Source organism: Thunnus maccoyii, chromosome 9 (assembly GCF_910596095.1).
Source record: "Thunnus maccoyii chromosome 9, fThuMac1.1, whole genome shotgun sequence".
Lineage (NCBI taxonomy): Eukaryota > Metazoa > Chordata > Actinopteri > Scombriformes > Scombridae > Thunnus > Thunnus maccoyii.
The window spans coordinates 20,844,051-20,957,264 of NC_056541.1; the positions used below are offsets into that span (position 1 = coordinate 20,844,051).

The 113,214-nt window shown below is 40.3% G+C and overlaps 4 protein-coding genes and 1 long non-coding RNA gene across 7 annotated transcripts; 2 read left to right on the forward strand and 3 right to left on the reverse strand.

Moving 5' to 3' along the window:
* Positions 1–10,604: 10,604 nt before the first annotated feature.
* On the reverse strand, positions 10,605–17,503 carry tmem167a (transmembrane protein 167A). Its single transcript, XM_042420475.1, has 4 exons — positions 17,407–17,503; positions 15,127–15,236; positions 11,493–11,527; positions 10,605–11,367 (listed from the first exon to the last, which is right to left on the reverse strand). Exons 1-4 carry the CDS (start codon positions 17,407–17,409, stop codon positions 11,297–11,299), a joined length of 219 nt encoding a protein of 72 aa, XP_042276409.1. The 5' UTR covers positions 17,410–17,503; the 3' UTR covers positions 10,605–11,296.
* Positions 17,504–17,528: 25 nt separating this feature from the next.
* Positions 17,529–39,779, forward strand: LOC121903453 (DNA repair protein XRCC4-like). Its single transcript, XM_042420474.1, has 7 exons — positions 17,529–17,646; positions 22,854–23,014; positions 23,815–24,017; positions 33,115–33,281; positions 33,904–34,068; positions 34,809–34,909; positions 38,379–39,779. The coding sequence occupies exons 2-7, from the start codon at positions 22,867–22,869 to the stop codon at positions 38,501–38,503; spliced, it is 909 nt and encodes a 302-aa protein (XP_042276408.1). The 5' UTR covers positions 17,529–17,646; positions 22,854–22,866; the 3' UTR covers positions 38,504–39,779.
* LOC121903455 lies at positions 35,249–37,996 on the reverse strand. The gene is made up of 3 exons (XR_006098049.1): positions 37,749–37,996; positions 36,236–36,292; positions 35,249–35,849 (listed from the first exon to the last, which is right to left on the reverse strand). It is a non-coding gene; the product is annotated as an uncharacterized LOC121903455 (long non-coding RNA).
* Positions 38,495–96,314, forward strand: LOC121903452 (versican core protein-like). Of its 2 annotated transcripts, XM_042420473.1 has the most exons (15): positions 38,495–38,511; positions 48,110–48,172; positions 48,981–49,031; positions 51,848–51,911; positions 53,296–53,679; positions 55,016–55,190; positions 55,359–55,486; positions 57,346–57,639; positions 89,039–89,152; positions 89,293–89,406; positions 91,018–91,176; positions 91,459–91,541; positions 93,633–93,777; positions 93,968–94,150; positions 94,261–96,314. In XM_042420473.1, exons 3-15 carry the CDS (start codon positions 48,981–48,983, stop codon positions 94,416–94,418), a joined length of 2,052 nt encoding a protein of 683 aa, XP_042276407.1. In that variant the 5' UTR covers positions 38,495–38,511; positions 48,110–48,172; the 3' UTR covers positions 94,419–96,314. The 2 variants fall into 2 exon arrangements, with proteins under 2 accessions (XP_042276407.1, XP_042276406.1); XM_042420472.1 differs by lacking the exons at positions 38,495–38,511; positions 48,110–48,172; positions 48,981–49,031; ... (3 more) ...; positions 55,359–55,486; positions 57,346–57,639 and adding an exon at positions 76,976–88,939.
* Positions 96,315–99,182: 2,868 nt separating this feature from the next.
* Positions 99,183–107,295, reverse strand: LOC121904301 (hyaluronan and proteoglycan link protein 1-like). 2 transcript variants are annotated; one of them, XM_042421973.1, is made up of 5 exons: positions 107,205–107,295; positions 102,656–102,669; positions 101,959–102,289; positions 100,403–100,702; positions 99,183–100,199 (listed from the first exon to the last, which is right to left on the reverse strand). In XM_042421973.1, exons 1-5 carry the CDS (start codon positions 107,293–107,295, stop codon positions 99,910–99,912), a joined length of 1,026 nt encoding a protein of 341 aa, XP_042277907.1. In that variant the 3' UTR covers positions 99,183–99,909. The 2 variants fall into 2 exon arrangements, with proteins under 2 accessions (XP_042277907.1, XP_042277906.1); XM_042421972.1 differs by lacking the exon at positions 102,656–102,669 and having other exon boundaries at positions 101,959–102,321.
* Between the last annotated feature and the right edge of the window lie 5,919 nt (positions 107,296–113,214).

The window sequence follows — 113,214 nt, forward strand, 5'->3', positions numbered from 1 at the left end:
CCAATGATACTCCTAAATAATAAGTGCTGGCTTTATCAAATATGAAAGACACAGATGATGAGAGATTCTGTGTCAGCTGACATCTTATCTACTGGAAATTACAAAACTGTAAATATGCGTGTTGTCCATCAATGTATGAAATCTAATTTTATTTGTCATTTTGCTAATCATTTTCCTCCTCAGTCAGCAATTTTTCTACTGAACCTCATTTAATGATTACATAACAAAAGAAAATGAATGGTGGTAAAATGAATGGCGGTCAGGAGTTTCAACTGAGTGATTAGAATGAAAAACAAAAATAAGTGAACTGTGAGGAACTGACTCATCCTTTGGACCAAGTATACGATTAGAGGGACTGAAGATGTATTGGAACTGCTTTATCTTGCTGCTTATGATCCCACGGTAACATAAGACGCCCTGTTTTGTCTGATTCCAGCTTATCTTATGCTGTCTAGATAAAGTGTATAACAGCCTGAACCTAAAAGTTAAGTCTGTGCTTGTGTTTCCTTATAAGTACAACACAAGACGCCTCAGTGAAGAATCCTTTTTTAAATGTTTGCTGTTGTCTCAGTTTCTTGTTTTGTTTGGATGTAGGACTGCAGGCATCCTAAAATTCTTTAATGTATTTTCCACACAAGTCACTTATCACACATCTTAAACATTAGCTCTATGTCTATGATATTTTTGCAGTTCACTTGCCTCTACTAATTGAAGTTAAAACATCAGTCCCCAGAGAGGTAAGGTATAAATTTCGTTCTGTGAACCTGATAGGCTTCAGAAATCAAAATTTTATCATTGCCTCTCGGTTACATGCAAAAATACTGTAGTGCTTTAACACTAGAACATGATGAATATGGCGTCATATTATTCTCTATGTGCAGTACTTGTTATTCAGCAGCTGCGTATCGCTGCTCCTTAGTATGACCATGTTTCAACTTTCACAACTGGAAGGGGAAGAGGACGTAGTGGTCTCACTACGTGGCTTCAGCTCAAGGCAAATACTTAACAACCAGTGTTATGGCATCCTTATCTGTGATTGATTTTTATCCTTGTCTTAAAAGCCATCCACTCACTGAGGTTTATTTTTGCACTGAAGAGAAGTCATTATGCATTATATGTGCTAGATGATCATGTTAAGAAAATGCATAAATAAATACAGTTGGCTAATAACTCATCCTTTCAACACTTAGCAGGTGATGAAAGGTCATAAGGACAAGCTTAATTTTGTGGATAATTTTTCCTGCATAGATAAACAATTTGTAGAAACAAAGCTGCTAAAGTGTAAGTGGTATGTGATATTTTGTTTCCTAGGATGGCAAAGTCATGACCAGCTCTACCCTGCCTCTGATTGGTTTACTCTGATATTCTTACCCTAACCAATCTCACTCCTCATGCCTAAACCTAACCAACCCAACCAACGAATGCAGTGAGTACTAGCCAATCAGAGGCAGAGTAGGACAGGTCATGACTTCGCCATCCTAGGAAAAGAAATTTGGTGAGTGGTATTCAGGAAACACAGGATGTATAGTATATTGTGAGTATTATGTGACCAATTATTAATAATACAGTAATGTTCTCATTAAGAATAAGAAGAACTAACTAATGTTAAGGGTTAAACTGGTCAGTTGAAAGTGTTCAGTCACACTGAAGAGGCTACGAAAATCTTAGATGCATTACTGAGTACTTTACGATTCCCTTAGCCTGGCTGAATGGCACTTTTGTCATTGAAATAAATAACACTTTTTTTTCCCTTTTTTAAAATCTTTGAAACAATAATAGTACAAAGTAACGGTTTTTAATCCTTAGACATTGAGAGCATGAAAAAAGATGAGGAGGAACTGTGTGAACCAAATACAGATTACAGGGTTCAAGTGGCACATTGCCTCTCTTCTCTGGAATATTTCATTCTATAAAAATCACAGCCAATAAATTACAGAAAATCTGTGCTTTCTGTATTCAAGCCACTTTCCATACTCAAACCTGGAGATCTCGTTTTGTTTCTTTATCTCCCAGCAGTTCATGAAATTGAAGCTGAGCAGAGAATTACAACGTTGAAGGCTCGTGATATTTCATTTTCATCTCTTTACAACCACTGACTCTCAAGTGGTAAAAGTCAATGAGTCGACTCATCGTCTGTCTCCCCCTACGCTCTATACCCTCTCAGGTGGTCTTCACCCCACTCCAGCTTCTTCAACCCTGCTGAATTTCAACCTATGGATCCAGACATTGTGTACTACATCAGACATTTCCAGAGAGGAAGCCCCCCAGTCACAAGTTGCTCCAGTGATCTTCATCAGTGAAGCCCAGGTGAAGAGAGAGATGGTGCCCTATTATCCTGGCTACAATGCTCATTCTTCCACCTTGCATAAGTTCTCATGTCATTTTTGGTGATGCAGGTTAGATGGACCATGACTTCATTATCTCTCCATCATTATTTTCAGGCAAATGGAACTATAAAAACCTTGGGGTACATCTGAAAAACAGACAGGATAGACATGATAAGACAAAAGCTATGTGTGGAAAAACTTAATTTCTTAAGGCTCAAGTCCCTCAGTGTTTGCACAAAACTAATATTGGCCCTTTTCATCCAATTACTCTCAGGAACTGAGCTCATGAGTCCCTTTTGTACATTCCTGTTTGCATTTCCACCACACATCTTTCATATTCTAGCGCAACTGATACACAGAGGCTGCACAAGCTTGTCAAGAAGCCAATCTAATGTTGGTTTTACAATGAAGTCAGTAGCGGAGTTGGGTTCATTGGCCAACATATGCACACGCTTTTTGCACTTACTTTGGTATAAGTGATTATACTATTTCAAAATACCATGGGCCCAATTATTTGGTTTTCCAAAGAAAGTATTAAGTATTACGATAGTGCCCGTATTTCTCCCACTGCTCACCATTCCTTTTGTTGATCTTTTGTTATGGTCCATAAACAGCAAATCTAAAGCAGGACTGTTGTTAATTAGAAGATGCGTTATTTTCATTGCACAGTACCAAATCCTGTTGTCAGCTGAGTGTGATAAGGGCCTGTTTGTGGCTGCTTATAACAACACTGTTTGGTTGCATCACTGCCGTTTCCATTGAACCAGAGAACATTTACTGAAAATTCAACAAGTGCATCACATATGTGGAGGGCTAATGAATAAAAACAAATGATACGCTTGTAGATTCACGAGAAACATTTTCTGAGAAACATGTTCTGTTAAAGTTTTCATCTGTCTTATGAAGATGTTTGTGCTCTAAATCCCTGCAGATCCACTGCATTGTGTGCAGTTGCTGATACAACTGGGGATTATTCATGTGATTACTTCTCAGTTTGAGGTTACACCCATGAGTGTTACTCTAAGATGGGCATCTGACAGACTTTTTAAACTAATGATTTCAAGCTAGTTGGCATGTTTATATTGGCCAGATGTGCCTCGCCACTGCTCTGTGAGTAGCAGTGCTGTCATACAAGTTACTGTGCCAGGACGCGCCTGTTTTACTCCATCAGTCCAACATCAGTGTAGCACAACAGTCCAGCACCAACTGCAGTTTCACAAACAAAGACCACACCAACAAAGATATAGGTTTGAAATGATTTTTGGATAGAATTGGAGGGGAGCTGGGATGATGTGGGAGAGATGGATTGACAGCCCAGGGGAAGGGATGAAGGGTTGAGGCGAAGGTCAAGGGATGGAGGGATGAGGGATGAAGGAATGAGGGTGAGAATCGAGTTGAGGATAGATAAATGAAGGTGTATTATTAATTTTATTGGTTATTCTCGTATTGTTTTCTTACTTCTATATTTTCTTTTTCTTTTTTATTTTTTAAACATGTTAGAAGTAAATCTAAATCTAATCAGATCAAAATCAAAGATGTTTACAGAGAGGCTTCTTGTAGAGCAAGGAACTGGCTAATTATACTGTACATGTGATATAGAACTGTCGTCAAGAAATGCACAGTACAATCTCTAATCTTTAATACGAAGTGACTGTAATGGAATCCATTAAGTGATGGTTGAGGATTTCTGTTGTGTATTAAGTGTTGTGAAAAGTAGTGAATGTTAAATTATCTTAATCTATAGACTCAACTGGTGTCTAATTTTTGACAGACTCACGTCTCCTTAACGAGATTTTACTTTTCAAACCAGACCAACATATATTAACATCTGAAAGAACAGAGGAGCTTTTATGATATAATTCCATAAAATAGTACTGCATAACCAAGCAGATGGATTCAAGAGTAATTCACAAGAAATGTGTGTGTATGTGTGGGAGGGAATCTGGATGCCTGTGTTGACCTTGGACCTGTATATGCATACGTGCGGTATGTGGGCATCTGTGGTTGTGCAAGAGCAACATGATCTTAACATGCTGACTACTGACATCTGATATTACTGTTCATTACTATCAACAGGCTTCACTCAGCTGCCCAAGTACGAGCTATTAGAGTACGTGTGTTGTTCCATCAACTGCATGGTTCCTATGGCAGCTCTGAGAGATGAAGTAGAGGAGCTCATGTCCCACCTCATGTCTGGAAACCTGCCTGCTGGACTCCAGAGGCCATCTCAGCTGCCAAAGTTTGAAACAGTCCTTGCTCTTCCTGGAAGCGAAAGAGGAACGCAAAACTCTGGTAGTCAGAGACACCTCGCACAACTGATTTCCACAGTGTCCCACAGTATCTTTACAGTATCTTCATACATGACAAGCTCATGTAATTTAGGAGTATTCACATTGAACGCACAGCAATTTTCACCTTGATTTGTTCAAACAAATATTACTGCTTGCAGTCTGTGTTTATTTGCTACAATACAAACACTGATTGTACATGTATGGACCAACTCTGTGTGTGTGTGTGTGTGTGTGTGTGTGTGTGTGTGTGTGGAGTGTTTGTGTGCCAGCTGAGACTTTGGATGACCTCAAGAACTTCCACAAACGTTTTAATCTCAAGAATACAGCAAATCTGTGTCTCTGTGTCACGTGTTCTCCACTTTCAGTAACTATGATGATGCATACTCACAGACTCACTCACAGACTCACTCACTCTCTCACACACACACACACACACACACACACACACACACACACACACACACACACACGAAAAGGGCTGGTGAGACCATATCAAACAGAAAAGAAGGATAGTGCTACAGTTATTCCAGGTAAAAAACAACAACCACAATAATCCAGAAGTATATACATTTAGATAAGAGAACATACATTTCCATAATAACCTAAAATGTAAGTGCAGCCTCACGCCCTGTGTGAAACTAGGTTGGGCCAAAACCACTTCTGAAATGTAGGATACAGCGTCATTGTGAAATCACACACATTATCAGTTGATCTTAGACCAGATAAGGCAATGACTAAAATGTAATTCTTAAGATTGCCACACTTTCACATGGATTTATGTGCCAAATGCGTCCATCCGTCAGTTAACAGGAACTGTGACTGTGTTCACTGTGTTCACATAAAGACACAATGTGGCTTTAATTAGTTTATAGATACAGATCATTATTGATGAAATCTGATAGCCATACTTGTCAGAACTCCTAAGACCAAATCAGCTTTTCCTGTTAAATGGGGATTCTCCTGTGGTAATACAACTAAATGCACAATCATTTTAGAAGAGCATAAGACAGAAAAGACGGAGGGGGAAGGTGAGAGGATAAGTGCTATGATTAATGGCCAGCTTGTCATAGCAGGAAAAGCACAGGTGCCATTAAACGATGCATTAGGGATGACTCTGTTCTATTTAGGTGTGCCAGTAAGATATGCAAATAAGCCAGCATGCACGGTAGCAGAGCCCTGCCACTGACACGGCTTAATGGAATACAGCTATTATTCATTAATGTCATTTATTACACTTGTGTTTGACAAGTCTGTCATCTTAATAACTGCAGTCTGAGTGTGTCCAGCAACAGACTGCGGATGCAAATTGCCACATCAAGATCTAAAGCTTTGACCCCCCCCCCATTGTCTCATCTTCCTTCATGTGCAGTCAGCTTTAAGTGTCTCATTTTTACTCAGCATCATCATTAATTCACATCACAATATGTATTTCTACCACTGAAAAATCTCTGCTGGCACAGACCTTGGGCTCTTCAGTGGAACCGCCTTGGGTTAATGAGCATGGAGTGAAATGTCCTCTGAACAAACTGCGAATGCCACCTTCAAAGGAGACATGCAGTGCCTCAGTTTCTTTGGCCACAGGGAGCTGTCTGACAGGACTGAGTTTAAAAATTTCTCTTGTTACCATAAAATTTCTGGTAAAAGATTACATGTGGAAGGAGTTAGGGTGACCTAGAAGGCCTGGGTTTCAGGGTGAGACCACATAAGCTAATGTACAGTGTTTAAACTATCCAGTGTCCACTGATAACTCATTCAAGCACATTATCATAAGGATTACCTCCGCCCCAGACTTTCCCTACATGGAGGATATTGGTGTCTTTCAGCTTCTTGTCGTTTGTTCCCTCAGAGGCAAAAAGCAAACGTTGCATGTTCCTAATGAGGAAGTGAGGACAGAACAAAGGCTTTGTAGTATGAATGTGATGTCAAGCATTTTTTTATGCCCTTGCGCTGGCAACAGCTGTGGCCAGAGGCATTATGTTTTCAGGTTGTCCATCTGTCCCATTCTCATGAACGCGATATCTCAGGAACGCCTGGAGGAAATTTCTTCAAATTTGGCACAAACGTCCGCTTGGACTCAAGGATGAACTGATTAGAATTTGGTGGTCAAAGGTCAAGGTCACTGTGACCTCACATCTGTCCCATTCTCGTGAATGTGATGTCTCAGGAACGCCTGGAGGGAATTTCATTACATTTGGCACAAACGTCCGCTTGGACTCAAGGATGAACTGATTAGAATTTGGTGGTCAAAGGTCAAAGGTCAGTGTGACTTCACAAAACACGTTTTTGGCCATAACTCAAGAATTTATACGCTAATTATGACAAAGTTTCACATAAATGTCTCATAGGATAAAATGATGAAGTGATGACATTTTATATCCAAAAGGTCAAAGGTCAACTTCACCTTGAGATCATAATGTTCTGCAAAAATACTTTTCTGGCCATTATTCAACACCATAACTTATGAACAGAAGGGGAGACTGTGACCATGTTTCAATTTTGGTTGAATACTGAATAGTTGACAGTAATCTTGGTTCCCACCTTGAAACTGTGGTGATTGTTTAGATCTTCTGTGCTGTCGGGTTGAAGATGTGTGTGAAGCATCAACGTTTTAGAATTTGTAGCTTCTTTGCAGCAACATCTGTATCTGAAGCTTTGTCTACTGTCATGGCTACAACTTTGTGTTCTATCAGAACCAGCTTTATTGGCCAAGTATGTGAACACATAGAGGGAAAATATACTTAATACCTTTTATCAAATTCCTTGAAAATCTTCACTACAAATATCATATGAGTCTGGACAGACATGGATGCAAACTGCAACTTGACTGGCTGGCGGAGGTGTACAACTGCAAGGCTGTATTTCTAGTGAATCAATGATACTGTGGCCTCTAATCCTCTGACTACAGAGGAGTTTGGATTTGTGGCTGAAACCAAAAACAGCCACAAGAGAGATCTTGCCCTCCAAGGTATCAGTAAAACAATAAGTCACTGTTTTTTCTTTTTAAATAAGCAAGGAGGAAAATATGTGTTCATAGGGATGTTGATCATTGACAGATACCAGTTGTATAATAAAGGCTAATCCACTCTAGTCATGTATCCTTCCCTCCTCTTTTACCGTGCCGCTGTCATTATCTCTCACACTTTCTCATCATCCAGGCATCTATTTTGCAGTTTTCTCTCCTTCTATTCATCTTTCATTCCCTTCGACAGCAGAGTCAGTGCTGCGATTCAAACAGGCTCCACTGAAAATTTAAAGGGTCATAGTCTGTTTGGACACTTCTGGTCTGCTCAGCAGGAGATGGTAGAGACTTTATTACCCTGATTGCCTTTGAAGTCCTCAAAACGACTGCAGGAAACTGCCTGTCTGATCAAAGGAGGGAAGAGACATGGAAATTAAAGTGATATGCTTTGGGTACTCCTCTGCTGGAGCTTTATGGATGATGATGTTGAAGGCATAAATACTTTGGATATGAGTTATGGTGTAGAGCTGCACTAATAATAGTACAAATCTCCAATTATCTTTGAAGGGAAAAATGCAGTGAAAGGTTTTATTTAGCCTTAATGTAAATGTCCTCATCGCTTATCTGAGAATATTTTTCCACAATCACCAGGGGAAAAATAGTCTGAAAGAAATAACAATCTAGAATTAAAACCGACCGAGCTCAGTATTGAACCATTTAGCGAGGTCGACATGAGTCCTGACTACCTGCATCATATGCACCTCTTTACTGACAGGGATTGACTGGTTTATAATGACACAGCTGACGTTTACCATAATTATTCACATAAATTAATAATGCATGAAGCACAACATTGTATTAAATGGGGAATGTTGGAATAGATGTCTAAACTTCATGTTGCCTCATGCTGTCACATCCTTGGCTGCTCCTGTGATCCCTATAAAACAAAAGATAAGAGGGTTCGTAGAGAAAGGCTCAGTGTCAAGTGGGCCTCAGTAATGGAAAATGATAAAAAATGGTCATTGAAACGTTTGGGAAATATGTGCATTAAAAATAATCAGTAGCAACAAACATATTTGACAATTTCAGTATAAATCAGTTAAAAAACTATGTGGCCTCTTAGCTAAGCTTTAAATGTCCATGAAGTAAAACCAACTTCTTTTTTTTGTGTGTGTAGGCAATTTAGGACGTTTTGTTGCCAGCCTCGCCCCGTGTTTGAAGTGTAGAGAAAGAAATAAAAACTTCCAGCATGAAGGTAATGATATTCAACAGATGACATGTAAAACATAATTTTAAAACAATGAAAAGCTATTGTGTCCTTAGCCATTTGGCATCAACACGAGTAAATTTTGATCAGCCAACTCAAACACAGAAATCAGGACATGCATTAGGTCACTTTACAAACAACAGGAACAGTCCAAATGTTGTTTTAGGCATCTATTCATCGAGTCACTGCCAGATATTATTCTTTGTCATTGTTTAGCAACTGTGCCCACAGTTTAAGTGAGATTAAGAATAATCATTTTTATCCAAAAAGTAAAGAACAAATATTGTCTTGGTTAGACGTTGTCCTGAAATGTCCCTTAAGGCAGGCCCTGGACTTTATAACCCATGTGTTTACTTTCAGTGTTCAGCAGGTTTATTCTTTGTTACTGCACTACAAATAACACACTATTCTTCTTATACATGTGTTAATTTTGTATGAATAACCAGAACAATCTCTTAAACTTGTAATGGGACTGATGATAACAGCTGCTATCATCTGCAGTAAGTGACTTCAGGTCTTCCATATCATTTTCCTTTCATCATCACCCAAGACATTCACTTGGTTCATTGACCCAGTGAAAATCCGTCCAGCCCTCCCGTATCTCTGCTCCCAAAGATAGAAACAGATGACTGAGAGCTTCCTGCTCCTCTGTGTCTCCTGTATCTGCGTCACTGCCTGATAATCACAACTTTACCAGCAGGCATTGATGCCTTATCTGAACCTGGGAGTGCCAAAACGGATGCACATCAGTATGGGAGTGATGTTGCCTAACAAGGGACTGTCCGTGGGAGTGTTGGGATCTGAACACTCATCAGTGATGAGCGTATCAAAGGCGAGTATGTCAACAAGTCTCCTCCTTTATTTAGTCCTCTGTACCACACAGGAGAGAAGAAATGTGTATGGGATTGTTTTTATCCACAACTTACTTATAATTTATCTATATGTCTTTATTTATCCCTTTCTTGCACCTTTTCGTTGCAAACCCTTGATGCAATTTAAACAATACACACCAGCATTTATTCAGATTTAATAAATTAGGCCAATTTCATGGCTTACAATAGTTAATTGGACTATTCTGAACTCGTCCGAATCATATATCATATAATTAAAGCATGCAACATGCAGACTTGGAATACTGTTGTCACATCATGAATTTGGCTTTTATGCTACAAGTCAGAAGATGAAATTGAAAGGATTTGTCATTTAAAATTGGCAATCATAGTCATAACTTTTCCAAAACATTCTGGATGTCCCCCACAGTCTCCTGAATATTTTCCAAAACTTCAAGGCACAACTGTTCATCACTCTTAAGGTTTTCTTTCAGAATGCAAACCCTGCTTCCAAATCTAATGCAGCTTATACTTCTAAATATCTGAGATGAAATATTAAGACAGCTGCACTTTTGTGCAAATATCTGGCCATGTCGTGTCGTGCAGTACAGTCAGCTGACAGTTCCTTTGCAGTAAACCCCGTGAAGATGAGTGTTGACTTCAAGGTTACAGAAGAGGTTATCGCAAACTCTTCACTGTCCATCTCACTCCGAGAAGAATCCTGAGTGCTATACACTTCAGAAGGGACTTAGAGCAGCAATTCTTAACTTTCTCTTAGCCTAAAATTACTACAGCAATTTTTATACACAAGACACTTCTTGTGTCACTTTCCCTATCTTACAGTGTGGCATTACAACAGGATGGTGTTGACAGCAAAAAGTCATCAAAATGGTTGAGTTTAAATGACAAAATCAGCCTTCTCAAACCAGATTTCCAAAAAAGGTTCTTTAATAAATAGCGGCAAACTGACTGGCTTTAAAAACATTAGCTCTTTATATGAAGGACACCTTAAGAGCTAGAACACCATTTTGTTTGCTGTGGGTTACGTTTGTCATTTCTAGATACAACAAAAAGGGCACCGGTTACAAAGGGGGTGGTGAGATGACTCAAAGTCACACCTCTATGTCCAAGTGTATCACAAAACATTTATGAGATATTCAAACAGGTAGATGCAAACGTGACAAACTCAAAAAGGAAAAAAAACAAATTAAATCTTTTTAAGCGACTGTTTGAAATATTTGGACAAACAATATCTCATTTGATCCCACAAATGATGTCAGAATGTGAGTTATTTCCTTTAAACTAAATGGCAGATAACAGAAAGCATTGGCCCCCCCCACACACATACATCCGGAGTAAACATTCCACCTAAGCAAACACAAGGACAGACCTCGAGGTCCAGGGAGGGATCTAGACACATTCTGGGGCTATCTGCTCACCCCTCCTCCCACACAGACACATTTTCTCTCTCTGTGGCTACAGTGAGTGGTGATGGGTCTCCGTTTTTACATTATCTAAGTGACAGCCACTGGAGTTCCTGTTGTGCTTCTATGATTGTATTGTCCATGCCTTGCGGTCTGTTCATTTCCCCAATGTTTCCATTTGTGGTTTTCTTTGGACTTCTACTGTAGAAACAGTATGCTGAAAGCCATGATGATACAGCAACAAGCCACCCAGGGACTCTTCCGCTCACCTAAAATGGAGGAAAAAAAGAAAAAAAATAGTAAAAAGTTCAAGACTACACTTTGTAACATTTAATTGAAACTACAGAAGTAAAAATATGGGTTCATGTAAAAATAATCACTGCCAATCACTTACCTATTCTGGCACATTTCCAGAAAATTCCTAGAAGCCTAAAAGATAAAAAGGAATTTACTTTACCCATGTTGTAAAATGTAATTAACCTTTTACTGCATTTAATCAAAACAAAGGCAGACATCACTCGGTTGGTTTGATATTAAAAGTAAAAAAATGGCTAGGTGCTGTATTGATTTGTCATGGTAATAGATTAAAAAAAATTCTAACCTTGCTACAAAACCTATAGGCCAAGGCCCAAACGCATTAAACACGTTCATCAATTGATGCTCCTATGGCGCACTGCAGGCATCAGATTTGAAATTCAAACACAATTTGTCACTTTGTATTTATCACTGCATTAGTTGGATGTAATAAATGAATGAAAAGGAGAAATGCAGAGAAGGAAAATGAAACTGAAACTAAGAGTGTCTGTGTCCACAGTAAATCATCTGTTGACTGTTTAATGTTTAACTGTTTAATTTATTTGTGCTTTAAAACGTGATTGCCCTGAAATAATCAGAATATAACGTTTTATTTCTCTCATTCAGAGGTTTTGTTCTCACTACTGCTCGCTCTCCTTACTCGTCCACCGCTGTGCTATCTCTCTCTCTCTCTCGCCGGTGCTGAGCTGGTTTGCGCTATTTCTCTCTTTTTCGGCTGCAGAGAAAACAGCTTTGGTCGCTGGGTGCTCATTTGAAGCTCCAAAAATTGAAACAAGGTCAGAGTGGGCGCGTCAAGGCAGTTTGACGCGCGTCATAAAGCTTCTAGTGCGTGTTCGGCCATTAAAAACAATAGATGTACTTCAAAACGTGTGCGTCAGACGCTTCCAGTGCGTTTAGGCCTTTAGATGTGCATTTCCATGTAAGGAATATGCACAGAAGAAGAAAAGGAGACAGCAAGCAAGTCTCACCATCTCTAGTGACAGCTGAGGCACATGTGGCATTCCAGGCCTTCACTCTTCTGATGCATCTGTCTGCCTGTGTGTCTGTGTATGTTTGAAAGTCACCGTTCTTAACTTTCATACTGACCAGAGGGTGTCAGCATCCCATTGTGCAATTTTCTTACACTGATTTAAGATGGTCCTAGTTTAGGTTACATTTGCTATAACAATCTGTATACTATACGCTGTTCTTCAGTACAAACGACAAATTCTCAGAAATTGCCTGGAGATGGTATTTCCCTCAGATTCTAGGCCTATCCCTACACCACTACAATTATTTGCATAATGTGTGGCACCACATCAACACAAATAATGCCTCATGGCTAAGTCAACAAATCAGTCAAGAGGGAAAACTATTAAATCATCCAATCTGCCACTCGCAGTCTCATGTGTTAAGACTGAAGAGGAGGTCCCTCCCTGCTAAAGTGGTGTGTCTTTATGAGTGGGGTGTGTGTGATTGTGTGTGGCTGTTTTTCGCCCATGCCAGACCTATTAAAAGTGAATCATGGATTTTGTACATCCAAGAATAATAATGATTCAGTAATGATGAATATTTAGGCCTCTGCTACTTTACTCGCCTCAATGATGAGCTCCTTGTTAGCTGAAAAAAGCAAGTGTCTTTGGTAGCTACACTGAGTGTGTTAGAGTGGGACAGATAATTTAAAAATGTGGGGCATAATTCATATATATATATGTATATATATATACACATACACATACTGTATTCTCTAATAGTGGCCGGGGCGTTTATTTACCTCAACTGCAGAGGGTACCAGGCCTTTATTGGAAGCAGGCTTATATTAGAGAGAGGCCTTTATTCCTAATTCCCTGTTTGATAAGTATATTTGCTCATATTTTAGTACGAAACCTCCCTGTTTTCTGATCTGCTTCCGTTTGCTCTGTTAAATCTTTGTTACTGCATTATGCTATTAATAAAATTAAAAGCCCATGGACATAATGCCTTCATTTCCTGACATTTATTGTGAAACATTACACAAAGATTTCAATTTAACTTGTGTGAAGTCTGACCAGTCAAATACCGGAGGGGACATATGGCCAGTGTCAGTTAAAAACTAAACAAATCTGAGGTAACGTTACGCTGGATATAGACATTAATAGCACAGCACAATCAAATATTTATTATCAATCAGCTGCCTCTCTAGCTCCAAGCTAACTTTCTTCCTCCCACCTCCAGCTAGCCGTGCTCTCCTCTTGTCAGTTAACAGCAGCTCACGCTTCTGTTTTTTCCAGTATCTGATTCTTTTCGGGTCAGTGTCAAAATGTCTTGCAGCTTTCGCTCCTTAATTTTCCTCCACATATTGCAAAACTCTCTCTTTGAATTTGACATCAAATTTCTGTCTGATGGGTGCCATGTTTGCTCTCTACAGTGTTGTGGCATTGGTGTTATGAAAAATTTAGTCACTGACACTTGCACAGGTCCTACATGGTACTTCAAATATAGCTACCGCCATCTTGTGGCACTTACATTACTACAAACCACAGTTACATTATAACAGGCACTAAGAGGAGGGGGGCGGACATTTCTTTTCATTTGATAACGTTAAAAGTAGAGTCAGGCTTTGCTGTCAGTTTCCCAACTCAATTTAAAAAAAGATGAGAGAAAAAGAGAGAGAGGGAGCTAGAGAGTGAATAAAGAGATGGAGCTGGTAATAAAGCAGTGAGTCAGATCAATAACAAAATATCTAATTGTTTCACAGCAGTTACTTTCTAGAGCACAAATAAACATAAACACACACACACACACACACACACACACACACACACCTACACACCACAGTACAACCCTGCAGCGGAGCGCAGCAACACCTGATTTGGTCTGAATACGGCCTCAATCCATCCTTGTTTTTTCCCTCCCCGGCCTGTATTTGTTTGTGTCAACCACACCCCCGGCCATTATTGGAGACCCGGCTTTTAATTGAATACTGGCCACTATTAGATAAAATACGGTACACACACTCCATTGTTACATAGTACACAGCAGAATCAGCTCTATGATAGGCCATTGCTTGTTGGGGGTTTTCTCCCACAGAGACAAAACAAACCAGCCTAATATGAGGTAAAACACAGAATAAACCCCTTAGATTAAACTGGCAAAATTGGAGAAGTTCACTGACAGCACCTTGACAGATGGAACAGAATGTAAAGCACTTTGAAATAAAAATCATTTGTGTGTCTAATCATTGCCTTATCCTTACCAGTGGAGGCTGTAATAAAATAGGAAACACTGAAACTATGGTGGCTGCAATATTAAGATATGATCTCTTGCAATTACCTTAGTCTTTGCACTTCATTCTAAGGTCATCTCTTCATTTTAACTGCCTTGCTGTCCGTCAAGATAAGTGCTTTTATCTCCTTCTACAGTTGAAATTGTCACATCAAACTACATGCCAAAAAATGCTTTTAAATTTTGACCTCTCATTTGGCAAAAGAACTGTACATGAATTTGACATACAGTACATTATTTGAAGAAATACTAAAAATAATAATAATTGATTGTTCCCTTCATTGTTGAAATGCTAATAGAAGTAACTTTGCATGACTGCTGATTTTGAGTTAGTTGCACTCCTCTGATTATGAAGTTTGATACTGACATTGTGTCTCATTCAAAGAGATATAGACAGGTCTTTGAGGAGTCAACTTATTATTGGGGAAACTTCATTGTAAAGTACCTGGAATAATTTAATATAATCATACCCGGTCTTGTTCTTGTCTAGCAGGCTGGGAGCCAGAGCTCTGATGTAGGCACAGGTACAGATCAGGAGGAGAATCACTGTAAGCAGTGACTGGAAGTTGAAAATGGCCGACTGCAAAAAAGACAAGACACAAGTCAATGATACGTTTAGTACAGACACAGTGTAGTGCAGGCTACCAGCAATATGTCATAGAAACGATGAACACTGAATTCACCTTAGTTTATCTTCTGTACCACTGACTGATGTTATGCTATTGGTGGCTAGGAATGCTGATGTACCAGCTGTTCATTCTGGTGCTCTGACAAAAAAATGAGTGGGCTGTCCAGACCCAGTAAGTCTCACAAAGACACACTGCCAGACATGTTTTCCCATAGAGTGCCAGTCAAAATGTTTTCTTTCAGTGCATTAGAACTAGACTAATATATATTGATATACACTGTATAGATCTATTAGTATTTGTTTATATGTCACCCAGTAAAATGCAGTACATATATGCCAAACTTCTAAGGTATCTGTATCAAGATTGCTTATTTATGTATTTATGTTAAAACATTATGATCTGAAGATATATTGTTGTTGGATTTTTTAATTCCCAAATATCTATATTGGTAATGGCCTAAAAAATACAGTAAATACAGTATCAGCTGGACTATATTATGTATAATAATTTACAAGACTAACCAGAAGCCTAACAGGTCTCATACTGCCATGTGCCAAAATGTAGCTCCAAGACTGCTCTGCCTGGCTTTAAGCCATGTAGCTCATATATAAGCTATTATAAACTGTAGGATCCTGCTTCATCACACTCACACTACTTCATAACACATCAAGATCAACTGCAGATTTTTCATTAAGTATTTATTTTCTGTGTGCAAAAAGCAGAATAAACTTTCCGCTATTACTCCTCATGGTGTCAGTCAGCTCTACCTGCAATTTAATGATTATGACCTTGTTAGCTTGTCACCTCTCTGTATCTGCTGATGCTCCTGACATGGTAAGCAATTCTAAACAAGGATTACAATGAAATCATAGTACACTGAGTTAGCGCTTCCCTGTTAGGGCATAAAATCGTGGGCCTGTCAAACAGACCTGTCAGGTAGGGTTAGGAAATGCAGTTGCAGATAGATTTAATCAAGTACTCATGTAGTTAATTTCTGTCTTACTCTTAATTATTAAAAGCTGCCAGGGAGATGTTGTATTATTTATGGACTTTGCTCTTTCTCCTCACAGATATTATATGTGCATTAATCCGAGGAGACAGAGTCTCTGTTCATGTAGAATCACTCTTGGATGATCTCATATCTGATCTTAACTAGAAAAATCAAGAATTTACCTTTTAAATATATACTTGCTAACATGGTCATAAGAGTGCCTTTTAAGATCATTTAAGTTTATTATGCATCGAAGAAAAATATATTTTGGGGAGAAAAAACCCCAATAAGGACAATTAAGCTTTATTTTTTATTTTATCACAACATTTTCTATACTGATTGGGAAATTTTACTCTATAATAGAAAATCTATTTTGCTATAATATTACCATAATCTTACTGTTGGCAAGATGAATGTATTATAACCATATAGAATTTTAAACTTGTGTACTTTGTATAATAATGTAGTACATTGTGATGTATTAAGATTTTTTTTCTGTATTTGGTGTTGCTACATGATTTATTGTTGATGAAAACAAAACTGCTGATAACTTCTCTGCTTGAAGATCTCAGTTAAATAAATCAGTGCAGTGAATAACTCAGTTATTAAGTTGGTCACTGCACGTATTAGCCTGCAACTAGTAAACTTCTGTTTCAAATATTATTGCAAGTTTACACATAACAACCTCGTCCACAAATTGTAGCTCACACACATGAGCGCGCACGCGCTTCCTGGTGAACTGTGGTGCAGCTACGTGGCACAACTCAAAACACAGCGATGCACGCATTCATCGTACTCGTTAATTAGTGATTTCTTTCACCTTTGTAATCAAACAGCTCGTGTTAACACAAGACCGCCACTTATGTTATGATGTAAATCTATGATATAGTCATGCTTAACAAAAGAAACATAATGTGATCGCTAGATTGTCGAAACATTTCGCATATCTAAGCTAGTCAATGCTAGCTGGGTAGTTTAGCATTAATACGTCCTACTTTCCACCGAATATTCACATTAGTTGCTGTCACAGCGTATTGCCGATACAGATGAGGCGTAGGGTACGTTTAGATGATGCTTAAAAGTCGCTTTAAAAGAGCAGAGGCCCTTGTTTAATAAAAGAAAACGCTTACCATTTTTGTTGGGAGTCAAAGCCACATCACACTTCCTGCTCCCTGGATTTTACGTAACGTATGCACAGCAGTTTACGTAACGTGATTACGCACAGCGCTGCAAAACCGTTTGCTGATTGGCTGAGGAAACAAGAGTTGAAGGTTGAAACTGCTGTCAAAAGAACTGTCAACTGAGAGAAAAAGCGGTTTCATACAAAAATGCGTCGTTTGGACACTGCAGTAGTTAGCCTATACAATACCGTAAGTGTTTTGAAAAACAATATTTACTAAGTATTTTACCCACACTAAATATACAGTGCATTTAACCACATTCAAGCAACGCTGAATCACTCGGCGCCCTTCCTTACCACCATGGTGTAGTTTTATATTAGTGTAAACATGGTGGGGATAATACTAAAAGCTGTATTATACAGGAAGGAGAAGAAAGTAAATATCTGTATCCTAAAGCATAGTGCTCAAACACTGCTTAACCAGTCGATCAGCAGACAATTAACTGGTTAAAGTTGATAGATTGCATGGATACTGCTTCTAAAATGAAAACATCTGCTTGATTTCGCAGAACTGTAAATTTAATACTTCAGGATGTTTGGTTGGATTTTTGAAGTTTGGTCAGGTGGAAAAAGCAATTTAAACATCACTTACTGTATTTAGCAATTAAGCAATTATACAGTTAATTGAACCCTATAGAGAGATTTGATTGATATTTATAGGTCTATAATAGATAAAGTCCTCACTTGATGACGTCAGACTGAAATTTTTGTGGTCCACGTTTCCCTCAAAGTTTTCACAATGGGGTACAGTCAGCTAGCCACAACAGCATCTTGATTGCATTTAATGCGTGTTTCAAATCGCCCTCAATTTTTCCTTCCCAGACACCCCAGAGAGTTCTGTGTGGAAGAAGAAATGTGTCAGATTGCAAACCACACATAAAAAATGTTTTACATATTTTGCTACAAGCGTGGCCGAAAACTGGCTGTCAGTTAAAAGTGATTTTACGTGTTTGGGTGGTGAGTCTGGTCTCTAAGAGCAAGAGATGACGCGTAAACTTTAAACAGACTCACATCCCTCTTAATGTCATTAAGTTTTATTGTTTACAGTAAAGTGATCCGTTTACATCCATGCCTAACTACTGAGCTGATTTTTTAAATCAGTTCAGCTTCAGTATGATGGGAGAATAATGAGAGAGAACATCATTACTTAAGGTGTTTATCTGTGCATAACATGTTAAGTTTGATGCCAAGAGAAAAATTTAATTCAAGCAATGTTAGGGGACAATGGTCGCATGTTTTCTTTAGTGTTTTAACCCTTAAATGAAATATGACTTTTACAAATTGCAGAGCATGTTGGCAATTCAATTACACTGGTTTTCTTGTGCCAGGGGCTCAATACTTTTACAGAACCGTTAATCACCAAGGAAAAACCCCTGTACATTTGAGTTTTGCTTTTCATTTAAGCAGGTTTTCACTGTAACTCATCCCTATATTGGAGATGTGAAAATGTTATTGTGCAGCTGTATCCAGGGTTAGGCTAGAGGTTGCATACAACTTAATGTGTATGCAGAATTACTGATCTTAATTGTACAAGCCTGGCAGGGTAGACATGTTGTTTTTGTTTAAAATGATTGCCGTCTTTTTCAAATGAGTCTTCTCTTCAATGATTTGAATGCAGTACTGAAGTTGATGTGATTGCTGTTTCACTCCTGTTTGTTCCAGTAGTTTGCAGATAACTTTTTCTATGCTAACGAATGCTTTAGTGGTACAGTTTCTATTATGGAATATGAATTATTGACTGAAGTAATATTTAGTCTTTGTGTGATTTCAGCTTCTGTTCTTATTTTTTCACTCAGTGCCATTAAAGTTGGCAGTAGAGTTGAAATTATTATTGAGGATTAAGTCAAGCGAGCATGTTCACTTGAGGAGCATAGAGATAAATGCATTTGTAAGGCTATGTTGGCAACACAGTCCACTAAGAAAACACATTGCCAATGATATTTGGTGGAGGTGGAGGTCACTTGTTCCACTTTGCAGTTGTCACCAGTCTCCAAATACTTTTGCTACCTTAAGGTGACAGGAAATCTTTCAATCTATAAGGAGGAGTTTAGGAAAATGTAGTGTCTGTATGACCCTGACCCATTTGCACTACATCACTGTCTCCTCTGCAAGCAGCAAGAATATATGCACTAAAAGTGTCTATGCTGTAGTTTTTCAAACCTTGTTTTGTGTTGAGACATGCATCAGTCAGGTCACGGTCACATTTCACTATTTCTGCCACTGACATGATCATGGTGTCAGCAAGATTTTACCTACAGACACATTTTTAGCCTATAAGACTTGTTTTACAACATATTATATTAGCTATTTGCTGAATACTGTTCATATATCAAGTGTCCTAAGAAAGATGATACGTGGGAAGAATAATGAAGAAAAGGCCTGCTGCTATTTGGGACAGCATTGCAAAAATAATCCTTGACTGATCACAGTAACAGCGGACTAGCCAAAGAGTTTTCTTGTTCATCTCAACCCTCATCAAAGCATGAGGAGAAAGTCCAGTGAAAGCACAGTGAGAGGACTTGCCTAATTGTCAGGGCCCATTAAAGAGACAGTTAACTGCTTTGGCTTCTTCTGCTCTGTATGAACTCCTCATTTAAAACACTAGATTCATAATTAGAGGCTCTCTTTCTGACTGGACTCTCTAGAAAATCCCTCATTTGCCTAGTACTTCCTACACACAGAGTTATGTCTTTCTGTTTTCATATGAGGCAAAGCTGAAGAAATGACAATGAAAAGGTTGAGCAAAAAATTACAGAGGGAGTAAGAGAAGAGGATAAAGGCTGTGTGTCATGACTGTAGGGGAGCTATGGCTGATGATTTAAACATTCCAGTGATTGTGTGTGCTAATCGAGTAACTAAACAGATGCCAACAGGAAGACTTCAGGATTGACTTTGAAGGTTTTGCGCGGTTTGCCATTCCTGACAGACAGCGCTGTTTATTTAATTGGAGTGTCCTTCTGTCATTACCACAGGGTCATCGTCCCTGCACAACAGATGTTACAGTAACTAATGAGTAGCTGGGCTCACTTTATGAGGTTAAAGTTGAACCCTTCAGCTCCCTCATCTTGTTCAGCCCCTTCATCCAGCCACACCCCTTCTTGAAGCACAAAGGGTCAACTTTAATCTGTTGGAAGGTTCTTTGTGCATGTGCACATGTGCATACATTGGTATGTCCGTGTGTGTGTGTCTGTCAGATCTCTGCTTTATCTCTCATTTTGAATAACCTTGACCTCCTGCTCTGTCAGCATATATGATGGTGGATATAAAGAAAAAATACAAAAACCCACCCAAAAAACGTGCTGTCACGTCATAACTTATAGCACAGTGACCGAAGGGGCTCATTTTCATTTTTTAAACATGTCCAACTTGGCTAACTGCCAATTTAGCTGTCCTTTTCCCTCCATCTCCACACTCTTTGCCCTGTATTTAGGTAGGGGAGATGTCCAACTCACCTCTCACTTCACGTGGAAGCAGTAATCACATGTTCTGGCCTGGACATCCGCAATCAAGTAAAAGTTTCTCAAGCTATTTCAGAGAAAAAAAGACAATGTGTAGCCAATAGACCAAAGGGACCTTTTAGGAACAATTTCATAGATCATATTGTAATCCTTAGATCAACATCTTTTGTAACTCTTCTGTTGAACATAGGCTGTTTCTGGCAATGGACTGAACCTAAACTGCAGTACTCAGTCAGTTAGCCAAGACATTAGCCTGAGGGTAAGGTGACATTATCAAACAATCATGCTCAGTAATCACACTGAACAGTGTAGTATTTGCGAATAATGATTTAGTATCAGTATAAAGTAATTTTTGCTTGGCTCACTGTGGTCAGAAATGGCCATGGATGAATTTCCTTGAGACATGATTGGCTGTAGTAGTAAATAATCGGCTATTCTCTCCTTCGTTTACATTAATCCAAACCCCTTCACCTGATTGCACGCATGACTTGCAAGGCTGGCATTGGTCTTTGCTCCCTATTTTCAAACTGGGTAAATTTCCATTTCTGGGAATGTCAACTATCCACCAGTATCTGAATAAGTCCATGCAGTTGCAGAATCATGCATGTAGTTTTAAGGTTTGTTGCGAAGGTTTGTCAGTTTAGAGAGCTTAATCAGGCTTAATCCATCTCAAGTGGCTATTTGGTTGTAAAAACAGGTCATGAGATGTAGTTTTACTATGCAAGGCGAGGATGTTTAGACCCACACTCTGAAATACATGTATTTTATATCTTTGGATAAATGCACACACAGAATAAAATCAGACCACAGACTGGGCCTTTTAGGTAATATTCTTCAATGTATCTTTCATAGTATGTAATTACCTTGTTTTGTGGTTAGGGAGCCCACACTCCCACACAAAATCCTGCCAAAACCTGTTAATCTCCATGTGGTTCCACTGACTCAATGAGACCCCCATTGAAGACACACACCGAGGCTTTTATTACGAAATCCATGAAGTAAAACAATGAGGCACATTGATGCAACAGAAAGATTAACACAACCGTACAACATCAAAATTGATTGGAGGGCTGTCTTTTCTAAAGACAATGTAACAGCAGGCACACTAAATATCCTGAGCACAATGCAGTGGCCTCATTGCTGGAAACAATGAATCATATTGGCTCCTTGTTAAAGGTCTGGTGTTGTGGAAAACAAGAAAAATGAGCTTTGGGAATGATTAGGGTGATGGTGGGGGCCCTCCTGCGCTGTTAAATTACTCAATTCAATGTCCTCGATCTTTTTAAGTTGTTTGAAATTTTGAAATTCACAGCTCAAGAGCTAGTGGCATTGAGGCGGAACCTGTTAGTATGTCACTCCAGAGAGTCAAATCAAATATGCTAAGAAGCTTTAGCATCAGCCCACCTCTGCACAGCGCTACGCAACTTCTGTAGTTTGTATCGTAGCCGGATGACGAGCAAAGCAGGACACTGGAAGTCTGCTGTTGTACTTTGTGAGGATACTTCGACACAATCTTACTGCTCTGAAACATCCTTTTGAAATATCAACTGTGCAACAGCAGGTTCTTCCCCTTCCCATTCAGGATCAAACTCTGGTTCATAGGCTGTTATATACTGTCTGACGTCTCCAGCTGCAGCCATTACTCCAGGTAAAGATAGGGCATAAGGGAATTTGCATTATTCATTAGGTTGTATTCTGATTGGGATCAGAGTAGGTGGTCATTAATAATGCTAATTTTATGTAAATAGCTTCCGCAACAGCCTGCTGGAGGATAGAGAGGAATCTGGCCTACAAGGAAAGATGGATTTAGAGAAATCTAAACAAAATGTCTCAGATATATTTAAAATAGACTCAGTATTCATAAAAATTAGTCAAAAAAGGCCATAGCTAATACCAGATATTTAAGGGTTTCTGAATTCCTGTCTTTGATTGTCTACAGGTCTGAAGGCCGTATGGGAGACATGAGTGGTAAAATCCGACAGATTGCTGTAACCACTGACCCAGGCACCCCTTATTTCCTGCGAGTAGACTGGGCCATAGACCTTGGCGCTGGGTTCACACTAGCTCTCACTGATGGCAGCTCTGCATGGATTGGAGAAGGTACAGTATGTGTTACATGTAAGGATACAGGTATAGGTTGAGTCTGCTACAGATCAGTCATTAGCGACTTTATCACAATATTCACAACATTCTCAGGCCACATTTGTAGCGATTTTACCCACAATTTTAAGCTTATATGCACTACAAAGACTTGCATCTTTTCTGTGCTGACTAGATTGGGTTGTCAGCAGGTCTACCATTCATCAGGCTGTCCAAACTGTGTAGGCACCTGGCTGAATCCTGTCTCATAATATTATAACTGTTGGTCCTTTAACCAGAGGCACAGCAATGACCTTGTTTTCATTCATCCCTCTTCACTCTTGTGCTGCAGCTTACAGGTGTATAAAGTAGATTAAACTCTACAAGGCTTGCCTTTGTATATGCAAGTCAGTGTTCAGTGTGTGTGTGTATGGTTACATATGCACATGTGTATGTTTTCTCTGGAGGGACACCTGGAACATAACTGCTCCCTAGTTTTCTATTGCTGTCCATCTGCAGAGCTGACAGGCAGAGATGGGGTTGTGACAGCTATGTGCAGGCTTCTGGGTCGTCAGTGTTTCTGTGTTTGATGTGTTAATTGGGACCCTCAACCCCTTGTGAGCAGCTGTGCAACAGCTGATGACATTCCCCTTGGTTTCTCTGCATGCTTCCCTTTAAATCGGCTTTCACATGCACTCATGCATTACTACATAATTCATGTTTATAGTTTTCTTCTGCAGTCTGCTACCACCTCTTTGCCCTCTGTCCAGTTTCTCTCAACTGTATGACAAAAATGAGAAAAATGCTTTCTTTGTGTCCAGTTTCAGAAGATGAGGTGACGAGGGAAGCCAATGACATGGGGGTCACAAGGGAGAGATATGTCAAGGATCTTCTTCAAGCACTAACGGGAGGTGAAGAGGGAAGAGGAGGGGGAAGGAGAGTAGGTGACACAGAGGTGTATTCTTTCCAGCTCACTCCAGATCACTGTCATCTCTCATATCAGAAGATCTGTAACGGCATCTCGGTGAGCAAAAGCTTTGGGAAGCTATTTATTATACAAATATGTATTCACATACAAGAAAGATGGGAAACTGTCACTCTTATCCTCATGCAGAAGGGAATACAATAGGGTTTAGTTAACACACCCTTTACATTTTTAGGTTTTAAAGGTCATATAATAAACTTTAAAACACACACACAAGCAGCAGCTTTAAGACTTTATTCAGAAAATACAATAAATGCAGGGGTTGTCTGGGAAAAAAGTTGAACCTGGCTCAACTTTTGCTGCAACACCATCCAGCAAATTGCTTTGTTGGCCAGTCAAAATGCATGCTCACATTCCTGTAGATTACTTTGAAATGTTAATGCCATATATCTACTGTTTACTTCACCATTATTATGATAAAAAATGCAATTTCACTGTGATAACTTTCCAGAGTTCTTAACATCCTGCCTCATAGTTTTAGCTGCTCTGGAGTGTTCTGGTGTCTGACTAACCCTCAAACTCATGAATTTATTTCTCAATTAGCCTTTCTGGATTGCCTGCATGTGGCAAAAATTGCAGCAGTTGCTACCCACCTTGCCCGAGGAGCACATTGACATGTCCTCAGTAGTAAACTGCTTACCTCTTTTGCTGACAAATGGCACCAGGTTGGACTGCAGCTCTGAAACTGACTGCAGTGTGTCTCTGCAGATGTTTTGCATCAATGATACTATGTGGACAACATTCAGGGATATATCATATATGTTAATAAAATATAATAATATACTATCCAATAGAGGAATGGCAAACTCCTTAACTAAATTGGATAGACAAGTGTCTATCTGTTTTAGAAAGTCGTCATTCTTAATTATGTAGATTTATCAGTAGTTCACCCTTGAATTCCTCAACATCATGTACCTCCTCATCCCTGTCATTGTTCCCCGAGGATAAATGCAGCTAATGACATACAACAAAATAGAAAGGAAGTCTTATTTTTTACAGGGGGCTGTTAAAAAGATAAGGTTTATAGTCTCTCCGCATTATTGCAGAATAAGAAAAGCCTGTGCCTTCAGGCGACTATGGAAAAAGCCACAGATAGGAATCACTTAGTTTGTTACCGCTCATCCAATAGCAACGGTAAGAGGTTGTGGTCTTATGGCCACAGCTTGTAAATGTTCAGGGAAAAAGGTTGAAAGTTTGTTAAATGGAGAGGTCGAGTTAGCTTGCATTGATCTAAACAATAAGTTACCCACATGAAAGCACATCCCTTGTTAAATTTATGCAACAGTCACGGACAAAAACGAGAAATGTGTGGACGGATACATGTATCACATGCTGTGCTAAGGTGGTTCTTACACAATTCACAGTGAGTGACAGGTTTGATGGAGTACAGGTCATGGTGCTTTCAGAAGATTTTGGTGTTATTCTTCCAAACTAAGAGAGCATGTGGTTGCCTCCAGGGAGCAGGTCACTTGGGGTCCTGTGACTTCTGTGTAGGCAGAGGAGACCAGAGGGAAGGCCAGAGGGTTATGAACACTGTAGAGACCATAAAACTCAGATTTATGGATAGGGCCGTCTCTATCTAACAATGTTAAACAACAGTTGATTTTTTCCTCTCTTCCTTCAACTCCCCCTGGCTTTTTGCCTCTATGAGTGTGGGCCATGAATACAAGTGTGCCTATGTGTGCTTGCATCCATGTCTGGACATGTGCAGACATACTGTTGGTTTTAGAAGAGGTTGCCTGGCTATCAGCCTTTGGGTGCCATACTTGACAAACAGGTTATTTCAAGTGAATGGAAAATGGTCTCATCCCATATTTCAATAATGGAATGGTGATATTATATATTTTACACAACATGGATCTCCTTTTGTTTTGTGGATGTTTGTCCCTCTTTCTCTTTCTGTCAGATACAGAAACACGCAGAGGCACATTTCTTAAAATGTGGTTCATTCCAAGTATTATTGCAAAATAGAATTTGATAGAGTAGTGTTACAACTACAGGGCTAGTAGTCAATCAGTGGATTATTGTTATTGGCTGTATAGCCCATTAATGTCTGTTATTGTTGATTAATCTACCAATTTTGTTCACGATGAATCGACATCCTGGAATCCAAGGTGACATCCTCAAATGTCTTATTTAGTCCAACCAACAGTCCAACAATTACATTTACAGTAAACCAAGAAGAGCAACAAGTTCCCAAATTTGAGAGCACTAAACTAGCGAATGTTTGGCATTTTTACTTAAAAAAATAACTTAAACGATTATTTGATTATTAAAATAGTTGCTGATTCATTTTCTGTTGATCAACTAATCAATTAATTGACTAATCAGTGTTGCGCTAGATTATTGTATCTCATTGCACTTTAGGGAAAAAAAATCCTTTATACACTCCATCAAATCACTAACATTTTCTGACCTTGTTTTCATGGCATCTCCGTGAAGTGGCACAAACAATAAACAGCAGCCATCATTTGAATTTGTATTCCCTTATTACACAGTTTCATTGTTTTTGACATGACGTGAATGAATGCTTTTGTAGGTGTTTAGGTGGACTTTTTTTTGTTGCCAAAAGGAGCAACCAGATCACACAATATGATTGACAACGGCCCAAATTTATCCAGCCCTGTGTGTGCTTTCTTAAAAATGCAATCCATGCTTACATCGTTGCTGCTGACTGTAATCATCACTGTGTGCAGAGTGTGTGTGTGGTAGACACAAATATGATACAAGCCATTAAGTGCAAACTACTACTCTTCTCTAACACCTGCTTCTTTTCTTCTCTCTTTTCTTGCTCTCCCTGCCTTTTTTTTTTTTTTTTTTTTACACGTCAGAGGTTAAAAAGTGGAACATATTTTCCCAGCTGGATAATTTGAGGGTGCAGAAATGACCAAAAATGAGACAAGTTTCCTTTGGGAATAGAAGAAAGGAGGGTAAAGACAAAACAGGTGGTGAACTTAACCTGACATTAATATTTTATGAATATGACCCCAGAAGTTGTAATGATGAATGTAATTTGGGTGGTTGTTGTTAAACTGCTACTAAGCAGGTGTTTTACATGGCTAAGTCAGACATTATCTCCTCCTTAATGTCTATTTAAGTACCAATCTGTCACTGGTGGAAAAATAAATATTCCAGCACTACCAATACAGGCCTGATTCACTGATGTAGATTGACAACATCATGGTGGACTTGTGGTTTACTCTGTCATCAATCTGTTGCCTCTCTTTTTGTTTAGTGAAGAGAACAACTTTTCCTTTTGAAATACATTTTAATAATGGAAGTAATAAGCAGTTATAAGTTGCACTCTAAATATTTTAATATAAAGCGCTGTTGGAAACTAACAGGGGCTTCCTGTCATTTTCTAGGAACTGTCACTCAGTCTTTGACTATCACTTAGCTCAGTTCTTATTTCAGACCGCAGCTTCGATCCAGGAAGATTTAATTCTTGACATTTGTGGTAACTTAAGCCACAGGATTTTGGAGGGCTCTGGGTGGATGAATTTGACACTGATTGCTCCATGTTTTATGTTTGTCAAATAGAGCTTGTGTGGGTATTCCAGCTGCACATTGGGACACCACTCACATATTTCACTGGAGTAGTGAAATATGTTCTCTTCCTCTCTGATTCTGATTTTCCCAAATTATGAAGTGCTAAATTGTACAATATTCATTTGTGTGTGGTTATGCCTCCACAGCTTACATTATTTACAAACACTAATGTTTGTAAATCATGTATATATCATTTCAAAGTGTGGGGTTTTTGGAACTATGAATTACATACAATCTACTGAATGAGAAAGCAGTTGATATAATGGACTAAAAGTAAATGCTGTACAGACAAAAAAACATGGCAATACATAACATTATACGGCAATTTTGATGCATATTTCTTTTCTAGTAACTTTTTTAACTTCAACGGCTTTTATTTGGTTATCCATTGGCTTGTTTTTCTATTTCTTGTCTTCCTGTAAGTTGATTTTGAGTTAACATTTGGTGATGTTTTTCCACATCTGGTCTGTGTCTTTCTTCCACTCTTTTTATATTTTGCAGCTTTACCACTGTGCTTGGTGGCACATCTCAAGGCTGTCCCATTTCTCTCTTTCTTTTCTACCATGCCAAACATTATCAAACCGTGCATCAAATAACACTCTTGGGCCTCTCAGCTGTTTTAAAATGCAGATCTGTGGAGTTCACAGTGCATATAATTTGCAGTAATAATACCTTGTCAAATAGCAAGAAAAATTGCAAACCACGCATGAATGACTCATCGTTTTAAACACATGATAAGAGATCTCTTTATCTGGCTTTCATCTGGATTCGCATAACGAATTCCCAGTGAAATGACTTTCAGCCTGTGATTCACAGTCACTGAGCGTGAGTTGTCAGGCCACTCATTTCTGGTATTTGTGCAGTTGTGGTATTGGCATGTAGGGCTGCAACTAATAATTATTTTATTATTGATTAATCTGTTGATTTTTAAAATGGATTTATTGTTTGTTATTGACCATAAAATAACAGAAAGTAGAAACCTCAAAATTTCCCAGAGCCCAATGTCATATCTTTAAATTGTTTGTTTTGTCCAACTAAGGGTCCAAAACTCAAAGATAATCAATCAATGACACAAAACAGGAGGAAGCAGTAAATCCTGCTGAACCAGTGAATGTTTGGCATGTTCGCTCAATAAATGACTTACCCAATTAACGAATTATCAAAATTGTTGTTGATCCATTATTTTCACCTACTAACTTAGCCTGTATGGAACCAATGTAAAATAGGGCCTGCCTTGTATGATTTTTCACCTAAATTGAGTGATTGAAATAAAGTTTAGTATATTTTTCTCTCTATTTGATACTGTGCCATGGCATTCCTGATGATTGTGGGAACCTTCGTGTTATCGGGGACAGACTGGCTGCTGTCGCCCCTCACTTCCTGCGCCTTATCTGGCCTTACGCCTCTGCACAGTGGACGACGGAGCTGATGGGACAAGCTGATCTCTGCTTCATGCCCACACTTCCCATACTGTGCACCCTTGCTTGCCCTTGAACACTGTCTCTTTGTCATCATGCACACAGCACTCGCCCACTCACTTCCCCGTTCCCTCGAACACAATAGTTATTTTGAGAAAGATAAAGAAAAAGGAGATTTGATTACTGGCATGTTCAGCATATTTTTAATATGAGTTCAATTATAGTTTGAGGGCATCGTCCTGGTCTTGCATGACATTGTAAGAATTTCATTAAGAGCTAGACCTCTTCTTAGCAAATGAAATAAATTAATATGACAGGAATATTTAATCTCTGTATTACAATAATGTCAATTTAGCGTTATTGACAACTTGTTATTGATTAAAGGGGGTTAATGTCCTCGGACCCTTAGGAACATATGGTGGGTCTCCAGCAGTGTGTTGGACGGCGCTATAAAGAAAGTTTTGTGTTTTCTGTGCCCACACTGTGTTATGGTATCACTTTCACAGGGACTGTGTTCTTTTGGCTTTGTCTTCCACACCTACGTCCCCCCTTCTCCACGGGTTTGACCTTATGATCTGCCTAGCTGTCTGGAGACACACACACACAAACAAACAGTTAGACCACACACACTTGTATCTTGAAACCAAGACTTTACATTCACAACCTCTGCTAAATCTCAAATCCAGATTTGATGTCCTCTTTTATGTGCTGCTTTTTCTGGTGTAGATGATGTATCATTTTGTATATATCATCTTGAAAGTAGGTTTTTCAGGGTTTGTAAGGTCATGAACTCTACCTCAGATGACACAGAGATGTACAGTAGGATGCATCTCATCTGAGAGGTCTTTACTCATTCTTTCTGTCTTTCATATTAGCAGCACTGATTTTTTAATTGTCAAAAATTTGCCAACCCTTTGGTATAAAAGTCATATGTCTAATTTGGCTGAAACAACTGTTATGAACAATTTCACTATTCTATTGTTCTTCAGATTGAGTAACATTAGAAAAATGTGGCAGTGGGTCGTGGATCACAGACAAACTGCAGTCTGACCTCCCACATGTTGGCAGCGGCTGGCAGTGTGCAGACTTTTAACTTTATCTCTGTGTCTCAGGAAAGAAGCAGAAGCTCAAGAAAATAAAGAGAGCTATTTAGACATTTCCTTTCTTTCCACACGGAACCTTAATCTGTTTTACTATCTTTCACTGATATTTTAAAAAATAGCATGCTGCTTGGCCACATTTTTAGATGCAAATCTTGTTTTATGCATCCTTCCTCTTTTAGGCTGCACGGTAAGTTAGAAATAAACTTTTGGTTATGTGGAATTCACATGTTTACTGCAGCAGGTTTTCTCAGAAACCCTGAAAGCAAAGACAGTAAAATACACAGTCTTTGGTATTTAAAAGAAGGAGAAGATGAAATAAACAGCAGCTGAGTGTCATTACCAGTGTTAATCTGGTAAATGCTTTTTAATAGTAAATACTCTGGTAAATAATTAACAGTCTATTGTAAACATGGGTTATGCTTCCATCAGTTTAGATCTCTATATCTGGTGTTTTAAACTGGTAAAACCAGCACAGCACTTCAGTAGGGACCGATCACAGAGGCAGAACAGTGCAGGTCAGGAAGATTTATGGTATATAACAGCGTCAGTGGGTTAAACTTTGATGACAAACTTTGACAAGTAAGGGTTTGACTTTTACTGTAGATGGACATTACGACATTCTTTAAAGTGTTTAAATATTAGTGTACTCAGCATGTCAGGGTCACAGGCCTTCACATTATCCTTTCGCACGTGGTTGATTTATTGCTAAGTGACTTTCCTCTGGAAGTACGGTGGAGATTTAGGCACAGGTAGAGGCAGGTTAAGGAGAAGATTGAAGGAAGGTTTGAAGCGAGGTGCAGCTCAAACCTTCAGAGCCTTTGCAAGTATCACTCATTGAAAACTGCACAACTCTGCATCTGTGCATATAGATATTAATGTGTAAAATTTACTGTATCATTGAGTAGAGAAATTAGAACTTTTACAAACTATTTTATAAAACTCTAAATTCACAATCATGACCAAGCCAGACGTTGCCCATTCTCACTTGACCTCCACCTAGACTAATCTCACTGTTTTGTATTACTGGTGGACCATCTTACACAAACACTGAATCACAGCTATGTCAACCTGTCGATGACTTATGAAGATCAGTGTCACACACAGATATCCTCTAAATCCCTGAGAGGAGCCTGCACTGGATCACTGTGACATCCTGATGTTTCTCTAGATTTTTATGAGTTCTTAGGAGCCTCATCCTCCTTAGATCCTGGGTGGTCTACTCTGTATCCCGATACCATTAAGAGGGCTTTTGTTAAATCACTGATTTCCTTGTTGTGATCAGGCTGACCATTGGCAGCATTGGCACCGAATAAGCAAGTACAAAAGAGCTGAGAGGGCTTATACTACTTGTGCAAAAAAGATTTTTTGCAGAATTATCTCACATTCTTAAGTATATTATGGAATGATACTGAATGGGGTCTTAACCTTTGAGCAGTCACTGTCTGCAGTAATTTAAATGTACCAAAAGTGTTTTTGACCACTTGCAAGTTTTTGATTAGCAATCCCAGTTTTGTTTTCTTATCTCATGCCTGAAAAGCACATAAGGGCAAAAAAGGATTTTATATATGATATGAGGTAATGGAGGTAATATTATACATTATATATATTTAGAGAAAGAGAAAGAGACTAAGAATAGCGGATAGACTGAGACAGCCTTGTGATGTGAACGTTGACTCATTGTAACATGTTCATGTTCACCCATGGAGGGGAAAACAGCTGTGTGGCCTGCCAGGACAGCATCAGCCCAGGACAAAAATGACAAGTATTTTATGAGAGTGTTTGAAGATGGCGGCTTTATTACAGTGGGTCTGCGACCTCAACGCAGCCCACTAAGATTTAGCACCTCATCACCTTCTGGTTTCCCAGTGTATCACGAGCAGCACCTCTGTGTGTGTGTGAATAGGAGAAGGATGTTGTTGCTGGAGGAGGGAAATCTTGACAGGTATCTCCAAGGCAACAAGCAAACACAGTTTGTATGGCTAGTTGAAAATATTTGGCGTGACAGCTTTGATGAGTGCATACTGACACTCAGTCATTCTATGTTTCTTTGCCTTTAGGGTGTGTAAAATGTTAAACTAATCTAATTGTAGCTAGTACACATTTTGCCCTACATTCCTCATTCATTCATTTCAGTTTGAGAGCTAGAATCCCAAAAATTTTACACGTGGTCAAATTGTTTGAAGGTTTCCACATTCATCTTTAGCCCGCTGCAGTGCCTCAGCCCTGTTCTGTAAGTTTGTGCCAAAATGTAAACCAAATGAGGAATGTTTTATTACATCTGAAGCTTGCCTGTGACTCCAAGAGCCACTGACAAGAAGCAATGGAGAGGAAACTGTGTGTTCACTTGCATAGTTTACTGCTGACCGATGAATATATCCTGTATTTCTACCAGACAGAAGAAAACACCTCATCATCACATAAAGTCTCCCACTTCAAAGAAAATGTGATGTAATGGTTTGTTGCACCTTCAGAGCAGAGCTTCTTGGGACGGCGCAGAGGTGCAGATGCTTACTGAAATTTCACTGTAAGCAGGTTCTGGAAGCTGCTTTAGATGAGAGTGTATATTTTTTTGCTTAAATTTATCCATCTATGTATCTGTTTTCTCATGCCTTACCCATGCCAGGGTTAGAGTGCCCTATGTCCTTTTTCCTGGTACCTTTCTCTCTCCTTCTCTTAGAGGATCCCCAGGTATTCCCGGGGCAGCTAGGAGATATAGTCTTAAATCTGTCCTGAGGTCTCCTCCCAGTTGAACGTGCTCAGTACATGTCCAAAGAGAAGCACCCAGAGGTTATGCTTATTGTGTGCCATGAACTACCTTAACTGTCACCTGTCAATGCAGAGGAGGAATGGTTCAGCACTGAGGTCCTCCTTCATTGCTGAGCTCCTCAATCATTCATAAAGAGTGAGGCCAGCTACCCTGCAGAGAAATCTTTATTGCCATAAATACATGCAAAAAACAAAACAAAACGGTTTATAAAAACTGTATAATGTTATGAATTGTCTTATTTGATCTTGCTTTCTCATTTCCCTCTTCTTTTTCTTCTCTTCTTCTCTTTCGTCCATCAGGTGCACTTGGGCTCTGCAGAGCTTCAGCCAGCTCCGGACCCTCTAGAGTTGAACCGGGAGATGATTGGCCAGTCTCTAAAGCACAGCACAGATCTGGAGACAGAAAACTGCCTGCTATTGGAGGAGAACCATAGACTAAAACAGCAGCACCAGCGAATACTTAGACAGTAAGACTAAGGAGGAAAGCAACACTGTGTTTTGTGCTGGTGGATTAAAATGTGTGTGTATCAAAGAATATGTGATGGAGAACAAATGTCAAGTTCAAATGGAAAATAACCAGACAGAATCTAATTATCCTCTTAAGATATTCAGTACTGGTATTTGTTTATTGATTGTATTGTTTTCATGCAAACCCTCTTGCTTTTTAACTTGCACTGCCAGCTGTTTATATGCGCAGCAGTCACACAGTATGACATCATCACTGGTCACCCATCTGAGAGTTTCGAGGGTTCCACCCAGTGTTGCAAACTGATTTCTGGGAACTAACTACTAATGATTCACTTGTGTGTCTTTCATTTTATATGTCCCTGATGCTTATTTTCAAATAGCATTTTTTGTGTAATTGTTTATCTTCTGGTCAATGAATAGAGTATTGCCAGAGGTGGAAAATGAGAGTGACTTATGTCTGAGCAGGGCAGAGTCACCCGCGTTGTTCCTCATAGCAAATTACCCTCGGACGCCAGACAAACAAGAATCTTCAGCTTTTTAAACATGTTTGTCTGTGTATGCATGTATACCTGTGTGTCATACGTTGTGTGTATTTGTGCACATACGTGTGTTTCTCATCAGGCTGAAGCAGCAGGTTCAGGATAAGGAGATGTTGGAGAGGGAGCTATACTCCCGTTTTGTCATGGTGATGAACGAGAAGAAGGCCAAGATCAGAGGCCTGCAGGATGCTGTCCGTCAGCTCCAGCAGACCAATGACCAGCAGAGAGATGAGCAGAAGAGACAAAGGTTTGCAGACCTTTTGTTTTCTTTGGCACATCTGTCTTTCTGCTTTAAAATGCAGGAATGAGTGAATTATTTATTTATTCTACACAAGTCTGGATTACTGGGAAAAGCTAACATCTGCCTCAGGGCATGTATCCAGTCACCTAATAAGCCCACTAATCAAATAGTTTTATAAGGAATATGCACTGTGTGGGGCTCACAGCTCATTTTTGCCCCAGGGCCCCCAAAAGGGTTTATCAGACCATATATTTCTCATGCATTCCTGCATATTTAACATCTTTATACAAAGGGATTTGATAAGTCAAAGTCCAGTCAAATGCTAGCTAACAGTTATCACCTTTAGTGCAGACTTACAGTACTCATTTGTCTATTACATTCTTTGATTTATGTGTAGAATTCGCAAGACACGATGTATTTGAGTTGTTATTTTGAATACTAATTTAAAAAGTTTCCCTACATTTTATGAGAAACACTTGCAGGTTTTGTTTCCAAGTAGGTCAGCACAGTGCTGTCAGATGTGCCACACCTCTGACTGTTGCAGAACACAGATGGTGGCAAATTTATTGTTTTATATCCTCGGTCATTGCAGGCCACAGTGCAGGGATGAAAGACTTTAATTACCTACAAGCTTTGCCAGCATAGTTAAGTGAGATGCTTTATTTTCTAAAGCATATTCACCCATTAACTTCATTTTTCTTCTTTATTTTTTGACAGTTTCTCTCTCTCTCTCTCATTTCCTTTAGTGACAATGACACAACTCAAGGTGAAGACGGCAGCCAGGACAGAAGAGAGGAGACAATTCAGAACATCCATCCATCACTGGAACCAACCATCCTCATCACAGGTGTGTGTGTCTCTGTGTTTCATCAGATGGGAAACTGCCTCTAAGCCCTGTGACCATTCTCTGCCAAGGCAGACTGAATAATTGAGTATTACTCATGAGTAATACAAAAAAACTTTTCCTCTTTGCCTGTGTCAGGATATGTTGCAACAACAATATGATGATAATAACCAGACTGAGATATCTTCTTAATCTCTAATTACTCAGAGGGAAATAACAAAGGCTTTTCTCAATGGTAAGGCAGCACCTGACTGATGCAGTTGACCGTGTGTTTGTGAGTTTGCACGTAAAACTGTGTGAGTTCGATGAACATGTAAAAACCTTTAGAGTCTTAAAGGGCTTCCTATCTTGATACTGTGGATACTTGAAGCCATTTTGGACTTTCTCAAAGGTCATCTTCATAGAAATGTATGTACCATCAACGCATTGTGGTCCAATATTCCACTCACTCACACATGCACCATGTCTTGGTGGAGCAGGGTGTGCAAGTATTGAACATGGCAAATTTTCGCTCATTCCCATCACTCCTTGTGATGTCATAGGTCACAATCTGACTCAATAATGATGCAAACGGTCAGTGAAACTCTTGAGTTCTAGATTCCCTTTAGCTGATTTTTACTGTCCAAAAAAAGTGATGGTTGAAAGTAATTGATTATGTAAGCAGGGGGTTTGTACGTAAACTTAAAAGCACACACAAGCAGAGAATATACCCTTGGGTAGCCGGGTTCTGGGAAATAAACTCACCCAACAAAGTCTGCTGTGATTGCTTCAACACGGCCAGTCGTGAGGTGGTCTTCCCCTTCCTGCATCATGCAGAGCCAGTGTGACATCACACCTGCTGAGTCATATCCCCCTGTACTACAGCGCTGCACTCTGCTGGGATATCCCCCTGATCGCTCTCTCAATGGCTGTGTTTGTGTTCAGAGCCAAACTCAAGCCACCCCTAGAGGATAATACAGTTGCAAAACACACAGATGTTGTAGTAACTTCAGCAGGTTGTGTCATTTGGCTCTAAATTGCTGAACTCTCTCTCACTCACATACATACGCACTCACACCTCCCCTCCATGGCTTCAGTAAATATGGATGGAGGTTGTAGATTGTGCTATGTTGCGTCAGTATGGGTCTTGGATCACACACTTTGTTGCTGTGCAGTCTAAAAACTTTTTTGTGTTTTCAGCATGCCAGTGAAAATCATGCATCATTTATCTTTTATTGCTATGCCTTGATAAAGTTATCCGCCTAGTCTGTTGATATTCTAAGATTTTTAACATTATGTGTGTGTGTGTGTGTGTGTGTGTGTTTGTGTGTGTGCACGTGTTATATTTACACTAATTCAGCTGTCCAACAAATCAGTCTCTGGGCGTTTCTCTCCTGGCCTTGAGCACTGTAGTGGAAACAAGCCATACATAATAATGTTGATGCCTGTTACATTATGCTAATAGTTGCCTAATGCATTGTTACTCCTTTTTGTTTATTTTGTGCAGCCATAGTCTGGTAACCCCAGTGATCAATTAATTCACAGCCACCTAATATGCGCCACAATAATCTTGTGAGTTTACACATTCAGTAAACACATAAGTAATTTAAGTAAACTCTTAGACCTCACTGACATTTGTAACGTTCTATGCTAGGCCCCACCCATTTGGTTATTGCAAAGTTTGACCCAGATCTGAAACTGTGTGTGCAATAGCAGACTGGTGTTTTATTTACATTTAGAAATCTACCCAAACTTTAATGACATAGTGGGCTACACAATTCCCCTGTTACATGCTTGGCCCTAGTTAACCCCTCGTGCCTCAGGCTGTGTTTTCATATTGCTGAGGCCTGATAAGAGAGAGTAATGACAGAGCAGAAATGGAGACGAAAGAAGAAACTCTCTCTTTGACCTGTTCCCTCCAGGTTTAGCATCTGATAGTGACAACAGGAAGCATATCACTCACATTGGGGCGACAGAAGATAAAAGAGGTAGAGAAGGACGTAGGAGAATAAAAGGAGAGGCGGTGTGACACAACGGATGAGAGGGTGTCAGTGTTCCGATAGGGAGAGTAGTAATGGAAAAAACTGACAGACTTAATCTGCTCTTTATTTATTTTGCTCTAAATATCTACAGTGGCATTAACTTCATCATTCACATTATGTCTTTTAATTCGAAGTATTTCTTTTTATCTAACACAACTGCTCAATCTGTTGATCTTCGAATTTGACTAGGCTAGCAGCAGTGTTAAAGGGCAAACAGGTGTGTTTGTATGTCTGTCCGTATATAAACGATTGCATACCAGTGTGATCCAGCTTGTGTGGAATGCCAGATCTCATTTCCCGATAAAGGTTGCAGGACATCAGGGGTGGAGTTGACTAGGGTTAACAAAGGTTATCTGAGGCAATATGCCCTGAAACTGCCACAAATGTGCCACAAGTGACACTGATGGAGGATAGGTTTAACCGATGAAGATGGAGAATTTGGGCTTCAGTAATGAAACCACCAGCAATCTCAAAAATTTGGAGCAAGACAAGATATTAGCATGCAGGCATTTAGAGGCATTTGACTGAACTTGCAGTTCAGTTGTTTTATGTTGAATGTAGACTGTAAAAAAAATGGACATGGCCACCGTGACGTCACCCATTGATTTGTGGACTCCCATTTTGAAGCCTTGATTTTGGACCGTAGTCATCTTGGATTTTTGGAGCCAGAAGTGACTATATTTGAAGAGGGTGGAGCTAGCTGCTAGCTTGGTTAGCATGATGCATTTACAGTCTATGTTTAATTGTGATAATGCTAGTGCTAATGCTAATTTTTGCTAGCGAAAAACTGGCTTCAAACGTTTAAAACCAAATGTACTTACCGGAAAAACTGAACATCCACCTTAGAGGGTCTCTTAGTAGAACCAAATGCTGAACAAGACTTTTAGGTGACCAAAATGTTACAATTAACTTTAATGAACTGAAAACACACTGCAATAGTGATGGCCATGGCTATGGCTACACTCAGTGAATCTGGGTTTATGCCAGTTGCATTATCTAATCAGTGTTGTCAGTGTGGGCCATGCCCAAAAGCATACCCTGCTTTATCATCTGTTCTACTCTAAATGGGGCCATAATTTACAAAATGAACATCATGATGTATTTAAGAAGACTTGAAACTAGCGATTTAGACCATAAACTCATTAGGAATCTGTTTACTGAGGTAATAAATCAAGTGAGTCAAGTAGGATCAATTCTCGTAGACTTTCATACAATCTGACTTCTTTTTGGAGCTAGTGGAGTCGCCCCCTGCTGGCCACTAGAATGAATGCAGGTTTAAGCCACTTCTCCATTGGCTTCACTTTTCAAACCTGGAGCTACCTGCTTGAGTTTGAAGCAACGTAATTGGCATCTAGTACCTTTGCCATACAGTAGACATGATGGATTTTTTCAGATTAACTGCCCTGACTGTTTTCTGAACAGCTCTGTGTGTGTGCACATACTGTTTGCAGGTCGTGATCTGACATGCCATGGCATCCCCGTGGACCACACCTTTTCTGATGATGAGGATGTACAACCGAGACGGAAGCGTCACTTGCTTCACTCCCCAAGCCCGGAACCTTCTGAGCTGGAATAGTATCACAGGTTTGTCAGATAACCAGTGAAACCAATGTGTCGCCATAATTGGTACCATAGCTACTTTCCTTAAATTACTTACTTTTATTGGTTCATAAAGATGTCTGGGGAGCCTCTTTTCACATACTGCAGCAGTACAAGGACAGAACTTAACATAGAAAATTTAGGAGAGGGCCAAATTATATATCGCAGATTTTAAAGTAGGTCATATTAAGATAGTGTCAACATCACACAAACTTCTTACTGTTCCTTCATTTAAAAAAAAAAGCTGTTCCATGTGGCTCAAAACCAGATTTTAACAGCAATGCAAGAAAATCATTTCAATCTTTGAGTTTAATGGCCCTATGAAACATTTTTCTCTTTTCCCTCAAAATTCATTCATGACTTTTTTTTCAGTCTCTGCATTCAGAAAAACGTCTGACTAAACCACCGCAATAACAGATGTGGGGTGCCCTACTGAATTTTTATCTCCCAATTACTTATTCTTCTCCCTTTAACAAATATTGACTCATCATTTTATCGTCACAGAAAAACCCGCAGATGCAGAATGTCTGCCACTTCCCAGCATCCAATGGTCACAGCTCTGGCCTGTTATGTCTAGTATTTTTTTTTCTCTTTATCTTTTGGTATTGATTGCATTACTCATCAGGGATATAGTTGTCCCGCTGTCTTTACCACAGAACTAGTCTTAGATGTGGAGTTGGTCTCCAGCTGCTAGACCGGTTACCATCATCTCCTAATAAGCAGGATGGATTAAATGCATGACATGACATGTTTGGGGTTTTTTAAAAATGTACTTGGCAAAAAACAAACACAATGTTTCTTCATATTCTATCAACGGTATATAACCTCATAAACGCTTCTGAGTTTCCCTTGGGATTGTGGCTAGAATTTAAAATGTATTTCTATGGGTGTGAACATCTAACAACATGACTTTGTAACGGTGGACTCACTGGTGGGTCTGACAGACTTAAAGAGATTAATCAGCCCCTGTTAATGTTTGGTTTTTCAGTGTCTCCTGTTCTGAATATCCGGCTTAAACATACAATGTTGTGAGGTCTTTTCTCATTCAGCAGCTGGATGTTCTCTCATACTGATGCACTATGGCTGAATGACCATAGATTCTTGGACTTCTGCTTTCTAGGACTGCAAATGGGATCACGCAAACACTGCATGTTGTTTGTATGCTACTGCTACACAAGAGTCTGAGTCTGAAAAGCAACATTTGCTGTATGTATAGTCTGAAAAAAGCTTAAATAAATATTTTAACCCTTTTATATCTCCAGATTAAGTTGCAAAGTGTGTCGCACTGGGATAATATCAGATTTTAGTTGCCATCATGTCATCAGTCAATGGTACATATAAGATAACCTCTCATTTGTTGTAGCTACACTTCCATGAAGTTCATAACATCCTCCCTCAGCTTACATTTGGGTGTTGGCTGGCAAATAAACAACACTGAAAATGACTGCAGTGTTTAGTGTCGTTTGGTCCAACTAAGCACTGACAGCAAAAGCTTGTGAGCTCCAGTAAAAGCATAAACTTTTTCATTTTCATCCTTGCCTTTGCATTCTATCAGATTTCCTTTGTTGCTTGTGTCTTTTTTGTTGTTGTCTCTAAACAAATAACATGAGCTCCTCACTCACAGTGCAATTCAGTCTTGGTTTGTATTTATACAATGCACTGTATTTCCCCAGTGTAAAGGTATATATTTTTTATATTTCTATCCTCTATCCCTTTCTGTTTTTCCTGTCATCGCCTTGCTTTCTCTCTGTCCTCTCTCCACCCTCTTCCTAAGTGAATAGATGACTTCCAGGACTAATTAACATGATTAAAGCTCTAAATCTAAGGCGGTTGTGAGAAATAGGTTCTCTTGATCCCTCTCCAGCATTGTGGCAAGCTACTTACCGCCACTCAGCCCTCACCTCATTTCACACAACCAAAACAATGACAACCAGGCAACAGAATCCTGGAGATGTCCCCAAATTTGATGCCAGATTTTGTCCCAGATTGTGAAAGCAATTTTCAGAAAGCCAGAACATGTTACTGCCATCTGGTTCGCCTTAACTGTGACAATTACCTGCCGCAACTCTCATGAGACACTCACTGCTTGTCTCTTGTCTTGAATAAATCAAAAGACGAGCAAATTAATGACACCGTGATTTACCATGTGCCCCAGACTTTGTGCTCTAACCAGTGTTGCCGTAAAGACTTAGCTGAGATGCGTAAGTGGCCATGTGATAACGGGCACTTAACGCCCTCCAGTGCTTCCTCTGGAACTGATGGCATTGCTGCTAATGACTTGGAGAATGTGTAAGAGAATCTGGACCTGGAGTATGGAAGCAATTTCTCAAGAGTTCGACTTCACCCTGAGCTCAAAATCCGGCTGCCAAGCTCCGTGGCCTTGGCTCCGTGTGAGACCAGAGAAAGAGTAACACTACTGAAGGACATCAGGCTACACCCAGAAAACAGGGTGTCACCAAGGCACTAAAGCTGCTATGTTGCTGCTTATTCATCATGTCATGCTGATGTTTTCCTCCCTCTTTTCATTATGAAAATAAACGAAACTCTTTAATTTCCATTTTGTAAACCTGCATTTTGCAAACGATAATTTGACCTCCCCACTTCTTCTCGTTTTGATCTGCCCTTTTATTCTGTAGATGTTCTGTGGCCCAAACTACCTGAGGGGTGTTTAGCAGAGGGTTAATAGGGTTAGTTTGTCTCTCACTGTCTTCACCTCCTCACCTCTTCCCTTACCAGCTTTAGGTCCTGAGGTCATCACAGTGTGTCTTCACACTGACAGTAATGAACCCATGGAGAACTACTCAGGGACTTTATCTGACCATTCTACCTTTGACATCTGGACCTGCCTGCTGTCTTTTATGATTTTGATGATATCTACTCAACTCCTGAAGACAACGGGTGGCCGCCAGGATAATCCCACAACACGCGCTTCCTGGTTTAGTAATCCCCACAGGAATGTTACACTCTCCTCCACACTTCCCATCAATATGGCAATTTTATAAAGGGATGTGCAGATCAGTGTATGAGGATAACTTACAGATGAATGGATGACAATGTGCGATTGAGGATGAAACGTGTGAAAGATTAGGAGACTATACTGAATATTTCAGACAGTGGTTCCATTTAGAAAATTACAAAAAAACATGTTTATAGATTTAATTTTAAATATTCTAAAAATGGCATTTGTGTCTTTTTAAAAAAAAAAAAAAATTAAAAATACATTTGTATTGTTTTCATTTTCATTTTTGATTCAAACACGTATATATTTTTACTTAATTTTAAAAATGTTCTCTGGAAATGTTTTAAAAAATACATGCTGGAGAGGAAATAAGATTTTAATATGTGAAATATAATGATTAGATTATATTTACTGTTAACTGTCTCACAAGACAAAGCATGTTCATGTCAGCTTTAGACTTAAGTAAACATTTTACACTGTACATTTGCCTTTGTGACATTTTCTAAATAAACTGTCTAAGATGCAAACAACAAACCTTTATGAGAAGCATCCTTTCCCTGATCAGATAAATTCACTTGAAAGCCTGTCATTGATTTTAGACATGTGACTTGTTTCAGTCCTGAGATGTTTCATACTATACACTGGGTTTTAGATTTGTCTTAATTTAATAAAGGCATGTTTTCCCTTTAACATGCCTTTAATGTTTCTGTACTGTCGAAGCCTTTAATATTCAGATGATAGATCTTGTAGCCTGAAGAATATTGATTACTTTTAAGACTGTAATAATTAAGGAGAGACTGTAGTATTGATGTATTTCATTATGACATGAGATACCAGTTGACTGCATGTCTTAAGCTGACTTTCTACCAACACAAAAGTAAAGCATATTTAAAAAATAGGGAGATATATGAACTGCTTGAGGAAAATGAAATCTGATAACTATACCTAGCCACCTCCTACATGCCTGCTGTATCACCGTGTGCCTGTCTTTGTGTGGACATGTTTTTTATAACTCAAGAAAATGAAATGTGATAGAAACCATCCAGTTAAACAAAAAACACTCAAATCTTTCATCCAGCAGTCCGAGTGATTTGATTACATTTTTTAGCACCATGCTGCATAAAGTGACATGTCAACAAGTTCCTTCCATTTGTTGTGGAGCCAGATGGATTTTCATTGATTAACTCCCTTATTGTTGGCTTGTCATACTAGCTTTAATGACATTTTGAGTAATCAATTATTTTTAAAGTTGGTAACTAAGTTGGTGACTAAGTCCCTAATGTTTGAGTGGAAGCGGGTGAATTCCCGATAGTCTGTTGATTTTCTTCACAGTGGAGCCAGGATTTTGGAATAAAACCTTAGTTACAACCACATGGCCTTCTATCAAGCGCACTCTAGACCAAGGTGCTTAGCAGCAGCCCGTGCAGCTGAAAGGGTTATTTGTGAGACACTGTTTGTGAGAGAACAATGATGGCCAGTGCCAGCCTGAAATTAAACATTAAGTCACTTGCTTATCATCGTCACCCACTTATTGCATGCACCTGTAGGATTCCCATCATCCAGGGAAATGACAGCAGTCTTCCTGCTTTCCCGCCACAGAGCTGCAGTGAGACAGAGTGGTCTTTGTTTGTTTTCAGGCTGTGCTGTGCTCTCACCGCTAACACTGTAATGTCTGAAACAAGACATGGCTTGGCTTTACATAAGCAATGCCTGAAAACTGAAGATGACAATTTATTTGTTAAATTCTATCATCAAATACTCAATTATGAGTAATGCTAACAGTTAAGTAGTCACACTCGGAACATATTGGATCATTTGGTGTGTGTTTCCACTTATTATTATTACTCTACAGCCCTCTTTGTTACACTGTATGTGAATCAACCCAATGTTGTGATTCATTGAAACTGCAGTGACTGATGATCAGAAGAGAACTTTTTACACTACTTCATTTGTTGATTTTTTTTTTCTAACTCAGAAATGTAATCGTTTTATTGGGCTCATCATGTCAGACTGCATTACCTGTTGTTTCTTTTGCTCACAGTGGGCAGCACTGCATTTTCTGCTGGGGGCGGCACACATATGGAAGTAAAGCAGTGGGCAGGCTGTTAGATACCCAGAGAATATATTTCAGGGCAATACAAAACCAGCAGTGAGTCTTCCTGCTGAACCTCTTTGAACCGAATGTGTAAGCTTTGAGTTCTGTGGATATAGTGTTAAGTGCAGTTGTATATTTGGCGTTTGAAGACATGTAATTACTTACATATATTCAGTAAAAGCCTCATATATGTATATTACAGCCATATACTGCACATTACTTCTCTTGCTGCTTTGCTTGGTGGCATTTACTGCTGCCTTGTCCTCCACTCACATAGTCTTTTTTGCATTGGTCCTCAAGTTTTGCCAGTAGCAAAAGAGTATGCGCTTTGTTTCAACCCGGTCATTAAAACAGCCCTTTGATCATCACAAAAATGAGTGGTTTCCCTTTAAGATGCTAGTGTGAACTGATTGGCCTCATTATTTGAATTAAAGCAAATGTTCTGCAGGTTTTAAAAGGATGGTAGTTGAACATTAAGTGTGTGATAATGACAACCTGCTGCAGAGTGTGCTGGAGGGAGACTTTCTCTTCACATTGTGAAGCACTTGGTGTAGAAATGTGCCTTTTAGATATATATTTTTTTCTTTATTTCACAGTAAGTCATGCATAGATATTCCTATTCCCATTCCACAAAGCATTTTTTATGATGATTGCCACCTTTTTCATGTCTCTCTTATAATTGGAGGGGAAGGTTGAAATCTGACTCACTTTTCTGCTTGTTAAGATGATTTGTGATGTTTGCAAGTGTGTTGATATGTGTCACCATCATATAGTTGTTTCATGTTTCTGAATGAGGCACTACCTGTAGCTACTTACAGTATGTAGATGTACAGTAACATACAGTAACCACTAAGCAATTTTAAATATTATGTATGCTATCCAAGCATTTTAAGTGATGACCAAAATGGATTTTTATTTCAGTTTTACCAAAACATCCTTGAGAATTGTAATTGGAACCAAAGAAACCAAAATGACTTTCTACAGTTGAGTTGATTTTCTCTCATGGCTGGGAATGCATTATGTTATTATCTTGACTTCCTCTTGGTCAGAGACCAAAGGATTGTTGAGCTGTCCACATTGCCTTCTCTTGTGTAGGCCTAATTGCTGCCTGGCTGAGTAACTGTCTCACACACCCATTTCTTCTGTGGTTGAAGTACAGTGAGACGAATGACTCTACCAGAAATTTCACCCATAGGGGAATTTTTTAGATGTCATAGATCACACTTTGGTGATAAGTTGTCAGATATGACACCCAAGTTTAATTAGAAAAATTGTGATCCCGACTTCCTAGAGGTCATGTATGTACTGTATCAGCTGATTACAGCACAGGGGATGAGGTTAGAGAATTAAATGGGTCCCACAGTATTGCATTATACTAACTGCAATTGGCAAAGATCTATGACGTGGGAATGGTCTGTTTCTGGTTATCAAACCATTTTGTCTTTTCCTCCTCTCTCTCCCTCTCATTCACTTCCTCTGTCTTTGTTCCTTTGTCCTCCTTCCACATTAAAGTGGTTTGCTAGAAGGTGGCAGATGCAGTGATTCATAAAGGTCCAGTCTGCTGAGCTTCTCAAACAATCACAATTTAAACTATATCCTTCACTAGAGCTTTGACGCTGAGATTTGGGTTAGGTGGTTGAAGCACAGAAAATGTGTTTTTGTGTGTTACATTTAGCAGTACAGACAGGCCTTATCATCTTATCAAGTGATTCAGCCTCACCACAGTGGTGTGAAAACATGTGCTGTGATTTTATCTGTCAATTATCAGGTGATTTTCTTTAAAAGTATCTATGCTAAATTTAAGCTTGACCTAACCTAACCTACATTTTTCCTAAAAGATCCCAGCTACCATCCAATCCACTGTCTAGCTGGAGTAGGAAAGGTACCACTTACACTTTTATAAGCCTTGGAGCCTTCATCTAGTCTTGTAGTCACATGGCTACAGAAAAAAGGTGAGAAAGAGAGAAGTGTGTACAGAGAAAGAAAACACCCAGTGAATGAAGAATTTAAAGCTAGACCAGCTGAAAGATGGATGGAAAGTTGATGGCTCTCGCTAGAAACACCAATTAGTGGACAACAGGACAAACCAACGTATTGCTCTAACACCCTTCAGACTGACTGATAGTCCACCAGCTGTCTCAAAATGATTGACACCTGCCCATTGATTGACACCTGGTGCTGAGGGCTCCAGACAGTTGTGTGACTGCACACTCTTCCTCACTATGGCAGTGTCCAGCCCTTTCTTTTTCTTTTCTTTCTTTTTCCTTTCAATTATTTTTATGTTCGGAAGCATAGAAACGAGCGGGTGTGGTTGGCTGGGAAGAAGAGTGGTATTCTGCTGCTGTCTGGTTGTGTTTCTATTAAAACACAGGACATAGTTTACTGTAACAGCTAGTTGTATTTACTGTAACATCTATTTTTAACATGTTAGACTTGGCTGTAGCAAGGTTAAGTACTAGTATATCTGAACAACAGATATACTAGTAATTTCCTTTAAACCATGGCTTCTTGTTCTCATAGACCACCAGGACAGCACTAACTTGAATTAGAAAATGACTTATGTATCAACATACTGATTTTGTCAACCAAACTGGTATCAAAAATGTTGTGTGCATTTTTATGTATTCTTATCAAGTTCAATATTCCAAATATCTTAGTTGTATTTGAGTATATATTTGTTTTTATAGTGATTTAATAGGTCAAGTTTACTGTTCAAAATATGCTGTTTTCTCTGTGTTAATGTCTTCATTAATAGTTTTAAATAGCTTGATTAGTTGATTGTTCAAAAGACCAATTATGTTAAATCTGAGTCGAGACTGAGTCTAAATAGGCTCGAGACCAAGTCAAGAGTTCCCATTCAGTACACATCATACTGTTGTCCTACTGTTGTCCTTCGTACTTAAAAAGTTTGAGATGTGATAGGAATAGGAGACAACTAGTGGTGTAGTCTATCCAAATAAATAATGTATATGCTGAGAATGTATAGGCTAATTTAAATCAAAGAAGGAGAGGTTCCTACATTTGCTCAAATGTTGCGTTATTTGTTAAAATTTTGATCACAACTCTGAGTAATAAAATCTTAGAAACAAAATGTTCTTGCACAATGTTACAAGCTATTTATGGAAAAAAACAAAACAAAACCAACAATCCAGTTGGAGTCCAGTAGCTGAGAACAGTGGCTCTGACAAGTCCTCGTCAGCCTAAAAAAATCCCACATCAGTCAGGCTCTAAACTGCATGCACAAATACTTTCTTCTTAAGCTGTCTTGTATTTCTCTACAGACAATATCACTAAATATAAATATAAGTAAGCAAAACATACATTGACCTAAATTGGTTTGAAGAAACATGATTAAAATCGGTCAGTGTGCTGTCGCGTACCTCTTTTGGCCTCTCTCTAAAGCTGAAGGGATCAGCCTCGGTGGTCTGGGCCTCCACACTTGGCTCCAAAGGATCAGGGTTCACGTCTGTCCAGAGGCAACTTAATTTTCCCACATTTTCTGCTCTAAACAGGGGATTCACTCACAAAAAAATACATGCATTGCCTTACCTTGGGAAATCACAACAAGCTTTCTTGTTTTGCTCACACATTTGGCTTTTGTTTATCATTTTAATTGTACAGCTTGTTCCACACTATTATTTATTCATTCACTTTTCTCCTGAAATGCTCAGAAGAGTCATTTTGTAATCTTAGTGAGTGCAAGTTGTTGGTGTCTTTTAGTTTATTTATACAGCAAACATATCATATTGGAGGATTCCCTTTTACAGAACCAAAGAAACATCTAGATCTTGAAGGTCACTGTGAATTGTACAGTATGTAATCAATAAAACGCATTAAAATCAGAACAGCTTTTGACCTCCAGAACTGAGAGTTTCAGTAAGAGAGATCCCTTGGGGCCAGAGAAATTTAACGCTCCTTTTATGCCGTCTGAGGTGGCATGGGGCCGGAGGTAGACCACCTTTATAGGTCATGTGATATGTGGGTCATCTTGGGGCCCACGCAGCGGATCACCAGGATCAAACACTCTTTGATTGGCTCTCTGACTCATTGATTTACTGAGCACTGAAAGGCAACAGGCGATCCACAGTTACACATATAGTAGAGACTTTTTACACAGCAGTAAGTGACTTGCAACTTTTAACTTAACGATGACTCAGTTAAGAAGGTAAAGCAGTAAAATGACAAAATGATTCCCGTAACTCCAAAACTGAGTTGTCGTTAATTATGTCGGGGTCAGGTGGTAAATTCCACCCAGAATCAGGTCATTTTCAGCGCTGTGTCAAGTTTAGTTATGAAAGCTGTTACTTGGAGCTGTGTCATCAGCATGCAATCTGTCTTTGTCAGAGTCTATTATCGATTGCAATAGATGTACCTTTGTTTCCTCTGCATGCCCAGAGTTCAAACATGCCTCAAACAGCTGATACTGAAGATATGAAGAAGTCATTTTCCCAAATACTGACAACCTGTTAACTTTATCCCTCCATTTCTATCTCACCCAGTGCTTCCCTCGTCTCCTCTCTTTCTCAAAGTCCAGCCGTCCAGACCAGTCCAGCCTTGTAGAGATGTACTGGTGCTGAGCCCTGCGATGATTGGTATGGAAAAGGCACCTATACAATTTTTTACAAGGGCCCTTGGGCTACAGGGGCAACCTTTTCTGTCAGAGGCTTATCACCTCTGCTCTGACTCTCAGCTAGCGTGAGAGGCTTCAGAAGACAACACCATGATTTTGAACAATTAGAGTGTACTGCTAGAGCCAGCAGCCAGACCTGCCTGTCAGTTTTGATCCACATACAGAAGTCTATGTGTCTCTTAGAGGCTGTCATTAAGGTACACTATTAACATGGCACCTTTGTGTAACTTTCTGCGGAGCTTGTTCATGGCGTTGAACTGTTGAAATAAAAAAAGGCCTCTATGTCAGGTATGTAGAGAAAAATCTGAATTTTTTGTTGAAAAACAACTGAAAAACTGAAAACTGATTCGTTTTTGCACAGAACTAAATGAAAAAGAGAAATAGTCAATCATGCTCACCTTATAGACCTAAGTTAGGGTTATGCAGTCTTACACAACTCTGTGTTGTGTAATTATAAAGCGAAATGACAGACATACAACTCTTGGTTAAGATGTTGAAAATCTTACAGAAACCACTAAATATACAGTAAGTTAACACAAACAACTCTTGAATTATTTCCTTTTAAGGTATTCTTCCGTAGATTTATTATAGACTAGACCTCATTAAGTTGGGCTACTCTGTCTTCTTTATTAGACAGTGTGACTCAATGACTAAGGTGTCATTGGCTCAAAGGGAATTCTTTATGCTATACTCTAAAAAAAAGAAGTTTGCTCAGTATGGTTTGATTATTATATTGGTTTTTTTTTTGTTTGTTTGTTTTTGTCTCTGAGATGTCAAAGACCAACCGGAAGAGACGTGCCTTAGACCCACACTCCTTGGAGGTATAATCACTGCCAGACAGCAGATTACCTCCCACACACACACACACACACACACACACACACACACACACACACACACACACACACACACACACACACAGGCAGGCACACCTCACTCACTCAGCTAAGCCCTCCTCTCTATCTAGCAGTAACCAATCGTGGTGATTATTAAGCAAGAGTTGATAAACTGTGGTCCAGCCTCTCCCCCCTGTGGAAAAGCCAAGCACAGAGGTTTTAGTTAAGCACTATTTTCTGACTCCTCACCACTTCAGTCATGTTGATCACTGATCACTGATCACCAATTCCCATTAGAGATGATCCATTTCTATAGATATCCAAGTTTCTCCTAAACACACTCTGTATAATTTATACATGCAAACACACAATGACACTCCAGTTAAAACTTGTGTCTAAAATAACTGAACTGAACTTATTCTCAGGGCAAACTTGATTGACTTTTTTTTTCTGTGAAGTCCAGATACACATGACAGATGCGACTTCATAAATGGTCCAAATGCTTCAGTAGGATGGATGAGAAGAACTTCTTCACAGTATTGACAGAAATGTGTTGTTGGAAACAACAGTGAGTTGTGACTCAAATTTAAGAGTGAAGGACATGTCTGCACCACCCTGTTTCCATTGCGCACCCTTGGATATGACTGGCGCGCTTTAAGCAGGGCACCAATGAGAGACTTAATTAGTTGTTGATACAGCAAATGATATAAACATGACACACCTATAAACATTTGAGAAAAAATGATATAATTTATTTTACATCTGATTACATTTATGCAGCTTTGAAAATATCAGATTTAGCGTTCTGAAATGAAGATGCACTCACCCTAAAATGACGGATGTGTTACCTGTAGAAATAACCGGCGTGATGTCGGAAGAGTCTGATTGGATGAGGATGTACCTCTCAGGCATAGGGCCAAATTAAGTATATTTTCCTCCTCCCCAAGGTGTCTCATTCACTTTTCAGATGGGCACTGCCCCGCCTCTCTAACACTGACGAAATAACAGTGTGCGTTAGGCAAAATTGAACTTGTTGCTTGCCAGCACTTCACGGTTTCTGTCGCTCCGTTCAGAACCAGGATCATCCCGGAGCTGTACCCAGCAACTTTGGAGCATCAAGGAGAAGGGAAAGGCGCACCGGGGGGATAAGTGCTGTTGCGCCGATTTGGAGTGGACATATTTGGGCACTTTTTACGCACGCATGTTACGCACTGGGACTAACTGGATTTAAGGGCACACATAGTCATTTGCACATTTTATGGAATAAAACATCTTTCAACGTAAGTATTTTTTTCAGTATTTTTAGTATGAACTGAACTATGAATTGAGACTATTGCTAAAAGCCTGAGAATTGCAATTAATGCCATAGTTGGCATATTCTTTTCTCAATGTGCAACATTTTATATATTTTAATCTCTTTAAGTTAGGGTTTGGTCCAAGGGGAAGTTTTTCTCACTCGACACATTATTTAACAGGAACGCACCCAATGATGCCGTGTTGTCCTTAGTTAACCTTCACTGGTGTATCCCGCTACTGAGCGAGGCAAGCGAGTTTCCAAAATCAGCACTGCAGATTGGAGAGTACTTCGGTACTTTTTGATTCACAGCATACAATTTAGTTATCAAGTTAACAAATTAACCTGTCCACTCTTCCTTCCAGCATCCACAAACAGCAGGTGTTTCTTTGAGGGGAGAAAAAAAAGTTACAGAAACAACACCAAAACCAAAAGTCGAAATTTTAATACATTTCTCACTGGATGACAGTATCAGCATCAGCTCCCAGTGGCTGATAATTATTTGTATTTCATAGCAGGGAGCATCTTGGTGTTGCACATAAAGGACCACTGGCTCCAAAAATCTGTAACCAATTATACGCCTGTGTGATGCCCAAGTGCTGATCCTCCTCTGAATTATTCTTTTTTTCGGATTCCTAGAAAACCTTCTGCAGCTGCCTGAAGTTTGCGCACATCATTGTGTGCATTAAAAATACATTTACATCAATAAACACAGCAGAATATGTAATTCGTTATTTGACCTGATTTCTTGCTCTTATTTTCTCCCTCATTTCATTTAGTTTTCATTTGGGTGGGTCTGTTGACTGTGGATAGACGTTTGGGAGCGGTGGCAATAAAATACAATCACAGGCTGCAATATTTTAGATGATGCTCTTTTGTCATTGTCAGTTGCCATTAAATAGCAAGTGTCTCGTTTTTATAGAGAATAACAGTTTGCATCTCCCAATGTGACCCACCACTTGTGTTTATACAGTGGGGTGCAAATGAGGGCGGGGGGCTCACTGCTCTCTGTCCTCCTGTCTCCAAAAACTCTGCAGACCGACCCCACAGGAAGCTTAACCTATCAGCCCTGCCACCCACAACTTCACTGAAAACATAAGCCTATTAAATGCCATTTCAGCCTCCTTGTGTCCAATGACTTTTGAATTGTTTTACTGTTCTATAAAGTGTGGACATATTTTAATGAGGGAGCTCAATCCATTAATATCAAGAAAAAATGCTTTATAAAAGTTTATGTAATCTATGTGATCCTGGTTGAGTTTCTCATTTTCTAAAAAAGATTTTGAGCTGCACTGATGTCTGGATATTTTATATTTCTGCTTTGTTTAGATGAAGAATAGATGTTGAATTTTGCTGAAACCCATTCAGAAAAATTCTTGAATTGATGAATCTGTAACTCCCTAAGAAAGTATGGATGCAATAAAAGAAAAAAAAAGAAACACCACAAAAAGGAAATCTGTATGAATTGCTTCTTAATGCACCCTTTTTTTTTTACTTTCACCAACAGATGATACTAAATATAAAGCACATCCTGTGGTTATCTTTTCTCTGTGAAACTGCAACTGCAACAGGTAAGTCTGCCTCTTTCTCATTCTCAGTCACTTTTCTCCATCACTCTATCTTCATTTTTTAAAAAAAAATTCCTTACCTCTCTCTACCTGTGTGTTTCACCGTACATAAAGTCAATATGACATGGTCACATTCAGGTGGTGTGGTTATACTCTACCGCTTATCTGCAGCGAACTGAGTGATGTGTCAGTGTTGCCTCACAGCATTAAGGTTTTACTCTCTTCTCAAAGTAGCAGACTGTGATAAGCCCCTCACAGTCTTCTTCTTGTGAAACCTGTGAGACTCTACTCAGAGTTGAAGGTGACAGTGTTGGCAATGGAGGTTTGCATTTCGGGTCCACCCGGCCCCTCTGGCTCTCCTGGCCCCTGGTCCCTCTCTCTGTCTCTGGGTATGGATAGACACCTTTCAATTAGACTCTGTTTCCAGTCTGGAAATAACAGCTGGTCTCACCCCTCATCCTAATAAGGCCCTCTGTTAAAGCACACACAATCATGCCTCTGGGGCGGTCTCACCACTGTTTCCAGAGCATTCCCTACATTGTTCCTTGTGAACCCCCCCTCCCCCCCCTACAAAAAAGAAAAAAAAAACAAGTAAATCTTCTTCCTCTTCACAGTGCTAAATGTGATTCAGCCTGTTGCCATTCATTTGTGTCTGGCTTCCTGTCTGATATCCCCTTTGGTTTGCTTCATCACACAGAGGTGGAATGAGACTGAGATACAGTCACCAGCTTAGACAGGGCTCAGAGGGGATTAAACATAGTAACCGTTACCTTGTCTGGTTTTGCAGTAATTTAAGACGTAGGATTAATTTAATATCGATACCCATGTACACCAATGTAGGTGTCTAACATCAGAAGTACTTTTTCTGTTGAGAATAAAATAGTCATGAGAGGTGGAAGACATATTGTCCAGTGTGCTGCATGCTGATGACATATTTCACTGCTTTTTATGTGGGTCTACCTGTCATCATCAATTAGTCCTGTAGCTGAAGGAAGGATTGTTTGAGAAGGATGACTAACATACACAGAACCCAGCGGTGGCATAACATGAAGTGATGCAACCTGTTTAACCAATCACCATTAACTCAATGCAAACATGTTGTACATACATTACAGTCAGTGTTAAATTTGTTTCCACACCCATCATTTTAAGAATGAGGTTTGACTTTCCAAGAACCACTTTCAGGCCATGATGCAAGTTTTTTTAATGGTTTGGGTGTAGTTGTCACACCCTGTCAATGTAAATGAGTCAGGCAGTAAAGAGAGGATACATAAATGAAGAGAAATGAAGAGCAGCAAAAAATAATCAAAAAATACAGTTGTGAGTGAATTAATATGAATTGAAACTGTGTTTATAGTAACCCTTTTGTTTGTCTTTTGCCTTTCAGCCTCCAATGTATTATCCATAATGAGACCAGTCACTGGGTCACTCTCAGGGAAGGTAAATCTTCCCTGCTTCTTCTCTAACATCCCAACCTCAGCACCAGTCATTAGTCCCAATGGAGCAGCCATTTATACCCAAGATTACTTGCGTATCAAATGGACCAAAATAGAGGGAGAAGTGGAATCAACAGTGCTGGTGGCACAAAATGGGGTCATCAAGATAGGCTCCAGCTACAGGAACCGTGTATCAGTGCCTAGTCACCCCGATGATGTGGGAGATGCCTCGTTGACAGTGGTCAAGCTACGTGCCAGTGACGCAGGCACTTATCGCTGTGAGGTGATGTACGGCATTGAAGACACCCAAGATATAGTTAACCTCGATGTCAACGGTAAGAAGTTCATGTTATCCTTCCCAGGTCATGCTGGAATCAGACAAAAGACTCTAAAATTGCTTCTCCCAAGATACTCTCTGATTGTAGAGGGGGGTTGCAGCAAGGGCTTAATAATAGTGAAATGCAATACAAGTGATGATTGAAATGTAAACCATATGAGAGAACTATGGACGCCCTTCTGCTTGCTTTGATAGTAGCAGCTACCCAGTAGTTACGCAGAGTAACCACAGTTTTCAGTTGTTCTTATTTTAGAGGCGATGTAAAAAGAGTCAGATGAGAGTTTGGTACACTGTCCATATCATAAGTACTGCAATGTTTTAATTCCAATATTCATCTAACCCAATCACCAATTGGAGCCCAATTATAGGTGTTCCAGATGTTGGTATGGGCAGAGCAAAAGCTATGACATAACGTCATGCATCTCTGTCATCTTGGGTGCCACCTTGTCAGGGGAGATTTTTCTCTTAGTTTGGCACTCAGTGAGTGCCACCAAGTTTTTTTTCCCAAAGTCCCTCATGAAATTTACACAATTATGTATGGTTATGGTTAAATTATGTATATGATAATGTAACATTACTGCACACTCAAAGCCAAAAGGTATAGTCTCCATGGGGGAAGTTGCCAGTCCATACCTAGTGTCATTATATGTATTCTACATATTCTCACTTAAGAAGTATTCTGGGAGATATAACTCGTGTTTTGGGGATGTAAAAATCATGGGTGGGGTGGGGGGATAGTGGGATAATTTTGGTTTTCAGTGGTTTATAATCTGCACAACCTCTTTTCTAACTATCTGCAATGTTAATTAGGACCATCAATCATATCTTTTGCATCTGTTTATTGTCCATAAATATGGGGACATATTCTCACTTGAGAAGTATTCTGGGAGATATAACTCGTGTTTTGGGGATGTAAAAAACATGGGTTGGGTTGGGGGGATAGTGGGATAGTTTTGGTTTTCAGTGGTTTATAATTTGCACAACCTCTTTTCTAACTATCTGCAATGTTAATTAGGACCATCAATCATATCTTTTGCATCTGTTTACTGTCCATAAATATGGGGATTTCGGGGCTGTAGCATCATCTGCAGTTATCTTGTTCATTTGTGGTAAACTGTATTTTGCTTATCATCTTGGTTTATTGCAAAGTTCTTCTTTTCCAAATAAACTGAGACACAGTTTCACTCATGTGTGTACTTTATAAGACATTTGCCATAATTTACAGCACTGAAATTATGTTGTTAAATTACAGATTACTTTGTTCACGTTTTTGTACAAAACTTCATTATGTTTCATACTTAGGTGTTGATTGTTTTTTTACTATTTCTTGCCAGGCGTTGTCTTTCATTACCGGGCAAGCATCAGCAGGTACACTTTCGACTACCAGAATGCCGTCCAGGCTTGCCAAAACATTGGAGCAACCATTGCGACATATGACCAACTGAAAGCAGCCTATGAGGATGGCTTTGATCAGTGTGATGCAGGCTGGATTGCTGACCAGACAGTGAGGTTAGTTGGATTTAAATTCTCTGTGGTCAAGCCATGTCTTTTAAACAACACTGCTATTCAACAATATGTGTTTACTTGTTTTATGAAGTGTTGTAAAATGCTTTTTCACAAAGATAAGATGATTTGACCTATGTGTTATAATGACTCTTCAATTCTCTATCTGTACAGATACCCAATTACAAAGCCAAGGAAGGGCTGTTATGGCAACCTACTGACTAAACCTGGCATTAGGTCATATGGAACCAGGAAACCCACAGACACCTATGACGTATACTGTTATGTCGACAAACTTGATGGTAAGTCAGCCACAAAATTAGGCTTTCCTAATTCTCTAGACAGCAATCAATCAGGTGTCGTTTAGAGGCACTGACACACCCTCTGGCTGAAAAATTACCACAGTGGCAGAGCAATATTACTTTTATGACTTACAAGACTGCTGTGGAAATATACTTCTTTCATTTTATTTATTTTTATTGTGTATTTCTAACAATGTTTGACCTTTTAGGACAACATTGTCCTGTAAAAAGGGGATTAGGGTTGAAGAGAAGCTCTTAGTAATTTGACTCATTGAAATTCTCTCTCCATCATAGTGGCTATTGAAAAAGTGGCCAAAAATGTGATAATGGGTGTTTTAAATGTCTCTGGCACTACTTATGAGAAGTCTTCACTTTTCAGCCAACACTCTGTGACTGCTCATGGACTCAATTCCACTCTTGGCGGAGAGCATTTAGTGTTAATATCCCTCTTAACACTTTTAAAGCTCAGTCAGTCCTCTTGTTCTTCTTACCTGGGATTTATACAGTGCAGCCCAGAGATTCTCCTGCATTACATAATAGAAGTTTAATTTATTTTGGGATAAGTTGCAAATCAATTAGTTATGAATATGAAGACATCATTCAGTAATGTTACATTTGCATTATTAAGGTTTGAGCAGATGGAGACAACGGTGTCAGCCAGGGAACACAAGCCCCAGCCCCGTTGCCACCTGGGACAGGATTGTGTTGTGTTTATTGGCAATAGCAAGTATCAGATATTTTAAAACAAAGTCTTCGACTTGAGTAGTTGGTTCAATATTGTTTGAAGCTGAATGGAAATGACTAGTGCTATAAATGAACCATAACATACTGTGCAAGTGGCTTTAAGATACACGATAAGTTCAAATTTGGCAGGAAGCACATATTCTAGTTTGACATATAGATGAAAAAGTTTTGCTAACAGGAAACTTGTCCTTAACAATAACTTAATAGTAGCAATATCATCAATGAATTTTAAAGGGCAGAAAATGTCCATGTAAAATAGTGTACTTTGTTGAAAGTGACTGTGGAGGATCTCATGTCTCTTTTCTGCTTTTAAGAGGGAAAACATTCCTGGATAGAAGGCATCTCCTAATCTTAATGCCATTGTAAAGTCAATCAATCAATCAATCAATCAATGGGATGAAACCAATATGAGATGTTTAAAACGTTTCCCCCAAGACTAACTGAAAACATGTAGTCAGTCAGTTATCCCCTCTTGTAAAGTTGTTTGGTTTCAGTTAAGATCTTGTCTTTCTGTAGTCCGTCATTTATATTACCCTGTAAGCAAAGACAATTGTTAATAATCAGAGTGTGATGATCTTTCAGAAGGTAAGATCCTTATCATGAACAACATAAAGGAAGTAAACATAGAAGGTGTAAGCTAGTTCTCTAACCCACTGAGGGGAAAGCTAATGTCTTGAAACACAGGCAAGGCACATTGTCTGCATTGCTATCCCACCTCAGAATAATATAATGAATGAACTACTGTTGTCCTAAATATGATCAGTGGGAGATGTTTTGGGTCCATGCCCTGCACAGCTGTGACTTTTGTCAACTGTTTTTGGGCTATGTCTCTTCTAAAAGGTCAAAATGGTCTAAAATCTGAAGTTTGAGATGACTACAAATGATAAGCTTTTTAACTCTGTTTTCAGTTCAAATAACCTAAAATGAAATATGAAATTACTGTCCATCTGTTAGTGATACAGTAGCCTACGGACTGCCAAAATTGGTTGAAAGTGAAATGAACCCTGCCCTGCATGACTGCTTCAGATTTTGTTGCCATGATCACGGATGATTTGTTGCTATTTTGGCTATGAGTTAGTGTTTTTCGTTAAGTCTTCATTGCATTTTTCCATTAGGTGAAGTGTACTATGCTCCTGTGACCCGTAAGATGACGTTTGAAGAAGCAAGTGAGGAGTGTAAGAATAGGAATGCTGTTCTGGCAACCCCCGGTCAGCTTCATGCTGCTTGGCGGCACGGCCTGGACCGATGTGACTATGGGTGGCTCTCTGATGGCAGTGCACGACATCCTGTTGCCGTACCCAGAATAAAGTGTGGAGGAGGCCTTCTTGGTGTCAGAACCATGTATCGCTACAGAAACCAGACTGGCTTCCCACAACCAACTACTAAGCTTGGGGCTTACTGTTTTAAAGGTAAACTCACTCACAGGATCTTGTGGTCACTATTTATAATGTTTACAGTGTGTCATGGAACAGTGTGTTACCTGCATGTAGTGGGTCATACAGCATATATCTTTATATTTTGCTTCATAAAGACATAGTGATTGAAGGAACAGACCATTTTCTGTCAACACCAGGCCTAGACTGTAATGACCTATGATCTCATCTATGCTCCCCCACCCTTTGATTTTCTGCTTCTTTGCACCACTATACACATTCCCACATCTGAACCAACCCAACATTTTAAGATGTTTACAATCTGTCTCATCCTTTGTCAAATGTTCTGTTCACTTTGTCTCTGTTTTTTGGTATATTGTTTCAATGACAAAACATGAACAAAGCAGAGGAATTATTGTTTTATGAGCTTTGTGTGTTATGTGCCAGACTAGTCTCACTGATCGCAGTGTCCAGTTGTCTCACATTTTAGTTTCTCGCCCATTTCTGTGGCAACAAAATTAGCCAAGGGAAGGGTGAAATAGTGGTAAACTCTGTTTATTTAAAAGCAATGGGCAGACCAGTTGTTACTGTAATGGGTTGCAAGTTTGTGAACAGTCAGTGTCTGTCTGTGTTTTTTTTTTCTTTATTACTTCCAGCTGAGTTAATCAAGACTCCTTAAGCTATCTTAATATAACCTCACTAATGATATAAAACAAACTTAAACAGTTTATGTACTATTCAGGAAGTTCAAATATTCAAATTAATTGTAATTAATTAATCAAATGAGTAAGTAGGGTGTAAATAGTGTGGAAATTCATTCAAATTGTAAGTATGCATGTAAATATACTCCTTGTTGCAAATCATGGCGATTACTGACCATGGGAAGAAAGGAGAATACAGCTATGGATCTCTATAAATAGTGACACTTCGTGGTTCACTGGAAGTTAGCAGAATTAGACTAATCCCTCAAAATGTGAGTGTTCTTAACTAATCAGCATCCCCAGGGCAAAACCAAATGACAGATGATAATCACCATTTAGAGAAGCAGCAAAAGTAACTAATACCACACCTGTCAGCCCTTTTAGTCCCACTATCTAACTCCCTTTGCATCTTTCTCCTCTCATTTCCGCTGTCAGAGTTTGCCCTCTGTCATTCTCACTTGTACTTATCAGAGCAGACGTTTGGATAATGGACAAAGCTACTGCTGGACTTCTAAATTCAGTCATCCTTGGTGACCTCTGACCTGGCCTTTCCATCTTTACAAATGAGAGGTTGGACAGATAAGCCATCCCCTGCCTGGCCATTTACTGCCCCTAAGCAATGCTAACTCTCGTGGTGATAAGTCCCCGCAGAGTTCAGAGGGCACACAAACAGGCCACCCTTACCTCCTGCTCTGTGTATTCCATGTCAGCTCTCTCAGTCATGTTGTATTTACGCCCCCGTCTAAGTGCTTTTCAAGTACCCTCATTTGGTGGGACTCACTCCATCATTCCCTGCTTTCCCACTCCCAATAATATCTCAAAAGAAATATTATGTAAACTATGAAAAACTACATCAGTTAGGCTACAGAGAAAGACAGGAAGACAGAAGGTGGGTGCAAAGGGAAAAAGGGGAAAATTGGTTTGTGATTGGTTCTTGGATTGGCCTGAAGAAAACAAAGGCCTCAGTAACAGCAACAGCTTAGATGCATCGGTGAGATAATGCACTCCCTCTGAGGGCAGGCTTAATTTTTCCTGTTAGGAAAAAACATGTCTCACACCTTACATCAGAGATAGTTTCACGAAGAAAGAGGGCTAGTATGTAATAGTCAACAGCTGGCTTTACACAATCTGTCTGTGCAACCGAGGAAAGCTTTTTAAAGCTGTTACACTGTTACACTGAGTAAATGAGAAAGAGCATGTGAGGACAGCGGGGCGTGGAAGAAGAGGCACAATTGAGAGAACCATAAAGGAGCTTGTTCATTAATAAAACCTTAGAAATACATGGACAGTTTAATAAGTGAGCATTTGAGGACCATCGCAGAGAGCTGAAAAGATGAGATGAGGGACTGTTGCTGAATGACAGAACAGAGTATGAATACTCAGATGAACTGTGGGAGGACAGACAATGCACAGGGTACAGCAGAGGACATGAATCGTCAGGGCAACGAAAACCACAACAGTAAATTCCTGGAAGTTTATATGCTGTGTAACTCCTCTGCAACAGTCACATCAATAATTTCAGGAGCTTCAGAAAATGTTTAGAGAAACATTCAAAGAGCTCTTTGCTTTTTTTGTAAAAAATAGAAGACTACCTCATTTGCCATGAGCTGATGGCAAGCTTTCCAATTTCATCAGGTCCAAGGAAAGGCAATTAAATAGAAAATCAACATGATAGTGTTGAGGTCAAAGATACCTTAACCTCTTCACATCCACAGGGTCGCTGGTGACCCGCTTAAGCCAGTTGTAAGCGGTAGCATCACACAGTAATGAGTAAAAGCAATTGGCACAATTGGAGATAACCAGAGAGGTTCAGGGACACCAGTGACACCACAAACTAAAAACTCCCTAAGCTCCCATAAGGTTAGGCCTAGAGGTCTGGAATCTTATACAGGTTGACAAGATGTAGAAGGTATGTGGTGATTTGCATGGTTCTGGCATGAAGCATGTCCTAATTATTGTTATTCAAATATGAATCATGATAAATGAGGACCAAAAACACTTTTTTGAGCCATATTGATGAACTGATGTAGTTTTGTTTGTGTTTTAGCCACATGCTAGGCAAACACATTTCCAGAAACTAGAAGATGTCAATTGTCAAATGAAGCCTAATACATGCATCTTGGCCTTACAGTTCTTCTGTTATAAGCTTTTCCATTTGGGTGTGCCAAATATGTCAAAATTCTATAAAAAGGGTGGATGTTAGGGTTGTTAGGGTTAAGATAATTGAGGTTATTTTCCAGTTAATGCACATTAAAACTCAGATGTCTATGTAACGTGCACTGTTTCTTTGACAGCATTGCATGAATTAATGTTAGAGTCGGTGAGGAACAACATCAAGAACTCAGAGAGGACGTCCTTGACCCAGAGGTTTCTGTCATAATGCCAGAATCACACTGTCGTTGCCACTGCAGCATATTGCTGCTTGATCAGTGAACATCCTGTCTGCTTCACATACTTGCAAAATACAAAAAATGTAATAATGTCTACAATATTTCATGTACCCATGTTTTAACTGTTTTACACACCATGAATTCCACGCAATTCACCAAATGTTGTCTGCAACACTGTGTGAATTATGGCTGCTTGGCACTGTGACATGGCAGATATGGCATTCTGGTGCTCACCAAAAGAACCACTGAGGAAATTAATGGTCTTAATAGATCCTCGATTAACAAAGAAAAATATGCCCCAGAAATAAAACTGTTGCTCACTTATCTTGAGAACAATCACACCATTTCCATATAACAATTACATTTGATATTTAAAAGAGTAATAGTTTATTATTAGTCATTATTTTTTAAATCTGCAATTGTTTAACTTTTGAGCTTGAGGTCGATGTGGTTTAATTGGATGAAGGTTGCATAATGTCTATAACTTTGTGTGTTTTATAGGATGGAAAGAGTTGATCAACCACACTTCCTTTGTTGATGTATCTGTGGTAAACATCACCACCAGCAGCTCCACCACCTCCATCCCTTTACTGGAGAGTAGCACTGTCATTGTAACCACAACATCTGAAACTGTATCAGAGGAAACAGAATCTCTAGACACTCCATCTATGTTCTCTACCAGTATGGCTCCACCTCGCCCGACTCCAGTAGGCCAAGAAGAGGAGTTATTCACCACAGTTGCACCCACCATAAAAGAAGAACACGAGGACACTGATGAGGTGACAACAGCCGCACCAGACTTTGATGTTGATGACTTTGTAAGAGAAAATGTAACCTATGTAGAATCTATTCCCCACCGAGGTGACACATTCCCAGAACCCCAAAGCACTGCAGAAACCATAGACTCAGTGTCAGTGCCAATTGAGGAGCCAGATGATCACTCGGTAATTGAGATCAGCACAGTCCAACCCGATGTCCCCATACCAGATGCCTCTCTCAGCACAGAGTCCATGTTCGCTGAGGGGAAGACGGAGAAAACTATTCTGGATTCTGGGATCACCACAGAGATGACCTTTGACCAGAATGACACAGAATCAACTGAACTGACCAGTGAAGAAGTGTTAAGATCCTCAGAATCAACACCCTCACCTGCTGGGACTCATTCAGCAACACCATTTACAGACTATGATAGCAACATTGCTGAGATTGAGACTTTTCCTGTAGAGGGACTGCCGCCTATGCAGCCAACCAGCTCATCAGACAGCACTACTATTACTGATAAAACTGTCATTCCAACTGACACCACTTTTATCTTTAACACCCGACCCAGGAGTGAGGCGGACATCACCACCACAGCACCACCAGAAACAACCAGAACTGCAGCACAAACCACACCTCAAACGCAGGATGTAGAGACACCAGCTGTTGTCTACAAAGAAGAGACCGCATCTGTAGCAGTGACAGCCAACCCTGTCCTCATTGACAGTGGAACCTCAGCTGAAGATGTGACATCATCAACAAGTGTCCATGTCTTCGATGAGTCCTCTACTCAGGTGCCAGAGCACAGCGGTGATTCCCTGACGGAGGATGACACAACAACAGACATCGGTACAGAGTTCTTTACATCTGCTCCAGTGGTGTCAGCTGTGGCTGGCAGAACCACCACTCCAGGTACAGTGGTCGCTGATGAAGTGACCACTGTCATGCAGAAGCAGAATGAATCAGGTAAGACATACCAACAATGATTTTAACCTTTGAAGATAATTTATTCAATGCATCTGATTCCAATTTAAGCCTTATCTTCTTTACTGCAGTAATGAAAGGGGAAACAATTACAAGAGGGCCTTACTGAATAATACAGTAATGTTGGATGTAGTTGAAGCTTTCCACAGCATTGTTTTAGGCTGGCCTGTTTCTGCCTCTTTTTGTTTTATATGATAATACTAGTATTTCTAAACCATTTGCACTGTACTTAACCTTCGGTGAATTGCTATCCAAATCACTACAATCTTTAGTGGTAACTGTAATTTAAATATAAGAGCACTTATAGTGTACTAGTAATGATGTGTGCAATGGTGAGGAAATGCTTTGCATGTAAGTTCTTCAACGATGAAGTGTTTTGTGTTCCGGTTCCCTCGGGCTCATGTTTGTGTGTGTTAGACATTGTAGGCTGCTGCTGAAAGACTGTTTAGCCTGAGGACCTCCTCAGTCAGTCCAGCTTAGCAGATGTCCTGACAATGATTTTGACATAGACAAGAGAGAGGAGATGGGAAAGAGAGAGAGGGAGATTATGAGAACCCCCCCAGAAGAATACAAGGATAAAGGAGAAAGATCACAATCAAATCTGAAATACAGTTACATTAACAAAGGTCGTTATAACCTTTGCATGAAGACCTTAAATTTTCTTTTTTCAAATATCAGTCTGACAAATATGCCCCTCATTCTTTTTTTAAAATGTGATTCTTATATTTATCATATTGTGAATTAAAGGAATTTGTAACAATACATTGAGATTATTCAAATACATATCTAGGCCATGACTTTCAGGTCAACAGCCTATGATCTCACATGCAAACAGCAGCTGCATCTTTTTTTATTCATTTAATATGCAGTCCATCTGAGATGCAAACTTTGCCATGGTGACTCATTCCTTGTCTCTGAAGAGCAGCTCATGTTGGAGGAGAGGGATCTGCTCAGTTGGAAAGGGTACAAGTCAATTAATTGGTTATTTGGCAGTCTGGGGAATTTGGTCCATCTTAGCAGTAGAAGCAAAGGCTTCCTGTGAGAGCAGTAACATGTATTCCTTGTTATACACACTCAAACTGCCAGTATGTTTAATGCAACACATCAGTATTGTGTATATGCAGCATGGTCAGTTTAGTTGCCAAGAATACAGCCAGTTTAGTGTGTGGGAATGTGCTAAATGTTTAAGGGAGAAAAATGTGTCTGTGTGTCTGTATACCATGTGTGTATTTGTACTTCAAACCAGTATGCATTTGCAGTATTTCTGTCCTAGCGTGAGTATGTACCAGCTTACTGACAGCCAGCCTGGCAATGACACAGACATGTTGGCAGTCTACCTGAGTAAGCACAGATGCCTCTCTTCAGCTTAGATTGGACACTACCTCGAGAGGTGATGTCATCGCTAACGCAAAGTCTCTTCTCTCAGTAAGGACAGCTGGAGGCTGCCTGACCAAAAGGGGTGATTATAGCTAGTTTTACTGCTACATCATGCGATGTGGCTCAGCTAAGACACTCAAGATCTCTTTTTGTCCTCCCAGTTAGTGTGGGAAAAGCTTGTGGAAAATACTGTGGCACAGGGAGACGTGTGCTGTCTGGCTGCATGGTAACATAGCACACAATACTATGAGTATATTAAAAAAACAGTTCATAAATATTTAGTGTTGCTTAAAACCTGGCCATATTATTGTCATGTGAACAGTGCTCATGTGGTTCTGATTAACTGAAGACAATTAAATTCACTGTTTACATAGTGTTTCAATGATTTGTAATGACTTGTAGAAATATTGGTCCTCTGAGGCGTGTCAACCACAGATGTCACAAAACAATGCACAAAAAACCGACAGAATATTCTTACTGTAATAAAACATCTATTTCGTGTCCAGCTCAGTAAGGCTTGGCAAACCCATCCTTAAATACTCCTCAACTAGCCTCCTTAACTAACCTACTTACTGTTGAAGTCTTTATATATTTTTTTAATTCTTTAGAATCTAATGAGACACCACAATCCTTCATTTTTGCTACCCTCAATAAATTGCTTTCATCCCATTTTTAAACCATACTGTGTAAGTATAGTGTAGTAGGTCAAAAATAGTATAGTATTGCTTTATTGATGGCTTTAAGATGATACTAACGATTATGATATGCAAGGTTAACTTATGCTTTTATTACAGGGTTATGTACTGTAGATTGGCTGGGATGCAGTCCACATTAACCATAACAAAATAGACACTGTGCCTAAAACTACTAAAAATGACTGGAGTGGCCAGTGCTTCTGTGGGCTACTTTGATTCGGACATTCATGTTTACTGTGGCTTTGGGAGCTTTAGCGGAGCCAACTGATGATGCAATGTGGAGGCAACTAGAGGGAAAGGCCTGTATGTGTGTGTTTTCAGTGTGTGTGTGTGTGTGTGTGTGTGTGTGTGTGTATGGATCAGTCATGTGGGTCCACTGCTTGAGTTCTAAACAGGTGTGTTTCTGCAGAGTTGAGCTGGTGCAGGTGTTCTTGGTTGCAACCAATAATCTTTCTGAACCACCATTTGTGGGAAACTGAGAGAGAGGGGACAAGAGGCTGAGTGAGAGAGACAGAGAGAGAGAGAGAGAGAGAGAGAGAGAGAGAGAGGGAGAGAGAGAGAAAGTTTGTATACTAAAGGATTTCAGGTTGGTGTGTGTGAATAATCTCTTCCTCCTCTTTGCTTGTACTATATGCAAACACTAGCAAGCAATTCAGGCCCAAAAAACCCCCAAACTGTTCATTTAAGGATTAACCACAGCTGTCTTTTCTTCTTACCACCTGCCGATTCATATTATCAGATTTGTCAAAAGCATGACGCTATGGCTCACTTTCAAGGCCTTTTATTAATTAGGAACAATCAAAACAAAAATGGAATGTATGTTCCTGCAGAGAGGATAGACACATGAGTCATAGAGAATTGAAGATGATTTCCAGATATGAAGGGCAGTTGTGAAGGTCAGTCTTCATATGTGGCAGGTTCCTTTCTACAGACACATTACATGGACTTTCTGTGGATGTCATCAGGGTTTTTTCCTTGCAGCATTTCAAGGAGAGGTGCATGAACTGAAGGCCTTTTCTTAGCTTCAAAAGTTATGGTTGGCATCTATTAATTTACCAAATTGACCTACAGCTTTATTATCTTGATAGTTTGTGTAGTTTAATTATTTCCAGCCAGACAACATCTTGTTTATTTGTTGAAATACATAAACTCATCTGAGGCAACATAGCGTAGGAAGATGATGATAACATTGCGTGCTGTTAAGGGAACTGAACACTGCTTCTGTCTTAGACTTGAAATTAAGAGCAGACAGCTGCTGACATGAAATCTCTCAGTCTGTGGTCTGCTTTTTAGATCATATACAAGGAGTGGACATAATATGAAGACTTCAACTATACAATGCTGTCCGAATTAATAGCCCTCCTATGCATGTTACCTTTGTGAATGTTATTGTTTATTTCTATTTAAAATAGGACAGAAATGTTTTGATTTATCTCTCTCTATTAATATTTTAGCTTGTAGTGTAAAGTGATGAATTTGTTTTGGACTGTATTGTATGATATGAATTTCATGTTTTATATCCCACATACGTAAGAATATGTTAAGAAAAGTTGCAACAATATTTGCATGATATATGTCATAAATGTTGTTTACTTACTAACATACTACGATTCATATTTTCAGTGTTAAATCTGTCGCATTTTTTCAGTGAACACAGCACACTATTCATTCCATGTCATTTGTACTCAATTATATCAATAGTACCTCTGGAAAATCAATGGATGCAGTCTCTGTTGAAATTACTGAATGACTTGGCAATGTCTAATAATATTTGGTTTTCACATCCATTCAGAATATAAATCTTTGGATTATGGTTTGGATGAAGTTAAGACACCAACTCAACCAAGGCTTACAAATATGTTGAAGAAAGATTTAGTTTCAGTGTTGTGCAATGTTTGTTTATTTCTGAACTTTTTTTAAGTTTAAAATGTTTATTTTGTTTTATTTGATACAGATTTAAAAAGTAATCATCAGAATCAGTGCAGCAGAGGGCGAATTATGCTGACTTTTAGTGCCCAGTATGAGTCAAGCTCCAAAAATACAGAATCCTACAATTCCTATGACTCGACAGCATTCGTTAGACCCTCTTGTCTGATAAATGTCCACGTCTCTCAAACTCAACACCTCATTTTTAACATTGGCTTTCTGTTAAAAATATATTGTCTCCAAACCCAAGTTGAGATAACCCTGGTGACATCACTGGAGTTATTTTCTCAAACTCGATAAAGCTACCTCTAAGGTCACCGTACCAGAGCCACCAGAGCAAGTAGTAGTTATTTCTATGACTAGTAAACTAAATTTCTTAAAATTGGTGGAATTTCCCCATAAAGTTAACATTTAAATCAGCCATTTCCAACACTTTAAATGAGCTTGTCTCCTTTTTCATTAAGTTATTTATTTTTAGTGTTTTTTCCACTGACAACAATGGCACCTCTTAAGTGTGATCTTTAGGGCTGTTTCAGTTCAATCAGTTTTTTACCCTCATTTTCCTTTACGTTCTTTGCAGATGACCTGGGTGTACAGCCACAGTATTCTCAGTCTCCTGTCATACCAGTTGTGCCTGATCATCCCACCCCTTCCATAGTAGATGGTGAGCCCATCCTTCAGAGTGGAGACCCAGATGACCTCTTCTCTCCAGCTGCAGTAACCATCACTCCAACTGTTAGCTTTATAAATGGTAAACATGAGATCACACTGGAGCCACTGAGCCCAGAAGAAAAAGAGGCCAAAGGTACCCAGATTTTGACAAATGTGACAACTCTGGGAGCAAGTGATGAAATAACAACAGTGTTCGATCATAGGTTGACTGATCTCCCTGATTATAGCTCCACTGAATCTACAGAGGAACCCCTCTCACCCACAGCAATACTAACTTCTACAGAGGTCCCAGATGTTGATGACTATGACACAGTAAACACAATAGTTGAATCAACACCTCCTGATATATTCCCTGAAGAGCTGACCACAAAAGGCCCCACACAGAAAGACACAACCTTTGCTTCAGCCTCAACAGTGGAGGAAACGGCTTCATTGAAAACTACACAGAAAACTGAAACTGGCTCAGCTGCCACAGATGCCACAGAGGGGATGAGTGATGTCACAGGTACCTCTGCTGATTTTGTTCCTACAGTATCACCAGCTAAAGCACATATCACTGAAGCAACAGAAGAAACTGGAACAACAATGGCTGAAAAGGAAACCACCAATGTCATCACCACATCTATACAAAAAGAAGTAGGTGAGTCAAGGACGACTCCTACATATGTGAAAAGTGACTCAGAAGTAACTCAGACAGAAAAGGCTGAGGATCAAACTCCTTTTACTCCTACATCCGAACTTCACACAGACAGAGATGACGCTGAAATAACAGAGGATACAAAGAGCACATCTGCCTCTCCAGCTGCTGAAGATGCCACTCAATCTACTTCACAGACTGTGTACACTCCCTCCTCTGATGACACTGATGCAAAAACATCAACAACTAGTGACTCACAGAGCTCCACTCAAGACATGGAGGGAGGGAAAGAGACTCAAACCCCAAAAGAATTTGCCTCGAGCTCAATATCTCCAGTATTTAGTAGTTCAGCCTTTCCTGAACAGACAGCCAAGACTGAGATAACACCAAGTATAGATGCAGGCAGCATTGAATCATCATCAACTGTAGCATCAACCCTGGCTGAGTCTTCAGAGGGTACAGTGACAAGTCAAGGAGGGAGTATGGTGAGCCACATGTCTTCCATCTCACCTACTGAGAAAGTTGCAACTGATGCAATAGAGGAGGAGGGTTCAGGAGTTCAAACAGTAAACGTGTTTACAACCAGCCCACCATCACATACCTCTGCAGGGACTGTGACATCATCCTCAAGTTTAAGCTCTACACATACAACAGATCAAACTACACGAGACAGTGAAGTACAAACAGCATGGACAGATAAAACATCCGTTCGTGCCACTGGTGAGTCGGACAAAATCTCAGCACCCACTGCAAGGCATGAGGAGAAAGAAGATGAAAAAACTCCTCCCTCTCATGAATCCATTGCAACTACTGCTTCACCCTTATACAGTGCTATTGAAATAATCAAGACAACAATGGCCTCAGTCACTGAATTTTTCACTCAGTACTCAACACAGAGTGTATCACTAATGACAACATTACCTGACCAAAAAGTGGATACAAGTGAGGAAACTACTGGTGTTACGGATAAGGAAAGCTCAATAGATCAAACATCCTCACCTGTGGCCACCTCTACTTCTCCAGTCATTAGTACAATGAAACACCATGAGTCCGTTTCAACCACAGTTTCTACAGCAGAAATCTTAAGTGTAACTGGGGACACAGAACAAACGCAACCTTCAACAGTGACCCCAGTAAGTGACATTACAGAGACAAATTCATTTCATCCTAGCATGGCTGGACAAAGTACAGACACCCAAACTTCTGGTATGGCATCAACAGCAGCTACTGTGGCAACATCCATCTTTAGTACAGAGAAATTAATAATAGCAACAACTCAATATGAAACAGCTCATGGTTCAGCCACAGCTGAAACTGTAGCTCCTTCTGCTTTCAGCACTGACATACCAACATCAGTATCACAAGAAGTTAGCTTAATTTTCACACCCACAGATGAGGTGCGCTCTGAAGGACAGACAGTATCGCCTGAAACATCAAAGAGTAGTTTTACAGAAGGAACACTAAAGCCATCAGAATCAGAAGTAACATCGAAGACTAATGTTTCTTCTGACATCAGTGCAACCCCCACTCCATCCTCTACATTTAGCACAGGCAGTGAGGTGACCAGGGAACACTCTGAAAAACCATCCAGCTCACAGGAGCCAGTAGTTGGTGGCATCACTGAAGTACATACCAGCACACTGCCCATTTCAACAGCAAAGGTGAGTTCTGGAGGTCAAACAGCTACATCTTCTGTGTACAGCACTGAGAAACCAACAACATCGTATGAAGACTTACAAAAACCAACAGTTTCAGTGCAACCAAGCACATTTGCTACTACTAATGCAGAAGAGACAGCTACATTACCAACCTCTACACATGAAGAAAGCTCGGGCAAAGAATTTGTAACATTACTTCCAGTTGAACAACAAGACAGGACTGTCAGCGGTCAGACAGAAAAACCCTCAGTCACTTCTATTTCTGATAAGACAGAGGGAAGTACTGCTCTCACTCCAGCAGATGATGATGGCTCCGGTGACCAAACCCCTAACATTTTTACTCCAACCCCTTCTATTATAGCCACATCTTCTCTCTTCAGCACTGAGGCACCGACAGCAATGTCACCTGAAATGACAGAAAGTGATGTGACAGAGGAGACAGAGATGGCTTCACAGTCTGGAGTACCAACGGTTTCTCCAGTTTCTTTTATGACAGTGACAAGCTCAATAACAGTATCTCCAAGTGTAGCCTCTGCTATATCCTCACATGAAACCAAAATAAGTGAAACTTCAGAGGTAGCTGTTAGTACAGCTTCATCTCTCTACAGCACTGAGAAACCAGCATCACTGTCAACTGAAACAGAAAAGACTGTTACCACAGCTGAGACTAAGGAAATATCTTTAACATCAGAGAAAAGTTCTATGTTCCCAACAACAGATGAAGAGAGCTCAGGTGAACAAACAACTGAAACATCCAGCAGAGAAACAGCAGCTCCTACATCCCTCTCATTGTTAAGCACCGAGAAGCCAACAGCTCTGCCAGTTGAGGAACAAGACAGTTCTGTCACAGGCCAGACAGGAGAACCTGCAATAACTCCAATAACTGGCACGGCAAAGGAAGATTCTGTTTTCACTCAAGGAGATGAAGATAGCTCAGGTGGCGAAACTCCTGACATGTTCACGCTGACCTCTTCTATCCCAGGTACATCTTCTTTTTTCAGTACTGAGGTACCATCGGGGATGTCACTTGAAACAATAGAAAGTCTAGACAAAGATGGGACTAGAACTCCATCACCCTCAGGAGAACGATCAGTTTCTCCCTTCTCTGATATAATTGTGACTAGCTCAATAACAACGTCTCCTAGTTTGACTTCTGTTACTCCAACTACTGGTCTAGACAGTGAGGATGATGATATAAGCAGTGAACCTACAATGGTAGAGTCCATTCCTTTCTTCAGTGGATCAACAATGAAACCTGAAACATCATCACTCTTCACTTCAACTGACAGAGAGAGTTCTACCTTCCTAACAACAGATGAAGAGAGCTCAGGTGAACAAACGACGGAGATGTCCACCAAAGACATTGCGTCCCCTACAGTTTCATCATTGTTTAGCACAGAAAAAACAACAGCACTGCAAGTTGAGGAAAAAGACACTGTTTTCAAAAGTCAGACAGAACAGACCACAGGTCAAACTGAGGAAGCTTCCATAACACCAGAGACAAGTTCTGCTTTTCCAACAACAGATGAAGAGAGCTCAGGTGAACAAACAACTGAGATGTCCAGCAAAGACAGTGCATCTTCTACAGCTTCCTCATTGTTTAGCACCGAAAATACAACAGCACTGCCAGTTGAGGAAACAGACAGTGATATCACAGGTCAGACAGAGAAGCCCTCAGTGTCTACCACTCCAGATAAGATTGAGGGAAGTTCTGCTCTCACTCCATCAGGTGAAGATGGCTCAGGTGATGCAACCCCTGACACGTTCACTCCGACGACCCCTTCTGTGACTGGTACGTCTTCCCTATACAGCACTGAAGCACCAACAGAAATGTCACCTGTGGCAACAGAAAGTGATTTGAAAGGGCAGACAGAGATGGCTTCACACTCAGGGGAACCATCAGTTTCTCCAGTCTCTAATGTGAAAGAGACAAGCTCAATAACAAAGTCTCCGACTTCAGCCTCTGATCTATCATCTACTATTCCAGACATTGAGGATGAAGATATTAAGAGTGAACCTACTATGGTAGAGTCAGTTCCTTCCTTCAGTGGATCAACCACGAAACCTGAAAGAACATCACTATTCATTTACACTGACAAAGAGAGCTCTGGTGACCATACTTCAGATTTTACTACAGAGTCATTAATTGTAGCAACCACTGTCTCCTCTATGAGCAGAACAGAGACTCCTGTTGTGACAGCATCACATGAAACTCAAACAAGTGATATCTCAAAAGGAGCTGTTACTGCTACATCTTCCCTCCACACTACTCAGAAACCAACATTACTGTCACCTGAAACAGAAGAGGCTGTAACCACAGGTCAAACTGTGGAAGCATCCATAACACCAGAGACAAGTTCTACTTTCCTAACGACAGATGAAGAGAGCTCAGGTGAACAAACAACTGAGACGTCCACCAAAGACATTGCATCACCTACAGCATCGTCATTGTTTAGCACAGAAAAAACAACAGCACTGCCAGTTGTGGATAAAGATACTGTTGTCACAGGTCAGACAGAACAGACCACAGGTCAGACTGAGGGTGCATCAATAACACCAGAGACAAGTTCTGCTTTTCCAACAACCGATGAAGAGAGCTCAGGTGAAACAACAACTGAGATGTCCAGCAAAGACACTGTATCTCCAACAGCTTCCTCTTTGTTTAGCACAGAAAGAACAACAGCACTGCCAGCTGATGAAAAAGACAGTGCTGTCACAGGTCAAACAGAGAGACCCTCAATAACTCCAATAACTGGCAAGACAGAGGAAGATCTTGTTCTTACTCCAGGAAATGAAGATGGCTCAGGTGACCAAACCCCTGATATGTTTACTCCGACCTCTTCTGTCACAGGTACATCTTCTCTGTTCAATACTGAGGTACCATCAGTGATGTCACCTGAAACAACAGAAAGTCTGGACATAGATGGGACTAGAACTCCATCACACTCAGGAGAACCATCAGTTTCTCCTTTCTCTGATGTGATTGTGACTAGCTCAATAACAACGTCTCCTAGTTTGACCTCTGTTATTCCAACTACTCATCTAGACATTGAGGACGATGATATTAGCAGTGAACCTACAATGGTAGAGTCCATTCCTTCCTTCAGTGGATCAACCATAAAACCTGAAACATCATCACTCTTCACTTCAACTGACAGAGAGAGTTCTACTTTCCTAACAACAGATGAAGAGAGCTCAGGTGAACAAACAACTGAGACGTCCACCAAAGACATTGCATCACCTACAGCATCGTCATTGTTTAGCACAGAAAAAACAACAGCACTGCCAGTTGTGGATAAAGATACTGTTTTTACAGGTCAGACAGAACAGACCACAGGTCAGACTGAGGATGCATCAATAACTCCAGACACAAGTTCTGCTTTTCCAAGAACAGATGAAGATGGCTCAGGTGACCAAACCACTGACATGTTCTCTCCAACGACCTCTTTTGTCATAGGTACATCTTCCCTGTATAGCACTGAAACACCAAAAGTAATATCATCTGAAGCAATAGAAAGTCATGTGACAGAGCAGACAAAGATGGCTCTACACTCAGGGGAACCATCAGTTTCTCCAGTCTTTGATGTGACAGTGACAAGCTCAACAACAATGTCTCCAAGTTTGGCTTCAGTTATATCATCTACTGTTCCAGATATTTATAATGAAGATATTAGCAGTGAAATTACAATGGTAGGGTCAATTCCTTCCATCAGTGGATCAACAATGAAACCTGAAACAACATCACTATCCATTTACACTGACAAAGAGAGCTCTGGTGACCATACTTCAGATTTTACTGAAGGGTCATTGATTGTAGCAACCACTGTCTCCTCGATGACCAGAACAGAGACTCCTGCTTTGACAGCATCACATGAAACTCAAACAAGTCATACTTCAAAAGCAGCTGTTAGTGCAGCTTCATCACTCTACAGTACTGAGAAACCAACATCACTGTCACCTGAGACACAAGAGGCACAAGATGGCTCAGGTGACCAAACCCCTGACATGTTAACTTCAACTTCTTCTATTACCAGTACATATTCTCTATTCAGCACTGAGGTACCATCAGCAATGTCGCTTAAAACAACAGAAAGTCTGGACACAGATGAGACTAGAATACCCTTACCCACAGGAGAACCATCAATTTCTCCCTTCTCTGATATGACTGTCACAAGCTCAGTACCAACGTCTTCAAGTTTGACTACTGATAAGTCAACTACTGATCTAGATATTGAGGATGAAGATATTAGCAGTGACCCAACAATGGTAGAGTCCATTCCCTCCTTCAGTGGATCAACCATGAAACCTGAAACATCATCATCATTCATTTACACTGACAAAGAGAGCTCTGGTGACCACACTTTAGATTTCACTGAAGAGTCATTTATTGTAGCAACCACTGTCTCCTCAGTGACCAGGACAGAGACATCAAGAGTGACAGAATCACATGAAACTGGGACAAGTGATACTTCAAAGGAAGATGTCACTACATCACCATCACTATATACTACTGAAAATCCACCATCTCTGTCATCTGAAACACAGGAGGTCTTTACCAGAGGTCATACTGAGGAGGGATTCATGACAGAGACAAGTTCTACTTTCCCAATAATAGAAAAAGAGAGTTCAGGTGAACAGACAACTGAGATGTCCAGCCCAGACACTGCAGTTCCTACAGCATCCTCATTGTTTAGCACTGAGAAGCCAACAACAATGCCAATCATGGAAACAGACACTCTCACTCCATCAGATGAAGATGGCTCAGGTGACCAAACCCCTGACATGTTCACTCCAATGACCTCTTCTGTCACAGGTACATCTTCCCTGTACAGCACTGAAAAACCAATGGCAACGTCACATGAAATAACAGAAAGTCTTGAAACAAAAATGCCATTAGTTTCAGGAGAACCATCAGTTTCTCTAGTATCTGACGTGACTGCAACAAGCTCGATAACAGGAACTCCAAGTTCGACATCTATTGTTTCTGATATTGAGAATAAAACTATTAGCACTGAAACTATGATGGTAACATCCATTCCTTCCATCAATGGATCAACAATGTCACCTGAAACAGCATCATTCCTCATTTCGACAGATATAGAAAGTTCTGGAGACAGCACTGCTGATTTCACTGAAGAGTTGATTATCACAGCAACTACTATCTCTTCAATGAGTACAGAGACACCAGCATTAACAGCATCACATCCAACTGAAACAAGTGTTGCTTCAAAGCCAGCTGTTACTGCAGGATCATCACTGTACAGTACTGAGAAACCAACATCACTGTCACCTGAAACACAAGAGACTGTTAGCATGAGTCAAACAGGGAAAACATCAGTTACACCACAGATAGATTCTACTTTCCCAGCAACAGATGAAGAGAGCTCAGGTGAACAAGCAACTGAGATTCCCAGCAAAGACACTTTAGCTCCTACAGCCTCCTCATTGTTTAGTACTGAGAAGCCAACAGCACTACCAGATGAGGAGCAAGACAGTGCTGTCACAGATCAGACAGAAAGCTTCTCAGTACCTTCTTTTACTGATAAGACCAAGGAAAGCTCAGTTCCAACCCCAGCAGATGAAGATGGCTCAGGTGACCAAACCCAAGACATGTTTTCTCAGACCTCTTTTGTCACCGCTGCATCTTCTCTTTTCAGTACTGAGGCACCAACAGCAATGTCCCTTGTTATATCATCTACTGTTACAGAGTCCATTCCTTCTGTCAATGGATCAACCATGAAACATGAAACAGCATCATTATCATTTGTCACTGCCTATGATACTGAAAGTTCTGGAGATAGCAGTGTTGAATTCACTGGAGAGTCATTAATTTCAGCAACCACTGTCTCCTCAATGTCTAGCACTGACACACCATCATTAATAACATCACATGAAACTGAAACAACTGATACTTCAAAGGCAGTTACTGCAGTGTCATCACTCTACACTACTGAGAAACCATCATCACTGTCACCTGAAACAAAAGAGACTATTACCACCAGTGAGACTGAGACAAAGACAGCTACACAAGAAACACATTCTACTTTCCCAACCACAGATGAAGAGAGTTCAGGTGAACAAACAACTGAGATGTCCAGCAAAGCAACAGAGGCTCCTACATTCTCCTTGTTTTTTAGCACTGAGAAACCAACATCACTGTCACCTGAAACACAAGAGACCTTAACCACAGGTGAAACTGAGGAAGCATCCATAACACCAGAGACAAGTTCTTCTTTCTCAACAACAGATGAAGAGAGCTCAGGTGAACAAACAACTGAGATGTTTAGCAAAGACACTGCATCTCCTACAGCATCGTCATTGTTTAGCACAGAAAAAACAACAGCACTGCCAGTTGTGGATAAAGATACTGTTGTTACAGGTCCGACAGAACAGACCACAGGTCAGACTGAGGATGCATCAATAACACCAGAGACAAGTTCTGCTTTTCCAACAACCGATGAAGAGAGCTCAGGTGAAACAACAACTGAGATGTTCAGCAAAGACACTGTATCTCCAACAGCTTCCTCTTTGTTTAGCACAGAAAGAACAACAGCACTGCCAGCTGAGGAAAAAGACAGTGCTGTCACAGGTCAAACAGAGAGACCCTCAATAACTCCAATAACTGGCAAGACAGAGGAAGGTTCTGTTTTTACTCCAGGAGACAAAGATGGCTCAGGTGACCAAACCCCTGACATGTTTACTCCGACCTCTTCTGTTACAGGTACATATTCTCTGTTCAGCACTGAAGTACCATCAGCAATGTCACCTAAAACAACAGAAAGTCTGGATGCAGATGAGACTAGAATACCCTCACCCACAGGAGAACCATCAATTTCTCCCTTCTCTGATATGACTGTCACAAGCTCAGTGCCAACGTCTCCAAGTTTGACTACTGATAAGTCAACTACTGATCTAGATATTGAGGATGAAGATATTAGCAGTGACCCAACAATGGTAGAGTCCATTCCCTCCTTCAGTGGATCAACCATGAAACCTGAAACATCATCACTCTTCACTTCAACTGACAGAGAGAGTTCTACTTTCCCAACAACAGATGAAGAGAGCTCAGGTGAACAAACAACTGAGATGTCCAGCAAAGACACTGCATATCCTACAGCTTCTTCATTGTTTAGCACAGAAAAAACAACAGCACTTCCAGCTGAGGAACAGGACCGTGCTGTCACAGGTCAGACAGAAAAACCCACAGTAACTCCAATAACTGGCACGACAGAGGAAGGTTCTGTTCTTACTCCAGGAAATGAAGATGGCTCAGGTGACCAAACAGCTGACATGCTCACGTCGACTTCTTCTGTCACAGGTACATCTTCCCTGTTAAGTACTGAGGTACCATCAGTGATGCCACCTGAAACAACAGGAAGTCTTGAAACAAAAATGCCATTAGTTTCAGGAGAACCATCGGTTTCTCCAATATCTGATGTGACAGTAACAAGCTCAATCACAGTAACTCCAAGTTTGTCATCTGTCATATCAGCTACTGTTTTTGATATTGAGGATAAAGCTATTAGCACTGAAACTATGATGGTAACATCCATTCCTTCCATCAATGGATCAACAATGTCACCTGAAACAGCATCATTCCTCATTTCGACAGATATAGAAAGTTCTGGAGACAGCACTGCTGATTTCACTGAAGAGTTGATTATCACAGCAACTACTATCTCTTCAATGAGTACAGAGACACCAGCATTAACAGCATCACATCCAACTGAAACAAGTGTTGCTTCAAAGCCAGCTGTTACTGCAGGATCATCACTGTACAGTACTGAGAAACCAACATCACGGTCACCTGAAACACAAGAGACTGTTAGCATGAGTCAAACAGGGAAAACATCAGTTACACCACAGATAGATTCTACTTTCCCAGCAACAGATGAAGAGAGCTCAGGTGAACAAGCAACTGAGATTCCCAGCAAAGACACTTTAGCTCCTACAGCCTCCTCATTGTTTAGTACTGAGAAGCCAACAGCACTACCAGATGAGGAGCAAGACAGTGCTGTCACAGATCAGACAGAAAGCTTCTCAGTACCTTCTTTTACTGATAAGACCAAGGAAAGCTCAGTTCCAACCCCAGCAGATGAAGATGGCTCAGGTGACCAAACCCAAGACATGTTTTCTCAGACCTCTTTTGTCACCGCTGCATCTTCTCTTTTCAGTACTGAGGCACCAACAGCAATGTCCCTTGTTATATCATCTACTGTTACAGAGTCCATTCCTTCTGTCAATGGATCAACCATGAAACATGAAACAGCATCATTATCATTTGTCACTGCCTATGATACTGAAAGTTCTGGAGATAGCAGTGTTGAATTCACTGGAGAGTCATTAATTTCAGCAACCACTGTCTCCTCAATGTCTAGCACTGACACACCATCATTAATAACATCACATGAAACTGAAACAACTGATACTTCAAAGGCAGTTACTGCAGTGTCATCACTCTACACTACTGAGAAACCATCATCACTGTCACCTGAAACAAAAGAGACTATTACCACCAGTGAGACTGAGACAAAGACAGCTACACAAGAAACACATTCTACTTTCCCAACCACAGATGAAGAGAGCTCAGGTGAACAAACAACTGAGATGTCCAGCAAAGCAACAGAGGCTCCTACATTCTCCTTGTTGTTTAGCACTGAGAAACCAACATCACCGTCACCTGAAACACAAGAGACCTTAACCACAGGTGAAACTGAGGAAGCATCCATAACACCAGAGACAAGTTCTTCTTTCTCAACAACAGATGAAGAGAGCTCAGGTGAACAAACAACTGAGATGTTTAGCAAAGACACTGCATCTCCTACAGCATCGTCATTGTTTAGCACAGAAAAAACAACAGCACTGCCAGTTGTGGATAAAGATACTGTTGTTACAGGTCCGACAGAACAGACCACAGGTCAGACTGAGGATGCATTAATAACACCAGAGACAAGTTCTGCTTTTCCAACAACCGATGAAGAGAGCTCAGGTGAAACAACAACTGAGATGTTCAGCAAAGACACTGTATCTCCAACAGCTTCCTCTTTGTTTAGCACAGAAAGAACAACAGCACTGCCAGCTGAGGAAAAAGACAGTGCTGTCACAGGTCAAACAGAGAGACCCTCAATAACTCCAATAACTGGCAAGACAGAGGAAGGTTCTGTTTTTACTCCAGGAAATGAAGATGGCTCAGGTGACCAAACCCCTGACATGTTTACTCCGATCTCTTCTGTTACAGGTACATATTCTCTGTTCAGCACTGAAGTACCATCAGCAATGTCACCTAAAACAACAGAAAGTCTGGATGCAGATGAGACTAGAATACCCTCACCCACAGGAGAACCATCAATTTCTCCCTTCTCTGATATGACTGTCACAAGCTCAGTGCCAACATCTCCAAGTTTGACTACTGATAAGTCAACTACTGATCTAGATTTTGAGGATGAAGATATTATTAGCAGTGAACCAACAATGGTAGAGTCCATTCCCTCATTCAGTGGATCAACAATAAAACCTGAAACATCATCATCATTCATTTACACTGACAAAGAGAGCTCTGGTGACCACACTTTAGATTTCACTGAAGAGTCATTGATTGTAGCAACCACTACTGTCTCCTCAGTGACCAGGACAGAGACTCCTGCTGTGACAGCATCACATGAAACTCAAACAAGTTATACTTCAAAAGCAGCTGTTAGTACAGCTTCATCACTCTACAGTACTGAGAAACCAACATCACTGTCACCTGAGACACAAGAGGCCTTAGCCACAGGTCAAACTGAGGAAGCATCCATAACACCAGAGACAAGTTCTACTTTCTCAACAACAGATGAAGAAAGCTCAGGTGAACAAACAACTGAGATGTCCAGCAAAGACACTACATCTCCTACAGCTTCTTCATTGTTTAGCACAGAAAAAACAACAGTGCTGCCAGCTGAGGAACAAGACAGTGCTGTCACAGATCAGACAGAAAAACCCACAGTAACTCCAATAACTGGCACGACAGAGGAAGGTTCTGTTCTTACTCCAGGAAATGAAGATGGCTCAGGTGACCAAACAGCTGACATGCTCACATCGACTTCTTCTGTCACAGGTACATCTTCCCTGTTAAGTACTGAGGTACCATCAGTGATGCCACCTGAAACAACAGAAAGTCTTGAAACAAAAATGCCATTAGTTTCAGGAGAACCATCGGTTTCTCCAATATCTGATGTGACAGTAACAAGCTCAATCACAGTAACTCCAAGTTTGTCATCTGTCATATCAGCTACTGTTTCTGATATTGAGGATAAAGCTATAAGAACTGAAACGACGATGGTAACATCCATTCCTTCCATCAATGGATCAACAATGTCACCTGAAACAGCATCATTCCTCATTTCGACAGATATAGAAAGTTCTGGAGACAGCACTGCTGATTTCACTGAAGAGTTGATTATCACAGCAACTACTATCTCTTCAATGAGTACAGAGACACCAGCATTAACAGCATCACATCCAACTGAAACAAGTGTTGCTTCAAAGCCAGCTGTTACTGCAGGATCATCACTGTACAGTACTGAGAAACCAACATCACGGTCACCTGAAACACAAGAGACTGTTAGCATGAGTCAAACAGAGAAAACATCAGTTACACCACAGATAGATTCTACTTTCCCAGCAACAGATGAAGAGAGCTCAGGTGAACAAACAACTGAGATTTCCAGCAAAGACACTTTAGCTCCTACAGCCTCCTCATTGTTTAGTACTGAGAAGCCAACAGCACTGCCAGATGAGGAGCAAGACAGTGCTGTCACAGATCAGACAGAAAGCCTCTCAGTACCTTCTTTTACTGATAAGACCAAGGAAAGCTCAGTTCCAACCCCAGTAGATGAAGATGGCTCAGGTGACCAAACCCAAGACATGTTTACTCAAACCTCTTTTGTCACAGCTGCATCTTCTCTTTTCAGTACTGAGGCACCTACAGCAGTGTCACCTGTTATATCATCTACTGTTACAGAGTCCATTCCTTCTGTCAGTGGATCAACCATGAAACCTGAATCAGCATCATTATCATTTGTCACTACTACTGATACTGAAAGTTCTGGAGATAGCAGTGTTGACTTCACTGGAGAGTCATTAATTTCAGCAACCACTGTCTCCTCAATGTCTAGCACTGACACACCATCACTAATAACATCACATGAAACTGAAACAACTGATACTTCAAAGGCAGTTACTGCAGTGTCATCACTCTACACTACTGAGAAACCATCATCACTGTCACCTGAAACAAAAGAGACTATTACCACCAGTGAGACTGAGACAAAGTCAGCTACACAAGAAACACATTCTACTTTCCCAACAACAGATGAAGAGAGCTCAGGTGAACAAACAACCGAGATGTCCAGCAAAGCAACAGAGGCTCTTACATCCTCCTTGTTGTTTAGCACTGAGAAGCCAACAGCATTGCCTGTTGAAGAACAGGAAAGTATGGCCACAGATCAGACAGAAAAGCCCTCAGTTTCTACCATACCAGATAGGACAGAGGAAAGCTCTGTTCAAACTCCAACAGATGATGATGGCTCAGGTGACCAAACCCCTGATATGTTCACTCTGACCTCTTCTGTCACAGCTACATCTTCTCTCTACAGCACGGAGACACCAACAGCAATGTCACCTGAAGCAACAGAAAGTGATGCGGCAATCCAGACCATGATGCCTTCACAGTCAAGTAAACCAGCAGTTTTTCCTGTTTCTGTTATGACAGTGACAAGCTCAATAACAGAGTCTTCAAGCTTGGCCTCTGCTTTGCCATCCACTTTTCCATACACTGAAGATGAGGATGATATTAGCAGGCAGCCATCACTCATTGGCTCACCCATTCCTTCTGTCAGTGGATCAACCATGAAACCTGAAACAGCGTCATTCCTCATTACCACAGATATTGAAGGTTCTGGAGACAGCACTGCTGATTTCACTGAAGAGTCGATTATCACAGCCACTACTTTCTCTTCAGTGTTGAGTACAGAGACACCAGCAGTGACAGCATCACGCCAAACTGAAACAAGTGATACTTCAAAGCTAGCTGTTACTGCAGCATCATCACACTACAGTACTGAGAACCCAACATCAGTGTCACTTGAAACACAAGAGGCTGTTACCACAAGTCACACAGAGAAAGCATCGGCTACTTCAGAGACAAAGTCTGTTGTATCATCCACAGATGACAAAAGTCTCACTTATATGTCCACCAAAGAGCCAGTCACTGTTGTAACTGTTTCTGTCTTCAGAACTGAGAAACCAACATCAGAGTCAGTTGAAACATTACAAACTGCTACCACAATTCAGTCTGAAATTTCTACCGACACTTCTAATCAAACAGAAGGCTCTACTTTTACTGCTACTGGTGAGTCCCAGACTTCTCCTGTAACTCATACATCCCTTCTTAGCACAGAGAAACCTGCAATTACAACAACATTGTATAAAACTGAAGCTGACAAAAGTTTATGGACAACTGTAACTACAGATGTGGAAGGTTCAGGTGACCAGACCACAGATATTTTGGCATCTTCTATCCCAAGCATAGATTCTCTTAGTGCCACATCATCTGTACTTCTGAGTCAGGATTTGGATCACAGAATAACAACAGAGTCTACGTTTGTTAAGTCTGTTCCCTCCACACTAACTCCTATGGTTGAAGACCATGAGATGAGTACAGTCATCTCTTCTATGGATGCAGAAAGTTCAGGAGATAAGGTGACACATATTACAACCAGTGGAATAATTTACACAACTGGAGCACCACTGTCCAGCACTCATCACAAATTATCATCTACTATGGTGTCACTCACTGATCTCTCCAGCCAGTCCACAATGGCAGGAACCACTGCTACCCCACCTCTGCAATCAAAATCAGACATTACAATCACACAACAAACTCAAAAGCTATTTAGCACAGAAAAACCATCAGCCATCCCGTTCATCAATGAATTTGAGACAAGTTCTGCAATCATGTTGACAGAAGAAGACAGTTCACCTGGGCAAACAACTGAAATTTTAACAGAAGCATCATCCACCCATTTTTTGTTGCCGACTGCAGACCAAACAGTTAAACCAAGTAGCCACTCAGCTATAGTGATTGGCAGCTCACAGGAAACAGCTACTGCATCTCCAAGCTCCATAAGGCCCTCCATTCCAATCATTGATGACACTGTATTTATTGATCAAACCCCTGACTTTGCCACCAAAATCACTGGCAAAACACCAAGTACCTCAATGTTCAGCACAGAAAAACCAGCAGTAACAACAGCATCAAATGCAACTGGAACAAGTGATAGCGCAGAAGCCTCTCTTATTACAGATTCTTCACTGTATAGTACTAAGACACCAATTTCACCTGACACAGAAAAGAGCACAGAAAAGCACACAGTAACTCCAGAAACAGCATTTGTGATTACATCTACCACCGAGGAGAGCACTGGAAGTCAAACTCCTGATAATATATTCACCAAGGAGCCTCCATCTCCTCCCTCTGATGTCTCATTATCTTCTGTGTTCAGCACAGAGAAACCTGTGATGACAACTGTTTCACATGCCAGTGCAGCAGTTCAAAGTTCAACAGCAGATGTTACAGCAACAGATGTTGAAGAGGGCTCTTGGGACCAGACCCCTGACAAGTTAGCTCCAACTTCTGCTGTGACAGCTTCTTCTGTTGTCAGCACAGAGTCCCCAAGTTCCACGTCCTCAGTACAGCCAGATGAGGAAATGGACAGCATCAGCACAGATGTTAAAATAGTTGAATCCTTACCTACCTTTGTGAGAACAACTGTCAAGCCTGCCAGCACTGCTTTTACCACAGACTCAAGGTCGATATTCATCGATGAAGAGGGTTCAGCTGATGTTGACACTCATCCAGTTTCTTCCATGTTCAGTACAGAAACACCAGCAGCAAAGTTTGCAGACACAATTAAGAGCACTGCAACAGATGAAGCATCAGTTTCTCCCACAGAGGTTCATATAAAAGAAACGGCAAGCAGAGCTTCCATAGTGTCTTCGATGTTTAGCACAGAGAAGCCATTGCTGACAACAGCATCACCTGAAACTCAAACAAGTGGCGTCTTAAAATCCCATGTAACCCTTACTTCTTCTATCTACAGCAGTGACAAACCAACATCTCGACCACCAACTGCCTCCAGTGAATCTCAAAGCAAATTGCCTATCTCTGTAGTCACAGATGAAAGTCAGATATATGAGACTCTGAGCACATCACGCCCTGGTTTCGAATCATCAACCCAATCCTCATCACAATTCATAACAGAGAAGTCTACAGATGCTACCAAATTTTCTGTCTCCTCCAGCACAGCTACAACAATTGAGGCAATGACATCAGTGTCTGAGTCAGGAAGTGGTGATTTTACTGAAGCAGAGAGCTCGGGAGATGACACATCTCTATCCACAGATGAAACTCCCCTAGAAACAACAAAAGCTGCTGAGCAATCCATTGTGGAAAAAACCCTAGCAACAACCACATTTACACCATCACTCACATCCACATTTGTTGAGAAAGAAAGTTCAAGTGATAGAGAATTTACAACTGTTACAACAAGTCCCTATACACTTGAAACTTCTCAACCTATGGCAATCCCTAGTGTCACTGCATTTACCTCAAAGGAAACCTCTCCTTACATTGATATGGAGAGTTCTGGTGGCTCACCTGAGGAGGATGATTTGGAACCAAGTATTGATGGATCTGGTGCAGAGATAACTGAGACTACTACAAAACCCCAGGATGAATTCACTGTGGCCACAGATGAGACTGAAATAGCTGAGACTGAGAGCACATCTGACATGTCGACTCAGTCCAACACACAGTTTACCAAGGAGTTTGTTTCACCAACCCAATCTCCACACATAACAAGCACTGAGATTTACATCACTGAGCAGGGAAGTGGGGTCTTCACCGATGACTCTACAGTTGAGGATGAGGGATCAGGTACTGAAATCTTCGACAGGTCAGCTACATCTGTACCAACCACAAGATCTCCAGTGATGTCCACTACTGTAGCAGCAACAAAACAAATCACTTTGTCATCCAGTACTGTTGCTGTCTCTGAGCAGAGCTCAAGTGACCAAACAACAGTTAAGTCCAGTGATGATTTTATTACACAAGAACCTACTAGCACTGCAGCTTCTTCTCTTTACAGCACTGAGAAGCCAACAACAATGTCTCCTGAAATGCAGGGAAGTGGGGTCTCCACAGATGACTCCACAGTAGAGGATGAGGGCTCAGGTACTGAAATTTTTGACAGGTCATCTACATCTGTACCAATCACAAGATCTCCAGTGATGTCCACTACTGTAGCAGCAACAAAACAAACCACTTTGCCATCCAATACTGTTGCTGTCTCTGAGCAGAGCTCAAGTGACCAAACAACAGTTAAGTCCAGTGACGATGTTATTACGCAAGAACCTACTAGCACTGTAGCTTCTTCTCTTTACAGCACTGAGAAGCCAACAACAATGTCTCCTGTAATACACATTTCAGCTTCCTCCTCCACAGGAGTAACTGACAGGCCAGCAGGGTCAACTATGAGTAGTACTGCTCCTCCAGCAGGTACAGGCTCAGTGTATACAGAAGAGGATGGTTCAGGTGACCATACCACTGATGTGCTTATTAAAGTAGATTCAACAGTGTCTTCAGTGTTCAACACAAAGGAGCCAACAGTAACAGCAGCATCTCATGAAAGTGCATCTACTGATAGCACAAAGATTACAGCCTCTTCCTTGTTCAGCACAGAGAAACCCCAAATGACAACAGCATCACATGAAAGTGGAACATCTGATATTCCAAAATCTGATGAATCAACACCAAGTCCAGCTTTTACTTTGACAGAGGGAAAGAGATCTGGTGACCAAACCATAGAGATGTTCACCTCAAAGCCATCAGTGATGGAGAGCATCACATTTGGAGAAGCAACAGGTGAAACCGAAACTTTTGTTTCAGTCACATCAACCACTGAGGAGCAGGTTTCCTCACAGGAGGGTGAAATTTCTCCAGATACAGAAACCCCCATCTCATCTGAAAGGATAGAGCCTCCAGTTTATAGCACTAGTAAAGACGACATTATTGTAGCTGAGCACACAACACAATCCTATACAACTATGTCCCCCCATACAACTGGAAGCTCAATTAGTGATCACAGTACAAGAGACTTCACCACAGTAAGCTCCAGCAGTAAATATAAGCAAGATGGATTCACACCTATGTCTACCCCTATTCCCTCCATTATATATCATAGCGTTACAGACCAACAGGTTGTGATCATTACTCCCAGTAGCAGCCAAGCCAAGACTGACCTAACAGAACAAACACCTACCATGGTCCTCCATGTGTCCAAACCGTCAACCAGCACAACCATCATATTTACAGAGGATGTAAAAAATGAAGACGAGCTGTTCTCTGCAGTTACAGACAGTGTCAGGGAAAGCAGTCCAACTCCTGAGCTTATCACCAAAGACAATACTATCATTGATGCAGATACTATCTCCATAGTTCCCTCTTCTCCATTCTACCCAGCCATTCAGACAGAGGAAGCTGGAGGTGTCACAGCAGTTACAATGTCACAGAATTTGCCGGTGACAGAAGAACCAGAGGGCTCAGGGACCGATAGTGCCACCTTCTTCACTCCTACACCAGTAACTTTACATGCATCACCAGCCACTGATTCATTAGCCTCAACATCTTCTGAATATTTACTGTCCACTTCAAAATCATCACCTGTGGATGGTGTTTCTAGTATGGAGACATCCAGTGACAAGACAGTCACATCATCACCACAGGCCACCTCAGCTACAACTGTATCCACAAAGTCAAGCTCAGAAGATACATATGATTTAACTACACCACATACAGTTTTCCCTGTTGATGCTCATACCACATCAGTTCCCGAGCTGGTGGAGAATTTATCAAGCGAGGACACTGCTGATAATGTTACTGAGTCTGTGACTGAGATTGCCACCTCCTCATCTTTGCCTTCTCAAATTTTAACTGAAACATCAGACACAAGCTCAGCCACTCCAGTGGCTAGTGAGGAGTATATGGTCAGCACAGTTGAAAAAGAAAAATCTACAACTTCACCCACAGCCATCACAGCCACAAGTCATGACATGACAGATGAAACCTTGAGTTCATTGACTTCCACACAAACCAGTGTACCTTCGGTCACTGCCACACCACACACATCAGTGTCCACTGAACCTGGCACAGTGAAACCAACCAGTAAAGCATTTTATGACGAATCATCAGGTGATGATGACTCTGACGAAGGCTCTGCAGTGGAAACCTCCACTTTGAGCTCTGAAACTACCACAGAGACAACGTCAGCACACTCTGTGAATGGATGGTCAGCATTTGAAAAACCAGTGACATCTGCAGCTTCTTCGCTGTTCAGCACTGAGAAACCAACAATTTCCCCTGGCACAGATGATAAGGACAAAGAGATTTCAGGTGACCAAACCCCAGTGTCACCAACCTCACCTGGAACTGCCACAGGAGAGGATGTAAACCCATCAACAAGTGCTTCCTCGTCTTTCGATAGTACAGTGAAACCAACCGTCACTTTTCTGCCTGATGTTACTGACATTGTCACCTCAAGTGACCACAAGATGACAGCTTCAACAGTGAAGGCCAAACCAGAAACACTTTCAGTTGCCTCACCTGAACCTGGCACTGGGGAGTCTGAAATATCACATGCTGCTTCCAATCTTTATAGCACTAAGAAGCCAACTGTCACACCATCTCCTGATGTTACTGATAAGGATAAATCAGGTGATCACACAGAGCCTGTGACACAGACAGCTGCTCCTCTGCACAGTACAATGACAATGGACCAAATGCTATTCACAACAACATTATCTCCATCCCACAGCACTGAGACATTGTCTATGGGAAGTATAACTGATCTTGCAGGTATGGAAGGTTCTGGTGATGAGATCTCAGGTGCCACAACTGCATCACCGAAGACAGTAACATCTGAGAGTGAAAAGAGTGTAGCCAGTCCAGTATCCCCTCTGTTCAGTACAGAGAAACCCACCACCATGACCCAAGAGGATGAAACTCAAACAAATGAGATTACCACAGAGGTAGAGAAAGTCCCATTGTCAGAAGCAGTTCCACGCCCTACCGATGGAGCAACAATCACATCACATGAAGAGAGCACAAAGGACCACATAATGTATTCATCTACAAAAGAACCAGTTTCTACATCCACAGTGTCTAGCACTTCAAAGCCAGATGTAATTGTTCAGTTTGTCACCACTTTTGTCCCAGAACCAGATCCAACACCACCTGAGGGGTCCTTCCAACAGGCCAGGTCTGAGATCACGTTCACTCATCATCCCCACACTGACATCTACTCTGACAAAACTGTGTTGGCCACAACCAGCCCAATGATGCCAAGTGAGGAGTCAAGCCAGCACGTTGAACATAGTGTTTTAATCCCACAAGCTGGAGTTACAACCACATCAGTGGAAGATAAGACTGAAGCACCAAGTCAAGATTCAACTGAGGGTGAAGGCAGTGCTGACAGAGACAGCAAAGTTCAAGAAACATCTACTGATGTTACAATAACGTCACCTCCTACACATGAGCCTGCTGGGGATGAATCTACTACTCAGAAACTGGAAACTGAAAAATCTGCAAAACCTGAAGAAGAAACTGCAGCTGTTGAGATGGTATCTTCTACAGACTCAAGCTCAGTGCAAACATCTGCAGAAGGTTCAAATGAACAAAGCCTAGATGAAACAACTTTCTCACCGCAAACAAAAAAGACTCCAGCAAGCACACATCAACCTACTGTTCATGCACATGCTACAGAAATCTCTGCACACTCTGAGACTAAAGTAGTGGTCACCACAATGCCAGCTGAACATATTTCCTTTGAACCTACTTCAGATGTCCTTTCAGCATCAGCACCATCACAGCCTGATGTTATGGTCCAGTTTGTGCCAACATTTTCCCCTCGACAAGACCCAACAGCTTCCCACCAATCATTGGAACAAGCCGGGCCAGAGATTGCACTAACGCATCGCCCTCACACTGATCTTTTTCCTCAGGATGTAACACTGAACTCAACCAGCCCTATGTCTGCAAGTTATGAAACAAGCCAGATTACATCAACGACTGTCCTTGCCACTGCTGCTTCCGTGGCTGAAGCTGCATCTGCCTCAGGAGAAGGTGAGACAGTTGAACCCGCTGTTGAACAGGTTTCAAGAGGTGGAAAGACTGAACCATCTCCAGAGACAGATGTACAAATAACACCTTCTCCTGATGGAAGCACAAGTGAAGCACAAAGCCAGCCAGTGTTGGTTGCATCAGTAGCCCCCACTCCATCCTTCTCTGACAGAGATGAGCAAGTGGACAGTGATATACCTGCACCTGCACCTCCACCTGTCATTAGAAGAGAGCCACCAATAAAAGGGGAGAACACAACTGCCCTACGTGAAACTGGACTCGATTTGGGGAACACTATTGTTGGCGAGGCGGTTGAAATTCCAGGTATGTTTCAAATGGCTTTCATTGGAATAGAACAAAATGTGTAAGCTCAGAATGAATTTCAGTTTAACACAATTTTACTTTTATTTCTTTTCTTAACAGGACTTAACTCATGTGCAGAGAACATTTGTCTGAATGGAGGATCTTGTTACAAGACTGGCAGCATTCTTACATGTAGCTGTGCTCCTGGTTACAGCGGTGATCACTGTGAAACAGGTAGAATACTGTCTGTCAAGAATTCCTCTAATCATATCTCACAGCCTTAACTTTCACCCAAGAAACATCATTTAAAGTGTTTAGAGACTAGGATTTTTTTTTGGATGTCTTCTATAATTCATTGTCTTTGTCTTATGTAGATATTGATGAGTGCCAATCAAACCCTTGCCGCAATGGAGGTACATGTGTTGATGGGCTGGCTTCCTTCACTTGTGTGTGCCTCCCTAGCTACTCTGGGCTATACTGTGAGGAGGGTAAGTTAGTGTTTCATTTGATGGATTCTCTCCCTGACCGCCCTCTGAGTATTCAGTTTTAGATTAATAAAAGCTTTTCATTTCCTTACTGTTTTAACTGCTTCCAATCATCCATCTTAACAGTCTAGACTCTGCTTAAATTATCTGACCTGATAGAATAAACAATTGTAATATTATGGGCAGGTCTATCATTTGATAATGTATTTAGACACTTATTGTAATCAATCACCGGAGTCTCTGGGAAGTAAACCAGAAAAAAAAAATAGACATTCAAATTTCAGACAGAAATACAATTTAATTTAGCTGCATGAAGCAGAGTATTGTCTTCAGGTTTCTCCCAGACATTAGCTGAGTCATAAACACCATCTTTATCTCATCAACACAATCACTTTTTGCAGTCTCTTTTTATTGTTGCCTGAAGTTCCATTGTATGTGATAATACCCAGGTTACCTCAAGCACCCTCCAGCTTTATTTTCCACCTGTTTCAGATACACAGATGTCAACCCATTTTTAGTATACTCTATTTCAGACATCTGGTTCTTGTGGTATACACTGAAGGTATGCTAGACTTCAAGCTAATCTACACAAGGCATTTCTGAAATAGAATAGATGAACTTATACTGAAGTTCCCATTCCTCACATTTTTACTTTATTTTCCCAGTTGCACCCTACTTTCATCTGTCTACACCCTAAATTTTGTCAGGATCACTCATCAATGAATCACACTCAGATTGTGTATTCAGACGCAGCTGCTGTCGTAGAAAGCCTTGCCAGGAGAAAGGGTGTAAAAGTAACTGGACGAGGAACAACCCAGGGAAAGATTCTGTCTCTGTTTTTGTCTGTTAGTGTCCTTAAGCTGGATAGAGGATTGGAGGGACAAATAGACAGTAAACTAAGTTGTTGCGGTATATGTTTGGACACACACAGTGCGTACACACACCTTCAGTAGGGTAAAGATGAGGGTGTTATCATCATGTCACTGGGGAAACCTCCAATCTTTGTTCAAATAATGCAGAATGCATATCCTTTTGAACATCTAACCTTAGCTCAAGTCCATTTTAAAACTCATCACTCAAGTTTCAGGGTTTGACACAAATTTGATGTGTTAAAGACTGCATGGGTCATTCTCCATTCCTTTACTTATGAGTCTAACTATAATTCTGAATCTTAATTTAGTTTAACTCTTTGGTTTTTCATCTATGATACCTGTGAAGTACTTTCAGAAGAGGCACCTGCTTCAGCACCATAATAACACCTTTTCCAGTTAGGTGATAACTGGCTCTTTAATTGGACTCCTTTTTGTTTTGCCTCCTTGTCCTCTTACTCTGATGTTAGGAGCTGTATTAACCCATCACATTGTTCCCCTTTCATCTTGATTAGAGACAGTAGTTGCAGATAACAGCAGGCCTCAAGAGGTGGTATACTCAGGTGTTAAGAGTAGACACAGTACATTAGATGTTGTCATGAATTTTAATGTAGTGAGGTTAATAGATGCATGGATAGAAGCAACTGCATAATGTGTGAAAATGTTAATGCATTTCATGTCTTTTGATCTGTTGAAAATCTGTCAATTTTCCTGCCTCATTCCCTCTTGCTTTCTCTCCCATTAGATACGGAAACATGTGACTATGGCTGGCATAAGTTCCAGGGCCACTGCTACAAGTTCTTCCCCCACAGAAGGAACTGGGACACAGCAGAGAGAGAGTGTCGCATACAGGGTGCTCACCTCACCAGTATCATCTCCCACGAGGAGCAACAGTTTGTCAACCGTAAGTTAAAGATTATAGTTGTAGATAACTGATAATCAGTAAAGGAACATATTCAAGTCCCGCTCTTTAAAATCTGTAAAGATTTAAACAGTACAAGTTCTCCTTTAAAGCGACACCAAATACACAAATGTAGTTGCAAATGCAGGAAACCTGATTCAGGCATCAAAAATGCCATTGCTATCTCTGTTTCCTCTTTGATTTCTGTAACTGAACAGTCCTAATAAGGACATATGGCAACAGTGAAATGTAATCTGCTGTGTTTCACTCTACCCTGTATGGCAGGTCTTGGACAGGACTACCAGTGGATCGGCCTGAATGATAAGATGTTTGACAGCGACTTCCGCTGGACTGATGGCAGCCCTGTGGTAAGATAGGTTGCTTTCTCACATATTTTTTTCTCAACAAACATGGCACAGAGACAGTGTAAATATTTGGAAGTGATGCCGATGACAGATACAGTCATTAAGGGTGAGCCAGTCTTTTTCAGGGGCTGTGGTGATTTTCTCATGACGCACTCTCGTCTGCCTCATATCGCTACACCCTGGTGGGTGACTGTTCTGGTAATAAATCTGATGTAGAATATGGCGCCACTGAATACTTTTACTCACTGTGAGACCAGCGCTTGAAAATCAATTGCTGCAGCAATGCAGGAAGATGACAATCCAATTTAAAAAATGGAGCAATGGAGAGAAATGCACACTGTTCATAAATGCAGTGTATATAAAGCAGCACACAAGTGGGAGCGTGTTTGCTGTAGTGGCTGAAGCTGTTGAAGATCCCCCTCACTAGACAGGAAAGTGGCTAATTACTATGAGCATCCGTGTTGTACAGACTGATGTCCTCACTTCAAAGATAATCCTCCAGGACCAGAGATAGGGGAAGCATTGAGACAGCCTGGGGGTTAAAAGATAAGCAAAGGATGGCTATGGAGACCCTTGCTTAGCTGAGAGATTGAAGGGAGATGAAGGTGTGAGTGACACTGTGTATGGGGAGCCTGGCAGGCGTAGACAGGTATGGTCCCTCTTCAACCCCCACATGCATCAAGAGGCCTGGGCCAACAGGCAGCCACTCGGGGGAAAGGCCACCAGGCAGGCAGACACACAGATGGGCAGCACCTGTGTCTGGCTGCAGAAAGAGAAAAAAATGACTAGAAGCTTTCCGGGGGGTCTGGGTGGGTGGTCAGCCCCAGTGGATTTAAATATAATAAATAAGACTACCTTTAAACAATTTTGAAATATTTACATTTGGAAAATTTAAAGAAAGTCGATTAATATTAACAGAAGGGCACCCAAACACCCTAGCTGGAGTATCTTTGGTTGTGTGTGTGTGTGTGTGTATGTGAGTGTGTGTGGGTGATCAAAGTTTGTTTGATTATTTTGAGGAGGATGCAGGCCTGCTGTGCAGATGATGAGTAACCCATTTGTTAACTTGAAGTGAGCTGAACAGGAAGTCGGTGTGTGTTTGTTAACCATAATGACAGAGTAGCAGAGCCCCAGGGCATGATTGGTAGAGTGGGGGGTCATGACTTTGAAGAGACTGTTTGAACCTAGAATGTGCTGAAAGACTGCAGGTAGCATCACTTGCATGCTGAATGCCCCACAGCACTACAGCTGTGTGTATACTGTATAAATGTGTACATGAATGTACTATATAAATGTGCATCCATGGAATTTTGTGCCTGCACATGCAATGCCAAGTATGCAGACTGTGTGATGTAATAATATAGCACTTAGGTTTGTCTATTATCACACAGCCCTTTAGTCTCAAGCATGCCTGTAACATGGATAACAATCATGCCAAGTATATAAAGTCACATCAGTGTGTGATTTGATTCATCATCTTCATATAAATGCACTGGACTACACTGTGTTTCAGAAACCTGTTTTTGGTTATATTGTGGCTTAGTGTATAATTTGCAGCACAGTAATGAAACTAACAAATATCCGAACATTTGTAAGCTAATTTTTTTTTTTACATGTGTTGGTGTTTCTTTTGTTAGTTAAAGGGAGCATGTTAGGGTCCCTCATAGCTGAATCATGATGAGGTCACTAAATTGCTGAGCTCAGGTTAGCTCATAGAAACATACAGTTTCCTCCTCCGCTTCCTCTTGTGGCCATTAATAAAATCACAGGCAGTCAATGGAGATGGGGAAACTGCTGCTGCAACAGCACAGGATCCCTGGTTTTGGGATCACTTCTGAAGGAGATAGGTGGTATTAACAGTCTTCAGTGTAATGCTGCGCTGGCTGACTAAATATACATACTGCAGTAGATTACTACTGCTCCTAAAATATGTTATGATGATAAAAAAAAATATTAAAATAAAAGTAACAATATCTTTGTAGGGTTATAATTAATATGATTTATGACATGTTTTTTGAGATAAATTGAAGGAAAGGTCCTTTAAAGGACACAAAACCATAAGGTCTTACTCTTCATGCTCTGCTCTTATTGCAGCAATATGAAAACTGGAGGCCCAACCAGCCTGACAGCTTCTTCTCATCTGGTGAGGACTGTGTGGTGATGATCTGGCATGAGGATGGCCAGTGGAATGACGTTCCTTGCAACTACCACCTCACCTTCACTTGCAAGAAGGGCACAGGTAAAGATACAAAAGACACTTACCTGGTTTACTGTTGTATCATCATGTAACTGGTTGGAATTGAAAGATTAAGTCTTGTTCAGAAAGAAAGAAACTTATGAGATGACTTGTAGAATCATGCATAACTTTGAGGAGAAAATCTCTAGGTACAACTCCTCACTTTAATGTTATTGTCTCTTCTGTTCCTTAGTGGCGTGTAGCCAGCCCCCTCTGGTGGAGAATGCATACACCTTTGGTAAGAAGCGAGAGAGGTATGAGATCAACTCACTGGTGAGGTACCAGTGCCGCACAGGCTTTATTCAGAGGCATATCCCAACTATCCGTTGTCGTGGGGATGGACGGTGGGATATCCCTAAAATCAACTGCATGAACCGTAAGTATAGCAAGTATTGCTCTGAGAGGATATACATTGCTCTGGGTGTCTAGCCACTGTGTAAGACACCATCACTGTTTTAGGGCTAATTTATCACTTTTCTCTGACAGCATCGAATTATCAAAGGACCTTCATTAGAAGACATCAGCACAATAGTCTCTACAGCATCAACAACTTCAAGCAATGGCCAAATGAGGCCTTCCGCTTTCACCATCAGCGCTCCAGGGGCAGGAGAGACAGGACTGAGCATAAGAGGAAGAGACAGTGATTGCCATGCACTGTAACATGGCACAACTTCCCCTGAGACGAGAACACATGTCTGTCACTTGTGTGGAAAGAGGAAAAAGATTCTCAAAGGAAAAGCACAAGAGAAAACTCATCAAAGAAACCAAGTGGATAACCTGCAGTTTTCTTGCATTTTGGATGACGATGGAATCTTGACTGAAGTGCCTTTTAAAGAGATGTTGATACATGACTTTTCTTATCAAGGGGCACTGTTTTTTAGCAACGCCAATGTGGATAAAATACTTTCAGCTGGCTACTGGAAAAGCAAAAAAGTACACCCATCATTTTTTTTAATTTCAGAAGTGTTTTCTTTGCCATTAGGTTATCAAATAATACCTTCATGACTGTTGTCTAATACCTTTGTACACCGACTGTGCTATTTAAAATCACCCTAAGTGTTCCTTATTCATAGAAAAAAGCTGTTGAGAAATTATAGCGCTTATGTTATGTAAAGGAATTCATTATGTTGTCGTGCTGTTTTAAGCTGGACTTCATTTTAATGAACATGCATATATATGCATATACATATATTGAAGTCCTCAAATTTTAACTATGTTTATTCTATGTCAAGAGATTCAAGTTTGGCTTCTCATAACACAAATGGAGAAATCAGTGGCAATGACCCGATCATGCAAAGGACTCGTCGTTTATTTTAGCAGAATATCATATCACATACATAGAACTGTAAACCCTTTTATAAAGAATCTTTCACTACTCTTAAAACTTTAATCAGCAGAGGCACAAATGCTCATTGTGAAATATGGTTTCATAGCATTGATAATAGTAATGAATCAGATTCCATATTAACAATATGTGCAAGTCTGGGGAAATTTCACCAAATTACTCATTTAACTGCTGGAGACCTTCTTTGTGGTGGCAGCTTTCAATGTACTAAATTACCACCTTTCATGAGCTCCAGCCTTCACTGGATGTCATTGATGTCTTGTCAAAATAAATGTTTATAGAGAGATTTCTATGGAGAGAATTTTTAAAGACTTACTGATGTTTTTTACATATGATACCTTGCATTCTAATATGAGAGATTGCTCTCTAAGTACGGTACGTATTGATAAAGCCTTTGTCCATCAACTATTTTAAAATGAAAGAAGGGAAGTGTGGCTCAAGCAGCCTGTATTTTCTGCTCAAATGTTTTTAGTGCATATCTTACAGTTTGTTGCTACAGTATGTTTACAATAACAGTAACAGTACTTTTCATAGCCTGATTACACACCAAACAGTCTTTATCTGTTGCTGCTGAGCTGTAGCTTGTGGTAGTTCTCTAGGACCTGCTTTTCTTCTGCACACTTACCCTTTCTGTCATTGTGGTCAATTGAAATCAGCCATTGAGAGAATGTATTTTGTGAAACACTCAAAGACTTGAACATAACGGCTGTTTAAGCAGAGATGTGTATAATTTATTTTCAAGCTGCTCTTGATCTCCATAATTGTTTTATACCCACATGTAAAATATGATGCTGTCATCTGGCCCAGCAGTGCTCTTCATATATTTTATTGTATGTTCAACAGGAGCCACAATCACAGACAGTTTAAATGGAATGCATTGAAGATGAAATATTACTTAACAATATGATGGATTTATATGTTTTTTGTTTTTTTTTCTTTTTTACATCTTTAATGCCAGCAGTGGACCAAAGAATATGGAGGGCCCCTTTGGCTGCAATATTGTTGTTCTGTAACATTAACAAAATATTTTTACATGTGGATGCATTTTTTAATGGAAACATGTTTTTGTTTTGTCTGCCTGTGAATGTCTGTGTGTTTGTTTCAGCCTTAATGTGCACATAATATCATTTTATATTTATAACATTCGTTTCTTATTTTACAATGTGAATGTCTGGGATGTTTGTGAATTTTTTGAAGAGATCAAACTGTTTTTTTCCTGCTTTAAATCACAAAAGAAATAAAATAAATATATGAATATTATATACTAATAACATTTCATATAGACTTTTTGTATTGGAAATACAGTGTTTGAAAGTTCGGCATGTTCTTCTGTGTTTGTAAGCTTCTTCCAGATGTTGTGTTCATGCTGTGGTTTCACCAGCAGGTAGTGCTATCAGACCAGGCCATAAACCAGAGTGTTTGCCCGTCCAGTACCATGGAAAACGTAATGTGAAGAATTCACACTGAATTCTGTGAATCACAAGTGTAACTTTGTAGAACAATTTTTCCATCATGTTGCTACTATTGAGGGGTCTTGCACATACATCAAGCACTGCTGAGAAACCTATTAGACATGCTCTACAAGCCTCTTAGGAGACAGACAGGGTACATTCAGGGGGAGCAAATAGGAAGTGACTGTGAATTATAGCAAACATATGGAATAAGAACTGGATTAGGGAAAGTGACATTCATGCTGAAATGCGGGAACTCTTGACCTGCATACCACACCACAGTTTTTGGTTTTTTTTTTGGTCAATAGCATGGCTGTACTATAGGAGCTCATCTTGAATGTTAAACAGTTCTTTTGCCTACACGACAGTTTGTGCAGGAAGCAGATGAATTCCCTTGGTGTAAAAACAGAAGCTTTTTGAGTACATTACCGGTGTTCCCAGAGTGCCTCCTTATACAACAATCAGTTGAAGTTCACATTGACACTGGCTAATAGCACAAAGCACCATTACCAGCAAAATTATAAAATACAGTTGGTCATTGTAATCTTTGTGTTAGTTTGGGTTGCTGTTGTTTTCACTGTGATTTCCAACTCTGTCATTAGAGCAAACTTGACTTGTGATTAAAGGCTGCTCCTGGATACCCCAGCGAGAGTAAAACCTACAATCTGCCTCATGAAATGCAGATGTGTCTTGGGTGATCAGTGGAAAAACCTGGACTTCTCCAACCAGGTCTCTATGGGATTTAACAGGCTTTCAGGGTTTGTTTTGCAAAGGAAATGCACACTGGCTCTTCCTGATTTCGTAGGCTTGACAGGCGCCTCAGACTCTGTCTGTCTCAGTCTCTGCAGAGTGTCTATCATTTACTCATTACCCTGCTATTTTCCTCTCCCGTGTAACCTAATCTGGATACCTGTGAGTGACAAACATTTGGGATGTGCCACCATTAGACTTGCTGAAAGATATGCAGTATTTGATTGGAAGAAACCACAAACTGCAAACCAAATGAAAAGCTCAGCATTACTCCTGTAAAACCAAAGACAATGTTTATCTACAATAGCAAATGTTCATCAGTTTTACAGTTTGCCCCGAGCATAAACAAACAAAAGACAAAAAAAAAAAAAGCTCACCTCATGCCAATAGTGTGCCGAAACAAATGTGTTCTGCATTTCCCGAAAGTGTGTACTAGCACAGTTTACTCCTCAGATTTCACTTGAGAATTCAACATTGTTAGGATTTTCTATGCTGAAAATTGTGTGAAAAGTTTTGCAAAATCCCTGTTTTTCTTCAGTTCCAATCTGCTGCAGGGTCCAACGAACAGAGAGCTCGCATCAATGGACTTTTCACCATCACATTTACATTTGTCTAGTATTTCACTGCTGTATCACCCTAAATCTGACCCAATTCCCATGCATTCCCACAAGAAGCCTTTAAGACTGGGGTACTGTTCCCTTTGTCCAGCTCAGTGGTGGGCTGCCAGCCTAGCACTGAATAAAAAAAGCCAAAGAATAAATAAATGTGAGGAGAGTCCTCTAATCTTAAGTCCTCTCAACGACATGAGTCCATGCCAGATACATGGCCCCTAATTTGGCAGCTTAAACAATACAGTTTAAATCTCTAATTAAAATTCTGCATTACCACATATAAAACATGCTGATTTTGTTCCAGTGGAAATAAAAACGTTCCTTGTTGTTAAAACTACAAATAAAAGGGACAGTTTCAGAAATTTATTTAAAAGTTGTATTCTTTATTTCAACTTGCTTTGTTGAAAAAGGTACATGGCAATAAGATACAAAAATACCTTCACCTTTTTTCATGCACAAGTGTGTAAAAAGTTTTGCTTTTACAAACAATGCACCACCATATTACCACATGTAACCTGCAGTAAGTACCATATGTCAGTGCCCAGGGTTAGGAAAAGAAATGAGATAAAGTAACAAAAAGCATAACACAAAAACTGTTCCTGAAAGCTAAAAAGAAGAGTGCTGTTTGTAACAGTTTTAGATTACCAGCTCTGTATGTCCAGAATATGCTCAGTGTAGTCAACAGAAAACCATTAGAGACAATATACAGTATACTAATTGTTTACTGGTTTTGATTCTACTTAACTCCAAAATACTTATTCAGATTCAATCACTATAGCATGATTAACAATGAATCCTTATTTTGCAGTACAAGTGATCATCAGTATTAATCAGGAGTGCCAGTGGAACTGTATCATTTACAGCTCATAACCTCAGTAACAATTTGTGAAACTGTCTCAGCAGAGTGGATCTCCATTCAGCTAATCCATGTGTTAGTTGTATTTGTAACTACTGTAAAATTAGATTTTCTATATTATCTAATTGCTACTAATGTTTGACAATCAGGGGTATGTTTTGGTAAAAGGTGGTTTTCAGGGCAGAAGGAGAAAATTTGTACTTTTTCAGCATTCATTAGTATTTAGATGAAATAGTACTGTTTTATATGTGCCAGCTATGAATAGTTCAATAACAGAACTAAAAACTATACAAATAACCTTCAAGTGACTGAATCTGTATTTTTCTTAAAAAACAAACAAACAAACAAACAAAAAACATTATGAATGTGTAGAAAACTATAGTGACAAACATTAAAAAAGTAAAAACATTTTGTTCAGTAAATGTCTTTCAAATTGTAATTGGGAATTGATCTAATGGGAGCTATCACTGCAGAATAGGTCACAGTCCAAGACATTTTACATTCACTTTCTCGTTAAACAGTAAATTTAATCACAACTCCTCAGGTTGAAGAGCCTTTTTTTGCAGTTAAAGATATGAAAATGAACACCTCCAATAGCTCAACAGTGGTTGTCAGGTTATGCTCATGACTCTGTAATCAATTTATGGTATTTCTATGAAATGATAATTGAGATATGTATCACAATGTTTTGTTCTTTAGACAAATTTTAAAGCAACAACTAACATCTGCACATGAGCATACCTGCTCTAAACCTTGAACTTCACACATCTAATCATTCTGTGGAAGACAAACCAAACTTAGATGATGTCTCTCAACCATCAAGTTCTTGTCTCTGTCACTTTAACACTGTTGCCCTTTACCCAACAGTCTGTAAAATTAATGAATGCACAGTTAGAGAAAAACAAAACTCAATGGCTACAAAGTATTTTGTCAATCATCGCATATGGATGTAAAGTGTACAGTATTTGTTTTCTAGGAGTTAAAAAGGTTATCACAGTTTCTGAAAGGTGTTGAAATCATGCTAGTTAAGATCCAAAGCGTATCTGCTTTATTGTTGATTTTACTGGTTGTGGTTGTTGCTGCTCTTTGGTGGTTATGGCTTCCCTACTCTCCTCTACCCCTTCACTGATAAGCCTTGAAGCAATAGACGCCATAGAGCTTTTGATCCCTGTCTGGGAATCCAACAAAGCGCACTGCAGCTTCGGTGGGGCTGCAGTTCTTGCGGGGCCTGGAGATAGGGTAGCGGACACTACCATCAGCCAACCAGCCAGCATCGCAGCGATCGTAGCCTTCCAGCTTCCAGGCAGAGTACATCTGGCCCACCTTAGCGATCTCTGAACCATCGTCTAAGCATGCCTGCACAGCCTCGTGAAAGGTCAGCCTTTCTGGCTGGACCAGCCAGTAGAAAGTTCCTGACAGCAGAGAAAGCAAAACAGGTGGTCAGGACAAGAATTTCCTTTTTTCTAGATACAATGCTTCAAGTAGTTTACATATTGGTCTACCAAGTTATGCTACACAAAGCAATTTTTTAACAAAACCATGAAATTGGTGCATGGTGCAATCCTACCATGAGAATATTGAATCAAGGCAATGGATAAACAAGCTAAATACTCACCCTTCAATGCAGAAGCAAAGCAGAACACATCGTACTGGCTCAACTTGTTACGCCGACCATAGTTTCTAAGGCCAGGCCCGTTGTTGGAACCACCGCAAGGCCCTCTTGGTTTGGTGATTGGATACTGCACTGTGCCATCATCCAGCCAGCCAGCATTGCACCAGTCCAGGCCACCTTTCCAGGCCTCAAACAGCTGGTCAAAGGTGGCAATCACAGCATCCTGGTCCGTGCAGGCCTGCACAGCGTCTTGGAAGTTCAGGTTGTAGCGGCCTTCATAGGGGGAGTATGGGAACACAATGCCTGAGCGAGACAGAGGACACAAAATTAACATGATAACATATCATAATATTTGTCTGAATGGAGATCCATTCCTGATAAAAGATACCAAATTAAATAATATGGCCATGTACAACACATAAGTTATCACATTGTTGCACTGTACAGAATCTTTGGTTTAATTTCTCTCCACTTAGATGCTGATATACAGCAATTCAGGCCAGTAGATATATAAAGATTGTGTGTCTTGGAGTCCATTGCAGTCTCTCCAGGGAAGCCAGCTGAGCTGCCATGAGATATGTTTAGTTTTATGTTATTGAATGTAGGCCTATTAGTCACTCAGGTCCAGCAGCTTGCAGAATGTCGGCATTGTCTCCAGAGGCCAGACTTTGCTAACTTATGAATTTAGTGCTTGTCTAGCCCCTTGCAGGGAAGAAAAGATCATCTCATGCAAACTAGGTGTTAAGTTCTGCTTCATTAAAGATCAAAGCAGTGGGCTCTAAACTGCTCTAACTGCATGGATCAAACAAGAAGTATTTAAATAATAATTTAAAAATGAATCCACACATCCGTGCAATCTAAGTCAAGGGAAATATGTTGACCGAAAGACTGCACATATTTGGTTAAAAATATTCTGTTAAGACTACTTTTGTCTAAAGTTACATGTGTTTGCCTAGCCTCTGTCCAGATTGATCCTTCCCACATGTGGAAAACTATCAACAAAAAGTAGATGGGAGCTGACCTTTTGTCCAGAAGAACTTTAACATGCGGCAAGGATTTAATATGTCACCATGCAAGGATTCAGAAATCTATGAATAAATATGTTGATAACCCTAGCTGGCATGAAAAGCAGATTCTCTTTGTATGGCACATTTGAGAGGGAAAACAATTTAATGATTATAAAATCTGATAAGTAAATCAGATGTCTGACCATGTGGACTGGAAAAGATGGAAAATGTGTTTCTGTTTACTGATGTTGAACAGTATTCAAATGTCATCATGACTAAATCATTGCAGTGGATTGAAAAAATCAACACAAGCTGTCTGTTCTTTTGTTTTGCCTCTTCCATGAGAAAGGGAGAGGTGAATGTTTTTAATCGCTAGAAACATACACATTGTTAAGGAAGATGGTTTATCCTGAACAATGCATTTTTTAAAACGGAACAGGTACAAAAATGGTCTGATGAAAATAAAATATACACTAATGTCATTACAACTGGAATTTCAACATATACTTTAAGTATATGTTGAACCAAAAAAAAAAAAAAAACAGGATTTACCATCAATTTTGCTAGCTTGCACCTCCAAGAAAACATCTTGCATTATGTCATCCATCCCATTGATGATCTCACAGCGGTACTTTCCCGTGTCATCCACGGAGAGGTCAGTCATTATTAGGGAGGCATCTTCATTGTCTTGCTCCTGCAGAAAGACACGGTCCACGAAGTTTCCATAGGTGTTCCTGTGGAACCCCATAGAAGTCAGCACCTCCTCATTCAGAGCCTCATCCTCCGCTACCTTGGTCCATTTGATTCGGATACCACCAACGATACCAAAGGCATAGCTGTCTTTGGCCAGGTACCGGCAGGGCAAAGTGACATTGGCACCAAGCTCAGCAAAAACCTTCGTAAAAGTTGGAAAAGCTGGAAAAGAGGAGAACATGATAGTTTGGCGATAGGCCTATAATACTTGGATATTATGTAATGTTTATATAAACTTGAACTACAATTAATGCATTGATTCTAAAGATTGAATCAGAACATTTTTGAGTTGTGTTTGGCATGAAACTGATGCAGCATGAGAAAACACCAGAAAAGGAAAAATGCCTGCACACTGCTCTCTGGTTCCCTGTTTTTAAATTTATGTTATCTGATGTAGTTTTCCTTTTTTGTACATAATTGTTGCACAGCACCTGTGAAGCAAATGTTATGGCCTGCATATACTGTTCAGAATATTACACCATACACATGCACACACACATGCAGTTACAGCTAAAGGCATTCTCTCACACACCAAACTATCAAAGTGTCTGGGGGGTATCCTGTTTGGTTTATTAGATACAGTATTGGACACCAGCCAATGCTCAGACCCTGGAGTCAATGGTCTTCTTCAGGCTCCTTCCTGCTCTTGTCAGTTCTGACACTTATAAACCTTTGGCTCCTCTGAATTGACCCCCAAAATAAAGTGCTTATCTTTCATCCGCTCCATCTGATTTGTATAAAGTATGTAGGTCACCCAGCAAATAACAGGAAAAGTTAGCAGATAACACAGTTAATGCAGAATCTAGCTGATAAATGTATTTGCAAACAAAATGGGGGTTGTCCTGCAGATTCTTACTTATTCCCTTCTTGTAGTATTGCTCTATCCATTTCTCTTTTCTAAGCAGACCACAATTTAACTTAAAACAGCAGGTCATTTGTGTCTCAACATGGGTTCCTACAATCTCCCTGACCTCTATATTGAGACCTCACAGGGTTTGCTTAGTTAAGAAGACCCCAACCAGTGAGGGGTGGCCTGTGCCAGGCAGTAATAGGCACCAGATGGACTGATGTAAACGACCCTTGACCCCTGTCATGACACGTACAGCCTTGAACAATCAACCTTGTAAGTGGAGTCAAGATCTAAAATGCACAGGACATGTAATATAATGTGGTAATTAACTAACTGAGTAATCATTGTGTTTAAACTGGCTTTTTAGATAGAAGTAGTCTGCAGACATAACCATTAATCTTATGCAACCAGGCAGTTTTTGGCTGAATCCAGATCCAATGCTTAATCGTAGTCCCTTGAGTGTCTGTAGCCATGTCTTATATTCACTAGGAAAAAAAAAAAAAGTAGGCTGCTCTGCTTTTGATTTATTTTATACGCACTCACTCAATATGGATGATCTGTGCCTGAAGTAGTCTATCTCTACTTTCTGAATGAGGATGCCAACAATTGTTCTTAGGCGCCTAATTTTGAGCAGCCACACCAGAGCCATGACTGGAATACTGTGTCACTGGCTCTTCAGTAGGGAAAACGTTTCCCACATGGGCAATGCAAGAAATAATTGGAGCCACTGGCTTGCTGCCTTCCACTCTGATCAACCCATAATCTGCCCCCATCCACAGACAGAGGAGTGACACTAAAACAACTTCTAATCAAGCCCGTGTCTAAACTGTCTCAATCCTCCATTCTAACCACACAGTAGGCGCGTGTCTGAACTTTGTTCAGTGGCCGTCAGATCATTAGTATTGAGCTCTCCTGCAGAAGGATTTAATTAGCAGAAGCACTGCTGACAGACCAAATCTACCAATCAATCCCACCTTTTCCACTTTTTCCTCCATTTCTTTCATAAGGCTGCATATGCCAGAGACTGCTGCTACCACACCCAGTAGCCTCACTTGCCTCTTGACTGGTCAGCAACATGCCAGCTAGGAAACACCCTTTTGCCGCTGCTAATAACTTATGTTTTCGAAAGAAGTGCAGAGTTTAAAAGCAGTCTGGACAAGATTCCACATTGCCCGTTTTGCCAGTAATGACTCAATGCTTTACCGTGCCTCATTAATTCTCTGCATGGGTAGCAGTTGTATAAAGTGTGATTGAAACCTGAAGAACCCGGAACGACTAAACTGCTAATCAAAAGCCCTGGCAAAGGTGAAGGTGACATCAACATCATCTTACCTTGTGTGATGCCATCCAACATTTATGCCTAAAAATTTCCAAATTTCTAATTCATACTCAGGAAATAAGAGTAGACTGAATGAAGACTTTCATTGTACAGTCTTATGGGACATTGTTCTACCCAGAGATGAATAGCAACCTCTGGATGTGATTTGTGGAAGGAGGAGATTGATTAAACATCACAGTGCCAACATAATGCTGAGAAAAGAGCTTGAAATGAAATATAGAATACATCCTGACCTAAAACCTTAGGAACTCTGCCTCAAAGACATATTTTAGAAATACTGGCGTGAACTTGAAAGAAATGATGCCTGAGAGACAGCAGTAGCAGACAGAGAGGCAGGCATGTTGAAAGTAATTCCATACTCTTTCCTGCTCCTGCAGTTACCAGCAGACACATGTCCCACAGGAGAATGTGGCCCCAGCCATGTGGTGCACACTACACTCATAAAGCAACAGCCTGTTGTGTGTACTTAGCCTTCTGGGAAGAGAAGGAAGCCTTTCTTTTCTTTGTCGCCCCTCAGACCAAATCTTATTTGTATAAGACTCTCTGAGGTTAAAGGTGTCGCATTTAACATACAAATGGGTCATCAAAATAATTCAGAACCATTTCTATCTGGAAATTTTGTGAAGAGTGTAGCTAGGAGTGAAAACACAACAAAGAAGTAAATGAGCATATGTGTAAGACAATAAAAAAGCTCTGCATCTGCAGCCAAGACCTACTGCCATTTTATGAGAGAGCACAATTCTCTCTCACTCTGTAAAAGGCTGCATTAGCAAGTGATTGGAACCATCTGCTTCTTTGTAACACCAAATTGTAAATTAACAACAACAGTACAATGGTCCAAATCTACTCAATGACCTATATATTCTGAAACTACTGGAGTCTAATTATGCTGTTAAATCCTGAAACATAGTTTGCACTGTTACAGTTATTGAATTTATTGAATGAGCAAAATGTTTAATTGGCTGAAATCTCTCCTCTATGAAAGGATAGAAATCTGCAGAGAGCAGTGGCTTTATGTTTATATCAACGTGTGCACAGCCACACCCTCTGACAGACATGAGATACAACATCACAGCTTTTCTCTCTTCTGTTGCTTGCCCGCTTGTGTCAATATGGAGAAAGAATTAACAAGCGAAGCTGGGACAAACACAGCAGGGCAACTCCTACACACTAAGTTCAATAAACTCTTCCTCATGCATAACAAGCACAAACATAAAGTGTGGGTGCAGATTGCTCACATGGGTACACATTCTCAATCCCCAGCACACATGTCCAGGAGACTTGTCACCAGAGACATTTGTTAAATTTCACTCAAATTTAATGAACACATACACAGTAGCACTAAACATGGTTCCATCAATGTCTCATGTCCTAACCTGAACACATTTTAAACTCAGTCCCCAGCCTCAGCCAATTTCCAGGCAAGCCCCTTTTCCCACCCAGCCCTAGCAACCATGCCAAGTCTCAGTTACCAACAGCCACACTAAGCATTAGACTTAACAGACTATTACCTCACAGGGAAAGACAGAGTCATTTGGCTGCTGTTCAGCATGGGGCTCTATACGTTTGGCTACGGGTCGTTAATCTTAACTTTGCTTCTGTCAGGCCACTGCCTGACTGCCTGTTACTGTGGCGGATTTCCAAAAGCTCCCAGTGCCAGAATGAGTCAGTAGGTATAAGGACAGGCAACGCCCCGTGAACAGGCAGAGAATACACTGCTCATATGGCTAGTAAAAGACTATACTGTACTTTATGGAACAATGATTCTGAGCTGAGCCAATGCTTTTTCATAATGTAGACAGTGAGGTCATGTATAAACATGCATGCACTGTACACACACACACACACACACACACACACACACACACACGCACACACGCACACACACACACACACACACTTGTGACATCACTGGCCAATGGGAGTAATTTCAATGTTTGGATAAAAAAAGCATCATCTCCTACAAGAGTGAAACTATTTTCCCTGCAGACAAGCCATTTCCTCCCGTTTTGGAAAAGAGAGAGCTGAGACATCCCTAATTTGACATCTACTGAGTCAGCTTGCAGGGCTGCTGAAAGCGCATTAAATATCACTCAATACATATAACATGAGATATGGGTTTCAAGCTAGCCGTTTTTGTCTTCTTTCACCACAGCACCCATCTCATTGTGTCATCCTGTAGGCAGGTGTGAATTTGAATTATAACAGCCTCATGATGGAGTGCAGGCACTTGCTGATAAGACTTCTTTCTTCGTTTTCATTTTCTGTCTGCCACAGGGAGAACAAGACAGAAAACTGATAAAATGACAGAAAAAAAAATGACAAAAGGTCAAAACTTTGCTGCGGGAAACTCCTGACCATTTTTGCACTCTAAGAAGAATTTATATCCAAAAAGTTAAAAGCCCTACTCGCCTATTTTCAGACACAGAGGCACCTGTGACCAATTTTAAGGGTGCACCCAGTAGTATTAGTGGTGTGGTCCTCATTAAGTAGTGCAGGCAGTGAGCCTCTATGAATGACAGGGTGATTTATTCACCAGCTGGATCATGCTGTGGTGGTCTGTATGCAGCAAGTAAATGAGTCAATGGTGAGTCACACTGTGTCTGTGTGTGTGTTTCCCCAGAGACAACGCGTTACCTACTGCTACAATGACCCTGTTGTTACACGAACTTGTGCTGTGCTACCACTTTTGCTCAGGTCTCTTACACAGCTCATCTACTTCTTCTTCTTCTTCTTTAAGCATGTATACACTCACACACACAAACATGCATTCACCAAGGATGGTAACAGACAGCATACAATCATCCACATATTTCAATATCACAACTTTTTTTTTCTACATAAATTGAATCTTACCTGATATTGGTGCAGGAGTAGTCGTCATTTGACTGTACACACTGCCAGCCAGGGTCAGGGAGAATATAGTGATGCACAGCAGACTTGTCATTTTCTCTTTTTTTCACACAAAAGCCCTCTTCAATGAAAATATAAATATAAAATTCAAAAAGAAAAATCTGCACTTGTTATCTAAGCAGTAAATATTTTAGGAGAGCTGAATTTTATCTTAAAATGTTAACAAAGTTTCTTCTTTTTTGATTTTCTTTTAATTTTTATTCATGTAGCCTCTTTCTTTCTTTCTGTGCAGCAGCCGCCTGGTGCTACAGGAAAGTTTGGGCTCCTTAGAAGTCCAGACAAGTGCCTTTTATTGTAGCCTAGCATGGTTGAGACCACTCCCCCTCCCCTCAGCCCATCACCATGCACAGCTCTATACTGGCTCCCCTTTGCCACATTATGTATGAAAAACTCCCTCCTGTCCCATGGGAAAATGGGAGATACAGTGAAACTCCAGCCAACTGACCTGCAGATAATTATGTGCAATGATTGCAGTGATTAATACAATTCAGTAAAAACTACACAACATTAAAGTTGATTAGATATTAATTTATCTTCATTAGAGGCTGATGAAGCAATGAGTGAAATATGATCTTAAAATACAGATTTGCATCCATAGTCCCATGACTAATGTGGTTATTACAATTTCTGTATGTTTTCACTCTGTTAACTCTGATTCAGTCTGGTTTAACGTTCCATTACATTTTTTTTGTATTTATAGTCTTTTTGTTAGTATTTATTTATGTATGTATTTATTATTATTTATTATAAGTTGAATAGTGTTGTCATGTTTAGCTCTGAACTCTGTAAATGGCCTGAACACTTCCCCCATGTTCAAACACACACACCCACAAACACACACACTAGGGATAAAAGTGATGTGTAGTCACTTTACAGCCCTGTTGGCTGATATGTTTGATGCAAGATCATTAAATCCAAAAAGATCAGAAAAATGATGTATGCAGTAGGTCCTCCTACTTCATACTTTTGCCTCGTCCTCTTTTGCTTCTTTTATTTATTAATCTCCCTTCTCTTTCCTCTCTTTCTTTCCCCTGTAACATTTACTCTGTGCAATCATTAAAGGCCACATTTTTCTCTTTCACTGGTCCTATTTGAGAGTTGTTTGATAAACGTCTGTAACCAAGAAAGTAAGAGAGTGAATTTGTTAATACCCATCTGCCCTTTTAAACATTTCCACAGTTACCTTAAATTATGTGAACATTTTTCTCTCTGTCTCTTCTGATGCTGTAACAGAGCAGAGGCATCAGAGCAGCTCTAGGGAGGCAGGACATGGATTTGCGACCAGTCATGAGCTAAGGGGGCCTGTGTGGTCTCTCCTAAACGTTTTCTCAGCCGCCTAGTTTGTCTCTGAGAGATGGCAAAGCTGGGAGTGGAGCAACACGCTGCAGATGCTGTTCTGTAGCACTCCATCAATGAGGTTATTACAGCTGGGGCAACTCAAACACTCTCTCTTTTTCTTGCTACTCTGCCCTGTCTGTCAAGTCCCTCAAACCCCACAGAGATGGAAACTGAGTACATGGTGGGCCTCTGTTGTTAATTCTAAACTCCCAGCTTGCCCTGGGCACATCCTCTCCGCCCCAGCCTTGAATCCTCCAATCTGCTGGAGATCTAAGGAACTGTTACATAAGGCAGCCTTATCCCCTGTACACAGGGTGAAATTATAAACATACATGGCCTCGGTGTGAGGGCACAGTCTCCTCCTGACACAGGCTGTGAGCTTAAACCAGAGCTGCAATCATGTACAGCATCATGGCAGCATCTGTGCTCTGAGGGTATCAAAGCCAATGTAGTCCCCAGTTGTACCAGCATTGTTAACAATAGGATTGCTACAGAGAGGCAAGCACTTCCCTCCCTCCCAGCAAACAGTCATTTGTGAGAACACAATAGTCTGGCAAACATGTGTTTGAAAGAATTGTCTTTTATGTTACAATATTCCCATTCAGTCCTGCTTGACAAAGGAGTTCAAAGAAGAATAGGTTGGCAGTGCTTATGCAGGGTGTATACATGACGGAGGTGTAAAAGAACCAGTAAAATCAACAAAAAGTGTTACATAGCTTACCATGGGTTGCCAATCCATCAGCAGATATCTAAGCCACATTACGAAACTGTAAATATTTTGGTGGTCAACCTAATTGTGTTTGAAAGAGCTTGGCAGTTCATATGAGAACTACAGTTTGGCTCTGGGTTTGGAGAAACTGCATGGCTTGTACAGTACTCATTTTGGGATTTTGGTTCAACATGAACTCCTGAGTGTTCTCTGCTGATGAAATTTGAGTGATGAAATGTTACATAAGTCCTGTAATGATCAACAGCATGAGGGGAAACACAGATACTAACAAGGACATTGCTGATTTATGTAATTTAAGGAATAGATACAGATAGATAGATCTTTAGAGAGATATCTACTGCAGATATTTCCTCCTCATAAATTGCTTCAGTTTTCATTGACCATGTTTTAAAGGTTCTATTTGTAAAAATCTCATTAGTGACACCGGTGGCCGTTAAGTTAGCTGCAGTCAACATCCTGTTGCTCACACTCACTCACGGAGCAAGCAGGCGTGAGCCTATTGCTGGAGGTGGTGTCCTTTTCCTTGCTTACACTTCTCATAATAACATCTCTAATGTTGTGTTTTGCACCGTGTTTCAGCAAAGCATCGCTCACTCCCAGTCAGTCAGCCACTGCTACGCTGTGGCCGTTTGCCAGTGAGAGCCAATCCGCGCCGCCCAACCTGTAAAAATACGCGTTTAATCAACCACCCGAACCTGACCTGACCCGCAAACCACCAACTTTTTTTTTTACCAAGTGCGTGTTTCCTAAACACCAGTAGGCTCATGGAGCTGTGGCCCGGAAGCAACGCGCTGTGGTTGGGAAGCAAGACACTGCTGTTGGGAAGCAGCGTGCTGCAGCCGTGGAGAAACATGCTGTGGCTGGGGAGCAACACACTGCGGTTTTGTTGTGAAATGTGTGCTTATTACGACCTTTGAACTACCAGCGGTGGAAAAAACAAAACAGGTAAGCTATGTTCTGCTATAGTTCTGTTTTAGTTGTGTGTGCTGAGGAGAAGGCAACTTGTCATTGTGGCGGTGTTTTGTTGTGAAATGTGTTGTTTCTACTTGGTCCGTTTTTGTCTGTTGACGTTAGCGGGAGAGAGGCAAGGCATTCAGGAGCGCACAAAAGCGTCACATCCTTTGGATTTTTGCGGAAAATCCAGCCCGGGTCTTTCACTTACAAATCAGTCCACAGACTGTTACAGGTAACCAAGAAAGTCAGGGAAGGTCTCACTTTTTAAGTTACGTAACAACTCATTCACTCATTGGCAATAAAAAGTGATTATTACATGTAAATTGCTTCACAATTCGTACATATAGAACCTTTAACTTTTTTGTTTTGCTATGCTTTTGGATGCACAGCTACTTCCATCTGCATGTCCTGCTCCGCTACAGGAGCCAAATACAAGACCTTTAATCATGACATGTTCTGCTTGAATGGTATAATGGAAGTAGATTTGTTGTCTGGAGAAATGCATTCCCGATGACGTATCCAGAAGGAGACCTGGCTGATTTTGACATCAAAACAAAAAAGGAATGGAAAACGGATATATCCCCACATTTTACATATGTAGAAATTTATCAAAACACCTAGGCCTGACTTCAAACATGTCACAGAAACACATCAAAAAACACAAAGGCAGCACTTTCTCTGAAAGTTTTCCACTATCTCTCCTGGATGTGACTACAAGGAGTTAATTCATGCGCTTAGTGATGAGAGAGTGAATCAAGAAAGTCTGTGTTGCCAGACAAGCAGCACTATAGATTAGTCATTGGCATCTCCATGAATACCACTTTTCCAGTACTGGCAATGTCAATGTCTGTTGATACAAGCCATACCACTAAAGTAAACATGTGTGTATCAATTTTTGCATATGTCTTTATACTTGTGCACGTTTATACATGCACAATAAGTACAGAATGTACTGGCCTGTATAAATGTATATTGAATGTCTAGAGGCTGAGAGGATTTGGAGTCCCACCCAAAGGCTCTTTCATGCGTCTGCTGTATCAGAGCCAAGTCTCAGGGCCATGAGCACATTTGCAGCTGGCTCTCTGCAGACTGCGCTCCCAGCTCTTGGCCTGGTGATATGATTCCTGCTAACATTGAGCAGCTCCCTTGGTCCCGGCCATCGCATGAAGGCAGGGATGGCGCGCAGCATCTGAAGGGTGACTGGCAGGTCCCATGGGAGTCTGTTATATAAACCTCTGGACTGGAAAGGTCAAAGCTGAACAAGAATTGGTTATCTCATGTAAGCCACACTCACATTAGCCACCGCCAAACATGTGTTCCTCATTATCTGTGCTAGGACAACACGTGATTAGACTTGGAAGTGTTTCTGAAGGTGACGTGGGGATAATACGTTGTTCACGCCTGGTAATGAGGCAGTGATAAAACAATGAAGTGAGAGACTAGGGCTTTAAAATATCTGGGTGGGATGAGAAAGCAAACGTGCTGAATGGGTACATACGTGAGCAAAGCAGCTCTGATGCCACACAGCTGTGTCACAGCTTCATCCCCACCATATCAGATTGGGAAGAACAAAAAAGAGTATGATTCATTTTGCGTTTTGTAATGGATATACTCTGTCATCAGATCCTGATTAGAGATGCCTCCACACATGGCTGCCTACTCTTGGCTTCACCGGCCGTTCTGGTTGCCATCTGTGTGCAATGAATGGTGACTGAATGGTGGCCAGGGTGGCAATGGCAACTATGACAGCTATACTTAAAAGATCAAGTTGTTTTATACAAAGTGCATGATTCTCTAATTAAATTTGAGGTGTTGTTAAAGATTATACTATTTAGCAATACACATATTGCTTACACAATAATGCATTTGTGTAATTGGTACTCAATGTACATTACTTTTACTTGTAATGGAGTGTTTTTCATTAAAGAATTATTATTATTTTTACTCAAGTAATACCACTTTCAATTTATATATCTCTTCCAACACTTTCAATATCCAGTTATTTTCCAGACTGTGTCACACTTTATACTCAACTTGCAAGCACACAGATTGAGGATGGTCTTTTTTCAGCATCTCAAAGACATAAAACAAGCCAGCTGTGAATCAATCCTCACTCTGAACCAATAGCTTCAGGTTAATCCCTTTCCTTTCCTTTTTTCCAAAGAGTGTTATTTCTCTCTTGTGATTGCACAAAGTTTCAGTTACATTGATGCATCACATAAAACCTGGGTTATATTCACATATGTGTAGTAGAGCACAACTTGGATCACATTATGTCATGAGAAAATTGTATTTATCAACTGCTGTGCCACAAGCAACCATTTGTTTCTGCTTATCCTTTTATCTCTTGTTTCCATCTGATGGTTGGCCTTCTTCATCTGCTTGGCTGCCAAGCTCTCATCAGGAGGCAGGTCGGAGTATAATTCCATGTTAGAAACAGCCCCAGAAGACTGTGGGGGAGTCACAGTAACGCAACTTGAACAATCACAGTTATGTCAGCTCGCAATATTAAATTATGTTGTCAAGGTTAGTTGTTCACCATTGAGTGGCTGGATATTGGCAGGGGGGATTTTCTGTCAGCAACCACAGTTAAGTTGTTGAGTTGAGTTTTGAGTTGATAAAATAAACTCATTGTATCAATATTGATCACTATGGAGAACACATGTCATATGTTTCATCTGTGAAACCACTGACATCTGAAATACTGAATAAATAAAGCTGTAGAAATATAAAAAATATAAACAAAAAACATTTACTTGCAGTCATTTTTCTTATGGTTAGATTGGTGAAAATGCATTGTGGTTTGTGATGGAAATAATTAGTCTTTACTTTAAACGTCATCTGTCATAAAAATTTCACAGTGTCGGTAGTTTTTGGCACACACAAACACACTGTGCAGAAAAATAACTTAGTAGGACATGACTCAAACCA

Coding starts and splice junctions, on each gene's coding strand:
- LOC121904301 (XM_042421972.1), bottom strand. CDS start 107,295: ATGACAAGTCTGCTGTGCATCACTATATTCTCCCTGACCCTGGCTGGC. Junction 100,703..101,958: donor GCAAGCTAGCAAAATTGATG/GTAAATCCTGTT, acceptor TGTCTCGCTCAG/GCATTGTGTTCCCATACTCC. Junction 100,200..100,402: donor CTTTGCTTCTGCATTGAAGG/GTGAGTATTTAG, acceptor CTCTGCTGTCAG/GAACTTTCTACTGGCTGGTC.
- LOC121903452 (XM_042420472.1), top strand. CDS start 76,978: ATGTCACCTGAAACAGCATCATTCCTCATTTCGACAGATATAGAAAGT. Junction 91,542..93,632: donor GGACTGATGGCAGCCCTGTG/GTAAGATAGGTT, acceptor CTCTTATTGCAG/CAATATGAAAACTGGAGGCC. Junction 94,151..94,260: donor TAAAATCAACTGCATGAACC/GTAAGTATAGCA, acceptor TTTCTCTGACAG/CATCGAATTATCAAAGGACC.
- tmem167a (XM_042420475.1), bottom strand. Junction 11,528..15,126: donor CTAGACAAGAACAAGACCGG/GTATGATTATAT, acceptor TTTATCTTTTAG/GCTTCTAGGAATTTTCTGGA. Junction 11,368..11,492: donor CTGGAAATGTGCCAGAATAG/GTAAGTGATTGG, acceptor CCTCCATTTTAG/GTGAGCGGAAGAGTCCCTGG.
- LOC121903453 (XM_042420474.1), top strand. CDS start 22,867: ATGGGAGACATGAGTGGTAAAATCCGACAGATTGCTGTAACCACTGAC. Junction 23,015..23,814: donor CTCTGCATGGATTGGAGAAG/GTACAGTATGTG, acceptor CTTTGTGTCCAG/TTTCAGAAGATGAGGTGACG. Junction 33,282..33,903: donor CACCAGCGAATACTTAGACA/GTAAGACTAAGG, acceptor GTTTCTCATCAG/GCTGAAGCAGCAGGTTCAGG.